This window comes from Alosa pseudoharengus, unplaced genomic scaffold (assembly GCF_046254945.1).
Source record: "Alosa pseudoharengus isolate Yale_2024_CS ecotype anadromous, Long Island Sound unplaced genomic scaffold, YU_APseudo_1.1 YU_APseudo_1.1_scf_6, whole genome shotgun sequence".
Classification (NCBI taxonomy): domain Eukaryota; kingdom Metazoa; phylum Chordata; class Actinopteri; order Clupeiformes; family Clupeidae; genus Alosa; species Alosa pseudoharengus.
The window spans coordinates 39,625,658-39,768,325 of record NW_027468848.1 but is presented as its reverse complement, the minus strand read 5'-3'; the positions used below and the strand labels follow the sequence as shown (position 1 = coordinate 39,768,325).

General features: G+C 40.4%; 11 protein-coding genes and 1 long non-coding RNA gene across 19 annotated transcripts in view; 6 read left to right on the top strand and 6 right to left on the bottom strand.

The window, feature by feature from the left end:
- slc71a2b (solute carrier family 71 member 2b) overlaps window positions 1-11,038 on the top strand; it is a 12,139-nt gene extending 1,101 nt beyond the window's left edge. The window contains exons 2-12 of one of the 2 annotated variants that reach the window (XM_076270804.1): window positions 693-788; window positions 1,357-1,419; window positions 1,696-1,823; window positions 2,356-2,470; window positions 5,962-6,180; window positions 7,047-7,160; window positions 7,593-7,664; window positions 7,794-7,906; window positions 8,723-8,820; window positions 8,938-9,092; window positions 9,183-11,038. In XM_076270804.1, the coding sequence (XP_076126919.1) occupies window positions 693-788; window positions 1,357-1,419; window positions 1,696-1,823; window positions 2,356-2,470; window positions 5,962-6,180; window positions 7,047-7,160; window positions 7,593-7,664; window positions 7,794-7,906; window positions 8,723-8,820; window positions 8,938-9,092; window positions 9,183-9,395 (1,386 nt within the window). In that variant the 3' untranslated portion in view covers window positions 9,396-11,038. Of the gene's footprint in view, window positions 1-692; window positions 789-1,356; window positions 1,420-1,695; window positions 1,824-2,355; window positions 2,471-5,961; window positions 6,181-7,046; window positions 7,161-7,592; window positions 7,665-7,793; window positions 7,907-8,722; window positions 8,821-8,937; window positions 9,093-9,179 lie in introns of both variants that reach the window. The other variant, XM_076270803.1, reaches the window with a different exon arrangement.
- A 2,073-nt stretch (window positions 11,039-13,111) lies between these two features.
- Window positions 13,112-18,762, bottom strand: lrrc2 (leucine rich repeat containing 2). Of its 3 annotated transcripts, none has more exons than XM_076270806.1 (10): window positions 17,371-18,611; window positions 17,050-17,200; window positions 16,072-16,223; window positions 15,860-15,924; window positions 15,437-15,593; window positions 15,212-15,348; window positions 14,793-14,938; window positions 14,344-14,496; window positions 13,773-13,909; window positions 13,112-13,684 (listed from the first exon to the last, which is right to left on the bottom strand). In XM_076270806.1, exons 1-10 carry the CDS (start codon window positions 17,453-17,455, stop codon window positions 13,635-13,637), a joined length of 1,233 nt encoding a protein of 410 aa, XP_076126921.1. In that variant the 5' UTR covers window positions 17,456-18,611; the 3' UTR covers window positions 13,112-13,634. The 3 variants fall into 3 exon arrangements, with proteins under 3 accessions (XP_076126921.1, XP_076126920.1, XP_076126922.1); XM_076270805.1 differs by having other exon boundaries at window positions 13,113-13,684; window positions 15,860-15,927; XM_076270807.1 differs by lacking the exon at window positions 17,371-18,611 and adding an exon at window positions 18,705-18,762 and having other exon boundaries at window positions 13,116-13,684; window positions 15,860-15,927.
- Window positions 18,763-25,119: 6,357 nt separating this feature from the next.
- LOC143105903 (uncharacterized) lies at window positions 25,120-28,300 on the top strand. The gene is made up of 3 exons (XM_076270042.1): window positions 25,120-25,311; window positions 25,786-25,907; window positions 27,785-28,300. The coding sequence occupies exons 2-3, from the start codon at window positions 25,786-25,788 to the stop codon at window positions 28,242-28,244; spliced, it is 582 nt and encodes a 193-aa protein (XP_076126157.1). The 5' UTR covers window positions 25,120-25,311; the 3' UTR covers window positions 28,245-28,300.
- Window positions 28,301-29,954: 1,654 nt separating this feature from the next.
- On the bottom strand, window positions 29,955-33,235 carry srp19 (signal recognition particle 19). Its single transcript, XM_076270539.1, has 5 exons — window positions 33,090-33,235; window positions 32,686-32,761; window positions 32,455-32,526; window positions 32,255-32,366; window positions 29,955-30,793 (listed from the first exon to the last, which is right to left on the bottom strand). Exons 1-5 carry the CDS (start codon window positions 33,125-33,127, stop codon window positions 30,663-30,665), a joined length of 429 nt encoding a protein of 142 aa, XP_076126654.1. The 5' UTR covers window positions 33,128-33,235; the 3' UTR covers window positions 29,955-30,662.
- Window positions 33,236-33,626: 391 nt separating this feature from the next.
- On the top strand, window positions 33,627-37,047 carry shld3 (shieldin complex subunit 3). The gene is made up of 2 exons (XM_076270594.1): window positions 33,627-33,687; window positions 33,901-37,047. Exon 2 carries the CDS (start codon window positions 33,975-33,977, stop codon window positions 34,713-34,715), a length of 741 nt encoding a protein of 246 aa, XP_076126709.1. The 5' UTR covers window positions 33,627-33,687; window positions 33,901-33,974; the 3' UTR covers window positions 34,716-37,047.
- A 141-nt stretch (window positions 37,048-37,188) lies between these two features.
- Window positions 37,189-45,243, top strand: LOC143105640 (interleukin-6 receptor subunit beta). 2 transcript variants are annotated; one of them, XM_076269680.1, is made up of 16 exons: window positions 37,189-38,047; window positions 38,171-38,206; window positions 38,525-38,638; window positions 38,884-39,001; window positions 39,149-39,282; window positions 39,545-39,681; window positions 39,819-39,981; window positions 40,794-40,882; window positions 41,069-41,285; window positions 41,925-42,101; window positions 42,309-42,410; window positions 42,924-43,064; window positions 43,290-43,442; window positions 43,598-43,682; window positions 43,788-43,866; window positions 44,096-45,243. In XM_076269680.1, the coding sequence occupies exons 1-16, from the start codon at window positions 37,990-37,992 to the stop codon at window positions 44,903-44,905; spliced, it is 2,613 nt and encodes an 870-aa protein (XP_076125795.1). In that variant the 5' UTR covers window positions 37,189-37,989; the 3' UTR covers window positions 44,906-45,243. The 2 variants fall into 2 exon arrangements, with proteins under 2 accessions (XP_076125795.1, XP_076125797.1); XM_076269682.1 differs by having other exon boundaries at window positions 43,813-43,866; window positions 44,096-44,229.
- A 98-nt stretch (window positions 45,244-45,341) lies between these two features.
- On the bottom strand, window positions 45,342-51,457 carry nudt12 (nudix (nucleoside diphosphate linked moiety X)-type motif 12). 3 transcript variants are annotated; one of them, XM_076269683.1, is made up of 7 exons: window positions 51,269-51,457; window positions 50,458-50,672; window positions 48,890-49,470; window positions 48,581-48,748; window positions 48,015-48,128; window positions 47,342-47,541; window positions 45,342-46,734 (listed from the first exon to the last, which is right to left on the bottom strand). In XM_076269683.1, exons 2-7 carry the CDS (start codon window positions 50,655-50,657, stop codon window positions 46,624-46,626), a joined length of 1,374 nt encoding a protein of 457 aa, XP_076125798.1. In that variant the 5' UTR covers window positions 50,658-50,672; window positions 51,269-51,457; the 3' UTR covers window positions 45,342-46,623. The 3 variants fall into 3 exon arrangements, with proteins under 3 accessions (XP_076125798.1, XP_076125800.1, XP_076125799.1); XM_076269685.1 differs by having other exon boundaries at window positions 48,093-48,128; XM_076269684.1 differs by having other exon boundaries at window positions 51,352-51,457.
- Window positions 51,458-54,574: 3,117 nt separating this feature from the next.
- Window positions 54,575-66,768, bottom strand: LOC143106679 (solute carrier family 12 member 2). The gene is made up of 26 exons (XM_076271080.1): window positions 66,214-66,768; window positions 64,547-64,669; window positions 64,229-64,304; window positions 63,860-63,955; window positions 63,578-63,717; window positions 63,262-63,372; window positions 63,058-63,166; window positions 62,721-62,848; window positions 62,382-62,466; window positions 62,037-62,188; window positions 60,951-61,058; window positions 60,412-60,535; window positions 60,219-60,320; window positions 59,301-59,456; window positions 57,714-57,813; window positions 57,421-57,532; window positions 57,111-57,251; window positions 56,784-56,890; window positions 56,560-56,639; window positions 56,316-56,459; window positions 56,071-56,193; window positions 55,832-55,943; window positions 55,626-55,712; window positions 55,355-55,490; window positions 54,828-54,895; window positions 54,575-54,710 (listed from the first exon to the last, which is right to left on the bottom strand). Exons 1-26 carry the CDS (start codon window positions 66,679-66,681, stop codon window positions 54,575-54,577), a joined length of 3,324 nt encoding a protein of 1,107 aa, XP_076127195.1. The 5' UTR covers window positions 66,682-66,768.
- A 13,746-nt stretch (window positions 66,769-80,514) lies between these two features.
- Window positions 80,515-92,908, bottom strand: gramd2b (GRAM domain containing 2B). Of its 2 annotated transcripts, XM_076269547.1 has the most exons (15): window positions 92,820-92,908; window positions 88,806-89,742; window positions 87,509-87,628; window positions 87,216-87,303; window positions 87,009-87,078; window positions 86,804-86,907; window positions 86,320-86,415; window positions 86,147-86,218; window positions 84,581-84,661; window positions 84,069-84,180; window positions 83,486-83,599; window positions 82,581-82,677; window positions 82,350-82,454; window positions 82,034-82,115; window positions 80,515-81,131 (listed from the first exon to the last, which is right to left on the bottom strand). In XM_076269547.1, the coding sequence occupies exons 2-15, from the start codon at window positions 88,925-88,927 to the stop codon at window positions 81,090-81,092; spliced, it is 1,305 nt and encodes a 434-aa protein (XP_076125662.1). In that variant the 5' UTR covers window positions 88,928-89,742; window positions 92,820-92,908; the 3' UTR covers window positions 80,515-81,089. The 2 variants fall into 2 exon arrangements, with proteins under 2 accessions (XP_076125662.1, XP_076125663.1); XM_076269548.1 differs by lacking the exon at window positions 84,581-84,661.
- On the top strand, window positions 90,687-102,531 carry znf608 (zinc finger protein 608). Its single transcript, XM_076271385.1, has 8 exons — window positions 90,687-91,439; window positions 93,393-93,540; window positions 95,142-95,229; window positions 95,446-97,775; window positions 97,903-97,954; window positions 98,131-98,504; window positions 99,558-99,715; window positions 100,482-102,531. Exons 1-8 carry the CDS (start codon window positions 90,687-90,689, stop codon window positions 100,722-100,724), a joined length of 4,146 nt encoding a protein of 1,381 aa, XP_076127500.1. The 3' UTR covers window positions 100,725-102,531.
- On the bottom strand, window positions 102,406-126,156 carry LOC143105548 (4-galactosyl-N-acetylglucosaminide 3-alpha-L-fucosyltransferase 9-like). Its single transcript, XM_076269549.1, has 2 exons — window positions 125,990-126,156; window positions 102,406-104,651 (listed from the first exon to the last, which is right to left on the bottom strand). The coding sequence occupies exons 1-2, from the start codon at window positions 125,990-125,992 to the stop codon at window positions 103,527-103,529; spliced, it is 1,128 nt and encodes a 375-aa protein (XP_076125664.1). The 5' UTR covers window positions 125,993-126,156; the 3' UTR covers window positions 102,406-103,526.
- Window positions 126,157-136,717: 10,561 nt separating this feature from the next.
- LOC143106185 (uncharacterized) lies at window positions 136,718-137,559 on the top strand. The gene is made up of 3 exons (XR_012983642.1): window positions 136,718-137,266; window positions 137,348-137,409; window positions 137,493-137,559. It is a non-coding gene; the product is annotated as an uncharacterized LOC143106185 (long non-coding RNA).
- The last annotated feature ends 5,109 nt before the right edge of the window (window positions 137,560-142,668 follow it).

Genomic DNA, 142,668 nt, shown 5'->3' with positions numbered 1-142,668 from the left:
TCAGATAAAATAGTGTCACACCAAAGCCTGGTCAGGTCCATCGTAATTTCTCTACAGTCAATTAGTTAGTTAATTGTATTGTTTGGATTGGAATATTTTGGAAACAGACTAGTATATATGACTGCACAGACTCAAAATCCAGATAGAAACAACCAAAGATTCTAGAGTGGAGCTAGAATCTTTTGGAAACAACAGTACACATTTCAAGTGTACATGCATGCTTCCAATGTTTCCAAAAGGAGGAAGAATATGTTGTGTCACTTAGGCTAGTGCACTCTCAATGAAGGGCATTATAATTGCATTCCTTTACATTTCATATACTTATCAACACACATCTGTACTGAAAATTCCTTAGCACAGAATGAAGGGTAGAAGTATTACTAGTCACAAACATATGACTAGCACTCAACCATCAAAATTCTAAGTGCATTATTAAAAGCCACCTTAAGCTTATTCATCTTTGCTTTACAATAGCCACACCATAGGTTTGTGCTCAATGCTTGAAAAGTGCTATATAAATAATAATAATAATAATAATAATAATAATAATAATATTATTAGTATTATTATTATTTTTAATAATATATAATAAAGGTGAGCTGTACTACTGTCTATTGTAGCCAACTACTGTCGAGAGTGCATTCTCTTTTTGACTTCCAAAGATGATAGAATGTTTTTTTCTGTCCTGTAAGACGAGGACCATTGGGAGGGCGAAGGTGACTCATGCAGTAGTGGTCATATTCCTTGAGTTTTTTGCCTGGGGCCTTCTAACGACACCCATGCTGACGGTGAGTGAAAACAGCCCAAGAAAACACTTGTAGAAGAACTACTGGTTGGTAGTATTATCATCAGTAATTTGTGATTGACCTGGTCATGCATTATGGTGAGAAATGTCTTACCTTACAGACTCTGGGTCAACACTTTTCTGGTCATGACTTTGTAGCCAGATTTTTTTTTTAAAAAGACTCTCATGTCTGAAGAAAAATGCCTGATTATTTTCCGGCTCAAGTATTTAGGTTAAATCAATCTTTGCCTCACAAGTGATCTTTAAGTCCTCGCTAGTGCCTTTTCATTTACCCACACATTTTGTTACTTCAGCTGCTTCATGCCCAAAAAGATTTTCATTCAGAGGTGAACTCACACGGTGCACCCCGGGAGCATAGCAGCACTATAATGTTTTTAAAAGCTTCGGTTGAATTTCATGTATTTTTAGTTGTAGAGATGTTCAGCACTGTGTTTAGACCTACCAAAACCAAAGCTTGTCCAAAACGGTATTCAGAAAGATAATCTGAAATTATATGTTTTTGTGTCACTAATGATCGCCAATGAGCATTCTGCCTTTGTGTGTTTCTTTAGGTTCTGCACGAGACATTCCCAAAACACACATTTCTTATGAACGGTCTCATTCAGGGAGTGAAGGTAAGCCGGTATGGTCTACAGTGATTTGACTCTGTGAATCCACTGTACAATTTAAAAGTGCTCTAAGATCTTTTGAGGCTGGCATGTGTACTGTTACATGGAATGGTTGGTTGGATGGCTAAATTGTTACATTTGATCATGTTGTGATTGAGGCTAGTGTTTTGTGAACTGTGTATTTAGTTTGATGTGTTTCTTTGAGTTTGGGCCTTTTGTTGTTGTTGTTGTGGTTATTGTTGTTGTGGTTATTATGACGTCAAATGGGGTGTTTGCACACAGGGCCTGCTGTCGTTCATGAGTGCTCCTCTTATTGGAGCGCTGTCCGACGTGTGGGGCAGGAAGTCCTTCCTCCTGCTGACTGTGTTCTTTACCTGTGCACCCATCCCTCTGATGCGCATTAGCCCCAGGTATGGCCACTCAAAAGGCATTTCCATATATGAGCAAACACACATATGCTTGAAGATTTAAGCACCGTTTTAGTCAGATATGCATGCAGATCTGCAGTCACTCTCACTGCACATACACTCCTAGCACACGCACATTCCCATTCACAGAGCCTGCCAAACCATGCTGGGTTTTGTGTATGGGTCACATGCTTCTCATGTGAGTCTCTCACTCTAGAATCACAGAGCAGTAGCCTTCCGCTGCTCCCTATGCTGACATATCTCTGTTATAGTTTAGTCCTCTAAGTGATGTGTGTAGACATTAGTGTTTGTGTAATAAGCATGCATTTGTAAAGCATAACGATAGTCCTGTGATGGTCGTCGTTTGTCCTATCTTTAAATTTGGCTTATTTTTGCATAGTGTGTGTGGTGCTGTTTCAGAACATGTGTGTGCTTTTTTAGTTGGGTGATGTGAACTTCACGTTATGAAGTAATGCCTTTACTTTGAATATTCTGACCTGTATTGCTGATTTTGGATGTCTGTTTTGCTATGCAGGTGGTATTTTGCACTGATCTCCCTGTCAGGACTATTCTCTGTCACGTTCTCTGTGATCTTTGCATATGTGGCGGACATCACTGAAGAGCAAGAGAGGAGCACAGCATATGGCCTGGTATGAAATGACTTTAGATTACGGAAAAGGGAAGTCCAAGGCATTCTATGCAAAATTCAAGGCAAAATATGAAAAGCCTTTATTTTAATGGCTATCTCATGATTGAAAACTTTAAAAACAAGTGAGCCAAGTGGGACAACCCAATGTTTTTCTGAAGGGAGAGTGCCTTGGATTTCCTTTTTCCTATAACTATTGGGTTCCCAACACCAAAGAGCCCCTTGGAATACCTGACCTTTTGAACTTCCGAGCACTTTGGACTCTTTATTTGTGAAGTTACTTTAGATTACATTTATGAAATTAACTTTCTTAAAATAACACAGGTGGAGAAAGAAAAACACGAGGTGGTCATAGGAAAAAAGGATGTTTCCTCGGTTAATGCAGCTTCAATCTTTATTCCAATAAAAAGCAATCACAGAAGTACATGTGACGTTCTTCTGGGCACCGGTCTTGTAGAGTGAACCTTGATGAGTCTTGAGGAGTAAAAACCAAAGATTCTAGAGGGCTACAACTAACAATTGAGTATCTCAAACTATTGGCATATATTCTGTTTCAAAACTCTTCAGGGCTCCAGACTAACTTTTTGCACTGGTTGCACTGGTGCGCCTAACTTTTTTTTCTTAGGTGCACCAGCACAAAAGTTAGGTGCACCCAAATTTTCAACCACATCGCATTTAACACCGCAGCAGGTTTACTTTTTTCCCTTAATTACTGTCCTAGGTTGTCCTATGACTTATGATTTACAATTCTACAAGAAAAGTAACTTAATGAAGTGTTGGTGCTTTAAGTGCTTCACTGAGCTGAAATGTAAACTTAAAACATATCAAGATTAATTAAATAAAAATAACAGTGAGTAAATTAACAGTGCATGTCTTTTAAGGGCTTCAAATCTCATGGCTCAATGTCTTACATACTATCCTTCATGATCTTTAGGCCTTGGCTAAACCAGCTCGCCATGCTAGCATCTTCCATAGAAATGTATTTGAGCACAATTTAAAGAGATGTTCCAAGTAGCCTGGGGGATTTTTATGTGATTTTTCAATGATGATTGCAATAATCATTTGACAGCCCCACAATGCAATTTACTTTTTAATTTTAGTATTTTTAAATTTTCAATAAGAACATCACTATGGTTAATGCAGTAACGAAATGGTAGGCCTATTATTATAGGCTATTGCAATGACTTGCCATGCTCGATCTAAATGTGTCCATTCAATTCACCGTACACAATGACCACAGTTATACATGCAGGGAATATTCGGGCTTTAAATGTAGCAGAGATATTCGGTTTGCGCCTAATACCGGATTGAATTGATTGATGCCATCAGAATGAGTTTACACAACTCGCGCGCAAAACGAGTATTGCTGTTGAAAACCGGGTTACTCCCTGCATGTAACTGCGGTCAATGACGCACTCCTTTTCGGCGATATCTGTATCTCTGTCGTTCGGGAAGGCCTTGTATGCATTGTTCGCAATTTTAAGACGTCTTTTAATCTGCAATGACTCCTATAAATTTGGCGCAAATGGCATTCCTGTACGTCGGGTTTACGTTCAAACTATTTTTCTGATGAATAATTATTTCGGACTAAACTTGGTGAAGGTAAGTTTCACTAGGCCTATCGTAGGCAACAATAAACTTGATCATCATCTCGGGCTCGTCTAATCGGTTTGCTGCTGCCAGCCGCCGAAAGGCAGTGGGGAGAGGGGACATTTATCTCGGCCTATGTGACCACACTGTAATGCACATCTACAACTACATCCACACTGTTTATCTGACGGGTCACTGACCTCTCTCTCTCTCTCTGCAGCACGTACGCATTTTCAAATTTACACACAGGCACTGGGCCACGGCCAATCAGAGGGGAGGTCCCGCCCTTCACTATCTGTGATTTGTTTAAACCACGATATTGGCCAAATATGTGTCTGTTATTGAACCAAAGGTAGAGTTTCAATGCGGACACGTTTTCCTCTCGAATAGCTGATCGCACCGGTGCGACCTCCGATTTTGTTTAGTTGCACTTTTGAAAAATTAGGTCGCATATGCGACCAAATTGGTCGCACTCTGGAGCCCTGCTCCCTCCTACACTCTAAATGACATAGATAACACCTTGACTGGGATGGTTATCGCCTTCCTCCTTACCGTTTCTCCAAATGTTAGTGTTCTCACACCTCGGTTCCTTCGTGGCCCCAAGTGAAGCCATAGCGTGGACCTTTGAGTGTTGTATTGATAAGATCACTTTGTGGGATCACGTAGCATAAAGTAGCATATGATGTTTTTTAGACAGGGTGAACTGTACAATCTTACACAATGTAGAGTATCAAGAGGCGTAAAGGAACACGCCACCGTTTTATGAAATTGGTTTAGTGAGAAAAAGCATTCTTAGTCCAACAGTGCCACGCTTAGCATACTGAATGTAATCTCTTGAGCCAACAAAAAAATAATCACTAATTACTTCTTGTGGCCTACGTATTCTTAGCCAGTACAAATGGCAATGCAGATAAAGACGAAGCGATTCGTAGACAGGTATTGACTTGACTGTATTGGGATCGAAGCATAGACAAAGCACTGCTACTTGGGCGCAGAGATTGTCTGTGCTGTGGTGAGTGAGACATGATACTCATGTGTTGCGTGATATCTCTGCTCCCAAATAGCAGTGCTTTCGCAGTGCATGCACAGAGACAAACATGCTTTTGCCCACTTATCTATCTCTAGGGGAGACAGTGAAAATCCAATTTTATAAAACGGTGGCGTGTTCCTTTAAGGCTCTGATCACACTATACTGTATGATAGGACAACCATTGGATGAATGGAGAATGATTAGGCTTATTTGGCATTTCGGTGACACTTTATTTTAAGGTTCACATGTTAGCCACCAATACATACCTAATTAATACCTGTATTAGTGACTTGTAAGGCATGTGTTACACACCATTTGTTAGGTGTGTATTCACAAATTTCTTGTTCATGACGAATTAGGCCTTTATTATTGATATAATCTTAATAATGACCTTGTAAGCCTTGATCTCTACATACTAATTAGTAGTAAGTACCAAAATAGAATATGCATAACCTACTTGTATACTGCCTGAATAAATCCCAAATAGTAGGAGAACAGTTGTAGAATAAGCAAGTGTATGGCTCAACCTCATTGCTGCATTTCACTGCCCAGGTTGCTGTGTGAAATAGCACTTAATAACTGGGAGATTGGCTCCCATTCTAAAGTGGAAACTGGTTCCTTGGCAGCAAGCACATTATCATCAGTAATATCTCTGCAGTATGTACTTATTGCCTAACACATGCCTTACAAGTCACTAATACAGGTATTAATTAGGTATGTATTGGTGGCTAACATGTGAACCTTAAAATAAAGTGTTACCGGCATTTCTAATCCAAACCAGTGCTTTTATAGTAGTACTCTGTAAATTGGATAAACACACGTCTTTACATACGCATGTGTGCACGGATTCATTGTTGTTGTGTTGAACCCCTCAGGTGTCTGCAACTTTTGCAGCTAGTCTGGTTACAAGTCCTGCTATTGGAGCTTACCTGTCGGCCACATATGGTGACAGCCTGGTGGTTCTTGTGGCAACCATTATCGCAGTGCTGGACATTTGCTTTGTGCTGCTGGTGGTGCCAGAGTCGCTGCCCGACAAGATGCGCCTCTCCTCCTGGGGCTCCCCCATCTCCTGGGAGCAGGCCGACCCCTTTGCTGTGAGTCTCCGGTTTGACCTTGTACACACACACACAAACACTCTGAGGTCTTCCTTTAATCACAAATACTGTAGTTCCACTACATCCTCAATGTCTCACAAAACACAACATTGGCAACTGCCTTTGATCAAATACACTTCTGAAGATGCATATCATGATGTATGGGGTATTAGATTAGCCTAGCCCATCACATATTTTTTTCATTCACACACATTCTTCAGTCTGCCAAGGTAATCCACAGATTTTTCCACATCTTGCTGACTTGATTTCTGCATCTGTTGTTAGAGGATCATGTACAAACTTCTGTAATTTGATTTGACCTTATCTAAACCCGGTTACAGTAATCAGTTGAAGAAAATGATCCACACAGAAAGCCTAGTCAGACTGTGTCAGTCAGTCTTAAGCCGGAAGTAAATTCAGACTTCTGCAATCGAACGCACTCCCACACATTTTTGGGGTCTGGAAGCTTTTATGATATTATTGTGCACAGACCATTGACAGACCTCAGTATGAGACTTCTTAAATCTGGTGCATTTTTTCATCCATCCATTCATCCATGTTGAAGGTTCCATGCCCAGTGAGTCTGGTACTAAGGTTTGGTTTGGGTATTAGGAATCCCAGTTCATAAAAACCTTGACAAGTGTATCTAAGTTTTTTGTTTTTGTTTTTCTGACCGTCAACAATTTAACATTTGCCCCAGTTGTAGCCTATTGTCTCAAAATGGTATGAAGGTTTATTTAATTCTGCAAATCAATCATTGAAGCCATTTTTAAATGTTGTGAAGGATGAAGATTGCTTCTAAGTAGGCTGTATGATTCATGTGTGATCAAGTGTGTCCATGTGTGTTTGTGTGGCTCTCTCTGTAGTCCCTGCGGAAGGTGGGGAAGGACTCCACGGTGCTGCTCATCTGTGTGACTGTGTTCCTGTCCTACCTGCCTGAGGCAGGCCAATACTCCAGCTTCTTCCTCTACCTGAGACAGGTGACCACTGACACACCACACACCACACCCCTTGAGATTTAAATTGCCCTATTTACTTGCTTACCACCTAGTAAATATGTCATGTTTTTCTTGTCTTAATATTGTGCAGTGCCTGAAGTTTATGATAGGCGATTTCTTTACACAGACGCACTACAGGGGGGCTATTTCATAAAACCTAGATAGCAGATTAAGCTGGGACACCTAGGTGTGGTCGTGTTCAGTTGGTCTCCCATGCCTACTCTGGCTGTTTCTCCTTTTAAATATGAAATACTTCACTTCATTGTTAGCCTCTATCAACTGGTGTGAAAACATCTACTTATCCTGGCTTGGCATTCATGAAACGTGTTGAGCTAGGATGTCCAGACAATGCTTTTGTGAAATGGCTCTCTGAGAAAGTTGACTTGATGTTGTGTCATGTTGTCTTTCCTACAGGTCATCGACTTTAACTCTGCAACCATAGCTGCTTACATAGCCATGGTTGGGATCTTGTCCATCATAGCTCAGGTATAGTCTAGCCTCTGTGTGTTTAGCTAATCCCTCTTCAACCCCCAATTGATTCTCATTAGATAGGAGATGACAGAAGTTGAGCTCACTGTTGGTGTAGCGGGCTGATTGCAGGTGTTGTGTTGTCAGACTCTGCTGCTGAGTGTCCTGATGAGGACCATTGGGAATAAGAACACTGTGTTGTTAGGGCTGGGCTTTCAACTCTTCCAGCTGGCCTGGTATGGCTTTGGCTCTGAACCATGGTGAGTTCACTCCCAAGTACACACACAGCTCTCATAACTGCACTCTTTAGGTCAGTGGTCTCAAACTCCTAGCCTGCCAACCATTAAACTGTAACACCAATATTATTTATGGAGCTAAACTGGATATGACCTGGATTTTCTGGTCAGCGTATCTTTATTACAGTCGTTTGAAAAACTAGCATGTTTAATCACATAAAAAGTTGAATCACCATTCCATATCAATGCTCACTGAATGGTAAATGACAGTTGAGCCTGGAAGCAGGCTACGCAACAATGGAATCAACTGTATACAAGTTAACTTCCCACTTCCCACTGTCAGGACCAAAGAAAGTAGTACAACAAACTGAGCAAGTCAGCTTATTTTTAAACTGAACTGCTTGTCTATTTTGTCTGCTATAAAGGCACGACTGTAATAAAGATATGGTGACCACAAAATTCTGGTCACATCCAGTTTAGCTCCATAAATAGTATTAGTGATACAGTTTAACTCTCACGTTGCATAGCTTTTGGTGTTCAAAGTCGATCGTAATCTTCACTGCTACCATCTCCAGTTCTGCTGGATGTGAATGTCTTATTACTCAGCTTGTAATAGGTAAGCTATCAAAAAAATGTGTGATGTGGGGCGCTTTTTTTCTAAGAAGTTGAACTTTTCTCATCTTTAAAAAGATGCTCTGAGCTGCAGGAAGAAAATGCACGTGACAACGTTTTTAAGAAATCTGACGACTTTTTGAAAACACGCTGCAAAAACATACCACTATTTTGAACACACCCTAAGTCTATTTTCTGGTGCTCATGTATGCATTTGTTTTTGTTAAGGATGATGTGGGCAGCAGGCACAGTGGCTGCCATGTCTAGCATATCCTTCCCAGCAGTCAGTGCTCTTGTCTCCAATTGTACAGACCCTGCCCAACAAGGTGAGTCTAGACAGAAACTTCAACTCACCTTCCGCTTTCTCCTCTTGCCTCTTGCTGTTTCTAGATTAGCTGAACATTACGTGTGCTCAAGCCTCTGTTCTGTCCTGTCTGCTGTAGGTGCAGTACAGGGCATGATTACAGGAATCCGTGGGCTGTGCAATGGCCTTGGCCCCGCCCTTTTTGGCTTCATCTTCTTCTTGTTTAATGTGGAGCTCAATGAGATCGACCCCACAGGCAGCAGCCAGAGCAGTATACCCAAAGACCCTAGTGAGGTACAGCGCTCAGCCTTTACTCTTCACGCTATTCAACTTCTCCACATCATGGCTTACTGATAATGGACGCCCCACTCTTGCTTTCAGAAGCCTGTGATCCCAGGCCCCCCGTTCCTGTTTGGAGCGTGCTCAGTGGTGCTGGCGCTCATGGTGGCCGTGTTCATCCCGCAGCAGCCCTGCGTGGCCGTGAAGACGTGCTCGGTCTCCAGCGCCCGCCCCCCCTCGGCCACCAGCTTGCAGTGCCACGTCCCCCCCCCCAGCGATGATGACATCGAGCCACTCCTGCAGGACAGCAGCATGTGAACGTGACCCCCCCCCCCCCCACCACCACCACCACCACCACAACTGGAAGAACCTCCACCAGCAGCAGAGGCCAGGCTTCATGGGGTTTGGAGTTCTTGTTCCCTCTGATTTGAATTTACTGTTTGACACTCCATTATGAAGCGACTGTTTATTAGTTAAATTTTGAATATATGGGATTCAGGGCGGTGTTTTTAGATGGAAACGTTTTAGGGTTGCGTGTGTGTGGGAGGGTGGGGTTTAAAGCACCTTGTTGTAGGAATGAGTGATTAACAGCAGCAAGATGAGTAGGGGATGTGATGGCGTGATCCTTTTCATCAGAATATGTGCCTTTTTATGACGTGTTATTTTTTATTTCCCAATGTCCTGTGGCATTTCTTAAGTTTCCACTTAATGTACTGCACTTCTCCTGCATACTGTGTCCAGTCATGGAGATGTTAAAGATGGTTTCAGACATATGGCATCCTGTGCTTTACCACACTGCCCTGGAAATGCAGTGTAGATGCTTTGTGTCATGACCCGTCATGACAGTGGGACGCCTGTTTCACAATCCGGGTGTAGTGTTCTGAAAACACAGATGCCTATTGGAGTCAAGGAGCTGGTGTTACAGTGCAGAACTTGATGGAATAAATGCAGTCATGGTATTGGTTTTGCTCTGGTAAACAGCAGACTCTACCATTCTCCAATGTATCAGCAGTCAATCAACAAATTCTGTGTTCCATAAAAACTGTATTGAATTATGAAAACTGCAATCTAGATAACGTGTTATTAGATCATTGCATTCCGCTGCTTACTACCTTCTTGTAGAGAGCATATGGGTCATTCATGTTAAATCAGCAGAGGATTTCCAACTGACCTCCCTTGATATTTCATGTAAATGTCATTTATTGAACTCGGCAACTAGTGAGCAAAACTTCAAGCCTGTACCTTCAGTATTTGAGATGCCGGTAGAAACCTTTACGAAGGGAGTGTGGCATATGTAATACCTTAATAAATACAGTTTGGTTCAAGATGCTAGGTTATTATTGTGCATATGCTAATTAAAATGTGGTCTTTATAGTGGTATGATTGCTTTTTCTATCGTAGATTTTATCAATCTAGGTGTAACTTTTTAGTGCCTCATACCATTTCTTACAGATATGCACCTAGTTGCTAAGACCGTACTATTACATGACTATTCAGTATGATGTCATATTGGGTAAAAGTAGCTCCAAAGCAAAGACAACTGTTTGTAGAACAATCCTACAATAAATTTTTCTCAGAAAATATAGGTACAAGACTACATTTTTGCACATTAGTTGTTTGGTACATTGATTATGTTTACATGAAGTTAGGTGCAAATACAAGATGGTCAGTCTGGACATTTTTCTAAAAACGTTTTATTTGACGTGGAATTACCCATGTGTAGACGTTTCAGATCTAAACAAACAAATGCTTCCAATTTTCCACCTGCTGCCAGGCCATGTGCTAATATATCAAGCTCATATTTTACATGGGCATTGGCGTACCTGCGCTGTAGAATTTAAAGAAATATAGAGAGTATTAAGACATAACCTAAGGAGATATCAGCCAATGGTTTAGGCTTAGATCCCTAATAATGTGTTACAACCTTCTTTGTTACTTGTGCCATTACAATCACTACCTTGGTCTTGCCTTGGTTTTACTTCATTTTGATTTCAGTTAAATGAATGTAATTAGTCACATAGTGCATATATATATCACAATAAGACACTTTGATTAGTGGTGGTGAGCAGTCCTCCCTTCACTTTGATGAATAAATGACAAGTAATGCCAGCAACATTCAGGCCCCTCTGAAAACCCCTGCCCTGCATCTTAACAGCTACCTCAAACCTCTTTTTCTCTATTTGAATAGTTTTGCATAAATGGTCTTCTATATCTTGATGCTTTTTTGCGCACTCAACAAGCGAGACAACAAGTCATGCATAGCACAACTGCAAATCCTGACGAACCCCGAAGTTATGCATACAGTCTTGTGCACACAGACATAAAATCTATCTGTGTTAACTGGTCTTCAGCTTGGGGATCCTACTGATCAAGGACCCTCAGGGCCGTTTTCTCCCAATGTGCTTATTCAAAAAACACGACTATGCACTTTTTAGCCTGGAATTAAATGGCATTGATAAGGTTAGTGAGAGTCCATATTTCCCATTTTCATAACAGGCAAAATGAATGAGGTTGTGGCTCAGTCTGGTTCTATTCTAATTAAATCACGCCGTCTGACATTGTGAGACGGCGTGAGCTTACACATTGTGAATATGACAGAAGTGCGGATGGGAGAATGCACGTTGCTCAAAATTTGTTGCGTGCAAATGGGATAATTTCGCTCTTAGTTATTGAATTTTTAATTAATTAACATTTAATTAATGCCTTCTAAAGGATCCATATATTTAAATTCAAATTATCGGCTCTCCGTAAGCAGATGCCTTAAATGCTAGCACAGCTAAGGGTTAGTCAAGACTAATTTGGCTATGCTAAATGTCAGCATTTAATCACCAATGTCATTGAACAGGCTGAGGCTGAGTGGCTGATTCTCTTGACCAAATCCATAGCTCTGTAGATCTTTGCCACAGTTTGACACATGTAGCAGGGTTGCCAGGTGGATATGAAATGTTATGTTTATGACTTTATCACTCTTTTGTTATTACGATAATAATTGGTTTGTTTCTCAGTCTCAGCAGTAGCATATAGAGCGCTATCTGTGCTGCACTATTTTTAGTCACACATATACAGTATGGTATTTATTGCAGGGTATGAACCATAAATGTCAATAAGTCACATTCCTGTCATAGCTTGCCACTATATGTAAGTTTAAATTCAAATACAGATACAAACAAAGCTTATCATATCTTTACAATAAAATAATTTAGATAATGCTAAATAAAAAAGTTCCTGCACACACATAAGAGCACTGGCCCCAGCAGGTTTCAGAAATTGTGATTGTTTATAAATAATTACAGGTTTCAGGAACATTTCATCTTTCCACAAAAAGCGTTTAAAGGTGTATATTCAAAAAAGGCTGTCCGCTGGATACAACTAACTTCAGGTATCCCGCCATAGCTACCTGTTACATTTAACCTGTATTTATATAATGGAATGTCGTATAGTCAGCAATGCAGTATTCTATTGTATTGTGTGTAATTACTCCTGTAAAGGCATTTACACATCATTGTTGGTGGATGTGAAATGTAACATATCTTTTCAAAATGTAGCCAAACAATCTAGATCTTGATTTGTTTTTGCAATGTTTTGTAAAAATAAGCAGCACTTTGTATATTAGGATGTTATTGCCGCTATGTCTTTATATTTGCTGTGCAACAATCCTTATGTATTAAGTCAATGGTTACTAGCCTAATTTCTTGAAATTTCCTTGGTTCATGAGTGGTGCTTTGCAGTGTACATGATGCTTTAATTTCTTTAATACAACATCTTCGCTTTTGATAAAATGTGCCTGATCTATATATACAACATAAAATATGTTAATACAAAATGGCAATATTTTTTGATTGTCACTGTTATACCTTCTTTCAAGTATAGTGATCCTTTATATCACCAGAGTTATGAGGACATTTCGGTCTAGTTGCTGGCTGCTATAACTACCTTCACACAAAGGTGGAGGAAATAACTGGCTACAAATATGTCTGGGATCACTGAATAAATTATATTTTAATTTTACATTAAATTCAGCATATACAAATTCACGTATACAAAGTTTCACATACTAACAACTTCTCATCCACACTCAACCCTATTTCCAGTCACTCAAAACTAAGAACAAAAGCACTATTGCCCAACATGTGTTGGGTCACATCAAAACACAGTTCTATATTCACATATGAAACACAAAAATCTGAAATCAAACGCACTTAGAGAACCATGCAGTCCATGTAATGCTCATTTATGTCAAACCATACAGGAATAATACAAATATCAGACTTGCTGTATCAAAAAGGAATTAGATGTTGTTGAATGTTAAAAAGTTAAATATGTGAAACAAATTCACTGCAAATACCCACTGACCACATATCTACTTTGACCACTTTCAGAAGCACTTTCTTCATGTCACAAATTCACCTTATTTATCATGACAGTGGAGAGACACAGACCATGGAACGTCCAGGAAGCAGTGCATAATATGCATCTACCAGTGTCTTTGACCCATAGGTAGAAGTTCTCACAAACATAACACATAGACCTTAAACGCTGCTTTCGTCCAAGTCTCCATCACAGAACACAACTCAGGGACACTTTTGTGGCATATGTTGGAGCTGTTTCTGTAAGTAAAAGAATACTTTTAGCTCTTGAAAGCCTGTTTTTCATGCTGGGACATAAAATTCAATCTCTTCAGTGACTGGGGCTTACCTCTTTCTTTGAGGCTGTTTATGTAGGTCTGCAGGAACTCCTTTTCACTGTGATCTGGACCTGTTTGCTCCGCATCCCCCTTATTCTCCAGTTCTGCTGTTTCTTCACCAACAGGGTTTTCAAATAATCTAATAAACCTGCATTATACAAAAAGTATATATAAAAGGTTGTGAGCACTATGCATGTGTGCCAAGGTACATTAGTGAAGCCCTGAATTTACAACCCCAAATCAGAAAAAGTTGGGGCGTTGTGTAAAATGCAAATAAAAACAGAATGTGATGATATACAAGTCCCGTAAACACATATTTAGCAGCCAAATGACATAGTCAACAAATGTTGAAAATGAAAATTTGGAATATTTCATGGAAAATATATGTTCATTTTGAATTTGATGCCAACATGTTTCGAAAAAAGTTGGGACAGGCCGACAGGGTATGTTTACCACAGTGTTGCTTCACCTGTTTTTCATTCCATGATGCAAATAAATTGACAGGTTTGGACTGCAGACAGGCAATTTTAGCACCTGGACTCTTTCTCTCATAACATGATTTAATGGGTGGATTAAACTTACTTCATAGCTGGATTATCAACCAGTTTCGAAGGCATAGAAACTAAGTCATCTCCGGTGGTGACGATCGTGGTGAGGGTTGTCATGTTTGCCATAGACATGGGCAGGTATGTCAGTTTGTTCTTGTGAATGAACAAGGTGGTCAGCTCCTCAAGCCTTGAATACATGGACAAACAGATATGTGTAGGTTTCCAGGGAAATCTCACATTTCAATTATTTCTTGTAATTGACCATTACTGTTTAATTTTCATACAAAATCCTATTTTTTCATCTTAATAGAAGAAATGTCAAATATATTTATGAAATATTTAGACATATTAAGGACAGTCCTAATACAAATAAAAAAAGTGTAATATTAAAATAAAATAACAAAACCATTTGCAAGAACAATCAATGATATTTGATTGTTATGATAACGAGACTAAAGAGCTGGAGAAGGTCTCTGCACCCACCTGTCAATGTCTTGTGGGAGATCTTTCAGTTTATTGTTACTGAAGTCCAGCCACTGTAGACTTGACATGCGCAGAACACAGATGGGTATGCCAATAAATTTGTTTTCTGCTAAATCCAGGTGAACCAGTTTCTTTAGGTTGCTTAGCTGAAAGTTCAAATTAGAGCTTTTATGCCAGGATGCTCAGATCTTTGCCACAGCATTGGAGACTAGCTACAGGGTCTGTTAAGGTGGGCTACAGAAGGCGGTCATCACATAGTATAACAGTATAGTATAGTATAAGAGTAGTATGGTAGTTTGATATCGTACATTTGTTGTTGCATTATTGGTCATAGAAAGAAATGTCAAACTGTGGACTTGAAACATGGAAACAATGAATGTATGGAAACTATCAAATGTCAAAACTCTAGAATGTCTTACCTCAAATGGCAGTTCCATGAGATTGAGATTTGAGGTCAACTCAAGTCTTTCCAGGTTCTCACAATCACCTAGCTCAGGGGGGATATCTGATAGCCTATTATAACTTACATTAAGTTCTCTCAGTTTTGTTAGTTTACCTGTGACAAAACAAGAGTACATGCTGTGATGATGACCAGTTACCCAACAACAGTTTTGTTTCATGTCGCAGAGGATGTTAAGGATTACCTATTTCAGGTGGTAACTTGTCAATGCAATTTTTCGGTATGTCCAAAACACGCATGTCCTGAAACATTGCAATGAATTCCGGGATCTTTATGATCTTTGTTCTAGAGATGTGCCATTCTCGTAGATGGGTCATTTCAAACAGGGATGCAGGGACCTCCTGCAATGAAAATATTAGTGTTTTGCGATTAAAAGACATTACCTCAAAAGACTGAACAAGAAGCCTAGAATATACCTACAAATACTAACTTAAGACATACCGCATGGATAAATCCCTAGAAAATAGGCATTGTGCACCACAGATTTTGAAAGGTGCACTTAATGTGCACTTGATTTATCAAAAACTATTCACAAAAGATTCTTAAAAACTGTTTACATTTCAGAAAATCATATCAACAGCTGAAATAACCAGTTTGTAGGCCCTACCGTCCATTTGTCTCCATTCAGCTCAAAAATGAACCTCTTCTCTTCAACCTCCAGCACAGTAGAATCTACTGGCAGTGACGGATGTCAAACACAGAAACTTGGTCAGGGGTTCCTGTATTTAATGAGCACTATGGTACAATATGAACATGAATCCTCTCCTGTAGCAACATCAGACCATCCCTCTTACCATCTCTCTGAGTCTCTGTGCTTACCTGGTTCTGTGGTTTGCCCCTCCGTAGGCTCCAGGTATGGCTCAATGGTGACCTCTCTCAGTGATGACCTCTCCAGGTAGTGTTGCAGCTCGGTCATCTCACTGCTCTTCATCTTCCTGCAGGCTATGCGGTACTGCCACTGCTGATTCACCCTGCAGCGCATGCAGCATGTACAGCAGTAGCACCTTCAAACTCTGCACACCTCAGATCGGCAACTCAATCAATCGTCAATCCCTCACCAGCGCTATACAACATTCCTCAACCATTTAAACCCCAAAGCTCAACCATTAGAGGCTTTATTCAGATTACCAAACTGTAAATGGAGCGTGCTGGTTATTAGCTAGTCTGGATAGAATTTGGGAGTGGAGTGTCTTGTTATGCTTTGATATTGGTCATGCTATATTCCCATAGGGCCATAAATACATTTTGTAAACTGGAAGAGAAATGTTGTGTTGAGCAGTCATTTGTCACACATTAAAGGTGCCATGTGTAAGAATTGAGGTAAAAATATCCAATAAATGAGCTACACGCATCAAAAGAATGAGAAGAAATAAGGGTGATGATGTCATTAAAAAATGACAAGGTATTAGCGCTGCAGAGATATCAACCTGAATTAGCATGCTAAATTACTAGCCACAGCCCGACAGGTGTATGCTCTTTGTTTCAAGTACGCCCAGTCGCCCACAAGCCGTGCGAGTTATTTGTGTATTGCAGTTTGGCTGGCGGTTATGTTGCCTGCATACCGCCTCCCATGGCCGAAACTGGTATTATGACACCTGTCGGGCTGTGGCTGCAGCACTATACCTTGTCATTTTTTAAATGACATCATCGCCCTTATTTCTTCTCATTCTTTTGATGTGTGTAGCTCATTTATTGGATATTTTTACCTCAATTCTTACACATGGCACCTTTAAGTGTATATTTTCCCAGTGATTATTCATTTTCCTGTTGTCAGAGCGCACTGTGTGTGTGTCTCACCTTTGGAGTGCACTCTTGGCGAGACGCTCCTGCTCCTTCCTCTGTCTCTTTTTGTGTTTATTCACACGGGTCTCCCACATGCCTCGAATCAGGGACAGGTCGTACACTGGAACGTCTAGCTTGTTTTCCAACTTCATTGTGACTGATTCAGCTTAATCAAAACAAAGTCATTAGGTTAGTCCATGCTAAACAATTAACTTAACATTGGGCTGTAAAACATATATAATGTTATGTTCATATCTATTATTACTTGTTGATATTAATTCTATATTAGTTTATTTTAGTTTGAAAGTGATTAAAAAGCAGTAAGGGTAGTGGCACTTTGCTGGGACTTCTCCGTGCGGCTCTCCCACATGCTTCGGATCAAAGATAGACCATGCACCGCAGTATCCATTCCGAACTTCATTGTTATCTCTCCTGTTCAAAACAAAGTCATTAGGAGGCTGCACTGAATTGTGTGTCTGTCTGTGTAAACCTTGGTGGCAAGAACGACCTCTGTTTGTATACAATATATTCAGACATTGTTCAAATATTTCATATTACGATTATGATAAGAGCCTTGGTTCAATTCCCTACAGGCACAGTTACAATTGAACAGCTATTTTGGATTCTACTGTTGTAAAGGGATTATATAAATGAAGTTAGGAAGTGTCATGATTAATACGCTCTTCCAAATGGATACAGCATTTAGTCTGTCTGAGGAGCTGTTGGCATTCCTCAGAAGCAGAAAGGTCACTGTGGCCTATCAGCTCATGCAGTATACAGTATGTCTTTGGCATGGACAGCACTTGATGGCCAGTCATCACTCTGAAAAAATCACCCAATGGATCTTCAGCTCAAGCTGTCCGTAAGTGAGCTGGTTGGCTGACTGTGGGAACGTCATGTCCCAGCCTGGTCCCTAAAGTCCCAAGGGATGAGACAATGGCATGAAAGGGACTCAGACTGTGTCTGCTCTACGTCCCCTCTGACCTTCTCTTTCACTCTAGCAATATTTAAGATGCTCCAGCATGAACATAAATGACATAAATCATTTGTGTTGAAAACTTTTCTGATCTATTTGTGGACCCCTCTTTCAAGGTTGCTAGACATGAAAGGCAAACATTTTTTACAGCATTTCAAAGCTTTGGTCATTCATTTCCTGTTACCAGCAGAGGTAGTCGGACCTGTCTTGTGTGATGTGTAATGCTTCACTCAGTTGATAGCAACTTCAGTGGCAGTACCCCTAATGCCAGACATTCTTTCAAGAACAAGAGATTTCACAACTTCCATGAGAGTGACATAACATGAACTATTCCTTAGTAACAATAAAAAAGGGGGGTGGGTCTTCTTGTGTGACAGCTACTTCCACAAGGAACTTGACCCATTTGGCACCCAAACTCTTTTGTGCATAATGGTTAAGCAACAAATGTACCAATCATGAAGACATGTTTCCCACTACTATCACTATCTCTAGTCAGCTTTTACAAATAAAACCTTACAGTAACATTACACCACTTTTGTGTCATTTGTTCAAATCTCAATGTCAATAAACAGCGCAAGCCATTGGTTCTTTCTATTCAAATGCACTACTGAAGCATATGACAGTCTATTTGACAATGAGTTTTGCTATTTTCTGAAATTCCACTGCATTCTTGTGTAAATGCTCATTCTCTTACCTGTATTGTCTCTGTATGCTGTCTTTCTGGTTTCTGTCTGCGTTTCTTGTTTACTGTGAAGCTGTGAACAGCCCATGTGTCTGTGAGGTGTCTGTATTTAGCCTGCCTGAATGACCAACATGCTATTTTTACCAGCAGAGATATGACTCCTCAGGTCATACTCCTGCTCTTCACATGTAAGCCCCACCATGATCGCCAACTCACTCCACATCACCACCTTCATCATAATGTTGATATCACGGAGCAAAAAAATGGCAATAAGTTGTGGGTTGGATTTTATGTAACATTGGAAAGGTCTGCGTTGATAACAAGTGAATGTTTTGATCAGATGCGTGTACATTGAACCTTATCCCACAGCCATTAGTAGTACCCTTACCCAGCAAAACAGCATGTTGACCCCCTTTTTCCAACACCTAATACAGGTCGTAATGTGGGTCCTGTTTATCACTCCACTGAGTGTGAGCTGTGAGACCCAAACATCAGGTCATGTCTGTCTGTAGGAAATTAAAGATGGGTGCTGCCACGCTCTGACTCAGCTTCACATGGCTGAGAAGGTGACACCTGGCCCATTATGTTATGAGAGGCAGTCTGATGTAGACATCCATGTCATTATCTTAAGCCCCTAACCTACCCCTGACTCAGATCAACTCTACCTTACATTATCCCCAATTATTATGAGATAAGTAATGGTATAATATAGTGTCATGATATAGTAGCTTTTTGTTGGTGTGCTTCTCTGTGTGTACTGCTGCCAATGGTGTATGTATAGGCACAGAGACAGACATAACATATAAAAATAGAACTGAACATAAAAAAAAATGTTTTATTGACATACTAATATAGTGTGTTACAAATAGGCTGTAAATTTTAGCCAAACAACAACAAAGCAGTTCAGTTCAATGAACACAGATTTTTTTAAGGACCATGTAATGCGTCAGCCAAATGTAATGTAATGTAATGGCTACTTATAAAATGGTGCCTGAAATAGTTTTATTTCATTTAATAATCAAGTGATTGAGAATATTTGACTTTAAATATGTTTACAGAGCCCTCCACATGTATTGGCATGATAAAGATTAGTTAAAAGCAGTATAGTCAGAGTGGGCATAGTCAGAGTGTAACAGCTTGTTCTTTACAGTTCAAGAGTTGCAGCTTTACCGGGTTTCTCTGAAACTGAGTGTTAACTATTTGGGTGTTAATACTCCATGAGGGGGACTATCGAGCCCTGTGGTCGGCCATTTTGGCCCTGAAAGGAAATATATATATGTGTGCGTGCACAGTTTGGAACTACTTCAAGAATCTCCATTGAGTGCTGCTGTACATTGGGTTCTTGACTAGTATAATCATTCTATGTTGTTTTTTATGTTTTAATTATTACTTTTTAAACACTTTTAAATTATTGACCTTTTATGATTTTATGTACTATTACCTTGTGTGTTTTATGTTTTCTTCTTCTTCTTCTTCTTATTTTATTACTATTCTATGACTATTGCCCTTCTATGCTTTTATCAGCTATTCCTGTTTGCTTTTGTAAAGCACATTGAATGACCTCTATGTATGAAATTAGCTATATAAATAAAGTTGACTTGACTTGACTATAAATAATAATCTTTGATCATTTTATCTTAGTTACACAATGAAAACAATGAGGAAAGGTCAAACCTTGAAGCGAAGCAAATCTTGATAAAGAAAAAGCTCTTAATCTTCCTCTACTGCATCTCATAAAGTTAGAATACAAAGCTTCGGGTTTGAGAGAATTCCACTTTACAGAATATCTCTGGATGAATTAGATCCTCACTTGTGCGTTGTCTTAAACTAACGGCACTGTCTTTCTATGGACTACAGAACAGGGGACTGAGATATAGATGGCAGAAACTTGATTGTTCAGTAAACCATTGTTGCGATGACCTAGACATACATTTTGGATAATTGACCTGGTGGATGATCTTATCATGACCCACTTTTAGTGTCTTGGCAAAGGCATCCAGTAATGCTCTGGTATTTCTAGGACTTGATGACACCAATAACTCTTCTGAGGTTCCCAGGGCATTTGGATTAAAAAACAGCCCCAGAACATCACAGACCCTCCTCCATACGCTTAGGCATGGGGTTCTTTAGTCATTCTTGTTTGTACGCCAAAGCTCAATTTTCTTATAGCCAGTTTTTTCTTCTTCCCAGAGATGTTTGGGTATCCATACCCATGGCATAGGTTCACATGCACATTCTGTGTTAAATCAGATAAGGTTGTTGCTGTACCATCTCAGATTTTTTTTTTTTTTTTAAAACCTTGTCTATATCATGAATGGGTCCCAACGTATACCTGTATAATATTACTGTTCAAATCCTATGTCTTCATGTCATTTTCACTCCTTGAAATTACTTTAGTTTTACAGTCTGAAAAACACATTACCTGGGAAGCAATGTTTTAATATCATGGAAAGTGTTATTCATAGCCAGCCCAAACTTTGGAGGGTGGAAGACAAACATGTTCTCAGTATAACTGAACCATTACAAGTTTGTACGGCATGCTCATTGATTTTCTACAAGGCCTTAGATTGAAATACAAAAAGGGCACTACAAGGATACTATAAACTTGTTTTGTATGCATTTGGTATTACCACAGAGTCTATGATTAAATGTCTACGTTTTGGGACCTAAACATTATGCAGAAAAACTTCTGAAAAATCTGAGATGGTACAACAACCATTTTCCTGGATGCTTAACCCCAGAGAACTCCTCTTGAAACTAGTTGATAATGATGAACATTTCCACAACCTGGTCAGAGTACAGTGTCTGGGTATGGAACTGCCACAGTGGGAACTCTATGGCTGCTGTACAACCTATGCCCCACTGGAGGGCGGTCTGACCTCAGAACAGCCGCTGTTAAAGTACTCTTACCCTCAGCTCCCAGCAACAGAAGGGGGGCAGTAGAGATTAACAAATGATCAATGGTGTGTTTGTTTATTTGCCATCATGTGGATTTAGCTCTCACATAATTACTTCAACAGAGGTCATGTAAGGATTACATTTGAAGCACAGTATTGATCTAAGGCTATCATTAAACCCATTACCTCTGAAAGAAACAGAAGATCATGGTGCATGGTATTGGCTGCCACTTGACTTGGTGTTGCTACCTGTTACACAAAGAAAAATTCCCTTGTTTTCTCCATGCTCTATACTCCTGTAACTCTGTAACAATATACAGTCTGAACTGCTTGGGAGTAGGCTATATATCCTGTGTGTGTGTGTGTGTGTGTGTGTGTGTGTGTGTGTGTGTGTGTGTGTGTGTGTGTGTGTGTGCGCCTGTGCTACACATTCTTGGCACAAGATATTGGAGATTAAAGGGCCTTATCTTTGCATTTATGTTTTGCACTTTCACAAATGAGCGGTACTTGGTTGATGTGCCTCTTTTAGACCAATATATATATATTTTTTTTTTTTCCCTAGTTGCTAGGGCCCAGTGTGGGTGCATTTCATTATCATTGGCTAACAGCCCACCCGTTGCATCAACACAGTATGTGGTATTTTATTTTAATGTATTTTATTGTAATGTATTTTACTGCTTATATTTTTGGCATTCACAAGAACTTCAATATTCTTCTGTAATCAACAAAATATTAGGAAAAGAACAGCTAATCAGAATAACACATCTCTGAGATGAAGGTAAGCCCTATGTTTTTAAAGGAACACAATGGAAGAACTAGGTACCAAGGCACTCTTACATTTTTAAACAAGGCACTCTTATATATAAAGCCTTTATTTGAATGGCTTTATCTAATTGAAAACATTAAAAAAAATGGTATATGTGAAAGTGAGCTGAGTGACAACCTATGTGCCGCACAGACAGCCTTCTTCAGGGTGGAGTCCTCAGCACACACATAGTGCAGTATCAGGCATTTTGGGTGTGCATTAGCAATCTATATTATATGCCTGTACTATTATGTGCATCATTAGTTATGTGCAAAAATGAGTTAAAGCCATTATATTAAGGTAGAAAAACAACACTTGTTGTTTGTTTGATAGTGTATGGCATTGACTGATTGCCCCAGTGGTAACTTCATCGTCCAAGCTGTTGACAGATGCATAATGTCCCTTTCACAAGAGGAGGCCTCGGCTTTGCAGCCCAACACCAGTGGAGAGAGATATTCTTCGCATGGCCTTGGGGTGGCTGGAATGTCAGCAGTCATGCTACTCAAATATTTATCACAGTCTTAAATGAAAACAAAGTTAATCTGCAAACTGCAGTCATCCACACCGAGTGCATGTATGTAGCCTACACTTTAATACAAGCTGACATTTATTCGATTGTTTTATTGCTACATTGCTTGCTGCTGTCTGATTTAGCGGGTGCCTTAGTCGGTCTGCTAAGAGAAAGAGTAGTAGATGAACTGCAGATGAAGAAGAAGAATTTCTTTGAAGTGATCAGGTTTAAGCCGTGGGAGCTCAAGGCTAGTCCTGAAGGATGGGAGGCCAGGGCAGGGCTGTCTCTAGATCTCCTCATGAAGGTCATTCTTGCTTTGCCCACTGGGGCCGAGAGGATAGCGGGGGCTCCAGCGTAGAGCACCATGGCAGAGATGGATGGCAGTCCTAAAGGATTGAGTTTCCTGTTGGGATACTTGGCAGATTACAGTCTTCTGTCTTACCTTATAGCACTTCTGCTCACTTTAGTGACTGCTATCAGGCAATACAAATATATAGTAGGATGACAAATGATCTATAATGCAATATCATTATTTGACAATTGGTTGGGAAGAATTCACACATTGTAGAACAGTAATTGCAGGAACTCCTAGATGTTTCCGAAGCACTTTTTTTAGGCGCATTAGGCCTTGATTATCTTGGAGTACATCAGGGTGCAACAAATGCCAAGATAATCAGTTGTCGAAACCGATAGTGTATTATGAAGATCTAGTAGGAGCTCTGAGGGGTTCTAAAATAGAAGCCCCAGTCAATCTCTGTTTGACCTATGGTTAAGACCCAAGGCTTAGAAAATATCATGCCCAGAGATACTGAAATGTCAGGCATGCTACTATTGCATTTGTGTCCAGCTTCATATTTTCCAGAGCACTTTCAAGCTTTCTCACAAACGTATTGTGGCTACTCTTTGACACTCTGGTCATTTACATTAACAACGAGTGAAATGGATTAGTTTCCATAACAGACAATGCCCTTTGCCATCCTTCCTCCACACTCCTCCCCTCTCCTCCTCCCCCACCCCACTACCCATCCCCAGACACAAATAGACTTTTGTAGTTGGTTCTCTCGCATCTGCTGTGATCAGTGACAGCTGTGAGATATTGAAAATGGCTGATGTGCATTGTTGATAGTCTTCATTGTTAATTTAGAATGCGTGCATGACAGTTTTTGGATGTTTCATGGCCTTCTGAGAAAGCTATTTTTACATTTGGTATCACATCCTTTCTCATGATTAAACAATTAATTTGTTGCAGGATTGATAAACAGAGATATGTCATCTGTGATTATAGCAAAGTGACATTTTGTTTTCACTGGAGGCAGAAGTATGACCATTGTTGCATAAACCATCACTCCTAAATTAAAGTATCTGTCTCACCGCATGTGTAAGGTTGACTTTGTGCCTCAGGACAAGGAGGAGAACATGATACACACATCAGTTGTTGACTTTGGTAACCCAAGATCCAAAAACACCAACAGAGATTTGCTTTGCTTTGCCTCTCTCTCTCTCACTCTCTGTCTCTGTCTCTCTCTCTCTCTCTCTCTCTCTCTCTCTCTGTCTGTCCCTGTCTGCTTCACAGGTCTTGGTATGTGGCAGCCAAATGGCCTTACATTGGGTGTTGACGTAGTTGTGTCAGGCATGTCCAGGCTTCCCTAGTGGCACCACAAGAGTGTATTTGGGATGGTATCAATGACAGAGCTTGTGTGTGTGTGTGTGTCCATGGATGGGTGTGTTAAGAGATGGTGTCTATGATGGATTCTGTGTGACTGTGAGTGTGCAATGATACTGTTGTCTTAATGTAGAACAGTTGTATATTACAAAACTTGTCAAACACTTAAATGGTCTCCATACAGACCCCTGATAAAGCATATGTGATTAATACAATGTGCTGTGCGCATGTTAGGGAATGCAGACAGTAATGGACAAGTTGATATCACTGATGCAACAGAGTCAACTGTGTGTGTATCTGTGCTGATGACAGACAGTATCGCTACTCTGTGTATTGTGTGTGTGTGTGTGTGTGTGTGTGTGTGTGTGTGTGTGTGTGTGTGTGTGTGCTCATGGTGAGGAGGGGGCGAAGTGCGTGCCTGATCCACTGTGGGTGTGTGCCGAGGGGCTGGTCTGTGACGAGAGGTGGCACCCATTGGTAGGTAGAACAGCATTGTTGTGGGCAGTCTAAATCCAAAATGTCATCAGATACACAATGTGGGAAACAATGGCAGGAATGGCTCTGTTTCATCACGCCTCGCCGCTCTCCTCTGGAGGGGTCATGATGCACTGCAGCGGCACGGACAGATCTCCACTAATCCTCAACAGGCCAGTTCTCAGCGCAGTCTGGTGCCTTCACAGTGTCCACAGCCATCTTGAGGCAGAGGCAGTTGCTAGGCAAGTGGAACTCAGTCTACGGAAAAGGTCAGTTAAATTGTCTGTTGGAATAGTGACATAAAAGCAACATTGTAAATGACTTAATTATAGATATTATGTCTGTGGGTGCCTGTTTTGTAAGTGAAATTACTACCCAACCTAGAGAATTCTGATGTCATAACTTTTGAGACTGGGAACATATTCTGTAACAGTAGGCACAGTGTGGCCAGTCAAGACCTTAGTACATGGTGATTCATTTGATTCTGATATAAATACCTGATATGATGACAGGTTTCAAATCTGTTGGGTGCCACTGCTCCCTTTGCTTTCCAGTTAGACTGGAGCGCTGCCACTTTCCATTGTGGCAAGTATGTTGGCTACATTCACACTTTCCCAGAATAAAAGAGCAACCATAATGTAACATTTGGCATTCTACAGTACAGTAGTCACACTCTCTTTATACAAAACTATGCATATGAGAATATTAACTCATCAATGTACCCATTTCTGTTTTGCTTTTAGATGAATTTGGCTTTAATCCATGAGAAACTGATCATTAAGTCATTCTGGGAGCAGCGAATTGATAAGCACTCCCAAGTAAGCGATACCGAGGAAAGCAGAATGAAGAAGAGCGCCCTGGCAAAGTAGGTCCATTAAAAGAGTTTTTCCCTTAATTACACTATGCCACCAACAGAGCTGGAGAGGATACAAAGTGCTCTTCACATTGTAAGAATCTATATGTGATGACTGGTCTACATTTTAGATCGCATTTTATATGTGCAGTATTTCCCATATCAATAACCAGCTAATGGTAGTAATTCCATTACTGCAGCATCTTGTACAGGTAGACAATGCTAGAGAAAACATCATAATGGTTGAGTGTTAGTTGCAGTGACTGTTTTCCAGCCATATGATAATTATTTACTGCTGTGCTACTGTGTTTGGGGGGAGTTTAAAATTGGTAAAAGAAAAGGAAATCTGACTGGGATGAAGGATTAGGTGTAAAACATCATGGCACTGAGAGCAACACTAGTGTGTCCCCCTGATCATTCTCATATGTCCAAAATAGCCACAAGTATGATGTGAGAAGCTTGTAAAGTTCAGTAGGATAACAGTTGACATGCATCCATTAGAACATTAATTACCACTGTTATTCTGAAATAGACAATGAAAGTACATTGGCTGAATTTTAGACATAGTCATTGTCCATTTCGGATGAGATGTTAAACCGAGGTCCTGACTCACTGAGGTCATTATAGGTCCCGTGGCACTCATCACAAAGAAGGGCTTTCCTGGTGTCTAAAATTCCCACCCTGACTCATTCCATCTGGCCTCCTAATCATCCCCCAGTGTAAATTGCTGTTTGATTCCCTCACCCTCCACCTCAAGCTGGTGTGTGGTGAGCGCTTTGGGTATGTAATGTGTTGCTGTTGTTGTTCAATTTCCACATCAGCAACATAGACCAATAAAATATGTTTGTTTGTTTGTTTTTTTCCACAGAGGATCTACATACTCACCATCATGTGATAGTAAGGTTGATGACTAGTTATGTTACATTCTTCCTAGTTGCTAAGATACAATTATGGGGTGCTGGACACTGTTGGATGATGTATCTCATTTTATGTGTTCAAAATTAAAAAGTAACACCAACCAATGTACTTTCACTGTCTCTTTGAGCTGCATTCACCGACAGTATTTGTTCAAAAATTTGTTCAAACTAGTTGAAAAATGCCTAAAAATCCTTGAGCTTCTCAGCAGCTGGTGCCCTTTCTAATTATATCATCAATATCATTAAACTCCACCAACTAATTGGTTTCACACAAAGCGTGCAATGGAAGGGGGCTAAAATAAGAATGCTGAAATCAGATGTTTCTTTCAATTGAAATGTAAAAAGAAGTAAAACATTGTAAGTAGGATACAAGAAATGGGCAAAAGATTCATCTCATTTTATGTATAAAAAACTTTACGTACGTTTTATGTAGGACAAATCTGCATGATGAAACACAATTAGAGAAGGGTAAAGCTGGATCTGGGAAAAGGCCACCGAGGACTGATGGCATCCACAGCGGATCAGCAAAGTCCATTGGAACATTTTTGGTAGCTCAGTCTCCCGTAGGTGTCATACAATAGCCCTCACCTCCCTCAAAGCTTTAAGGTCAGAGGATTATCCGCCACTGCAACATCCAAATGTAATAATCCATATCAATGTCAAGAAGGTGCATGATGCAGAGAAAAGAACTGCCCACTAACACCATTCTGTTATGAAAGCAGCCAGGCTGCTTACTCATTCGAGCTGAATCAGACAGAAAAAGAAGTCTAGGTTTAATGTGAGACCAGACTGTGATCATCTAAACAATTAACTCAAAAACAATGATCTACTAAAAGTCTGATTTAAAAGCAGAAATGGAAACTTTATCAATAGTTTTTTTCGAGAATCATGCTTTATTGTCTTTATAAGTGTAGTAATTCTTGACCAATACTTTTGAGATATCCTCACTCGATACTGCTTGGACTGTTTCAGGCTGAGAGATGAATGGCTCTGGAGACTGGAGAGCCGAACCAAACATCTGAAAAGCTTCAACGAGGAACGCCTGAAGAGAACCAAGCCAGAGCAGCAGCTGGAGGAATTACAGCAGAGGGAGGACAAGAAAGCGAGAGAGGGAGATGAAGGGAAAGACAACAGGGAAACTGACGGGAAACAGGAGGCCAATGACGTGGAGGAGATGGAGCAGAATGGAGAGGTGGAACCAGATGAGAACTCTGAAGAGCAGGAGGTGACCGATGTAGCGGAGGAGACAGAAGAGACGGAGGTGACAGAGGAGAGTCGGGGTACTGGGCTAAAGGACATGGAGGAGGATGTTGAGATTACACTGAACGGGGAGGTCAACGGGGAGCTCAACGGGCAGGTCAACGGGGAGGTCGACTGGGAGGAGATGCAGGCTGAAAAGCCAGAAATGGAGATCGAGCCAACGCAGGAGTGAGCCTCTTCCTTCTTGCTGTACCCCACTAGTGATGAACACAAAAGCCTGCCATTGCCAATAAATTATTCACTTGTAATGTCTGTGTCAGCATATTTTTTCCATTGAATAGTCCTCTTTGAAGCCCTTTGTCCTCCATATATTAACTGTGTTTTTGATATTTAACAAGTCTGTGTGGACTACAATAGGTGATACCTCATCCAGATTGTTGTTTTAAAGACACAAACAAAGATATTTATGTGCACTGGACAGCTAGAACCCCACCCAACTGTCAGCAGCAAGGAGATATTTATGGGTATATATAAACTGACAAACTCTTTAGTCAAACTACGACAGGAGAACAGTGACGGATTTACAGCCAGTAATGAATATGTAGTCATCCAATATCAGCACCTTTTCTTTGTTCAAACATGTATGAAACCGGTGCCATTCTGTCCTGAATTTTCTCTAGATATATTTAATTGTGAGTTATTTCTTTATTAAAAACATAACAGCCAGGATAATCTACAGTCGAGGTTAAGGACACACTGGAGACAGAACTCTCCTTCTGTACTAAATAAAGATTCTAATGAGCAGTCAGGCGTGATTCAAATCATGCTGTTGGCACTTGGCATAGTGACTATCTGTGCAAATATCTGGGTGCTTCCGTGGCACCAGAGGGAGTCTCACAGACCTGTGAAAGCAACAGGTGGTGTGAAGGACATGACAGACTACTCTCTCAGCCCGTGATGGCCTGCCAGAATGTCTCAACGTGTTTATGCCCCCACTCCAGAATAATACACTTAAAATATGGAGCCTGACGGCTGTGCTGACAGGTGCTGTCACGAGACAGAAGGGTCTGATTCACACTGACGTGATGGGAATGTTTACCTCGCACACAGGTGAGAGGCTGTGATATTATTAACCATAACAGCAAAAGTTACAGTTGTGAAAGTAATACTAGTAGTGATACAAGTGAAAGAGTAACATATTCTTATCTTTTAAAAGCAAATCCATGTTGAACTCCTATTCCCAGTATTAGTTTTTCCAGAGTGTCTTGACACCTGTCTGCTTGTTGTATTTTGTTGTACTGTTATATCTGGCTTTGACTGGTTTAATCAAAGATGTTGTTCATGGCCATAATGCAGTCTCACTGAGTTAACTTGTGAAAGCACTCCTTTGTTTTCTGGACACCCATGGCCCTCTGTGCAGTGTGTGTGCAGGGACACCTGTGAAATATTTACTTGGCACCACTACTTAAGGTTTAAACAAGAAAGCAACTAGTTGATCTTGATCTAAGGTTACTGGTATATAGTATGGATCAAAATAGTTTATACACTGTCTGGATATGTGACTTGTAGTGAGAGAACAGTAACACATTAAGACAATGTAGTTTGTATTCATATATCAATAACCTTAGATCGAGACCAACCAGTTGTTTGTTAATTACCAAGAGTAAATTACTTGTGACGCTTAATACCTTATTGAGCGCTCATACATATTCATATTATGTATTCATAGCTAACACATGAATACTAAAATAAAAATGTTGCCCATAAAACATAAAGGACCTTTAAAACATTTCTTCAACTATATGGCATTGCTCATTACTACCCCAAAGCTGCTAAAAACATTTTGATCATCTAAGGGGTGGAAAATGAAAATGCTTTGGGGTTAAAACACAAAATTGTAAGCATTTTTTTCACAACAATATGACAAAAATTGGTCAATGCATTCGGTATTTGTGAATCCTTTATTACATGACTGCTTTTCATTATTAAATCAGACATCCTTTCGCACAATTTCTACAATGGAAGAGGAGAGGTAAAACCATGTTGATGAAAATGAAGCACACCCACTAGTCCTTAAATAATGTGAGTGGAATACAAATATGTGGCCACAACCTATATAATGTGCAGCTCTAATGTAACGCTCCTGCTCCATTCACTGCCACACATTTGTGTCCCTATCACATGCTTAAGCATGGCCAAGCAAGATTTTCAGTATCCCAAGAATTTGCCTCTTCTGTTCCTTGTTAAAAAAAAAAAAAATCCAAAAGTAAATATAACATAAGAAAGGAGTAAAGAAAAAAGTGGGAGTTTTGCCATATCCCCCATGTTGAAACATACATAAAGATGTGGTTATTGCTTCCGGTCATGACAATCCTTTGAAGTCTTTGTCTCTTTCACTGTGGTTCATTGTATTTGACATACTGTTTGCAGATACAAATTCAGATGCAACTTAAAAAGAAACTGCATTTCTATCGAACCAACAACAGTGATTGTAAACACAAAATTAACCATAAATCCTTAACAATCTAATAAAAAAACAGCATTTTTACCTGAGGATGACTACAATTGTACAACCCTCTGCTTAGATTGAATAAAGCTCCTAAACTCAAGAAACCCCCAAAAATCACAAGTGGACCCACAGACACATAATCTACTTCTTCTTCTTCTTGCCCTTCTTGCCTCCCTCTCCTTGCTGTGCTCCTGTGTCCCCACCTCCACTCTTCTGTGTTCTGGTCTTCAACTTTGGGATCATTTCTGCTACGTAAAACATCACATCTTTACCTGTGAATATAAGAACATAACATTTCTAATCGTCCAGAAAAAGAAAGAATGTGCAAGCCCAAGTGTACATACTGGCACCATCAACATTCATAGAGTCAGAGAGTGAGTGTAGGTGTACATGAGTTGGAAGCAGCAGACTATAGCAAAGTGTTGTGGCAAAATTGCAGGTGGTTAGCCAATCCCAAATACAGAGGTTTTGACCCCTATGACAATATTCACTATATCCAGAGTGGTACTACTTCCAGGATTTACTGTATACTTTTTGACTGAAGTGGAGCGTGTCACCAGCTTCAAGTTTCTGGCTGTCCACATCTCTGAGGACCTCTCTTGGACCATCAACACCTCTACCCTGATCAAGAAGGCTCACCAGCGTCTCTTCTTTCTGAGGAGACTAAAGAAAGTCCACCTGTCTCCTCAGATCCTGGTGAACTTCTACCGCTGCACCATCAAGAGCATCCTCACCAACTGTGTCACAGTTTGGTATGGCAACTGCTCTGCCTACGACCGAAAAGCACTGCAGAGGGTGGTGAAAACTGCCCAATGCATCACCGGTTCCTCACTCCCCTCCATCGAGGCCATCCAGGGCAAGCGATGCTTGCGTAAGGCATACAGCATCATCAAAGACTGTTCTCACTCCAACCACAGACTGTTCACCTCACTCCCCTCCAGGAGGCGTTACAGGTCTCTCCGCACCCAAACCAGCAGGTTCAGAGGAAGCTACTTTCCTGCAGCTGTCACCCTACTGAACTCTAGCTCTGCACCCCGGTGACAACCAACCAAACTAAGCCCCCCACTGCCCCTGCCCAATGTCTCCTTGCCTGTTTGTTATATCCAGTTTTTAATATTTTTTTTCCGAAGTGTTTACACAAGTGTTTACAACTTAGTGTTAACTAATATTTGTTGCAAACTGGACTACGAACAAAATATTTAGTGCATTCCTGGATCTACATCCTTATGCATGCTTCCTGCCAGGACTTTAATGGGCTTTTTCCAAATCACGGAAGAAACGTCGACGCAGCGGTATAGTAGCAGATAATCAGGCAAGTGTTATTTAAATAAACTCCTTAAAACTCCCGGTGCACTTACAAACTTTCTAATGCCTCATTATTGGACTAAAGGTCATAGTTGTACTACTGTAGAAGTTTCGTACCATTCAGGGCATTATTAGTGGGGTAATTTACGAGATAAAAGTTGGTTCCATTACGACTGCAGAACGTCATTAGTTTCTGACAGAGCTACTCGACCAGGGTTCGACCAAGGGAAAAAAGGTTCTGGGAGGGTGTTTGGCTCAGGGTCATGGTGCAAAAGGACCCTAAGGTGAAATTACTCCGAACCGTCGCTTTAATTTTTCTGCAAATTTAAGTCAGTTTAAGTCAAACATTTGAGTCAGCAGGTACATCTTTTCACACTGTTGGATGTAGATTTTGGGTTAGGGCCCGAAGACACAGGACAACCACTTACGTGAGGAAAATTTCTCTTGACAAGGATTTCCATCCTCTTCTTTGATCTGGACACGAACTCTTCCCCTGAACTGTACATCCCTGTTCCACTCACGAGGGTGCATCTTGTTGTTCTACAGAAAGCCACACACAGCATTACTAATTTACATTATGCATGGTCCATGCATTTAGATTCCAGAGAGAAAGATCATCATAACTCACCTCCACCAGAATATTTAATCCTGCTGCTGTTAAAACATCCCGTATCTCTGCACACGAGGGGTTTTCAACAGCCTAGAATAACAAAACAACTGAATGCTTCCAGACAATTGGCAATTCTTACATTGATGTTATATGGAGTGCCCAGCAAATTGAATGTCGTTCGTAGGCTACAACAATATATGACAGCATTTTTCCAATCATAGTTGATTCAGAATCGAGGTGTTACCTCACCTTTTCCGTGGGTATTCTGCGGCCCTCGGCTAAGGTTTTCTTGCTGTTGATATATACGGGGTAAATGCAAATAAATCTGAAAGAAATGACAACGAACAGGTGATCAGGTTACACAGTAAACCTTCAACGCCAAACCCAAAGTTTACTTGACAAGTGACGACACACTAAAGATATCAACTACGTTGAGCAACATTAAAACAACATCAAGCCATGATCAATGTAATAACGTTAAGAGTAGCCTAGTGTCAACCCTATAACAGGAAGGATTCGTAGTCTACCAACATGCTAACGTTAGTCAGCTGTCCAACTAGCTTCTCATAGCAGCAGCAAACTCAAATGTTAGGTAGCAATTAAGTTCATGACAGACACCCTTGTGTGTACAACGTCCAATAATTCTAACCAACCTTTCTTTGTCGTTTGGATTTGTTGTCAAATGGGCCATTTGTAATCAACCAAAGAAACGATTATACAAGACGGTAACGTTTGCTAGGAAAGTACACGTAGCTTTTCAGCACAAGAGCAGTCTATGGAGAGCACGGCACTGCACTGATTCTCCGCCCTCTACATGGATTAGATGCTGAATTGTATATTATCGCCACCTTCTGTTGTGGAGTTTGTTTTTGCTTGCTTGCTTTTGTCACCCTTGCTTTTGTCTTTCCTTCATTTTTACAATAGTAAATCAATTTAAAATGATGAAAATAATTTTAATAGCCTGATTCCTTTCCATTTATCTTGATAGCCATTTTAAGAGTTGAATGTGTTCGCCTCCCTGGTGTTCCAGTAGAAGCCCATTGGATCACACCTCAGCCCGGAAGATGGCGGTAGTGCACTAAGTTTGGTTTGCAAACTGCCAATAAACCTTACAGAAGAAGAGTAATTCAGATATTCAGACCCACACTCCTATTCAGAAGGTGGCGGTAATGCACCTAAAAGCTGTTTGCCAACCGCCAAAGAAAAAAAAAGAGGCAGGCAGCAACAACAACAACGCTACGGGTAGCACAGGTAAAAAGCTAGGGATATATGTAAACATTTGCCCCTTTTGAATAAGATTGTGTGAAAGTTGAATTTCCTTTGTCTTTACAGAGACAGTGAATCATATCACTGAACTAACGTTTGGAAATAGCGACAAATATACCCCAATGTTCTGTCTTGACCTGACTAGGTTAGCCTACTTCTTCTTCCAGTGCCTTGATGATATATGGCTTTATGTTACAGGAAGCTTACTCCAAATGACAAACTGAATTGGCACAGCTCCCGACTGTCGGTCGCCACAAATCAGCCTAATTTGAATGGATGTAGTGTTGCACTACAAGAAAAATGGTCCAAACGATATGGTCACATTTGCTGAGAGGGCACTAGAGGATTTCCCTCGCCGTGTGCTGCCCCCCTTTAGGCCATGGTTTCCTACGCATGAGGACCAATACCTGCCTATCAGACCTCTGAAGAGAGCCCCGATTCTTCTGGCGGAGGACTTGAAGGGGTTGCTTTTACACCAGCCGTCTCCGGAGCCATTGGTGTCATTTACTGAACCACAGCCCATTTCTCTGTGTAGAGGGAACAAATGTCTTACCGAGAAGCCTCAGGTGACACTTTTGGAATGTGCAGATGATTGCGACTATGTCAAGACGTCAGAGGAGAATAAAAACACAACCAAGAGGTTTAGGCGGTCATGGAGTGTCTTCGCCTCAGGTGCAAAATTCAGCGAGAACACTCAGACACTTTCTAAACAGTTCCAAAAGCTTATTGAAAGACACGGTCTTGAACTACGCCAAAGAGCCAAATGGATAATTGGTGAAGTGAACTGTGGACCGCGCCACATAGAAAGTGTCTGGGCAAAAATAACTCGGGCTGTGCGGCAATCCAAACTCCCAACATGCAATGCAAATTTTCAGAGAAATATATCGCAGATATGGGTGTTCTGCGATGTAATTTATGGAGAATATATTGGGAACTTTCTCAAAAAAGAGTTCCATCTGAATGGACAGCTAAGTTTTGCCGTTCATAAACATGGCAACATATTCAGTTGTTAGAGCTGATTTGGAGTGTCTTTGTGAACGTTTTGAATGAATTACATATTGAAAAATCTATTATTTATCAATTAAAATATTTATACTTTTAAGGTTTCTGGTTTAGTTTGATGCCTACCTAATTGGGACCTAATCAGATGCTGTGTAAAATATGCTTGCCACAGAGGAGAGAGCACCTGTAACAATGATTTTTCAAAGAGATGTATTGTATATAATAATTCTTCATTATTTGATTAGATAAAAGTATGCAAAAAACTTTTTTTTATAAATAATTGATATTTTGCCTAGATAGCAATCAACATAAGGTTCCGTTTCAATATATGGGAACAAGGTCATTTATCGCCTGGGTAACACTGGCTGTAAGAAAAGATCCCCTCTGAGCTCCAGAAATAACAACATTAATGGATAAGGGATAGAATTGCTTTACAGAACAAGGTTATATATTTGGGGACCTAATTTACAGCTCCCTTCAGAATTATAGGCACCCCTGGTAGAGTTTATCCATGGAATTCCCCACTTTTTATCCATGAAGTTTAGATCAGATGACTTAGATGGCAATGGCAGAAGCTTGATTTTGTGTTCAGTAAATCATTTTTGGTTTGATCTGGACATGTGTTTTAGTTCATTGACCTGATGAATGATCCAATCATGACAATCTGGAGTTCATGATATATGAATAATGTTCTCAGGGCCTTAATAAAATAAAAACAGCCACACAATATCACATACCTTTCACCATAGTCATCATTAGGCATGGGGTTCTTTCAGTATAGTTATTCTTATATGTATACCAAATCCACCTAGAGTGTTTCTTGCCAAAGAGAGACATTTTCATTTAATCTGATAATAGATCATGACTCCAGACAAAATCACTCTAGCATTCAGTAATTTCTCACATTTACATTTGTAATTAAATGACAGGAAAGGCATTTAGAGGCATGCCCTCTAAATAATATTTTAGTACTGAGGTAACTTCTGAAGATTCTTTTGGAGACTTGGTGACCCCAAAGTTCTTCCTGTAACTCTGCCATAGTGATTCTTCTGGATGTTTTGCCTCTCTGACTCACTGTATGGATCTTTGTCCAAACATGTTCATCACATTTACAGTGTACAGTTTTAAGATATTATTTTCACTTTAAATATAGCCATTCCCTGGCCTACAAAGGTCAACGCACAAGATTTTCTAGGGGAGCCTAGTTAAATTTTTTGTTAAAAAATAAAAAAATATTTATTTATTTATGAGATGTCTTTTTCTGAGAATAAATGAGCTTCCTTTGAAAGTGGGATTTGTCCTCGTTTTCATTGTGAGATTACCATAAATTACCAGGGGTGCCAATAATTATGGAGGGCACTGTAAATGGCAAAGTCTAAAGTCTAACTAAAGCTAATTTAATAATGAGGCAAAACCTATTTGAATCCACAGTAAATCTAATTTAGTACCATGACCAAGATCTGAAACAGAAACATTGGTTGTCCAGCTCAATGCTCCCACATGCCTCAGGATAGCTTTAGTTCATGTACAAGACACTTTTCACATTGAGTGACTTTGTACATTGCCTGCCATTTGAATTGCAGCCCCATATGTTTATAGCTTTGTGAATGTGGCTAGAGTGAAAATGCTGAGCTAATAAATTCTCTGCAGTTCATGGGATCTAAGGTGCTCTGTTAAATCAGAAGTTAGAGTGTCTGTTGGCAGCAATCAGACACAAATAGACTCAAGTCTCATTACAAAAGTCAACAGTAACCTCTAACTGTGTCTGAAACTATGGCATATTTGGTCCGGAAAGTCTTTGAAAATATGTTTTTGCTAATGCTTTGACATCCATTGATAACATCAACACATGCATATAACAGTGATTGCTGTTGGTATCACATACTGACCTTCTGACATATATCAGATACAGACATACTCTGATATCTAAGCTAGAATCAAGCACAAAATGAAAGAATGAGTAGTAGGTATTGCATTATGCATTGAATGTAGAAAGCAAAATGTGCATTGTTTTGTGCATTGCCACTCACAAGATAATTCTCCCCTCTGATAGTAGTGGGCAGGAATGATGTCCTTGTCCATTATATTATGTTGCTGTGTGTGCAACAATACATTCTAGGGCTCCAGTGTATCATCCAGTCATCTTGCTAATCAGTTTTGTGGTGTTGCTGTTTGAACCAAAATGCAAACTGAGGCCATGTCTACACTAAGACAGTTTTCGTGAAAACGCTAACGTTTTTTTTATCGTTTTGGCCTTGCTTCCACACAAATGTCGGCATTTCTCCTGTCTGCCAGGGGTGTCTGTCTGATCTCCAGAGTGATTTGTTTCAGCAGGACTTTACACATTTCTTTGAAAGGCATTGGCAACTGGTTTACTGGAAAAGCAAATGAACCAGCAATAACATTATAATATAATATATTATATTATATTATATTATATTATATTATATTATATTATATTATTATAAGATACAGAGTTCCCGTGGAATTTCTGGAATATCATGGAATTTTGATGTTCCAGACATGGAACCCTAAATACTGTATATAATGACCTTACACATTGTGTTAGAGAGGAAATACCAAAAGGCTAGGTAAAAATATGCCATAAGACTTGGACTTAGAAAATATTCATTTGAACTGTATGATGAAATAAAGTTTATTGTAAACTGTAAATTATATGAAAACTACATGGAAGTATTCTGAAAATGTTCTGTATTTTGTGGAGAGAATTGCCAAATATACTCTGTCTCTCTGAGAGGCTGTGTTTGTGGCGATTCTACAGTTGTATACATAAGTAAGATGAAGTATGTGGTAATTAAACACAAAGGCTTAAATCAAGCATAAAGAAATAAAAGAGAAAACAAGTTGTTTTTCATGAGTTTTGGATTTCTAGCTCTTGGACCTGATAAATATTGACATAAGGTGGACTGAAGGTCTTGATCATTTCTCTTCTACAGAAAGATGGTATCATGGGCTGTTGTGCAATGCTGTGTAACCACAGATGTGTCACCGACGTGAAATTAGACACTTCCATTTCACGTTATAGGCAGTTGTGAAGTTACATGCCTTTTGATAGCAACATGAGGTTTGGACAAAGAAACTCTCCTTCTCTGTGTATACCTATATTTACGTGATGCTAAAATTGTGGTGTGAATACTTTTATATTGAGAAGTGTTTTTATATTTTTATGGAAATTCAACAAACTCCAAGTTTCAAGTTCAATAACAGATCATTAGATCACAGAAACTATTAGGAATGTGGTAGTGCAGTGTTTGCAGGACCAGAATGGATATCTGCAGCCCATTTGTGTTCCAGCTCATGTCTGTGGTGTTCACATGGTATTGTAAGTAAGCTTGTTATTAAGAATTCATAACTTTCAAATTCAATACATTCTTTTCCTTATTTCATTCTTGTGTTCTTGTCTCTCCTTTCAAAAACACATCTGAATGACTCGACTGAAATGGAGGTAAAACATCTTTTGCCAAAAGTTGCAGTGAACAAGGTAATCGTGATTGTTCACTCCACATTGTTATGTTCAAGTAGTTTATTGTCATTTACTCATAAAATTCATTATAAGTAATGATATTCTTGTGCTCAAGAGCCAGCTCAACTTCAAAGAATAAATTAAAAGTAGGCTAGTAATTAAAAAGGTATATTGTGTGTATAGGGGGGAGGGCATGGTGTCTGTGTGTGTGAGTGTGTGTGTTGGGGCGTAATGAGGTGTGTTAGAGGCAGATGATGATATATATAGTATGTGTATGTTATATAGTATGTATATGTTTTGCAATAGATTTCTCTGATTTATTCTTTTCCCATACAGAGTTGACAGTCACAGGCAATGACTTGAAAAAATGTGAGCGTTCAAGAAATTACTGTGTCACAGACAAGAGTGACTGCATCTCAACTCACGCAATGCACAGTGGATTCATTTCTGGTCAGTTGAAACTTTTTTTAGCAATTTCAGCTTGATTTAGTAAATACAGTAAAATAGAAATGCTATAGCTACATTTTTATATTTAATTTTTGCATATGTTTTTATATTTAAAAAATAATGTTGAATATTGTACATCATTTCATGGAGTACATAACATAAGGGTGCCTTCATTAACTGAAATTGGACAATATGTAATCATGTTTCAATCCTTAACCTTGTTATCTGTTTAATCTGACTGCTTTCAGACACAGTTGAAAACTTTAGGTGTATTTTTATGGAAACCCCCGAGTCTCTTACCTGCAGATGGACGACAGAGAGGAATGAGCATCCTGGGAAAACAAAGAGCTCTCTAATCTTCAGCAGGTAAGAGCACAGGGAGCACAGGGACCACGGAGCACTGGGGCTCTCCCTATTGGACTGAAAGTGTGTGTGTGTGTCTGTCTGTGTGTGTGTGTCTGTCTGTGTGTGTGTGTCTGTGTGTGTCTGTGTGTGTGTGTTTGTTTTATACAGCACAACTGGATTTGTATACTGTGAGCATATCTTATTCATTGGCGCAAAGCTCAACATCACCCTGAAGATGCAGAACACGGTGAACAGAGAGGAAAGGCTATCTGGACCCTACTATGCGTACTTAAAGACATTAGGTATCCCTTAATCAACTCAACTCAACTCAGAATAAACATTTCACTGCAAAATGGCAACACATTAGCAACAATATATCAGTATATCTCAGTCAGTGCTCTTCATTTCCTACATTTGTTTTTCTTTCACAGACTATTTAGTCATATCTGTCTTTCTGTCCCAGACAATATTTACACCGCAATGAACCAAACCGTACATTTTTCAGACAACTGTGATTGTTCTCATTACTTAAGTGTGCTGATCTGTCTATGTTGTTTATGCTAGTCAAACCACCTCGTCCAGTTGTCACAGAAATTAAGACATTACACAAGTCTCTCAATGTGACCTGGACAACGGAAGACACTTCCATAGGGACATGCCAAATCCGTTACAAACCGTACAACACTGACCTATGGACTAAAGTAAGTGCAACATAGTGAGAGTCCTTTTCAGTTGAAACAAATGAACATCATAACAGAATGATGCAGGGATGGGGACATATGTACTAGTTCGAGACCGATCATGTCCTGTGCCATGACTACCAATGATGCTCCCACAGATATCTGAATTGGCACCGGTACACCATGGGAACAAGAGGATGTATATGATTGACATTCTTCAGCCGGGTACGCTTTATACAGTCAGTGTGTCCTGTCTTAGCCAATATGGTGAGATATGGAGTGACTGGAGTAAGGAATGTTCTGGAATGACATCAGAGTCTGGTAAGCCTGTGGAAAGTCACATTTGTTTGTATTTATGTTTATATTAAAATGTATTAGCAGACGCTTTTGTCCAAAACAACATACATTACATTTTAACCAAGGACCAAACGAAACACGCCAGAGAGCTAGCTCACCCCCACCTTTAGTATTCCCAGAGAGCTAGCTCACCCCCACCTTTAGTATTCCCAGAGAAACTCCAGGCAAGGTTTTGTTTTTGGTAGAGGGACATGCTGCCCCCACCTTGTTTGTGTCTAGTTTTCAGAGCCTGGGCTGCCTACAGAGACCGTTTTTTTACAGTGTACTCTGGGCAGCTAGTGGTTGTGAGGAGATGATTGCTGAATGTGACAAAAAAATTTATGAAATCGCATAAAATCGCTGACTGTGCCTTTAAATCAGTATGATAGCTGCCATTATAGACTTTGAACAGGGTGCTGATACTAGAGTGGAATTCCAAACATACTGTACTTTCAGGACTGTATAGCAGGCTATAGTCAAAGTAATGATTTGTTGCATGCATCACTTCTATCAGGATACATGCACATACATGCCACTAGTTTGGCATTTTTAAGATGTGCTCTGTAGGAATCTGACACCTCTCCTTTCCTTGCCAGATTTATTACGGCTCTGCCCAAGCCATTGTTTGTTTCCCATTTACAGAGCCACTACTGTGTATGAGCACCAGGGCAGGTGACCCAGAGATGCAATTCACTGAATCTAACAAAAACGTGTATGAGATTAGAATGGTGAACTGCACTGTTAACTTCTCCAAAGAGAGTCAGCAGAACTGAAAGACATCTGTTGTTGTCCTACAGCTCCAAGTTCTCCACCCCGAGTCTGCTATCACACTGAGGATCTCAGCTCTCATGGAACCCACAGGATCTTACTACTGGCAGCAGACACAGTAAACAGACTTTTATTATTCTAACAATTATTCTTATAGTAAATCTACAGTTATTATGTCATGTCTGATCCGTATCTAGAAGTAAAAGTGAACATTGTTATGGATAGAATAGGCTGCCTGCTATCTACAGGAGGAAAGGAATACAAGATTTGATCTGTTGACCTCTTCTGTCTCGTGTCCCATTAGGCTGTGCCTGCAGCTAGTGGCCATGGTACTGTTCTTGGATACAACGTCTCCTACATGCCCAGTTCCCAACCCCATCTGAGGAGGACTGTAACCAGCAGCAGCCTCAAAGTCAGCCTGGTGGTAATGAGAGGAGTGTACGACATTGATGTTACAGCATTCAACAGCGCTGGAGAGTCCCCAGCACACCATCTCAGGGTTACTACAGGGCCCCATCACAGTGAGTTGGGCCTTGTTTTGGCTCTTTTAGATATTCAGAAAGATATTTAGATAAGATATTCCAGTCCACACCATGTGCAGAGATATCAAACTTTTCAGTATATCCAACAGCTTGGAGGTGTGAGATTGCTCAACGTTCTTAAAATTGTGCAATATCCCTTTTACTTGCTGCTCTGCATTTGACATGTTACTTGCACTTCATCTTTTTTTGAAGTACATACTAGTTACACATAAATAAAAGTCTGTCATGATATATTTCTATTAATTCTACAGTACTTGAGGCATTTGTTTTACTGCCTAAAATCCAAAGGCAAATATTCCAGAGTATATCTCCAAGTTTCCATGTTTGAAAGAATCATTAGAAATACTCTCCTGTTATTTTTTTAGTTAGGTAAGCAACAAAACAAACTCCTCTGTGAATATTTTGTACGGCCAATAGCTTTTTGAGACATTTCAGTAAACTTAAGTTGTGTAACAGCTTCACGTACAACAGTTTTACCACAAAAACACCCTGTGCTATTATGCTGAGCAATGCTACATTAGTTACACAATGGCCTGCTGTGGTGTAGGGGGGCAGTGAGTGCACATGTTTGTTTCATGTTTGCCAGAGGTTAGAGTTTGTTTGTTTCATGTTTGCTAGATGTGGCAGCGGTGCAGGGCTTGTGGGTACACTCCAAAGATGGCAAACTGTGGGTGCAGTGGGAGACGGAGCCGGCCGTGTCTGAGTTTGCTGTGGAGAGGGTGGCTGAAGCCAACCCCAACGACACACACTGGACACTGATACCAGGCTCTGGCCGTGTCCTCACTGCTCTGACAGGTCTGTGTATGTGTGTGCTGCACAGTGCGGGCAGGCTGATGGTCGGCCATTTTCATGTACAGTGGCACAAAACCAATTCCTTTTCAAAGCTTTGTTGTTCTGCATGTTTCCATCCACACATGACAGTAGTTAACAATTAAGTTTAAAAACTAGCTGGTTTACAGTAAGTCTGTTAAAGACGATGATTTTCTGTTGTTTTCCTTCCAGGAGACATCGCACCCAAGCAGACTTACAACATCAGTGTCTACCCCATCTCTGGAGAAGACTGTGGCCCACCCAGTTCACTGCAGGCGAACCTGGAGAGTGGCGGTGGGTTGAGTCTGAGCAAACACGTCTACTGGCCTCACGGAGACAGTGGCAGCAGATCAGGGGTGGGCAATATGGCTCACAAAACCTCTGGTCTTGATATGGTGATGGGAAATGGCAATATACCATATGAAACAAAGTTCACACGTTGTACTATAATACCATAAAACAAATGGTGCTTACAGCCTTGCCAAAAATGCCCAATAGGCACCTTTTTGTATGGAGAAACATGCAAATTGCACACAATTATATGCAAAAACATTATCATACAACTACACTGTCAATATTGCAATAGAAGAATGATTATGATATGCAGTGTGCAGTACAATATGGTAGGCCTACAGCCCTGTAGTGGATTGTAGCAGGAGATTAGTGTGCAGTAATTTTCTTTGAAAATCCAAAGAAAGATAGCATAGCAATGGTGCATATAGCAGCCCTGTTGCTCTCTGCATGTTACATGTTGTGTTGCACATGTCTCTCTTAGTGAGATTTCTTTCCCCTTTCCCTGTGCATTAGCTTTGGTGGATGTGGTCGATTTGAGAGTTGCCACGGTGACCAAACAGCAAGCTATCATCAAGTGGGCATGGCAAAGGAAGCAGCACCAGACCAACATTCTCCAGTACAAGCTCATGCTCAGGAGTGAGATAGGAACTCAGTGTGAGACTTTCAATGCACTCCACACCCAGCCCGAACCAGTTCCCAACTGGTTAAGCCTCCCCTTGCAATCACTAGGCAATGAGGACGTGAATACTGATTAAGCTGATAATGATACACAATCCCATATGTTAGTCTCAAGCATTCTGTGCCTTTTATGTCTGCATTGTATGTTTAGGTTTCTTTAGACACCCTGTAACATCTCTTTTGTTCTTCTGTGATTACCAGTCATTATGGTCACTCCAGACATGAGCCAGTACTCATTCTCCTCACTGAAGGCCAACACTGAGTACTCAGTCCTTTTGTTTGTCCAGACCCATGAGAGTAACACTTCCAAATATAAAGAAGACTTCACCACACCACGACTGGATCAGCAGGAAGGTTGGAACATTTGGTTATGACATATTTCGATGTAAATACATATTAAAGTCCTGACTGCTTACTTTTACTGAAATGTCTGTTTTTACACAGCCTCTGCATTTAAAGGGCTTCTCAGTCTTAATGATCTTGTTGTGGTTGTGATTGTATTTTTCCAGAGACAGCTGAGACTATAACTGTAGTTGTTCCTCTACTCATTCTCATCATTGCAGCTGGTGTTTTCTCCATCACATCTCAGATTGTGTGAGTAGGATATATATGGCTGTCTTTTGCTACTCATCTTAATTGATGCAGTAAGTTATCGTAATGAGCATTTAACATTATCTGGGGTCATATTGTCCTTAACAGCTACAGAAAATACATCATACTGCAGGTTGCAGACCCAGAGCAAAGTGCTGCTGCTCGCTGGCTCATGAGCTCTCGAGTGGTAAGGAAAAGGTCTTGTTTTGTTTGTCATTCGTAAAGCTAATATACAGTATATTTCCTACCTAAGAATAGAGGTAGTTTACTACTAGTTCCAATGATGCCACCTGTCATCAACTGTAGGAACTACAAGGTAAATAAACATCATAATGCCCATCATTGTATTACTATTGACCTGCTGCTGTTAACACGCTGTATGCTTTATAGCTAAAGTAGACCTCTGTTCTGGACAGACAGGTGATGACCAGAAGGTGCTGCAGGTGGTGGACCTCTGTCCTAATGAGACTAATGAAATACTGGTGGACGAGAAGACCTGCGTGATGCCTGAAGACAACAGGAGAGCAAGTCAAGATGTGAACTCAAAGAAGGGTGAAAGTATAGATCATGTTGGGAGTAATGATTGTTTGACCTTTAAAGATATTGCTGAAAGCCCTTCTACCCACAGCAATGCTGAATATGTTCACAGTATCCATTTTCCTGAAAACCGTTATCGTGATGAAAATGTTTGTGCCATGGCTAAAACTGATGTCGATAGAATTTCAAGACCACTGAATGCAGGTGATAAAGAAAACAATGCTTTTAAAGCCAATATAGAGTACGTAGAAGACGAAACTGTTTTGGCACAAGGCTGTTCTGTAGACAGTGCTCATACCATGAGTAACATCTCCTCAGACAGCATTCCTTTAAAAACTAGTATTATTGATACAGATAGCATTCCTCAACATTTTAAAGGTTATGTCAGCAATATTCCAACAAACACCCTTTTCACAGGAATCATTTCCCTCCAACCTAACAAAGGCAGCTCTCTCAGTGATCCACCTCAGGCTAGTGCACATGATGCAGAAGCTGCTCCAACCTGGAGCCTTCCACTCTCAGCAATCAGTTATGTGGGTAGCAGTCCTACTGGCTCGGCTTCAGACAACATGGAAGCCATTCATCCCCACATGGCAAAGTGCATGGAGAGCAAGTCTCCTGTGATGAAAGATGGTTATGTTTGCATAGCTCCTATCTCTGCTGATGGAGATGAGAATGGCTCCATCTAACCCTGGCTTCCATGCCCGATCCTATACACATTACTGAAAGTCTTCCTCTACCTGTCAACACGTGTTACGTTTATCCTGCTGATATAGATTACACTGAGGGGATTCCTTGGCCTGATAACTCAGAGCATGTACAGACAGGCCCTTCTGATCACATGAAATCTACAGCTTCCACGTTCCCTGGCTATTTAGATTATGGAACCAACTGTCCAGGGAATCTCGGCTCATGACATCCTTTCCCTATACCTTTCAATATGATTGCTTTTGCATGTTATAAATGGCATGTGTCATTTTATCAAATGAGAAATTGTGTATAATACATTAAAATGCTTTACTAGTAATGTTGATGATTATGGTTGATATGAATTATGGAGGGCTCCTGAATTCAAGCGGAAAAGATTGTTATGAAGTCCATAAATTACAAAAAATAACCACTGGATTCAATTACTGCATCAGTCACCAGAAACTGATGTAAACACCTTTATTCTATCATTAACATTCAAATGTTGATAAATCACAAGGTAACGTTCACTTCAATTCAACAGCATTAATATTCAGTTGCATATGAACTGAATGGCTGTCATCACAACTTGCTGTAAATCATTTGGTAGTATAATCATTCAGATAAATTCATGACTATGTAACAAGTACTTGGACAGAGTGGAGAAAAACAGGATAGCACATTAGGGGTTCAAGATTAATTCTTCTATTCATTAAAAATTAGTTCTGTGAGTTCAGGAGTAATTGTTCTATTCATTAAAAGTGAGTTCTGTGACAGTCTCTAGGCGATAACACAAAGTTCTGAAAATGCATTCCTGGTTTCAATTGCACTTTGGGGTTGAAACTTCAGCCATTTGTACCCACATCCCTCATACACCTCTTTGTGTAGAACTCAAAGTGAAACCAACACGTGCAGTTCTTGACAAAATGGTTCTGTGTGGTTTTGGTGGCCTGTAAGGCTTCAATGGCTGTGTGTGGTTTTGGTAGTTTTCTATGGTTGTTTTTGAAGTGCCACCTTTTGCTTTATTCATTTGTGTCTTCAATATCTCCTTAACCCTTAAAGGAGTACCGTCACACCGGTATGACGGGAATGTTGGGAAATTAACATTCTAAAGAATATCTGGGTTCATTGAATTCAACATAGAATTTTAGAACCTTCAATTGTTGCAGAACAGAATCTTATGTTAGAATGTTAAAAAACCTACACCTTTAGGCGTCCTGTAGGCGCAACGATCAGACCATAATAAGTTTTATCTCGTTCCTAAGCAACACAAGCGGTTTGTCAATTGAATACGCTCGCGTTGAAAGTTGAACCAAGTTCAATGCTCAGGTTGTTCAACGCTAGCGTTACGCCAGCATTGCTAGCGTTACGCCAGCGTTGCCACCGTTCCGCTGCTGAACCATAGAGAACAATAGGAAACCTGCCGCTTGCAGCTGGCTAATGTGATCCCCACCTTAAGGGTAATATTTGTTTTTAAATAAATATATTTTATAATTTATATTTTGATGTGTTTTATGCCATCACTGTCTCAAATTTACTGTTGGACAAATACCTGAATATATGAAAAGTGTACAATAAAGTGGATCTGTAGGTCTTGTAGCTGAAAGACTATCTATATGTGTTTGTGATTCATGACAGAAAAGAAAAAATGAAGTCCAATATATTTTTCTGCAGAACTGCAGCAATCTCTTGGGAATACCACTCAATGTTTCCCCTCTGGTCATAGATTGGCATTCATTCCAATCCAGTGCTTGATGAGGTAGTGTGCAATAGCTTGTCTCGGTGGCAGAGAGAAAACGGCATGCTTAGCTCTCACAGTAGCATCGATCACCTGGAAAGAAGACAGTCAATTAAGGTCATATAATAGAAGTACAATTTGGTCAGAGTTGGGGTTATTGTTATAAAGTTTGTTTTACTTTAAAGTATTGTGTGTTTCACTTTAAAACATTCTGAACATGACTGCCTCATACATAGCTTACATACAGGACAGTCACATTTTACCTTATAACTTCTGTTGTCCGCACTCAAAGAGCACCTGATCTTTTTGAATACTTTTTTAACCCAACGCAGCACTTGCCCTCTCCTCTCTTATGACATAGTGGGTTTCCATCCAACTCACTTGCATAATCTTAAGCAGTCATGAAGATTCTGCTACAGCTGGTGTGTGTTTTCATCAGGGAGGAGTTGTGAGTATACCTTGATTGGTAGTTAATCCACCATCCTCTGGCATATTCATTTCTAATTGTCGGGCTATAGACAGTTATATTCCAATGCTTAGTACTTATTCAAAGAAATGTCAAAGTTAACTCCAGTACCTTATTAAGTCTGAATTTATAAAAATGACTGCTGTCTATTATGTTGATGTCAGACATGTGACTTTTCGGTGTATAACCTTTTCTCATAACCTTTGCGCCTGCCTTATGTCTTGCCAACCTCACCTGTTGCCGCGTGAACCACTGAGCCTCCTCAATCTCATTCTTGTCCACATTAATGTTGGTTGTCAAGGCGACGGCATGGCAACCTATCATGAGTGAGGATGGCATGGGCCACGGCTGGCTGGTGACATAGTGCACCTGTCCAACGCGAACACCACTCTCCTCCCAGACCTCTCGCCGGACCCCCTCCTCCACAGTTTCGCCTGTCAGCCAGACCACACAGCACAGCACACAAATGTCCACATACTGACCAATCATCTTAAAGCAACCTCGGTGGGAAATGCTAATACATTTAAGCACATTTTCAAAATTATTTTGTAAAATGACCACAACACTGTCACATTTTCTCTACCAGTGATCAAGTACATTTTTTTTTTACATTACATTTAGCAGACACTTTTTGACCAAAGTGACTTACATATATCAGCTATTTTACAAGGGATCACATTGTCCCCGGAGCAACTTGGGGTTAAGTGCCTTGCTCAAGGGCACAACGGTGGAAGCCGGGAATTGAACCGACAACTTTCAGGCTACTGCACGCTAGCCCAGCTCCTTAACCACTACACTACCACCGCCCCGTCTTCAAGTCTTATTACCGGATCTTGGATGCCAAATAAAAGATACCCATTGCCATGACTACTTAGAAATGATATGCTGCATGCTGTATTAACTGTACCTGGCTCTATGAACCCAGCAAGACATGAGAACATCCCAGAAGGGAAGATTTTCTTCCTTCCAAGCAGACACTGGTTACCTTCAGGGTGGATGACCAGCATGATGGCTACTGGATCTACAATCAAGAAGAAATAAACAAATAAATACTTGAGACAGTTTACAACAACCAGTGAAATGCTACTAGATTCACAACACAAAAACAAAAAAAGTCATCCATCAAATGTATAACAATTTCAAAGGTAATTTCTCTTTTGCAGAGACCCCTTATATAAAACATTACAAATGTATTGGGAGAATTTGCAGTATTGTTTTGCCATGATTGGTTCAACATGAACAGCAATGACAATGCAGACTCTCCCAATATATATGTAATACTTCATATCAAGGCCCCCTAAAGTAAGATAAAGTAAAGATTACTTAGTCAAGTCATCATCATTCCATAAGCAATGTTACATTATAAGAGTTAATGAAAAAAAAAAACAGTCTGGTCATATTTGCTGATGCGTTTCATTTCAGGAAGAGATGCTCCGAGGCCTATAACATGATGCTTGTGAGCATGTTCCTCACCCACGCGAGGGTAGCAGGTGTTGTGGATGCCCTTGAGACTTCTACAGCCCTCTCTCAGGCACGTCCTCTTATGGCCCCCTTCATCCACACGCGTCTCACTCCCACATGTGGGGCAGAAACTGTACCTGCTGTGCCACGCCAGCACTGCCCTGGCTTGGGCAACAACACCTGCATGGAGGCAAAGCCACGCCAAAATCACACTAGTGTTTGCCAATTGATGTTATACTCACCATTTATATTAGTAGAAAAAAAAATCCAGAACTGTCTTCACAGTGTCTAAGCTATTTATTATGACAAAAATGTAACTACCTGCCTCGACGTCACTGAGCTTTAGGAGCCCTGGCATGGGTCCATGGAGGAAGAAACATTTGGGGTCTGGGAACTTCAGGAGCTCTGAGGGGTCTTCCTCAGTGTTGAGAGCAAACCATGCGGTCAGTCCATCGTCCTCTCCCTCCAGTGTGGTGGTGGGGACACATCTCCTCTGCTTCTCCACTCCCAGGAAGACGACCGTGGTGCCCGGCCGCCCCAGGATTGGCTCTACTGCAGGCGGCCGCAGCCGGGTCATCAGGAAGGAGGAGTCACCTCGGCCATCTTCTTCCATGGCCTCGGAAATGACCAGTGGGTTGAGGTTGTGGAAGAGCAGGAACACGGTGTCTGGAGATGTCTGCTTAGCAGTTAGCCACTTGCTGTCGCTCCTCTTCTCACTCAACCTGTCTAGGAACTCATGATTGAAGTAGAGGTCCTCCCCATTGGCATGCATGCCTGGGAGAGTATAAGGAGGGCGTCCATCTTGTCCACCAGACAGCAGCATGGCAATGTGCTTGTGGCCCCAGAAACGGGCGATGTCATATGCAGTCTGCCCAGATCTGTTCACAGGTGATGTGTCACACCTTTACAAAGGAGTGAAGGATATTTAGAGAGAATAATTCTATATTCTGATATTCAAATTGTGTCTTCTGCCATCTTTAATGCAAGTGCCTCCATTTCTGAGATAACATAGTATTTTCATCTAATATTTTGGCTATATACCTATTTGTACATAAAAAAGTAAGGCTTAAAGAGGTGTGAATAAGGCTTACATGACACCATCATAACCACGACAAGAGCGTTCATGAATGTTTGTGAATGTTGTCATTCAGAATCATTTGTTTTTTATGTCATTTTTATTGTTGTAGTAGGTTGTCAGAAGTGCAAGGACAGTAGGTATTCTTAGAAGAGTTTAAAGAGTTTGTTGAAGATAGAGAGGGACGTCCCCGCTCTGATGGGACTTGGCAGATTGTTCCACTATCAGGGGACCACACATGAAAAAATTTAAAACTTCGTCCATCTCTGAGAATGACCAAAGCTGGCATGGCCAGTTAGACCAGCTACTGTATGTAAGACCAGCAACACCAGCTAAAATGACCAGCTTGAGGTGGTATGACAAGCAAAACCAGCTGAATCACCATCGTAAACTGACTAAACACACACACACACACACACACACACACACACACACACACACACACACACACACACATTAATGCACAGAGGGCAAAAGCTCAAACCAGCTGAAGGTATGTTTTCGCAAGAGTTTTGCTGGTCTAGCTGATCAACCATCATAGGGTGGTCAAACAAATTAAGCTGGTTAACAAACTGGTCAACCAAGTCAGGCTGATTTTTCAGCAGGGCTCCCAAGTAATATCAACTTGACATAAAAAAAAATAAACCCAATGATACTTCATGACAACAATAGCATTCATACAGGCTCCTTTTCTTTGCAGGTGTCATGACATGTCATGGTTATGACGGTGTCATGTCCGTCTTACGTAGGCTACACCCCTTCAAATTAAGTGTTACCCAAAGTAACCTATAGCCTCTATGAAACATTAACCTACCCTTTTGCTAGAAGAGCTTTCACAACTTCAAAGTGTCCGTTCCGTGCAGCGAACATTAACGCCGTCCATCCGTTCTCACCACTCTTGTTGATCAAAAAGTTGGAGTTGGAGATCATAGAGGTCACCCTCTCTAAGTCTCCTCGGCCTGCAGAATCCAGAAAGCGTTCCACCATCTCCGCTTTGGGATTTATAGCTGCCATGTCTCAATGGTGAAGCTTAGGATAAACAACAAAAACAAAACACGCCTGTCAACAACCTGTGGTGTTTTAATTAAGTTAGCTGAAATGTAACATAACTCCAACAAAAACCTAGCGGCTATTGGCAAATCTGGGAGGCTACCTGTCGCCTATAGCCTTCTTTAAGGCTGATATATAGGCTACATCATAGCATCGTAGAATGGTGTGTTCGAACCTATTTTTTACAGTCTATGGTTCGAACATGGAGGCAATAGCCTGCATAACACCACATGCAACATTTCAGAACAGAATAGGTTAATAACAGCTTCACCGTAGAAAACATCTCCAAAGAGTTCTTAACGTTAAGTAATGTAGGTTATTCATTCATGCATTCCACAAATCAAATCGACAAACTTATCTTTTCTGCTGATTGAGCTGACAGTGCAAGTTAATTTTCAAACAGGTCTGGTCTAGGCTTATGACGATGACGTTTGGTTGAATAGCATTGATGAATTATCAAGAGGTTTATGTAAACAACAACCAGACTTCGGCTGTGTGACATACATATTTAGGCTACCTCACTACACTGCATTGTTGTTAAAAGGAAGGGCACTGTACGTAACCCTATAACTCACAGGGTTTAATCTCGGTAGAAGGCTGCTGCCAGGTGTTTTCTGTTCATTTAGACAACTTGCACTCAACCATCGTGCAAACTCACTGATTATGATATAATCCTGTTTACATCCCGAACCCCGGCATGTGTAGAGGTAGAGCCCTTATTAGACATTCTCTGGTAGAGGACTTTGGAGTGGTAACCAACAACTGTAGCAGGAAGGTTTTGGGTCACGTGATACATACTTCCGTGCGTATTTCTCTCAAAGTGAGAGGAGGAGGCGACGACATCCTCTGGACAATACGTTGAACTGCATAGGCCTGCACTTCCATGTTTTTTTTTTGTACAAAATGATGTGAACAATAGACAAATGACATGTCTGGTTTAGCAATTTATTACAACTTATTTACAAGTTCGTTGCACATTATATTCTTGTAGTTTTTTAATTATCCCAACATATGTAAACAAATATTGCAATATGAGGTTTGTTTATCTTGAGAGAATGCAGCAATAATGTCATACATAATGCATTTCCAATCTACACAAAATACAACCCCAAATCAGAAAAAAACTTGGGACGTTGTGTAAATATGCAATTAAAAACAGTATGTGATGTACGTTTTGTAGACCCATATTAGCAGCAAAAAGGACATAAACCAGACAACGAATGTTGATTTTTTCTTTCTTTCTACTTCATGGAAAATATATGATCATTTTGAATTTCATGCCAGCAACATGTTTCAAAAAAAGTTGGGACAGGGAATGTTTACCACTGTGCTGCTTCAATTTGACATTAACCCATTCCAGCCCGATATAGGATGTCAGTTGCTCAACAGTATGAGGTATTCTTAATCATGTTTTTTTCATTCCATGATGCACCTAAATTGACAGGTCTGGACTGCAGACAGGCCATTTTAGCACCTGGACTCTTTCTCTATGGAGAAATACTGTTTAAATATGTGCAGAATTCATTTCAACATTGTTTTCCTGAAATATTCAAGGTCTTCCCTGGAAAAAAAGCATTGCCTGGGTGGCAGTATTATGTTGTTCAAAACCTGAACATAATACAGAATTGATTGTGCCTTGCCAGATGTGCAAAATACCCATGCTGTAGGCACTAATGCACCTCCACACCGTCATAGATGTTGGGTTTCAAACTGAGCACTAAAACAAGTTGGATAGGTTGGATACTTGGATAGGCCCTCTACTCTTTAGCCTAGATGAGTCCATGATTTCCAAAAAGAATGGCACATTTTGATTGGTCTAACCACAGGACCTTTTTTCACATTACTTCAGCCCATTTTAAACAAGCTCAGGCCCAGATGAGACGGTGATATTTCTGTATCATGTCTAAATACAATTTTGGCTGTTGCATGGTAAAGTGTACACTAGCATTTCTGAATTGAGTATCAAACTGTGCTCATAGACAATGGTTATCAGAGGATTTCCTGAGCCCATACAATCATTTTCTTTACAGAAACAGGTCTGGTGTTGATGCAGTGCCATCTGAGGTCCAAAAGACAACGGCCATCCAATATTATTTTTCAGCACTATCCCTAATTTGCAAAGATTTCACTGGATTTAATGATATTGTGTACTGTAGATGATGAACTCCCCACATACTTCACAATTTCATGTTAAGAAGCATTAAAATGAGATTGTTTCATAATTTATCCACAGAGGTTTACACTGATGAATACCCCTACATCTTTACCTCTAAGAGATTCTGCCTCTCTGAGATGCTCTTTTTCATACTCAACCATGTTGCCAGTTACCCTAATTAGTTGTGAATCATTCCTCCTTTTGTTTTCTTTATCATTACACAACTTTTCCAGAATTTTGTTACCCCCGTCCCAACTGTCCCAACGTGTTGCTGGTATCAAATTCAAAATGAACATTTATTTTTCATGAAATAGTCAAATTTGTCATTTTTAACATTTGATATGTTGTCTGTGTCCTTTTGGCAACTAAATATGAGTTTACAAGATTTGCAGATTACGTTCTGTTTTTATTCGCATTTTACACAACATCTCAACTTTTTCTGATTTGGGGTTCTATTTGCCGATATGACATATCACCCCCCCCCCCCCCCCCCTCAAAACATGCCTGACAAATATATGCATACTAACAAATGCATTTTTACATTTAGCATAATGGCAATTATGGAACAGAGATATATAGGTAGCCTAATCAAAGACTGTCAAAGGGTTTGTAATACAGCGTGTGCACAACTTGATATTTACCTTAAAATCTGTATAAACATCGGCAAAATGATATTTTACAGTCACTTTCTTTCTTAAAGGAAGTATTTTATTGAAAGTACTCTTTGCGGTATTAGTATTAAAGCAATGATTATGATCATAAGTGTAGTAGCTTTAAACTTGTACTTCAAATATCCAGAATATCTCATAATTTACAGAAACTTTAAGACAGATTAATAGTGAGAGTGATTAATAGTTAAACTATAGTAGTAAAAACAAAGTAATACTTTTCTCACTTTTTTCTTACTTTTCTTGTCTCAATATCTAATATGTTTTGATGGATATAACTCTGTTCGTCCATGTAATTGATAGGACGGTGGTTAATTACTTGGTGTTGACTGCAGACTTCAGCTAAAGGCACTCATGGTAAGGCTGGAATCATTACAGCAACAGAAATACTTGGCAGTGTATAACAAGAAAGTATCAAACCACAAAGCAATTGTTTCTTATGTCCCAAATAAAAAACATACCCTAGTCTACTCATCATTTTGTCGCAAGATTTTGTTACAAATTCATTCATTTTGTTTAGTAATGGTACATAGCACAGAAAATGTGCTATGTTTTAAACTCAGAACAAATATTAATGGCATAAAATAAATGTTGGCACTGTCAACCACCACTGCTATGTGGTGGTTCCAAGACACTTGTGCTCCCAAAAGATATGTACCATTAAACATTACAAATTAAACAGCATGGACCAAACATGTGTGTTAATTATTACACAGACGACAATCTCAACAAAACTATTTCCAGCGTAGTCTGATCTGTATGTTCTTTCAATGCGCTTTTTCAAAGTTTACCATTACTTGGCCCTTGAGCTAATATATGGATTCTCTGTTGAAGCCATTTGAGTAACATCATCCAGTGACTGAAGCACAGAGTAATTGACTCATCAAAATCCCTAGAGTATCACTGGTTAAATTAGATCTTTAATGTCTGTGATCTGTAATGCAACCCTACAGGTATCATGACCTTAATTTATGAATGGTTTTTGTTTGACCAGACAAAAATCATGTTAAGTGTTTTTGATTGCAACCATGTGGGAGTATTGTGGGTGCCAGGACACACTAGGAGTAGAAGGTGAGGACACTCTGGTGGTTGCCACGCACCAGGAGGATGGGAGGCAGGTCTTTGGACAATGTGTCCAGCCAGCACATGTAGAGGGCACTGGACACCGTCCCTTTCCTGGCCAGGGGCATGCTCCTGTGGGGGAGAGAGAGCAAGGGGGTGGGACACCACGATGGTAACAGTTGGTAGGTATGAGTGACAGTGGCGTCAGACTGTGAGATATAAATACACATGATGTCCTGTTACACTTACATCACAATGAGGTTTGCTGTGCTGGAGTGCTCTTTCAACAACTCATTCAGTCTAATTTGACGATTCGTCTGGAAGAAAAAACACATATTTCACAGACTTTATACTATCGTGAAGATGTACTTCTGTTTACCATATGAATAATTATCTTTGGCCTCCTTTATAGGGAACAGATACATACCATAAGCAAAAGATAAAAGCTTTGAAAATCCCAAACACATTTCTAACTTTGTGGTTTTCATTGTTTTTAAACACATGCATCATGATGCAGTCATGATTTTGTGAACAGCTGCTTGTTGACTTGAATGACTACTTCCCATGCAATGCACTTTATTTTACATGTCAAATGTTTATCAAGATAATGGGTGGGAAATGTATTTCAATCACATCCATGGGATTTGGGTGTTCTTGCACTTTTATCTAATGTTTATATATTGTCTGTAATGTTTATACTGTCTATCAATATCCATTCCCACACAAGTGCATCTCTTTGTGTGCCTGCTTGTGTGGGTGGTCCTGCTGGGCCACACCTTTGCCCTGTAGAGCTCCAGCTCATTATCCGTGATCCTCCAGGGCTCTTGGGCCTTCAGCCTCTCCGCAGCCTCCTGCTCCATGTCATCCTCCCGCAGACGGTACGGCTCCATCATCTGCTCAAAGGCCACCTTACTGCAGGGACACAGGCAAAACCCCTCACTACACAGGAGCTGCTACTGACACTTATGAGGACACAGTCAGTCAGTCAGACAGACAGACAGAGAGACAGACAGACGGACAGATAGACAGACGGATAGACAAATTTACTTTGATTTCTTTGGCTTGGTGTTGATATCTCCAATGACAGTGATATCGGAGAAATCAATTCTGAATTTGCTGAGGAGAGCTGCCATCCTAGTGGAGAGGAGGAAGGGAAGTGGAAAGTTAGAGGAATACGCCTGAACATGACAGTATGTATTCTTAAGCATAAAAAGACATTTTGAATGAATCTTTTGCAAAAAAAGTAAACTCACGCTCTGCGGTCATGGTCAATCCTATTGATTTTACCACCAATGAAGACACGGATTTTGCAGTCATTCCATTTCTTCTTGTTGGTGAGTAAATATGGAATCAGTAGAGTGAGTCCTGGAAAAGGAATACATTTGTATTTAAACACTGCCTATGCTCTCCCCTGAGTAACTCTACCCAGAATTCTTGCAATATGTGACTTTAAAATCAAAATGATTTTACAGAAAAGGTATGATTAGCATACCTCCATCATCAAATAGCCACCACACGTCAATGGTACCCTTGCCCTGTTTCTTCCGGAACTGTTGACTGGCCTCCAGAAGTGTCTGATCAGCCACACTCAGTGGCACACTGGGGTGCTTAGTATCTAAACATCAACACCACAGGCAGTCACATCATATGGAACCTTTGCATATTCACAACATCACATTTCATATTGAGCCATGCTAGCTATGTTTCAGATCATTCTCATAGGCATATGGCACCTGCCTCTATGTATGAGGGGGCTGCTCTGTGTGCTGGTGCCTTTCGATGAGGGTTTGGAGACGTCACTGTCCGAGTCTCTGCTCTGGCTGATGGACACCACAAACTCTTTCATCCCAGGGGCCTTCTCTTGGCATGACATCAGCTCATCTGGGAACAGCAGGACAGGGCAACATGAATGTCATGTACACATATAATTGTATATTGTACATAGTTCCTATAGGGTTTGCCTATACCCAATGCCGCTTACCTTGTCCATGGATGTGTGAGATATCCAGGCCCTCTTTCAGCCTGAAGAGCACCACTCCATACTGCAGGTCAAAAGCATCACTAAAACAAATATACACAGTCACACACCACAATATGCTACATGGACATTATAGTGGAATAATTGAAGCTCTTTTCGACGGCATTCATTTTTTAACAAATATTTAGACAAGTGGTCTTGATTGTGGTGGGAGATTGTGATCTTACTGAATTGTATTGATGTAAATCTCCACGTCTTTCATTTCTCCTTCCCTCCAGTTATTCTTATACCCTAACACCAATGTGTTGGTCTTCAGACGACCCAACCCTGTGGCCTGAAAATACACACACACACACACACACACACACACACACACACACACACACACACACACACACACACACACACACACACACACACACACACACACACACAAACATGCACGCACATTACGTCTCAAAAGTTATCTTTAGTAACTTCATCGTGTACTATAACAACTTCACAGATTTGCCAAATTGCCAGTGCTTTGGTCAGCTCTGGAAACCTAAAGTTACCTGCAGAAGGTAATGTGCTCCATCCCGCAGGTCTTTAGCAAAGACAGGTGAGTAAAAGGCTTTGGTATGGTTCTTCAAAAGCCAGCGCTGATACCGAAGCTGGTCACCTAGTATCTCCTTGTAGACTGGCCTCCGTGTTCCCTACATATATGGAGTCAAGAGTCATATATCAGTCATTTGATGTCAACTTAGAGGTGGATTCATAAGGTGTAGAGATCTGTGTAAAATAGTATGCCCTCATGAAAGGGTTATCTATCATACAAATTTGTAAGAGGTAAATCGTATTGGTCATATTTGATGATGGCCTTACCGTACGGACATGTCCACAGACCATGAGCCCCACATTTTTGGTGAAAGAATGCACCAGGTTGAGTAGTGCTGGACGGGAGTTGGGATAGCCCGTCATCACAAGGCACTGTGGTCTGGACATAGCAGTGATATCAACATTAAACATTATTCATCGCTTTTCTAACCAAACACTCTCATTAGGCTTTTAAAGTGCCATAATGTTTTATGATCTCTTATTGTCTGCAAATGATTGAAATAATCCATGGTCAATATGACAACATAAGCTCTGCTCCACTGATGGCCTGAGTAGCCTACCGGAAGTTTTTGATGTGGTCCTCCACTCCAGTGAGGTGCAAACAGTGGGACAGAGCCTGGTTATACATCAGTGCTTGTGTGGAAGAGCCCCAGTTCACATCTGTAATATTACAAAATAGACACCATCCATGTCAATCAATTGCATTTGAATTACCTTTTGTAACAGATGCATTGTTAGGGACTGTACGATATTTACCAGGGGGGGAGATTTTTTTAAGCCTTAGGGGAAGGCCCAGGAGAACTTTTTTGGCCTGGGGGGAGGGCCGAGGGAAATTATTTTTCCCTGATCAATGATCCGTTTTCGATATTTTAAAAGGTTTGTAGGCCAAAACGTGATTCAAGTCTCTTTGACAGAGTGGGCGAGTCCAAAAAGTCGCAACCCTACCTGAATCTCCCACAACCCCCCTCGTAAGCTTGCAGGTTTAAACATGGCGTCTAGTGAAGCAGCGAGGCGCAAACGTGGTGCCTATACCTCGAGTTTGGTTTGGTGAATGCAGTAATCTTATCTGCTAGGTGAGGTAGGTGCTTGTCTTTGCCTTGTAACTGGAGATTTAACTCATTGAGCTTTCCAAATATATCGCTAAAACAGGCCGGCTTCATCAAGACGTTTTCATTAACGTGCTTGCAGATTCGTATGCGCTCTTCCTCCAAGAAGAGGTGACACAGAGCTCAAACACGTGCGACAGTAACCTGACTCTCGCCAGATGAATTTCGTTCCGCTTAGCTCCGCCTAGTGCGGGAAACAGATGCGCTTTTAAGGGCCGGGTCTGGATGAAATTCACCACTCTCACAACCTTGTTCAAAATCTCATTCATGTCGGGACTAAGCTGCCTTGACACGAGCGCTTCCCTATGAATAACACAGTGTGTCCATTGCGTACCGGGTGCTACCTAGGCCTAGGCTACAGATAAAAAAAAAAAAAACAACTCCTGTTTTCACGCCAGTTCGCGCCCCACCTTGCATGTCTCCGCGACCCAGTAGTGGGTCGCAACCCACAGTTTGGCCTAGGCAGAACTTTTGCAAGATGAAGATCACACCAGTCACCAGGCATACCGGTATGTGAGTTCAAGCAATCTTTATTATTTTTATGTAGCAAAAACTGGTAGAAAAAGGCCCACTCTGATATTTTTCTTAACCACACATAAAACGGCATGTTTTCCCCTTGTTGTTCTGTATGATTCCGAAGCATCTATATAGCCTACGAGAGGCGTAGTATTGTAGAGATCAGCGCTGCGTGTGTACCCGTGTGTCTGTATGTGTGGTTATGACATTTGCTGGCCGTTTTAACCTTGTAAACGTCATTTTTCGACCAGTTTTATTTGATTCACGTAGGGGGGAGGGCCTAGGAGAATTTTTTTGAGCCGGGGGGAGGCCCCTGGAAAAAAAAATTGACCAGGGGGGAGGGCCAGGCAGAAAATTTTTAACACGATTGTCTGGCGACCGGCTCTCTCGCCCCGCTAAATATCGTACAGTCCCTTCTATTATACCAGTGAATAGGTCTATGTAGAGAAATAAGTGCTATAGTGCTATACAGTGAGCTTCACTAAAACACATAAAGCAAGTTGATTCAGCTACAGGTCTGATTACCTGGTTTCTTGTAGCTGACATAAATGTAGAGAGCCATGACGATGACATTGGTTACAAGGGCGGCCCACCAGTTGATGACAAACATGACCACACAGCATAGGATTGCTCCAGCCAGGGACACCCACTTATTGAAGTATTTAAAACTGGGACGCCAACCTGGATTTAGAGGAGACAATATCAATTAGTTGACAACTCTACTGACAAGTCCCTTAGTTTACAGTTCTTTAAAGCATATGTTCTGATGTTTCTTCAACATATTTACCTCTAATCAATGATACTGATCTAAATAAGTATCTATCAATAAATTATTTTGTATAATATAATATAATATAATATAATAATCATGATATATGTCATTCATTTGTAGTCTTACCACCTTTAAAACTGTTTACTGTTCATTTCTTTTATTTGTAAGTCGTTTTGGACAAAAGCGTCTGCTAAATTCCATAACCATAACCTTAACCATTTAGGCTAGAAATCTAACGCTTCAGTAGAATAGATAGTAGAATTCCGACTTCCTCAACTAAATTCCCCTTGGGCCTCTTACAATTAAATACCGTCCAGCAATACCGATCATTACTGGAAACAACATAAAAGCCTCTCAGCCATGTCAGTGATAATTATTTTGCCTATTTAACAGTGAGATGAAGCATTTGTCATGTTTATTTTGAATAGCACAAGGCCCATCAAGGCATGCAAAGACAACTTCTTATATTGTTCTCATTGGCTTTTTTATCATCCATGCAAACTACAAAGGAGCAATGCTGAGGAGCAATGCTGGGCAGCCATGCAGTGAGTCATGTGGACCTAATCCACACCAGAGACCAAAGGAACAGGAAGGGGTAAGAGTAGGACTATGTGGCTTCCAGCCCAAACATCCTGTAGATCCATAGCATTCCCAACCAGTGACTGTCATACCTGGGGAGTTGGCCAAGGAGGCGTGGAAGACGGAGAAGTTGATGAGGGCATACGAGGCCAGGAAGAAGTTGGAAATGATGGGAGCGATGATGTTCAGCTCAGCTATTGGAATAAGAGAATAAGTCAAGTCATAATATTGCCCTGCTGATCTTCTATATGGTCTGCCTAATAGCAATATCAAACTCAAACGCACCAATCAGAATGAAGGCCAGCCCAATAAAGAAAGTCAGCAGGTATCCTCTCAGAGGCTCATTGTTTTTCCCATAACCCTTTGCGAACACCCCGAGGCCTGGGTAAATATTATCCTTACATAATGCCTGCAAAAGACAGAGAAACAGACAGCAATGGCCAGACCAATTATTTCCAACATGCCAACATCAGAATACAACCTCATAGACTACAACAGAACTAAAATGAATATATATATATAGGAAAAAGCCTGAATAATCATGATACTGCTCAGGAATCAGTCATGGGAACTTATACTCTTCAAACAGACTCTCAACCACACCCTCCTGTTTGGCCCTCTTTGGAGAGAGGAGGCATGTCTTGTTGAAGGACTTTATTTCATGCATTAGGAATAACCCTGTGCAAAGTTTCAAACCTCAGACAGGCAAAGTGTAAATCTCTGAGCAGATGTTTCAGTAATATTTAGACCAATCAGAGAGAAGAGCATAGACAATATTGTGTTTATATGAATAATCACAAAAGTCGTTACTTTGCAGAACTCACCTGGAAGACTTTGGGAGCACTGACGAGAGACGCCAGAGCTGAGGACAGAGTGGCCGAGAAGATTCCAGCAGTGATCAGAGGGCCGAAGGCAGACACCGTGCTCATCACCTAGCAACAAAGTGGCATTCCTTCACATAAGACATCTGTTATGTTTCAATGCATTTTTAACATCATGAAAAAAATACAAATACAGTATATCATAACTTCATATATACAGTATATTGTATACTGTATATATCCCATTGGAATTAGAATAAGTGGGTTCTTTCAATTACACAAAAATGGATGTTATTCATAAAAATCTGTAAAAGACCACAAAAACATCAGTTTATAGAGTAAAGTTGATAAAGTTCACTCAGGAGTATCATTAACTGACTCCATGTCCTTATCAACTCAACACTTTGTGCAATTTCACTTGAATGTCTCATGTCCTGACTGTAACCTTAATCTCTCCTCTAACCCCATGAATAAGGATCTGTTGTGACACCACATGGGTCAAACTTCTGTCACAACTGTGTGAAATGCAAGCCATCCGGAGGTGTGGTGTTTCAAGGCGTGACTGGAGAAGAATGGCACTATTTACAACGGGCACTCTGAGGGTGACCATATGACCGCAACAACAACAACACACACACACACACACACACACACACACACACACACACACACACACACACACACACACACACACACACACACACACACACACACACACATCTGTCCAACAGCAAAAACAGAAGGCCATTCTCTGCACAACAACACCATTCCAGGACAGCCCTTATGACTCAGGTATCAATCAGAGGGAAATAATCCAACAGAACATACACAAACTCACATAAACACAGACACACACACACACACACACCCACACAGACACACACACACACACACACACACATTATAACTCAGTATTTTGTAATGTGATGACACACTGTGGTGTCTATTTGGAAGTCAATTTGGTACATCTGGCTGATTTCTGTGCCTTTGTTGTTGACCTTATTGTTTCAAAGACTTTGAGGTGAGGTTGTGAGGAGAGTCAGTGACACATATAGCAATGTCTACATGATGCAACAGTCCTTTACATACCTGAAAGTCATTTTGAAGGCCAAACTTACAGCCTCCTTCCTTACAGATGGAGAAGTCATAGCCAAGTGTGCAGGCAGCGTCGGTGCAGTTAACATTAGGCATTGGGATGGTGTCATTATGGTCCCCTGTGGCATCTCTGACTATACAGGATCCTGTTGAGGTGATCCAGTCAGAAGACATCAACAGACAGGATGACATGAGAAGCTGACTGACACATGAGATTTCAGCTGAAATATCTAACTGATTCTATTACTACTCATTCTTAAATATAGTTTTATGTGACTTTCATAAAGTGTGTGTGTGTGTGTGTGTGTGTGTGTGTGTACAGTAAATGTATGTATCTACCTGCTGAAACGGCTACAGCAAGATAAACCACTCCAGTTATCAGGATGGCCAAAAGGGTTCCCTTTGGAATGGATACCTGTGGATCCTATGAGAACATACAACAGTCTCAGACACCAGTAACTCATCACCAGACACAGTTGTGAATAGCAAAGTCTCAGACACCAGTAACTCATCACCAGACACAGTTGTGAATAGCAAAGTCTCAGACACCAGTAACTCATCACCAGACACAGTTGTGAATAGCAAAGTCTCAGACACCAGTAACTCATCACCAAACACAGCTGTGAATAGCACATTCAGAAAAAGGCCACTGTGATCGCCGCATACTAAAGGACTCACTGAAAGGTCTCCAGATATGTTTGCTCCTGCAAGGATGCCAGTGGCAGCAGGAAAGAAAATGGCGAACACAGAGAAGAAGGTCTCTTCATCTCTGAAGTCTGGGCCCATGTTTTCCATCATAATGGCGGCTTTTGAGGAAGAAGAACACCTTTTAGAACACCTTTTATAGCATGAGGTTGCTCCATGAAGTTATATGGCACATTGAAACTCTTTTGGTAAGTATTTTGTAAGAATTTAGATTCCTAGACCAAATTCCTTGATTAAGATGTGGAGCAATCTTTTCACTCAGTGGCCTCATCATGCTTTACAGGTAAACTAGAATATGACCATTTCATACCATTATAACCAAAGATTCCCATGGGCTCCTTTGATTCATAAGGAATAAATGTTCCGATGAAGTAGTTGGCAATGGCCAACACCAGAATCACCATGAGGACAATTTGAGCCTGAGGAAGCAAGAGTCCATTTTTGAGTGTTACATTTGGTCTGTGTAAAAGAGAATGTCATGTTGTACGGCACACATAGATCATCAAACTCTGACCTTGGCCTCCCACTCCATTCCAGCCACCGAAATGCCGAGGAGAAGAATGACGGTGAGGGTGCCGACAATGCGGATGTCATTCAGTTCATCAGTCATCAGGGCATCCACACTCTGCCATACAAGACCACAGACTCATTAGTTGAACAAAAAAATAGTGAGCTAGCAGTCTATTTCATCCATTTGGTTTTTTCAACCATATTGTTCCAGGGAGTCTATGCTGCTCGTGTCAGTGAAATACTGAAATGACAGTGGGCTGGTTGCTGCTGCTTATACTTGTGTTTGTGTTATTCCTTTGCAGAGGAGAAGAGTTACTTACATCCAGAAGCTCTACAACCGTTTCAGCAAAGCCTACAACATACATTGCCACTGCAACGGCATTAGCAAAGGCGAAGATGAGCCCAATAGATCCACCAAACTCAGGGCCCAAGCTTCGGGATATCAAGTAGTATGCTCCACCTTAAAAAAGGTCATTGGTGTTCAAAATGAAAAAGAGTTAAGTGAAACACAGAAACGATTTATTGTAGGGTTTTTTTCAATATATATTTCTTAGGCTGAAAGTGCTGCTTTGAGGCTGTAAGACATTGAGAAGAATGGTTACCTCCTTTCACAAAGCCATTGGTTGCTATGGCAGAGGTAGAAAGGCCAGTGATGGTGGTCACCACTACAGCCATCATGATAATTGCACACGAGAGAGCTGAGAGAGAAAGTAAAATCTATATTATAAAAATATCAAGACATAGAAGACCAAGTAGACATAGAGGACATTTCCATGACCATCAAAAAAAAGTCACTCTTTCACTTACTTTCACTCACTCACTCACATCAATCAATACATTTAAAATCAATTAACCAATCAACCAATCAATCAATTAATTAATAAATAATTTAATAAACAAACCAATCAATCAATAACTCAAAATATGAGACATATATAATTGATTATGATCAAATGAATGGCTTGACATACCAATTCCTGCCTGGCCCACTATCCATGACATGCGAATAAAGAGCATGACTCCCCAAATGTTCAGCATGCATCGGATCTGTGAAGATGACAGAGCAATATCCGCATGTTTAATCTATCCACAACTTTAGTCTGAAGAGATTTATGCCTAACTGGGTAAATAGGCTATGTATGACGTATGTTAACTGTTTCAAGTCATTACTATCTTATAATATAATAATAATAATAACTTGTGATGTGATGCTGTGATGAACTGACATCCCTGAACAAATGTGTACATTAAACAAAAGAAAAAAATAGTGTGTCTGCATCAGCACTGACCAGGACTCCTTTAATCCAGCCAAACTTGACAGCTGTTCCCTTGGACTCCGGCTTCTCCTTTGCTGGCACCCCCTCCATGGCAGTGAACTCCTCTCCACTGGCAAAAATATCCTCAAAGGGTTCCTGAGGAGGGTTCCAGGATGCAAACAAGTTCATACAAATATCTCTCTTTTCTTTTCTGCTTAATATTAGACATGGTCATGTCTCACCTCCAAGTTACAGTAATATGCATGGTGTTCTATTGGGAGCTAGGATAGGTTTTAGGTCATTTGGATCTAGGAACCTAAAAATGGGTGTGAAGAGATTTTCCTGCTCCATCTTCTTAAAAATGTTGTATGAGATAATGAGCTTGATGGATTTACACAGCTGAGTTTTTTTACTTAAACTTTGACTGTAACACAGAAATTCATTTATGAGCTCCTTCCAAGTGATCGCCTTGCTGAATGAAACATTCCGACACGTGGGTGCTGTGGTGCACGTATTCAGGTCACGTGCCCATGGGGACACAGGTTCCAGTCCAGCCCATATCATGTCCCGATCCCACCCCATCTCTCTCTCCCCCTGTCACTCTCTCAACTGTAATGTCAGATTAAAGGCACAAAAGCATCCAAAAATACGTGAAAAAAAAACCCAAAACATTGAGGCACACATAATTTACCTCCACCTACACAGCACAGAAGTACCTATTACTACTATTTTCTCCTGTTTCTTCTGAGTTCTCAAAAAGTGCAAGTGCACTCAATTGCCTTTCTTATCTAAACATAAAATGCATCAACATTTATATTGTATTATAAGGGCATAAAACTGTGGACAGATGTTTAGACTGCATGAGGAAATGAATAGCAATTTGAGTTACTGTCTATATTTGTCAAGTGCAGAAGGTAAAATAGAGTTGACAAGTCTTGAAGAAAAGTTTTGTTATTCCAGGGAAAGGTTCACTTTTCACCAGATACTGGGAGAACAAAACTGATATAATGCTTTAAACAACTACGTCTTCATTTACTTATATTGCACCCAACAGGAATACCTCTAAATTGATGTACATATCGATAATTTAAAGATGATGTTGATGATTCCTATCCATGCACTTTGCAAGTTGTTTATTGTTATTATTGTTTTCCTACGAGGCGTTTAAGATCCTGCTGTTGGTTTGGACATACTCAAGGGTTATAATTGCGCCCTTATTGCGCGCACAAGGTCCCGTGGCAGGGCTGAGGTCTGTCCGTGACAGGGCACACTGGAGCTCTCTGCGCCGGGCGCAGGGAACACAGCGCCATTGTTGTAGCGGCGGCCGTGCACCAGTGCCTAGCGTGTGGGCAGTCAGAGAGCCTGTATTGTCCCCGGGACAGGCGTGTGGGTGAGGCCCCTGACATCACACAGTCCATTCAAAGCCGTGAAAAGAATGGTGATTCGGTCTCAGGTGGGAGGGAATGCATCTCACATGACAGTTACTGTTAGATCTGTGGCGCAAAATACAAGGCCCTAATGATGCAAGGGAATGTCTTATAGATATTGTCGTTTGCATCTTAGTTTAAAAAAAAACAGATATAATTACATGTCAACACTTCATCTACAAAAAGTTTGATGTCAACAATAAGCAGATGCAGTTATTCGATACCAGGTCGTTATGCGTACCAATGCGTAAAAGTCTATTAGATTCAATTTACCTTATCAAGCTCATCGTGTAGCTCTGAGAGCGACGGTCGGATTAGCTTTTCTCCAAGAGTTGCTTCTGTCTGCCGGTAGAAGTCGATGTTGGGGACAGCGTCAATGGTGTTGTGGCCAAATGTCCGCATGTAGTAAGTGCTGGAATGGGTGTCGGAAAAGTGCGTTTGGCCCGAGGAATACAGACTGCCCTCGCTCTTGACGGTGTCCCCATTTTGGGCAAAGTCAGTGGCTTCGGGGGGATTCGTGGATCCACTTGGATCAAGAAACCCAACCACCCGAAACCTGCCCTTTGCTTCCTCGGCTCCCGCCGGCTTAGTTCCACTGGAAGCGGCTACTCCGGCAGCTTTGGAGGCGGCTGCTGCCTCAGCCACTACGTCCACCTGGAACCGACTCTGACCTTGTCCGGTATCCATTGACTTCAGTACAGGTTTGTGCCCTGTGGACGGTGATGAAGGTGGTTCAGACATATCACCAACTTTGAATTAGGCCTCAAATATGTAACGATTCTCCAGTAATTGTCTCAAGGTGGCAACATATTAGCCTAATGCCCCGACAGAAACTGCTAGTCTTGTGCGCATCGTATTCTTGATGTATAGCCTACTAAAGCGCAGGCTGCCTTGTCAGCGATCAGACAACACAGACATGACTTTAAATCAGTCTGTGTCATTGAGATGCGGCTGCAGGGAGGGTCTGTGAGAGCATGTGAGAGTGGACCTTGCGTCATTACAAAGATGCTCCGCCAACCCCCATCTCACTGAGATTGTGGCTTGTAAATGTTTACTGGCTTTCTAAGAAGCATTTGAAATTACACGACATGGATTACACTGTATGGAATTAAATGGATTGTGCGCAACTGGTTCTCATCTAGACCTCGCCAAAGTTTACCCAAAGAAATGCACAAAACCGAAATCTGAAACTTCCCTGTGATTTAACCCGTACTTTTGAGCATGGTCATCAAGTCATAACAAAGCGCGAGACAGAGAGAAGTGATATTGACGATATAAATGTTTTAATGTTCGATGCTCATCTGTGTGCAATCATGTATACGGTCGAGTGGCTAGGTTTTGGCAACAGGTGACAGCAGCTTTTTCAGCATCAACATGTTTTATTTAATGACGGAGGGCATCACAACGCAAACGTTTAAAAGCCCTTAAAGAAAACACTCGATCGTTTGTGTTTCGCGTCCTCTAAAGAGATAAACAATTGTTTTGTGTCAAGGGGAATGTCATGCAGCTGAATTACCATAAAACACAACGCTGTCTTTATTCTCGACGCTAACGCAGGGTACATGAAAGGGATTGTGAAAAATGTTTCTACGATACAAGCTGTAATCAGAATTCTTCATTGCACTTTACAGCCTAAAGCAACCCTTAGGCTGGAATATACAGTAATTGTGTGTGCAGAAGCGCATCTATTCTACAGAAATGTTGTTATCGACTCATAACATACAAAAGTAAAGTTATGCTTAGTAATAAAAGCTATTGTGTTTTCTATTATTACATCAAAGATTCCACTCAGCATTATCAAACAGCATGAGGTCAACTGGTCTCAACAAAATAATGGTTAAACCAAGCCAAGGCCATAGGCTCCATTTTCCATGAGCTCTTTACCCCCTTGGGTTTTCAGATACCTCCGTTGTCATTGAGGTATCTGTGCAATCACTAACCAAGGACCACGATGAAATCTGCACTTCCTAAAGGAGACAGTTACATGGTTATCAGCGTTGCATTTCTGACATTTCACTTGAAATAGCACTTCCTGATGTAAAACAACAAGTACTTTAGTCCTAGTGCTATTCAACAAAATAATGTAGACTATAAAATACCCCTATGCTCCAGCATTTCAGAAAGTACTTCTAATCAACAATGAAGCATTTATCAAGTTTTATCCTAAGTTTTAGCAACGGTTTCAAGATTCTGCTAGGCCTATAATATGAGATGTTGATTTCTAACATTTTCTATGATACCTTGGTTAGCCTATATTGGACTGCGTTTGAAAGAAAGTGCATCAACTGTAGGCTATAAAATTCGTGTTCAAGGCAGAATCGTGTAGACCCATTATTATCATCATTCGTTTTCATTTCTCATCATTCTATCTTTCTAATTGTCCATCGCCTACTTGGGAATTCTTAAACATTTAGTCATAAGCCAACACACATGCCCTTTACCCATTTTACCTTAGGTGTGCACTTTTTTCTACTAGCAGCAAGGTAAGCTTCCTCGGAAAAGGTTAATAAGCTGAAATAGTATGACAGACAGATAACAGCTAAGCAAGTGTCAGTGGATTGAGTTACCTAATGTGTATCCAGTGTTAAACAATCTCAACATTCTAGGAAGGCTAACAATTGGTTGCGTCATGAAGACCATCCAAGGCCGCAACAAAAGAGACAACAGGATTGTAAACAAAATGTTTTTTTTTAATTTTATTTATCAACTTATGGTAATATGAAAAGTAAATGAATGCACCTTGTAGAATGTTTGTTAGAATGTAATACAAACATGCTTCAAAAGTGAGATGTGTGAGGGTTGTGTCAAAATCCTAAACTGAAAGCCTTGTGGGATTGATTGATGACCATAGTGTTCAACCCACTCCAGCTGGGGATTACCTAAAACAAAATACTCATTAGATACTCCTTTCTGCACATGCATTAACTAGGCCTATATTTTATAAGGAAAGTGATTGGCATACCAACTGCATTGTGCAAGCTGGCATCTTCCAAAGAGAGCAGACCCACAGTAAAGGATCTGGCGTTCCAGGAACAGGACTTGCACTCAGCATCAGTAAAGAAACAGTGCACAGACACACAGAAACACTAAAATCAAAAATATCCCACAGTTACCGAAACCTCAAAGAGCAAAACATCAGCCCAGATTTGCACAACTAAGCACATTATCAGTATCATACTTTTTGCAAAACAGTACACACATTGGTTTACAAAACTCATTCCTCTACTTTATACACAGAAACTCAGATAATGTCTCATCTTTACAATTTCAAGGCACTACCTTCCAAAATACACACCCATAAACACAATTATCGGGTGTGAATACACTGAGTCCTAAACACGGGTCAACAGGGGAGCCCTTGTCAACAGAAATTGAAGGCAATGTAGCACAGAGAGGAAGAGACACTTTTGAACAGTTTTTTACAGTAAAACTGAAAACTATGGTTGTGCAGATTTGGTAAGGGGTTATGGTATTATATAGGGTAATGGGGTTATAGTGACATGTTTACTGTAAAAAATTGTATAACATTTTGTGTGTAAGCAGTTGAAGAAAAACTGTAGCGTTCTTCACAATTTGGAGAGAAAAAGGTCCTCAATGTACAGGTCTGGTCTTATGTGTCGTGTTTGTTCAGTATATTCTTGTACTCTAAAATATCCTCTAATCCTTCTTGAACAATATTTCTAAAAAAAATTAATAAAAATCAAGCATACACTATATCCTAGGAAAACTTTTTTTCAAAAACTGATTCAGACATAATCAGATCATATGATGGATGTGTTTGTGATATGACAACAAAATAGAGTTTTGATAAATAGTTGTATAGTTTTGACTGAAGTATTTCATTTTGCAAAAGAGATAAGGGATTCTGTTAATTGGGTGTAGTGTTGTGTTAATTGTGTGCAGTGTTTTCAAAATTGTGCTAAAGCAATTGTAAAAAAAAAAACATTTTTAATATGGTGGGTTTTGTATGTGGATGCTGTTAGGAAAGCACCTCTGATACACCCACTGAGAGAAAACTACCTCAAAATCCTGTTGCACATCTGTTACAGCCAAACATGCCTTTCAAACTGCCAATCATAGCAAAGCAGAGCAAAACCTGCTACTGAACATGCCCCTGTTCAAATACCTGACGCACCGAGTGCATTACACCCCCAAGTGGCTAAAATAAGTAAGACCAGTAAACCCACGATGCATTGTATACCTTCTTACAGTAATGATAGTGAATGTAAATTATAGTGTGATTTACATAAGGAAAAAACATGGCTGTACACAATTTTGGAAGAAAAGAAGATTTGTAATTTTACATTAAAGCAGTGCACAAGAAATCTTTAGATTTGTAATTTCACATTAAAGCAGTGCACAAGAAGCCTTTTCACTGTCAGTGTCAGAAATTCAAACAATGATTTTCTTGAATTCTCTCTTACCGTAATAACAAATTAGCTGATACCATCCCCCTGAAATCAGCAGTCCTGTCTGACCATCCCATCTTACCTGCAATAGCTTTTCCAACCTCTTGGAATGCTGCAGAGCTACTCTTTACTTGTGTTATGTCTCATTACTCAGGTTTGAAAGAATGACATGCACTAAGGGTGACTATAGGGATGACTGATTTTTTGGAAAGTAGGAACATGTTCTCATCAAACTAAATGATCACAAATGTTTACTCAAACTCCCTGTGGGATAATTTTTATATGCCTCTCATTGAATGTTTAGTATACCTTACAGACATGTAGTGAAATCTAATTACCATCCTCTTACTCTGACCCCTGTGTCATCTGAAACCCCTATTTTGGAATGTTTTGACTTAAGAAAGCTAAGATAACCCTGTGTCACTGAACTAGGGGTGACCCTCAGGATGAGGGGTGGTAAACATTTCTTATCTCTGTTAAAAAAACAGATGGTTCAGATCACTGGTGGGTGACAACTTGTGATTTTCCATGGGTGTGTGTTAAGGGTATAAGAGTTGGCTTCACCCACAGATGGGTGGGCTTGTTACTTTGACATTTCATGTGGGTAACATGCTCCCGGCGTCGTGAATAAAGCTGCAGTCTCACACCAGTTGTCTTGGATTCATTTTGACCACATTAATGGCGACGAGGATGGGATTACCTATCTATGAGGCACAGTGAGGAGGACCAAAGGCACAGGACCCCAACCATGTCGACTGGAGGGAGATCTCTTTGTGATCTTGGGAGAAGGCTGTCATTGGCAACAAACACTGCTCTGCGGCACCCAGCCTGGCCAGAGGGAATCCTCCTGTGTCTCGGATACGGTAATGACTGGATTTGGTGGTCACAGACAACGTGGTGGTGAGTCCCTGATTTTACACTTTTAGGTGGTAAAATAGGGAAGTCCTGTCCTACCCAAGAGAGGGGTAGTTGAGTGCACATTTCCTGTCAGGGATAGTGGTAGTGGCCTTGCTGCCTATGCGTAGGTAGCATTTGGTGCACATATTTCCTGCCAGTGATAGTATTAGTGGCCTTACTGCCTATGCGTAGGTAGTAAATTGAGTGCACTGTGTTTGGTTATGCGCATTGGTAAAATAGGCCTGAGAACATTGGGTATCTGATAAGATTGTCATTACATTTTGTTTGGTTTGCTCTGATTTTAGGCGTAAGGTAATTGGAAATAAAAATATCAAGGAGACACTAATATGGGGAGCAGTAAGAGTAAAGCTATTAACTTTCCTAGATGAGTAGAGAATCCAGAGTGTTTGAGGGACATGTAGAGAAAGTATGAATCTGAATGTAATGTATAGATGGGAAATTAGCAGGTATGGAATAAGTGAACTGAAGGGCAACTTCATTCATCTGGAGTGTTGAGCATAGAAAAGCAAAATGAATGTAGGGCTATAGTAAAGAAGGGAAAAGAAAGTAGGGCTATGGTAGAGAAGGTAAAAGAAAGTAGGTTAAAGAACAGTAGGAAAGATAGACCTGTGCAGAAGAGAGAGAGGCAAAGGCTATACGGAGGACATCATGGACTATGTTATGAGCCAGCTTGTTACTTGGAGTACAGCAGTTCTAAAGGAACTGATTAATACACTGAAAACTATGAAAGGCTTGAAGGAAGAACACGGATGTGGCTGTGGGGCTAACCAGAGGAGAAGGACACTTAGCATGTCACTGTCACAAGGAAAATCAGAAACAGTACGGAGATCACCCTCCACAGCAGCGCTCTCAAACTCCTGTCTGGTCTCAGCATGACAAAGCTGAATAGGACAGAGAGGTCTGAACAGGAGACCCTGTGGTGACACTTCTGATTTACAACTTGAACTGTTTTCCTCAACTCACTTTGAATGCAACAGCACAGCCTACTCAGCCAACTCTCTCTTTCTGTTAATGGGGATATTTTTTCTTTTTGAATGATACAGGAGCAGATATTAGTATGAAAGAAAATGATAGTGTAAGTTTATGACAATGAAAAGTGCATGTAACAGTTCATATCAGGGAGAGTTCCTTACCCATGGGTAGTTAAATATAAAGAACATGTAGTAAAACAGCATTCCTCCTCTGGACTGGGACTTGTGTAAATTATATCTTATAATTTCACTCACACATAATGGGGTTGGTTTAAAGGGACCATTAGCAAACAGCCTAGTATAGTATTAACATTTCCAGTCTCAGCCCAGGAAGATAAGGAAACTCCAGAGTGCTTGCATTTTGTGATGACATCTTTTCATGAGACCCTGGATCCAGAATACTTAGAAAAATGGTACCAAGTAGGACATACAGTTAAGACTGTTTGCAAACTCAATATTTTTATCCCCAGGTTGATTTTTTAATTCAGTTGAGGAGTGGTAAATGCCAAAAATTGGACGCATGTCCAACACACCTTGGGTTATGTATTATCATCACAAAAGACATAATTCTTCCAAAAATTGAGTTTTTGTAAAAGTCACCCCTGTGCAGAGACAGACCTTTGAACAGCTTTTTTGAACAGCAAGTTTGAATCTGAATGCAACATGTTTCTCTGTAATTGATATAAAAATGCATAAGTTACAATTAGAGCGGATCCATATTTCCATTTTTTTTAGAGTCAGCGTCCATTTTAAACAAAGCTCTGGTATCTTGCCTCTCAAAATTAATTCTGCTGTTATCAAGCATATTATCTCCAATGTCAATAATGTTTTACTAGCAAGTCCGTCGAGTGAGGTGTGCCAAATTGACACTGTGGCAAAATTAATATTCCTGGCCAGTGTGAGACTAAAAGTCTCCAAACAAATGTTGCAACTCTGTCAGGAGAGAGTGAAGTACTTGGGTCATATACTCACTCCTGGCTGTTGGGCCCTAGATGCATCTTGCATCTCAGCAATAACTGCTTGTCCCAGACCCAAGACAAAGCAGCAAAACTTTTGCTTCCTAGGAATGATTGGCTACTGCCGTGCTTGGATTCTAAATTAAACAGAGAGGGCACAGCCTCTCCAAGCATGTGCAAATACATGTAAAAAACTTGACTAACAATGTGACTTGGACTGACAATTATGATATAAGATCTTTACATATTTGAAACAGGCATTAGCCTCAGCTTCAGCTCTTGCCTACTATGATTTACTTTTTGACTATGATTTATTGGTGTGTGAAAAAGCAGGGTACATGTCGGGGGTGTTATGTCAACAGCATGGGGGTCAGCACAGACCAGTGGCTTAGTTATCTAAGCAATTAGATGCAGTAGTGAGAGAATGATGTGGCAGCAGCTGCAAGTGAAGTGTTAGCTGTGCTGACACATTTCTAACACCTTTGTCAAATCCTAATATTGTTTGTTGATGGCCTATCTATGCGTTTGGAGTCCGGAGAGGTAGGGACTGGCTACTCTGTAGTGAATCAATTTGATGTGGTTTACTCTCACTCTCTCCTAGATATTATTTCTGTCCAAGCAGATGAATTGGTAACCCAATTCAGGGCATGTATTTAAGCAAATGGGAATCAATTTGTATTTATATATATATATAGTCATTATAACTGGGGTATTGTGCATGATCAAATCTACAGGCAAACCCGTACAACATAAAGATTGGATAGCAATATTGTTGAATGCCATTCAACTCCCTACATCTGTGGCTGTCGTAAAATGTGCAGCCCACTCTGCAAATACAGATGTTATCAGCTGGGGCAATAGGAGGGCTGACGCGGCAGCTACAGTAAGAGAGCCGCGCAGGGGGGAGTGCAGAGAATATCACCAACATTTGTGAAACCACATTTCTGAATTTACAAATACCAGATGTAGATGAAGAGGCTTTAAAGGAAGCATAAAAGCATCAGATAATAAGGAAAGATGGAAATGGAAGAATTGTAAGGACAGAACACATGGTCTGTGGGTACATACACCGACAGACAGGCCGGTTTTTCCAAGATCTTTCATATTATTGCTAAACTATCAGTGGCTTAGACCATGCAAATACTATGACATAGACAGCAGAGAAAATCTATTTTACACAAGGATTCACTACAGTAGCAGCCATGTATTGTGCAAGGTGCATTATGTGTCTAAAATTTGATGTTGCACCTACAATGAGGTCAAGGAAGGACATCACCCACCACCTGAAGGCCCGTTTGAGCACATAATGATGGAGTTCATTGAACTGAACTTGTAGAGGATATGAATATTGTTTGGTGATAGTTGATATGTTCTCAAAAATTCACGCACGCAAATACCTTATCAGTAGCTAAGGCTTTAATGAGAGATGGTGTGCCTAGATGGGGCACAACAGAATTGACTAAAATCATAGTGTCAACAGGGATGGATTGGGTGACAGCTCTTCCTTTGGCTCTACTCTACCTCAGAGGCCGTTCATCAAGATTTACAGGGTTTAGCCCTTTTGAGATTTTGACCGGACGTCCCTTGCCGGCTCCAGAGTTACACCCACCTAACCTAATAGATATAGATCGGACAATGGTTACATGCGAGAACTGATTGCTGCTCTGTCTTCTGTTTCCCAACAGGTGGCCTCAGCCCTTCCACAAAACTTCCAGAGGACACACCCAGCCAAGCCAGGCTCCTGGAGACTCATCAAAGATTTGTAAAGGAGGAAAACACTGGAACCTCATTTAGTGTTCTTAACGACACCTACAGCCATGAGGATTGCGGAAAGAGACTCTTGGGTCCATTTGTCATATTGCAGAGTGGTGAAGAATCCAGAGCAATATATGGACTGAAGTTAATATTATAATCAACATGTGGCTGCACGAGTGGGTTGACAAACACTTTTGGCAATAGGCTGAGGAATACAGACTTTGGCGTGGATTAATAAAATATCAGTATAGCATCACATCAAAATATTTTTTCTCAGTTTAGCTAGATAAATGTTACAAGTTTGTTGTTTTGGTTTAATTTTATTTAGTCAGTAACCTGAGGAGGGTCTAAAACACCCAAGTCAGCTCTGCTTTTGAAGACTAGGATTAGGTTTATTTTGGGTTTTGAATAACTAGGAAAACAGAAGATGTTGGTGTTTGCTTTGCTTAATATTCACCTAAAGGGTTATATCATCTTCCGTCAAGAAAGAAGTTGTGGTAACAATAAAGTCTGTGAGTTAGCCTTCCGTGTCAAAACAACATTAACAGGATATAGATATATATTGGGTATGCCAATCTTTTCAGGTGTGATTGTTTCCCTATAGGACTTCTCAGGACTTTGTATGTACAGCAGTTCAACTATGTACAAGCCCTCAGTGTCTTTCAGCAGTGGCATGGTCCCATGCCACGTGGAACTTATGAAGATTCAGATAAATACTAGATATTAAGATAGAAGAACATGGTAATGACAGAAGTATAACAGAAGTCTGACCTTGTGTTGAATGTCCCCTGTAAATGATAATGACGCTTGCAATTTCTTTTGTTTATTTTGTCATTTATATATATATTACTGCATTAAGAATGTAGTTTTAAAGCTCGACAGGGGGGAATATGTGGGATATTTTTTATATGTCTCTCATTGAATGTTTAGTATACCTTACATACATGTAGTGAAATCTAATTACCATCCTCTTACTCTGACCCCTGTGTCATCTGAAACCCCTATGTTGGAATGTTTTGACTTAAGAAAGCTAAAATAACCCTGTGTCACTGAACTAGGGGTGACCCTCAGGATGAGGGGTGGTAAACATTTCTTATCTCTGTTAAAAAAAACAGATGGTTAGGTGATCACTGGTGGGTGACAACTTGTGTTTTCCCATGGGTGTGTGTTAAGGGTTGGCTTCACCCACAGATGTGTGGGCTTGTTACTTTGACATTTCATGTGGGTAACATGCTCCCGGCGTCGTGAATAAAGCTGCAGTCTCACACCAGTTGTCTTGGATTCATTTTGACCACACTCCCAATAATGTAAACAAACTCCTCTAAACTCCAATAAGACAGCATAATCTAATAACTTCCCAATAATGTAATACAATGTATTTATTACATTAATGGGAGGTTATGACCTTATTGGGTTTAAACTAATTTTTGACCCAATGATGTAATAGTTTTCCAAAATATTGTAATAACTTGGTCAATGTTGCCACAAATTACTGGGGGCCAAGCTAAGCAGCCATCTCATAACATAAGTACATAATCATTGTGTTTGTACTTTCTCTTGTTGGGGCCAAGCAGAAAATCTGGTTAGGGACTCTGGCCCCTATCATGCACCCAGCGCAAGGTGGCGCAAAGTGTGACGCAAAGCTTATTCTTATCTTACACTAAATAATAAAGTGTTGATTTTTTGCCATGCACTCTTTTATTAAACCTTGCTCCCAGGGGTGTGGCAATTAACAACATAAGGTGTAGTCTGGTGCATGATCCAAAAATCGCTATCTTACACCCTCTAAAAAAACATTACACCACTGACCAAGAAAGACCTGGTCTATAGCGAAAGGCGCATAAAGCACAGCTGAAGATGCACGAGATGTAAGCAGCAACTCCACTGCAGGATAAATATTTTTATATATACTTTTCTTCAGTCATTCGAACTTTATTGGGATTAGTGTTGCTTTTTTCAAGCTATGTTTTCGATGGTAAAGGATGTTACGCCCAAAACACACAAATGACTGATTAAGAAACATAAGAACAACCCTTTTGCACCCAGCGGCCAGCATTGAACCGAGGTGAAGTTAGCTTGATATTTGATATTCGGATATTCGACAGATATTCAAAAAAAAAATTATGCAGCCGGTTTCACCCCGTGTTTGCAGACAATGTACAAACAGATGACCTGTCTACTTGCTCCCAGCCGACCATAGGGACCGTCTAAAACGTAACTTCTGAATTACCTTCATAGTCTTTTTTGTCAATAGCTTTGACATCATGTGACCTAGTGACTACAAACCAATTTAAAATAGTTATCCTATATGGGACTCATCAGACACACCTCTTTTTATAGTCACTGTATGCACACTGTATTTTATATGAATATTTTAAAGAAAATACATTATTTCATATAAGAAACAGTCTCCTTTTTTCAATACCTCCCAGGTCATGTGACCTAGTGACTCCAAACCAATGCAGAATAGTTATCCTATATTGGACTCATCGGGCACACCTCTTTTTATGGTCACTGTATGCACACTGTATTTTATATGAATATTTTAAAGATAATACATTATTTATCATAAGAAACGGTCTCCTTTTTTTCAATACCTCCCAAGCCATGCGACCTAGTGACTCCAAACCAATGCAGAATAGTTATCCTATATGGGACTCATCGGGCACACCTCTTTTTATGGTCACTGTATGCACACTGTATTTTTTATGAATATTTTAAAGAAAATACATTATTTAATATAAGAAACAGTCTTCTTTTTTTCAATACCTCCCAGGTCATGTGACCTAGTGACTCCAAACCAATGCAGAATAGTTATCCTATATGGGACTCATCAGACACACCTCTTTTTATAGTCACTGTAACTATATTTGATTAGTGTACAGCTCATTTGCATATTCAAATTCATTTTCAAAGAAACTTGTAATACAAAAAAAATTACTTTTCATGGATACTTTCATTGTGTAAAGTTTTTTTTTTTGATAGACGTAAAGGGAGAAAATAGTCCCATAGGGGTCTATTGTTGTCTGGCCTTATACTGGCACACATCTTGGATTGATGAGAATTAAACATATTTCCTCAACTAGGATTTCTTAGGACTTTTAGTATGTTGTTCTGGACACCTAATAGAAATGATCTATGCTGAAAAAAATTCTTTTACAATTAGTTCTATTTTTGGCTCCAAAATGGGTTACTTTGCCTGGACTATATCGGAGGCAGAGCAGATTAAGAAGTAGGCAGGGTCTTGTTGAATATTCACTGATTTTATGCAAATATCACCAGTTAAACTGCTCACCATCTAAACTGGAACACCGGACCCAAAATACCGAACTTAAGTCTGAACTCAATTCTGTCCAATTCTATTCTGTTCTTGTATAACATTAAGTAAATCATATGGTTTTGTTTACTACTCGTAAGAACAGATGAAAATGTGAGGGAGACCAAGGAAAAACAGCAATAGGCTATTTAATGTCCAGTATTTAATCCTCATTCTCGAAAATGATTTTTGACATTGACATTTGTTTTTTCAGTGTTCAAAGGCTGATATAAAAAAGTACTACAATATCTATATAATTAGGCTAGGCCATGAAAATGTGAAGGAGTCAGTACAACTAGGCCTGTGCCACCATTTCATCAACACTCAGCAATATTTCATCATTAAATCATTACCATCATTAAATTAACTCTATGCAGAATTAGACTATGAAAATGTGAAGCAGACAATAGTAGGCTGTCATTAGTTAATCAACATGCACAAAGAAAACTATTCAAAAAATGTAGGCTATGTTTTTGCTTTAACTTTATGCACAAAATTGTGATTGGTCAACTCGCCCAGTGTGTTGAGCCAGCTGCTTCAAGCAACCTGTGGGTAGTAGCATCATACTAGTTCGCTAACATAAGCTTTGCAAATAAACTCAGACATATTTTGGTTACAGTGACGGGGTTATCCGAATGTAAACTGTCTATCTGCCAGTAACGTTTTGAAATTAACACTTCGTATCTCCAACAAACAGCAGGAGTTCGTTCTGACAACCTTTGCGGTGGTGAGCGACGCAGACATAAGAGACACAAAACTTTGAAAGGTTTACGCCGACTTAAAGGCAACTGCATTGTGTCGACGCAGAAGCATAAATTCTATTCACCACCACATCAGTGAGGGTGTTTATTTACATCGTATGCATCCACGCACAAATGTATGGGCGTACAAATAGCAGTTGCTTTCAAAATAAAAGCAACGATATTGATTTGCGTGCATTATCTCTATAGGCTCTTGATTGTTCTTTCACGGACCTTACGCGGGCCGGTCAGGGAAATGTGGCCCGCGGGCCGTATGTTGCCCATGTATGGGCTATACAATTCCCCCTCTCAGACAAGCTGGTGTAGCCCATTAGCCTATACAATGCCCCGACAGGTAGGCTACGTGTAAAGTAGGCTATCGCATGATTTCATTCACGTAAGTGAAAAGGGCCTCGCACATGTCAAGTTCGCGACGGCCCTGCAGCTCCTCCTAAGACAGCGGAAAAAAAGTTCAAATACGTGATAAACGCGGAAAAAGTTGACAGGTATGTTTCGGTCACGGTGATTATTTGTGAAATTGTGCAAACGCCAGCCTTTTCAAAGCATTTCAAGGAAGGAGTGGCATGCAAGCTCCCTAATTGATTGATATTCGGATATTCGACAGATATTCAAGTTTTTTTTTATGCGACCGGTTTCACCCCGTGTTTGCAGACAATGTACAAACATGTACAGTGTCTGATGAGTCCCATATAGGATAACTGGTTTGGAGTCCCTAAGTCACATGACTTGGGAGATATTGAAAAAAAGGAGACCATTCCTAATGGGAAATAATGTATTTTCTTTATAATATATAAAATACAGTGTGCATACAGTGGCTATAAAAAGAGGTGTGTCTGATGAGTCCCATATATGATAACTATTCTGCATTGGTTTGGAGTCACTAGGTCATATGGCTTGGGAGGTATTGAAAAAAAGGAGTCTGTTTCTTATATGAAATGAATTCTTGAATTTCCCCTCGAGGATCAATAAAGTATCTATCTATCTATCTATCTATCTAAATAATGTATTTTCTTTATGTCTGTCTTCATTTCATAAGTCTGTTTCTTATATGAAATGAATTCTTGAATTCTTGAATTTCCCCTTGAGGATCAATAAAGTATCTATCTATATCTATCTATCTAAATAATGTATTTTCTTAAAAAAAAAACATATAAAATACAGTGTGCATACAGTCGCTATAAATAAGAGGTGTGTCTGATGAGTTAACTATTCTTCATTGGTTTGGAGTCACTATGTCAGATGATGCCAAAGCTATTGACAAAAAAGACTATGAAGGTAATTCAGAAGGTACTTTATAGACGGCCCCTATGACGGCTGGGAGCAAGTAGACAGGTCATCTGTTTGTACATTGTCTGCAAACACGGGGTGAAACCGGCCGCATTAAAAAAAATGAATATCTGTCCAATATCCGAATATCAAATATCAAACTAACTTCACCTCGGTCCTAATTGACCCAGTACAGAAGGCATCAATAAATTGTGGGGGAGGGTCATGCGTTTTTTCTCAATCACTTTGGAGGGTCATAGAAACTTTTCTTGCTGGCGAGGGAGGGTCACGTCTTTTTTGACTAACGCTCCTAAAACTCCTACGGTTGCCCCTTAAATAAATAACGAACAGTCCCTTAGTGAACATGATTGAGCACCAGGGTTGTCATCTCCATTGTAATGGGTTTGTAATTAAACTTTAGAGTAAAACAAGAATTTCTGGGTTTTTTAAAAACATTTAAAAAGTTTTACCTATTCATTCATTCAGAAAGAAGTATGTTTGTATAACTTGTCACCTACTTACAGTATAGAGAAAAGACAATATGAAAATACATGACCAGTGATATATAGTGTGAAGCCAAAAACACAGACAAAAAACTTGGTATATTTGTTAATTCTTTGGGAATTAATTATACAAATAAATGTCATATACACAAATATCTCTGTCTCTCTCTCTTTCGCTCTGTGTGTGTGTGTGCGTGCGTTCGTGCGTGCGTGCTAGTGTGTGTGGTTACATGTCAACAAAGATCAACAAAGAGTTACACAGTTTGTTAACACAGAGGACATATACAGAAAAAATCACTGTGTCTCCTCCAGCAATCTCTGCAAGTTTCTTTGGAGCTGTTGAAGAGAGGAACAAACCAGTTGTTAGCTGACTTATTATTGTATCATGTCCTGCATTGTGTCATATAGCAGACCTTACCTAATTGTTAAAAGATGAACTACACATATTAACATTAAAATTGGCAATGAGAAACCAGCTGGAACCTGCCACTATCTCCCATTTGCGCGCACTCAAAGATGTGTGCCCAATTAATTGAAGTAGCATGACGTTCAAGATCTGCTGCATAGTGGAGATTGAGAGGACCCCAAACTCATCTTTGCATGTAACATGCTGTTGGTGCATTTTGACATTGTAAACGTTCTAGGGAGAGTGAAAAGCAGTTTAGCTACTTCTATTTTCTGGCTACATTTTGGTGTCCCTTTGGTGCTTGCCATTTCAGAGTCTGCCACAAACGCGACAGGTAGCCATATGCTTTGACACCTTCACGTGAGCGTCAGATTAATCAAATGATAGCATGTCTGAACTGGTTGTACTGGAGATGGACACTTTATGAGAATATAAAAATGAATACATCTACATCTTCACAACAAACATAATATGAATGAGTTCGCTAAACTATTGGTAGGGACAAGTCACCATGGTCTCCATGTAAACCTACACCCATGTGTTGTTTAATTGTGTTTTCCTTTCTTTGAGATACCCTTAAGTCAATATGTATGGTGTAACAGTGAATTCAGACTTAGGTTCATTGGTTTGTTAAGCTGGTGATATGCCCTTTTAGGCAGGAGATCACCTTACTACCTCCATACAACTTCCACTTGTGGATCAGTTACTATAAATGTTTGATTAATGACCTGCCCTGCTGTATTTCAGAGCTCCTGTTTGCAGAACATGTTTATGGATCCTTTTTTAGCAGGCCTTATTTATCCAAGACATACACAGAGCTAGATCCACTTACCTTTTCCAGTTTCAGAATATTCATAGATAACATTGAGTAAACTTCAGCATTATCTTCAAGGTAATCTCTTTTGTAGTCGTTTCTGCAACAGAATGTGATTAACAAAATTAACCTTTCGTGCTGTTCCGATCAGTGAACCAACAAAAAGGGACTGGAAATGGTTTAAAACACAGACTGAACGTTCTTCATTAGCTTTTAAAGGTAGGCTAGTTGTGATAACTGGTCATTTAATTAATTCTTAGAAATAACATATTATTATCTCCAGCACAAATGTCCTGCATGCATATACGTACACCGGAACACACATTGTTCTTACCCATTTTCAGGTGGCTCACTCATGGAGCCCAGAGAGGTCAGTCTTTGCTCCAGTGAAACTATCCTGAAGGCCATGTAGCAAGAGGACAAGACTAAAACACATACTCTATTCATGAAGACATAAAAAAGACAGCGTTAGTAATGAGCCACTATTACTTTTTCAATAAATGACTATCAATGAGAGGACACACATTAACATTGTGAAAGAGGAGTGATGGTGTGGGAAACTCACAAGAACAGATAGACCATGAGAAGCGCGCTGAGGGAGATGGGTCTGAGGGATTTGATGTCGTATGCCAGCTCTGCTGTCTCTGCGGTCTCAGGCACACCTGTGGAGCACAGCACGCTTCACTCAAGCAGTCTGTTGCACTGGCTCTAACAGGCTGTGTTGCTTCAGTTAGGCACAGGTGACCTAGTAATACCTAACAGGATTTGCATGAAAATGATTTGTGCTGCACAATCAACACATCCTAGCCTGGGTGAGCCCAGACAAACCTGTTAGCAAATTTGAATTTCCTCTGCAGGTCAGTCTGGAGACCATCTCATTGTCTGTTCAGTTTACACCTCATTAATTCATTGTTATGGTTATGGTTTGTATATTATGGTTTCTGTTTTTTTTCTTCATTATTGCTATTTGAGATTGCATTGATATTATTGTTATTATTTTTAATTTGCATAATGCAGGTTTAGCAACTTTTTTAAATGGTTCATTTTAACTATTGTAATGTTCATATTCTGTAAGTTGCTTTAGACAAAAGCGTCTGCAAAATTCCATAACCATACCCACTGAAGCTGATTTCCGAATAACCAAAAAGCCAGAAACCAATAGCCAATTATTCTGCATGAGGTGGACTTTATATGCCGACAGACAGAAGATAATGTTAGCAGTGCTGTGAACAACTTGTTTGTGTCACTATTTTGCCAAATGGTTTCCCATAAATCACAAAACCCCTAGGCACACCTGTGCAGAAAGAAAGATGATCCAGTGTGCTAACAAAAGTATGGATAGACTGTAACATTTCAGGTTGATCAGTAATGTTGAAACCAACATATTGTTTAAACTTAAAGCTATGCCATATTTTTACTGTGGTATGTAGCTAAATATCTACGGGATTAATCACAACTGTATGAGAGCACCATTATATGGGGGCGTGTTTCTTGTCTCAGGTGAGTGTTGGAGAGGTTCAGGGACAACAGGCAGCTCTCCTGGTTTAGTCACATTCAGTAATGTCTGGGGAAGCTTTGAGTAGTCTGCAAAGACAAAAGATAAAGAGTGGGGACAGTGTGCAGTGAGTACACCTTCCATCCCATAACAGCTGTTAGTGACAGGAACCCCATGAGTTATTTAGCTTCTTCTCTATGATTCACACATTGATGAGAGGTGCATATAGCAGATGCTTTTATCCAAAGTCACAGAGACTCATTTTTGGGATCGATCCCACACCCACCACCTACCATGTGGTGACACTGCCCAACACCACGCCACACATAACAGGTGATACAGATACCCTGTTCAGACTCATGAGTTATATACTCCAGATTGCTATATGATTGTAACATGTTGTTATTGTTGTTGCTTGGAAGCAATGTATATTAAACATTCATTTCAACGGATAATTGATTTGCACATTTGCATAAATTCAGTTTCATAAAACTGGTTTGCCACAAACAAACAAACAACCATGTCTGTGCTCTTAAAAAAAAGAGTAGGATAACATACCAGCCATCTTCTGAGAGTCTGGAGAGTGTGAGTCCGAGCTGCTGCTGTCCTCCATCTCCTGCCTCCTCTTCCTCACCTTCCCGTCCAGATCAGAGAAGTCCGCACAGAAGTCCTGCCCAGATGGACAACACAGTCAACAACAGTGCTTTTTAGAAATTCAGACAGACTTTGAAACAAGGAGACCAAAGGAGGTGTTCCATTCATAAACACATGTTTAGCATACTTTGCAAGAAGTGTCTTAGGCTTTTTCAAAACTAAAAACTTTTGAAAGTCTGATAGCCAGGCCTAAGAATTCCCAAAAATATTGTACAAAAGGCTTCGACATAAGTTTAAGGGCTCATACAGAGTCACGCCAAAGAGTTCATAAATAATCTGACATTTAGTATGTGACTGCTTAAATGGGCGAGTTTTATCTTCAAAAAGAATAGTTGAGCAGAGAGACTCTGGGTTTAGAGTGCAAGTTGTGACATAACGGAAGAATTAGTCTAGAACGTCAAATGAAGTTCCCTGACCAGAGGCAGGGTAGCAGCAGGTTCCACTCTGAAGCTGCACTCTGCTGAAGACGCCATGGGGCTGTTTCCTGTACTCTTCTCCTGGAAATGAAACAGTCAGCAACAGAGGGAACAGTCCTGGGCCTGAGTGTGCAGTGTGTTTGCTTTGCTTTGGGGAGAGTCTTGTCCACACATTGAGTGGCATCAAACTCTGAACTCTTTGGACAGGTTAAATCATGCTCTAGAAGTAAAGCAACTGCAAAAGCCTGAATGTCATAAACTAAAGGCTTCCCTTTCCCTTTTGTAAAGTCATTTCCTCAGACACATTTGAGCCAGTGCATGAGTATAGTGTGAGCAACACATCTTTATGAAATTATTCTTTAAGAACAAAAAACATTTTGGAGACAAGTCTTTAAAATAAAATAAAACAGCTACAAATTAGGTGGGCAAAAGACCATAAACAGTGTTTCAGAAACAACCCTTCATCAGATTATAATGATTCAACTTTTTCACATTATATATACATGATTTCCTTTTGTAAATGTAAATATAAATCAGGTTTATACAAGACATTTGTGTTCTGCATTTTACCCATCTGGGGGTAGTGTACTACACACCGACAGTGTACACCCAATCAAACACACACACTCAGAGAGAGCAGTGAGCACACTAGGAGCTAGGGATGTAACGGTATGAAAATTTAACCTCACGGTTATAGTGACCAAAATTATCACGGTTTTCGGTATTATCATGGTATTTTTAAAAGTGTGTTTTAAAAATATGTTCAGAAAGCACTGATAGGCCTACACCGTTCACTTTTTCATGTTTAATTGGTTATGTACTCATAGCTTAACTTACCTTACCATGACTTGGAGTTTGCTATTTCTGTTATTTGGACCCAATGAGTGAGACCAAAGTAAGTGTTCAAAATAAAACTTTAGGCTACTGTGTTTTCCTGATAACATGAGTGGAATGGATTTAATGTGGACGCGAACATAAAAAGACGCAGAGTAGCTAAATGATACAGTGCACGTTTTGCGGTGAAAATGTTCCGCCTTTTAAAATCAGGTGTAGCCTAATCCGAATCGCAGTTAAAACAATCAATTAGACAACAGAATCAGTAGGGTACCAGTTTTGTTTCATTGTACCAGGCCTACTGTATGTTAAAAGCAGGCTCGGATGAAGCTGGGAAGGATTAAACACACGGTTTCAACACCGCGGTAATCAACCGTGATAATTATGATATTTCAAAAGAAAATGGTAATTGTTATCGTCAACATTTTTATCGCGGTTAACCATTATACCGGTAATCGTTACATCCCTACTAGGAGCACACATACACACCCGGAGCAGTGGGCAGCCCTTAATCCTGGCGCCCAGGTAGCAGTTGGGAGTTAGGTGCCTTGCTCAAGGGGACCTCATCCATGGATGTGGGAGAACGCTGTTCGATCACTCCCCCCGTCCACATTTTTCCTATAGTCTCGGGATCGAACCGGCCACCTTTCGGTCACAAGGCCGATTCCCTAACCAGTAGCCCACGGATGTCCCACTTTTAGAATTTGAGCTTTGAGAATAATAAATGCTTACCTCCAAATGGTAGCATACAGACATGAGGAACTTGTATGTCGTGTCTCGAGACAAGAAGGAGACAAATACATGCTGAAAAACAATCACAAAGCATTGGAACATTCCAGTAAATATGTCCATAGAATTTGTTTCAAAATAGATATGACAAAAGGAAACGGAGAGACCTCACTTACACGTTCATTTGATGTAGCGATCACAAGTGCATTTGGCACTAATATGGCTGTTTTTGTTTTCTTAATGACAGCTACGGAAAGCACTGGAATCACAATCTAGAAGCAACAAACGGTATTTCATGAGATGAGAAAACCGTCTGAGGAATTATTTGGCAGAACTAGAGTAGGCATCAAGTTTAAGCATGTCCTTCCAAAAGGAATCTGATTGGTATCTGATATCAATAAACAGCAAATCCCACATAAGTATGACTGATTGCTGTAAACGGTTCAGCAAACATTGATGTCTATTTGATATTCCATGAATACACCCAGTGGTTTCGTATTTCACATCACCTTTAAGTCGCCTCTTTACCAGCCTTACATGGAGGCTTCAACATTTGTATTAACAGTCTTACAAAAGGTCTTTAAAAGTCAGGCAGTGGGGAGTTTGCTAACTGTTGCTTGACAATAACGGCCTAGTGCCTGTCTAGCAAGTACACCATACCTTGGTGTCTTTGCCGAACACTTTAGAGTGAAAGCAGATCCAGTTATCGGAGACAAACAGTCTGCCTTGGTAGAGGATGTCTTTCTGTAAAGCACAAGTGTAACCTGAGGACCAGAGACACACAGATCAGCCAACACACTGAACAAGGTCTTGGGGAGAGGGTAAAAAAATGGCAATACTTTGTGTCTCAAAAACAGCAACTTACTTTGCCTCAGCTGCTCATCCTTGCTGACCTCTTTAAAAAGTTTGTGGTACTGGGTGTTTGTTTTGGAAAACTGAAATTGGTTATAAATAAAGACACTCATATTATCCACTGGTGCATAAATTCATTATAAGATCACTAGACGTAATGAATAAAATGAAGATGAGCTTGGCCTTAGGCTTTTTAGTCATTGTGCTTAGAAAGACTGACCTGATTAGACTGAGACTTTTTCCTCTCGAGTTTGGCTTCTGTGTCACTTTGAACTTGTGACAGAAGTGAAGGATCAAATGTTTTTGACCTAATGAAAAGGTTCATGATATCACCCTCAAAACAAATGGGTTTCATTTACAGATGGAGCGAAACAACGATTTGAACTGCACACAGAATAATTAAAAAAACAGGACTGATTTCAAGGTATATTTAATCTTGCGAAAACACCACAGAGTATACAGTTATTTCAAATCCCAATGATCTCGTCTACAATAGATACACAAGTGTCATACCTGATGAGGGCTGGTTTCCGTCTTCTCCTCAATAGCTCAGACTGTGGCTCTATAGATGCACTTCCACTGGCTGGGACGGTTCTGCGCTGTTTTTCCTCTACCCCATTTTCAGTGTCGGAACTGCAGAATGTGGTTTACATCTCCATACATTAGATTTAAACACAAGTGTCCACAATTGTGCTGAACTTACAGACACAGATAGAAAACACTCCAGTCATATTTCAGGAAAACCAAATGTCTGAGTTAAGCTCCATAAAATAATGAAGGGCTCCATGCTTGCCTCTGTAGTTGACAGAACACAGCATTAAACCCGTGGTCTCTCAACTGTCTAATTCACCTTACCAGTATCCCTGTGCACCATTTTTGACAGCAGCTTTGACACACTTGGATATGTTTTGAAAGGCCTGCGAGTTGGGTTGCTGTTCGGTCATGGAGCACGGCTAAGCACAAGTCTGCTGTGCCTCCTGCTAGACTCAGCCTCCACTGAGCACACCTGTCTGGGCATCGTCTCAGGTAACAGCACTCTGATACTGTCATTTGGTGTGGGGGGTTAATTTAACACCCTTCATTGGTTTTCTGAGGTCATGAGGCTCATTTTCATCTTGGGTTTTTGATAATTAAAAACGCTTTAAGATTGGGTTTTGTGGTAATCTAAGAAGGTAAAACTATAAGAGATATATTTAAATATATAATAATATAACAATATATAATAATGATGTGTATTAATAAATGATAGTGAAATAATACAGGATAAATAAGAAAAAGATCATAAATAGATAAATAAGAAAAACATTCAATTTAATTTAAATTTAATATTACTTACAGAGCACCAAAACATTGCATATGTCTCATGGCGCTTTAGTGTTAAAAATCTGTTTTACCTAACGCCAACTTCAGAGAGAATGATAAATTAAAGGTATCACTTTTGAGATTAAAATTGAGTGGAAATCTACAATGGATCTACAATTCACTCAACATAATATGGACACAATTTTTACAAAGTAAATAATTACTGTTCTTGTTTGCCTAACAGGTTCAGAAATACATGACAAAGTCCCCTAAGCAGTGCGGTAAAACAAATACTTACTATTCAAACACTATGCAGAAGCCCCCCCACCCCCCCGATCCAAAACAAAAAAAGAACTATTTCTATGTGTTACTGAACTTGCTTTCTGCATTAATTTGTTGATTAATGATTAAGAAATAACTGTATAGGATTGCACATGCAATTACTATGTGTAGGCTATAGTTTTATTTTTGTTGCATGGAAACAACCACATTTTGGGGGTTAGCTTACCGCAGTGGCACAAAACTACTTCCTGAAGCTGCCTTGCAGGTCGCACACATTGGCCTGGCTCCGGTGTGCTTCCTTCTCTGGTTGGATAAGACACAGTCATCATAGGCAAAGTATTTCTCCATGAGGGCCCACTAAAAGAGACTTCAAAGCTGGCACAGTAGTATGGAGGGCTTGCTGCATCCTGGTCCTCGTCCTCATGACAGTGAAGCCGCACAGTCCTCGGCTCTTCACTGGTTATCAGCTAGTCAGTGATTTACCTCTCGCCTGGGCCAGCCTTCATTTCAGTGCTCTCCTGCTGCGGCTATTCTGATAGGAGAGGGGATCTGAGAGAACATCTCAGGATGGTTCCCTGGAGAAGAACCACGCTGGGAACAAAACCTTATTAAAGGAACGAATACTTGATGGAAGCAAAAGGGTTCCACAATACTAAGCCATCTCTCTCTCTCTCTTTCTCTCTCTCTCTCTCTCCCTCTCTCAACTCTCTTGCTCTGTTGTTTCATCTGATCCTGTTGTGTTTTTACTGTAGGCCTACATCAAAAATCCTGTGAGAATGGTAACAACAGATAAACATTGCATGAAAATATCAAATCTCAAATATCAGGAAAAATAGCCTTGTTCACAATAAATTATTCAAATAATCTGCTCGATCATACCAGACCAGCATCGTCTATTAATGGGACAAATGGGACTCTACCTGCGTGGTTAGGGAATCTGCCTTTGACTAGGATGTGCTTCTCCATGGCACACAGAGTGGAGTGTCCAGCCAGTGAGTGTGTGGGAGTTGAGGGCTGGGTGCTGTGGAGAGCGTAGTGCCCCTCTGCTGGAGAGTGCCGGTAGTGCCACTCTGATGGTTAAATGGATGACTATCGGTGCCAAAGGGAGGGCGAGATAGAAGAGATGTCGTGGAGAGCGCTGTGGTGAGGGCCGAGAGCGCAGGCTGTTGGAGGAGATGACACGGTTATGGAATTGAAGAGTCATTGTGCTGCCCTGCCTTTGTTGTTCTGTTTAAAACCAAGTGGAGCTGGTGGAGGACTACAGAGGGTGATTGTCACATTCATTTGGGGTGTTTCTTTTATTTTAGAGGCATTTTGGATATTTTAGTAGATTTTGCTCAGACAGAGGTGGCAGGTTGTCAGTGATTTCTCATGATATTATCATTATTATCTTTTAATATTATATTATTATCTATATTAGTATTAGTATTATAATATTATTAAAAACATAAACAACAGCAATATATGTAACTATCATACAAGGCCTTTTGGGGCAGAGGGGCTGTCAAATATGCATGCTTTATTGCATATCCAGTTGAAACTATTAGACAGTTTATGTGAGGATTGGTGAGTCTGATTTGAATAATTGCTTCTCTGATCGCCTGATTCTACCCTACATGGAATAGCTTTCTTGTGTAGGCCTATATCTTCTGCACAAGACTAGGCCTACAAAGAAATTAACAATGACAATCACAAGTCATGTCAAAATAATTGTGTTTATTTTCAGAATATATTACAGATTCAAAATAAAATAAATGTCTGGGGGGAAAGGTATATAAAGTTTTTTTTTATTCAAGTTTATATTATGGAGACACCGTTAATATAGATTCTAATATAGATTAAATCATTGTAGTGGGCCTATGCAGTAACACAAGGTGGTAGCCTACTTGATTAACAGATGAAGACATTTAAATATCCCCAAATTATGACTAAATAAACCTTTAGATTGCGCCAGCCTCCCTAAAGGCTTTAGTTCTAGGATAATGATACAGCAAATAGCCGAAAATAGTGTTCCACTTGCCAGGTGCAATTGGACCTCATTAATTCTCGCCCTCCCACTTGATTTAGGATTCATCACCGTTTTTCTGTCAGAAATCCTATCTCGAGAATGTCAGTCATTTCATCAGTTGACGAGAGTATTAAGGCAAACGGAGTCGACACCTACGACAGTGGCGATGACTGGGAGATTGGTCTCGGAAATCTGATTATAAATTTGGATGCTGATCTGGAGAAAGATCAACGCAAATTGGAGATGAATCGCGTTTTGAGCATAAAAAGCAACGTAAAACGGTGTGAGGATTTAGCCTTCAGTTGTGCGACCACAGTATTGGATGGCCTTACGAATCCATCCGCACAGCCGCCTTCTGTAGCCCGGGGAAATGCATGCAAGGAGTCGAAGAAATTTAAAGTGAAAAAGAGCAACTCTTCGAACGTGAAGGATAAAATTCTATCACTTGACACGCTGTACGGAATTCCTAAAGTATGCATCGGTAAACGACAGGAAAGTCAAGGACGCCTCGGAGAGGCTACTGAAATGAATTCGGCAGCGGACCAGGAGAACAGCAAGCTAAACACAAGTGATGTAACCATTTCTTGCGCCAAAGGCAAAGAGGAGAAAAGGGGTAAAAACCATAGCAGGACTTTGAAGAGGGAGAGGGATACTGTCAGGACGAGAAAGGAAAAGCAAGGTGATGCACTGGCCAGCCTTGATTTTAGTGGAGTGCGTGCGTCTGAGAATGACTGCGCTGTCGAAGGTGAGGAGAATCCATGTCACAGTGAAGACAGTGAAATGGGAGACAGCAAAGGGGGAGTGGGCGCTCGGATAATGGGCAGCGCTATTGTTGTGAACAAGATCGAGGAAATTGACGCACCGGCGAGGACACAGAAAACGGTAAGAAGGAGACGGTGGGATATTTTCAAATACTCGTCGGCATTTGTTTATTGTATGTGTAGACAAATTATTTTTTCCATATTTAATGTGTCAAAATGTCAGCTGGTTGTTGGATCTGTGGATACCTCGATGTCGCCATGGAGGTGTGTCAGCTTGAATTACCATGCCATCTATGAAAATACCCCCAATAACAGAGGAAAAGCATCGTGGCGATAGCTTAAGTGGCTGGGTGGAGTAGGCCAGAAACATCCTTACAAAGGTGTCCGAAATTTCCTTTTCTGTCATGTTGTCAAAACACGGTTTTTTAAGGTAGATATCTTTTCAACCAACATGACACTGTAGCCTGTTGGTGATTACAAATATATTTATTTTTTGAAACGTCTGACTCTTTGTGCCTAATATAAATTTGAGATAGGCTATTATGTGGACTCTCTCAGCTTGCATACATTTGATTTAAACCAGATTAAATAATTTTGTGGATGAACGAATACTGTCAGTGCCTCTCTCTCTAAAGTTTACTGAGGCTGTTCATATGAAATGGTCCAAGTAGACATGTTGCATTTATCTTATCTTTGTGCAGTCAAAAACATGGATTGTAGGTCTATTTGCAAGTAGTGCCTAGTGCCTTCCTCCATTGTTAAATAGTACTCCTGACGCTCCTCCAATTGGTGTCTGGCTGTCGTTTCCCTGAGACTGTCCTTCTTTCACAAAGGCATCATTGTGTGGCCTCCTCTGCAGGTTGTTGTCAAACGTTATTTACTGTTTTATTGGTGTGGGGTGATGGCTGGCTAACTCTACCTCCTTGCCCTCATTTATCCAAGGCCTTTTGCTACTCAGATCAGATCCATTCTTATGTTGTTTTACATATTGCACCATCCCTTTCTATCTTTTTTGATTTGTCAAGTAAATGTTTGTTAATGGTACAGCAATGTGTAGGTGATGGCAAAGAGAAAGCAGTGCAACCAAGACAGAGGGATAAAGAGGTGCCAAGAAGCCTCATTTCTTCTGTAGTCTTCTATATCAATATTAACTGAGAATCATCAAATAGCCAATGATCTGACAGTTGTGTGGAAACATTTAGTCAAAGACAAGAGAAAATATGTACTATGTTAACACTAAAACAAATTTAATGAACGACTTAATTGACTTGGAAATGGCTGTTTATTCCTAAGAGTTATTTTCATTGTTTACTTTTAGCTGTTAACAGAGCAGAGAACAAATAGCACTTGATTTGCAACATTATTAGGACTTTGGTTATGCAATGTAATACATCTAAATGTAATTCTTTGTGACAGTGAATATGAATGATGCATCACCACTATCAAGCCCACATGAAATTGCATATCATACCTTACATGATGTGTTGAGTAGAAACACAAAGCCTACATCATACTGGTGGCATTCACTTCCAGTGGCATTTACTAAAAAAGGGAAAATGTCAATGTTATTCAAGTAAAATCATTTTTATAACATATCACCTGTAATTCTATAGAATGCAACAGGCACACATGAGCTATTGAATTATCATGTATGAAGCTAAAGTCTAATTGCTGATGGATGTCATGTCATTGTTTGCCACTTTTTTTGTAATAGTGAATTGGATAGCATCATTACAGGTAAGAATATTATTATCATGTGGTCACATAACACTGATAGAAGTGAGGATGAGAGAAAAAATGAGAAATACTATCGGTCAATATTTTGGTAATGCACTGAAATGTGCTGTAGAAACAGACTCCCCTGACCAGTAGGGTAATTACACTGAAGTAAAGTGGACAGACTCATTTGTTTCAAAAACATCTGGATGACTTTACTTCACCTGGCATGTTCCGTTTGGACTTTTATCCTCTCGAAACCACCTTAACCCTGACATGGTACCAAGTGACTCCTCTGCTGACCTTATTCAGCTGTTTACTTCCCCTTCACTCTGTGCTGTTGCAGGTGCGGACCCGCTCGGTTGGAACCAACACTCAGGAGCCAGGGAAGGCCAGTGATGCAGCACAAATGGGGCCGTGCCAGCCGGGCACCAGTGTCAATCTGGAGGGCATCGTGTGGCATGAAACAGAAGAGGGTGAGTTTCATTTAACTCTCCCTCACTGGAAGCTAGAAACGGAAGTTAGAATGATGAAATGTGACAAACAATGTTTGGTCCTGATTTTTTTGGTAGTCCTGACTCAAAGCCATCAGTCAGTTTATGGTCCAGTGTCAAACATTTCATGACTTACCACTGTCAGCTTTTGGGGTGTACAGATATTCTAGAACCTCTCTGTGGGAAATGCAGTAATATTACATGGCTAGTGAGGGGTGTCCCGGCTCTGTGTAGTGATATAGTCAGGTTGCTGAATGTCTCCAAAGTGCAGGATGGGGTATGTCCATCAATGACTTCCCAAGCAGGAAAGTATTTCAGTTAAATTCAATTTACTGAATAGAGCTCTGTATAGTATCATAGCATAACACGTACTGCTGTTACAAGTCTTTTTTTAACTTAATGATAGTTCTTCATTATCAATTAAATTGACCATGTCTTGCAGATCTGAATGCACTTTGTTCTCTCAGAAGAAACATGTACTCTGCATACAGTTGAGGCCCAAATCCAGTAGTTGTGTGGCAAACCTCAATGATAACCATGTAGGCATCTGAAGGCCTTTAGATGGCTGGCATTGCAAAATGATGCTGTCCATGGTCCTGATCCCAGCTCCACTCTTATGGATTCATAGTTTTTCATGCTCTTATGTATAAATGCAATGTGACACTCGTGCTAGTGGGGTTGGTAAAGGATATCCCCATAGCTGTAATTGCCTTCGGCCTACGTAGCTACAGCTGAATTACAGCCGTGGAAATATCCGTTACCAACCCCACTCCCACTCGTGTCATATTGCTTAATTAAATCACAGCAAGATGCCTGCCACAACAGTTTATAGCCAAAGACAGTGATGAGACTAAAACACCTGTGTGTTTACAAATGTGTAAAAATGTGGCTGGTTATGGTCTTTAGAGCAAAATATATTTTTTATGAATTTTCCATTGCCTGGTAGGCTACGGCAGTTCAGTTTTTATGGCTGTAAATCTGGTTTTGTAATGGAACATTTTTAAATTAGTGTAGTTTCAGCTACTCTGAACTGTTTTGTTGTATGAGTACCCCTACATGTATACAATTAATAATGCTGTGAAAGTGAAGCAATACTTTGGAAAGAACATTTATTAGTCTTGTTGTAGCTATCAAGGGATCCCCCACTCTGCTATTTCAGGGAAGCACAGACACTGGATACATATTAATTAAGCACATGGTAATTTCTAACCACCATTTTATTACTCACCCCACACATACACAGAGGAAACCTATCACAGAGGAAAGCCTAGATTTGGGACTATGATACAAACAGTCTGCCAACAATCCATTTGTCTTTTACAATTTAAACTTAAATTTGAAATATCCCAAGAATTGTTGCCATGGTGTAATGTGACACAACTAATGGCTGTACAGCATGGTATCACTTCAATTTCTGCCATCAACATGTTGCTTTTTTTTACAGCCAGTTGTATATCATATTGATGATTGTAATATGTATATATAAGGCTTTTTGTAAATACTTCTGTTCTATAGAATTGTGTGCATCTAAATGGTCATGCTGGAAGATCACTGTACCTAATAAATAAATGTTTCAATTATAGGTGTACTTGTAGTTAACGTTACATGGAGGAAGAGGACATATGTAGGAACCCTCCTGGACTGTACGAAACATGACTGGGCACCACCAAGGTAAATCATTTTGTTGTGTGAATAACTGCATCTGGCATTGATGACAGTCAACAGAAAACCTTGACTGTTCACTCACTGCAACTGCTACTGTCTGGACTTGAATAAACAAGAGCCGACTATTCAGCAACCTGCAAGCTGCACAGTAAATACAAAAGGAAATATGTGTTGTTTTGTCAATAAAATACTATCACAATGTCGGCCTGCTTTCATTTTTAGATTCTGTGACTCACCAACCACTGATGCTGAGACACAAGGAGGACGTGGCCGCAGCAAGCGCATGCGACTGGCTATTCCAGAGCAGGCCATCGTAGAGCCGGTGCTTCCTAAAGTCCGAGCACTGCCCCACAAGAGACGCGGGGTTGGAATGAGCAGCAAAGGACGCAGAGGCAGCTTGAACCTGCTGAGCAACTGCAGGACACCTCCCTACTACACTGAGGAAGAGCTCAAGACTAGTCCACTGTCACAAGGTAAGAGGAAAATCAAAGCTCCCGCTGACCTGGATCTGACATTAGTCACTGAGGACATTAAGAATGGGAACGGGAAACGGATACGAGCCAAATCCCGAAGCGCACCATCCACACCGCAGGGGAAGTCTGATCCAGTATTCCTTGATCAAGCGTGTCCCTCACCGATGCTGATTGACTGCCCGCACCCAAACTGCAACAAGAAGTACAAGCACATCAATGGCTTGCGGTACCATCAGTCACACGCGCACTTAGACACAGACAGGAAGCAGGAGTTTGAGGTGGAGAACGAAGAGCGGCTCACGGATGAGGAGGAGGGGGGCCCCGTGAGAGGCCTGGCTTTCAGCTGCACTGAGGCCACCACCTCTTCCTCGAAGAAAGCAAACTCGCCACCCAAGCTTGGAGCGCTGGGCCCCTCGAAGGGCAGAAAGATGATGCTGAATAACGAGCCGGGCCTCATAATGGCCTCTAAATCACGAAGGCATGCAGTGACCAAAGAAGGCCCCGCAGATGACTTGAGCAACCTACCAATCATCTCGAACATGACAGTGGTTTTAGAGAATTGTCTCATTGCAGATCGCAGCTCCTCAGTCGAAATGCCAAAGCTGGAGGCGGAGGATGTGATTGACAAGCGTGAGGTAGATGACCTGAGTAAAAAAGAAATGGGCAAAGCTGAGAAATGCTCATCAAAGGCTAGGGCTGGGAGGTTTATCGTGACGCCTCCCGCTCCACCAAAGCTTATTGCCATTCCTACAACAACGTTCTCTGCAAACAGCGCTGAGGCCAGCTGTCACCATTCATCGCCCACTGTGGCTCTAACAAAAGCCAAGAGCCTCTCTCTAAAACCCATCAAACCAAAACTGGACATGATTTTGCAGCCTAATTTGCCAAGTTTGACCCTGCTGGCCACATGCAAAGAAGGCAAAAGAAAAGATAAACAAAGACTGAAAGACAGACATTGTAAGGACATCAGGAGTACAAAGTCTGAACATGTACATGTAAAGATGGAGGACTCAAAAGGCATTGGAAAAGACTTTTCTATCAGCCTCCTGAAGGAACATCTGAGTAAGCAGGAGGTCTCCAATGGTCCAAATGAAACTCAGGAGAGCCGAATGGCAAGCATAAGAGCAGAGGCAGACAAAGTGTACACCTTCACTGACAATGCCCCCAGTCCCTCCATTGGAGGTTGCTCTAGACTTGACTCCAGTACTCTGGCCAATGGGGAGGGGCCCACCAGTAAGACCAACAGCCCAGCGTACTCAGACATCTCAGATGCAGCAGATGATGGTGGTTCAGATGGCCGCTTAAACACAAAGTTGAAGGTAAATGCTGCTACAGAGCCAAACCCTGGCCACAGTGCAAATGCCAGGATTGTCCCTGGTGCACTGAAGGAAGCCCAGTCCTCCCCCCTATATCATGGTTATGACTCCTACTGTCTTCAGGGGTTTGTGCACGCGGGGCAGGCCAACCCCTCCACATTTCCTAAGGTCTCTGCAGCATACGACGGAAAAACAAAGAAGGACGATTTGAAGGAGGTTGCAGAGGAATTTAAAATCACAGACTCAGCCGACACTAAGAAAAAGGACATATGCCCCTCTGGCACCCAGTCACAGCTTCAGATGGCCATCACTGACACACAGACTGCACTAGCTCAGTCGCTATACTATGGACAGTATTCTCGAAGTATCAAAGTGGATCAAAAGCTGCTAACTCTGTCAGCCGGTTCCCACGGTAGAGCGCCTATGGAGGCCGGGTCTGAGGACATGCAACAGAACAAACAGAAGGGCCCGCAAGCTGTGCGGGAGCTGGAGCTCAGAGAACAGCAGAGAGAGGATGTGAGAGAGGTGCCATTAACGGGTGTGATATCTAAAGGTGTCAACACAGTCAAAAGCAGTGGCAGCAAGGTTGGCCACCCTTACCTAGAGCTGGAGAAGCAGCAGGTTAAATCTGCCCTCATCACAATGATGAAAGACCAGAGGCTAGAGCCTGAGGAGCTCAGATCTGGCAAAGAGTTGACTGAGCAGATCCCAGTGGACTCAAATGTGTCACATGTTAATGTAAGTGGCCATAATGTGTTCTCTAGTTGATGCTGACATTCATGGCAATGCTGAGATATATGAAGAATATAATTAATATGGTGAGGAGAATCTACCATGCTAAAATGTTTGAAATCATAAGCACCAATATTTTTGTCATGTAATCTTATCAGTCCCATTGCTGATTCATAACTGTTTTTATATTGGATTTTGCACACATGTGATGTAAGCATCTTTAGAAAAATCATCGCCAATAATGGATGATTAGTGTCCTGGTCACACTTGATAAACACATGAAATGTGTCATATACACCAACCACAAAGAAGGAAATGAGTATACCCTACGTTTGATAGTAGTCTTTCCTCCTGATGTAGGATTGTGAGTCTCTCTGCTGGGCCAGGCCCTACCATGCCAAATATGCCACTCTGCTGAATCAGGAGATCAGCAAGGGCTGTGCAGAGCTCCATTCAGACAAGGCTAAAGATCTGGACGCGCCTCTGGAGTCAGGCAGTAAGATGGGAGCGGAATTGTTAAACAAGAGGCCAGAGGCTCTTGGGAATGACCAGGACGACGCTGAGAAAACTGATGATCAAGACGCGTCGGGGGAAGTGACCGAGGAGTTGAAGAGTACGACTCTGGGATCTGAGGCCTCTGCTTTGAGCCCGCAGCAATCATACGTCCAGTACCAGCACTCCTACCCTTACCTGCACCTGTGTGATCCCAGTAACCATGCCTACAGGGTCATGTCTCCAGCACTAGTATCAAGCTACGCAGGTAAGACCATGTATGTCAATGTGGTAGCACAAGATTGATATCGACTTTGAAATTGAATTAAAAAATCTTAACTGCATGATTTTAAAGGTCTAAAATGTGTAAAGTTAAGTCAAGACAACCATAAACACTGAATATGTTCTAATAGCATTATATTTTAAATTGAATTTAACATTTATTTATTAAAGGAACACGCCAACATTATTATTATTCACCATCTCCCCCAGAGTTAGTGAAGATGATATATACCCTTCTCGTCTCTATTACATGGGTGCGTCAGACTGAGTTACTGCACGCATAGAGATGAGAAAGGTATGTGTCATCTTATCCAACTCTGGCGGAGACAGTGAATAAGCTAATTTCCCAAAATGTTGGTGTGTTCCTTTAAGGTTAGTACATCTGTGACTTGTGTGTCTGAGAGGGTTATTTATAGGGGCTCGAACATGTCTACATATTCCATATGGCCAATTAGTAGATTTGTTTGGGGTCCTGTAGGAACAAATCTCTCAGTGAGCTTTGTATGGTCTTTGTTGCTTTCAAACATTTGGGAGGAAGAAATTGTGTGGTAACTCATTGCTTTCATGTTGGATTTTGATGGTGCGTTCAACAAAAAGTTATTTTGTGCACATCCCTCCTTCTGGCAGGTGCAGGACAAAAAAAGATTTTGATGGTGCACCATCAACACGTTCCTTTCTGCACTCAGTTGTGTGGATTTAAGTTGATATATGATGCAGATAAATATGATAAACATGATATAACAGTCGGGCTGGCATCCTGACTCATTTTTGTGATAAATCCAATGCAGACAATGTATTCTGGGGCAAACAATCCATGTGTCTTAGTGTTATGGCAAAAGCAACCTATGAAGCAATTTATGTTTGACATGCCTGGTCAGGTGATGCTAATTAGCTGGGGATACCACAGTCCACCTACAGTATGTCAGTGTTTTGTTGGCCATAATACAATAATGTAACCATCCCGTTGACCTAATGTATTAGAATGAAGTTGGGCGAGTAGATGGTTATTTTCAGCATCTGTGTGTGTCTCCTCCAATAGGTTTTCACTACCCTCTCTATGGGAAGACTGCGGGCAGAGAGGAGGCCGATTTATCACAGTCTAATAACAGCAGCATGAACAGCAAGCCTCCCAGTGACTCAACCACCCTGGAGCTGCGTCAGCATCATAACATGCCATACCATGGCAAATCCCCTGTGGTATGTGTCACCATTGTCCAGGTGATTTCCCTGAATTTAAATAGAGAGGTGTCCATTTCAAGTTCAAATCGAGGGATCTACATAAAATTCCAGTTTGTAGATATACAGTATGTATACTCTAGCAAACATAATTATAAAACAGTGAGACCAATTCTAATATATTTTTCAATCTTAAGAAATTCAGTGTTTTAGTTGCTGTTTAAATTAAATGTATTTGCCTCTTTACGATAATTTTAACTTCTTCCTACTATCTTTGAGAAGTGATTTTGGGTTGGGTATTGGGTAAGAATACCATTAGTTTCCAATGGACCAGACCAGTTAACTTCCCCAATGATAAGCAGACATGTATTATTTCTGTTGACTTCCTGATATCATTGTCAGTTTTGTTGATAATTGATTTCCTTGATTACCATTGATTCATTTTGCCAACTGGGTGCATGTGGGCAGTGTACTGTACTCCCACTGCACACAGCTACCAGTCGTGTGCTACTCCACACATAATCACTCTACCAGTGGGACTGATGACAGCAGAGGTGAAAGTTCTCTGCAGCTTCCTTGGGTCCTGATTAGTCCTGGGAAACAGACAGCGGCCTTATGCTGAAAGTTAAGAAATGATTGCATATGCCATACAGTCACAGTTATTTGAATACACTTGATATTTTACCTTTGCATATTTCCTCAGCATCACATGCTTAGAATGGAGTCTCAAGGCATATGGTTTGTTTCTCTCTCTTGTTCATGTGCGTTGTGTTTGTCCCACGTGCAGCCTGGTGAGAGGGGATCTCCTGAGCGTGAGCGGGACCTGGAGCAGGAGAGGGAGCCGGTCCCTTACTCTCAGCATCTCCACACCCACCATCACACTCACCTGGGCATGGGCTACACTCTAATGCCTGGCCAGTATGATCCGTATCCAGGTATACAACAACATCAGTGGAACTCTTTACCATCAAAAACAATTAGAACCACCAACAGTAGTCCTCTGGGTCCAAGCATTTTAAAAGGAGTGTGACGATAACAGAATATGTAATGATTTGATAGATTTAACAGGTAAAAAGACACCTGGAATATAGAAAATATTAGCAAACAGAGCCAAGTAAAAGTATACCACTGTTCATTATAAGCATATGCAAATAAGCAGAATAGGTTACAATGGAGAGTTTGCTACTGCTTTGGCAACATTGTAACACTTACAGTCATGCCAATAAAGCTCATTGAATTTAATTGAATTGAGTTGCCACCAGACAAGTTATCATGGCTTTGAACCCATTCGTACTTCCCACCTATACGTAGACCTACTTTCAGTCAGAACCACTTTGTCAAGAAGGTTGATTGCTATTGGTAATGCATAATGTTTCATTTGTCGGTATGGCTCTGTTCTGGGAGGAGGCAGGCTACAGCAGCTTAAAAAGCCCTGAATGATGTCTACCAATATAAGAGCGAGTGATCAGCTGATCAATCAGCTGTGTAGTCAGCTGAGCAGTTAGCCAAGTTGGTGGGCGTGACTCCGTGGCCTGCCTGAACTAACGCTATGCTCTATTTTTTAAGAAAATGCTTCAGGTTTGTTGAAATTGCATGTGAAGTCAAGTTTCATAAAGATATTTAGCCTAACGATCTGTCTTGTCCTCTTAGGGTTAAGTCCCACAGCTGTGGTCTCCAGTCAAAAGAAACATAATTCATCCAATGGTATGTCTCACACTGATGGTGAATGATGTCATTAACATTTCAAAGCATGGTGAAATCATTGTAAATTTAAAAATACATTTCATTATGAATATGTTAATATATCATGTATCCTCTATACACATTGTCTTTTTAACATTGTCTGTTCTCTTTCCTTGCAGAGAGTGATGGAAAAATGTGAATCAGTGAATGGTGTAACTGGCTCACATTAGGATGTAACGATTCAAAGACATCAATTCCATGGTGTTATTCATTGCCTCGATGGGAGGCAGAAACCAATTTCATTTCTTGTTAATGAAAACAAGATTACAATGCAGTGCTATTTCAATATTGGTGGCAGTACAGTATGTTAATCAATATACTAATTTTGACATGGACTTGGTGAGAAGGCTTTGTAACATATCTGCTTCGGATGCCTGCCATATTAAACTAACACATGAAACCATATTGTCATAGAATCCACCACAAATTGCTGTATTGAGCTGTTTGTACGTATTGTTATGTGAGCGCAATATTGAATGTATTTAATATCATCTTATCCACTGTGTGCTTAGTGAGAGTTATAGTGATGGGCTGAAGTGACTGAGAAGTCAACTCTCCTGAATTGCTCAATTGCATTTGTACTAAAAGAGACTGCAGTCACTTGTCTGTTGTGTTTTTGTCAAATAAGAGCAAGTCTACTTGCCTTCCCAGTGCCATAGATCTGTGCTGTGCATCCTTTAATAGCAGAATGTTGCAAGCTTAAACTTTTTTTAATCAGAGTACGATACGGTAGTGGACACCATGTCACTTGCATATCAGTATTCCTTTTGGTTACTTGAATAGTGCTGCAGACAAAAAATGTTTACAAGTGCAACTTCCCTGAAGCAACACTTATTGATGTAGCCTGGTCAGTTCTACCTGTTGTTATTTTATAAATGTCAGCTATACAGTAAAATGTCTGTTGATTTTTATACTCTACTTGGCTTATGAAGTCTGGCAATTCAAATAAAAGCAACAACAATTTCCCCTTTTTCCCTATGTCATTTAATGACTGTTCTTGAATCAATGTATTGTTTATGGTGCACTATCACCATGCAACATGGCCTCAATACACTTTACACAAACAAATTAACATAATGGGGGGGGGGGGGGGGGTGAAAACAAACAAAACAAAAACATGATGCCTGATGGAGCGGTGAGACTCGCCAGCGTACCCGTAACTTGGCACAGACATTACAAACAAGACATTATAAACATGTTTACAAATAATAGTACAAAATAAAAGGGATGATGTAAGACTAATCATAACAACACACACACACACAAGAAAACTTTGTTATTTAATGTTTAAGAGAATCTAGGCGCAGAACTTGAACACCTTTCATGTGCGTATGTATCTAGGGCTTTGCTTTGGTCCCCACTGTGCAGTGTGGGACAACCTGAGCTTAGCCTACTGTGGATGACCTCATAGGCTAGTAAATGCTCCAAAAGACGTATGTTTTCCAATAATCATCTTCAAGCATCTTAATCTGTCTTATACTGTCTTAAGTTGTCAATTTAATGAATACTCTGACAATGTTACTAATAGTGCCTGCATTTTTGTCCATTAAAACAGGACTGTTATGGTTTCATCAATCAAGTCATAAATCTGAGGAGGAGGAGGAAACCATTTGTATAGCGTACTTGCTTATACGTCACATGCTAAAATGAACATTTACCCTATTCCATTTGGTCACTCAATAATGTGACTAAATGTGACCGTATGAATTCGCTGCTCTCTCATTTTCAATTAATAGAACGGTCACGTCAGAGTGACTTCTAGCTGTAAACTTACTGTTGTGTAACAGCATTTAAAGCAATAACTGAAGAGATGTACAGGTGACCAGCATTTGAAGGAATCCCAATGATGTATGATGAGTCTTTACAGAGAGCAAACTAACTAAAGCCCATACTAGAGGGAGATATGAAGAAACACTTTTATGATTTGTACTTCATATTATATCATCTTAACTTTTTGCATTAAATACATTCAGGTCATGTAAAATTGAAGCTGGAGAGGACTCTGAAAGACTAAAAGACAAAAATCAAAGTTTCGTCCTTTAACTGTTTTTTTATGCATCTGCTAAGAGCTTTTAGAGATCTTACCATCTCATTTCCACTGGTGCCCAGCAATATTGTTATGGAACCACCAGAACAGATCATGGACCACATTATAGGTGTTGTCTTCAGCAATATGGGCACAGGCAGTGCAGATGGGCTGTGTAAATTCATTGTGTGTTGTTAGAAGATGAGGTGTAGCTCTGAAGTATTTCCTCCATGCAAAGTAACGCATATACATGTATTCATTCTGATTCAACTGATGCAGGTACTCAGCCAAAGCTTTTGGATTAGGGAAGTCATCCACATGGATGAACGAGTCTGCGGGAATAAACTGTTCACAGTTCTCCCTGGACGCACCTAAAACTACTGGCACAGTCCCACTGACCATTGGTCCATTTAACTTTTCTGTGATGTAGTCCTCATGAATAGAGTTCTCAAAGGCCAGGTAAAATTTGCAGCTAGCAATGGTAGAGTAATAGTCTTCATACCTTAGAAAAGTTGCCCCTGAGACAGCTCGACCATATACTTTCACATCAATATGCTTCTTTAGTTCCTGGTAATAGTTCAGTCGGGTTGATGCACCGGTCCCTGGAATGCTATTGCTTGCAATCCAGCAAACAATTTGTTTTTTCTGCGGAAGCACAAATTGTTCCTGACTTCTCACAATGCTCAGTTCATAGCGAGAAGTAATGTCTAAGTCTCGTCTGTAGGTCAAAGTGAGATTGAACAATCCTTCCAATCCAGCTTTTCTGGCAGTGTTGGTTGGAGATTCAACATTGTACCAGATCCACTTTTGGAATGCTGGTCGTGGATCCTTAGGAAGATTGTTGAGATCCCATGCGATGGTCTTATGATAGAAGACAACTCCATCTGCAGCACGGTACAGGGAGCGATCATCTGTGAGAACGCAGCTGTCTATGTTGAAATAGGTCTTGCAGTCTTTGAAGTCAAATTTGACACCCTGCGGCCACAACCAGATCAAAAGAATGGGTTTCTCTGGCTTTGCCACAGTCACATTAGGATTAGAATTATAATTATAATAAGTTGGACAGACTGTGGATGACTGATTGCCAGTGGAGTATAAAAACAGCAGCAAAGTTATCAGTCCACAAGCAGCAAAAACGATGTAGAAAAGCACTTTCTTGACGTCAGTGGTCGTAGAAGTCATTGCCAACTGTAGGGCCAAATGCAAAAAACATAGAATAAATCATTCGCACAAAATGCTGAAGTCAGGTAAAACTAAATTCAAGCTGGAGAAATATAGTATATAAATATAGTACATAAACAAGAGAGGCTATAAGGAAAGCTAAACAAATCAGTAAACACATTATACATTGGCTCATTATACCATTTTTAAGTTCTTCCCATGAAACACTTAAATCTTTAAAGATTGTATACTGCTCAGCCCCATGTCACTCAGGTCTCCTCCTTACTCCTCACAGCCCTCCACTTTTAGCTCAGGCTGATGCCACCTATTAGCCCTTGTCAAGTTCCACCTTTCACCCATTTATCTAAATTTTCTGTTTTTATCTGTTTATTTTATTTTAGTTCATTTTACTTCTATTATTTTATTTTTGTACATGTGTCTTCCATTTGTATTATGACCTTTACCACATTTTGTTTTCATTTGGTTTGTTTATCTATTTTACAGTTTTTCACAATTGCTAAAACACTAAACTCCATTCTCTGAACCAAATTCTCAGTTGCCTGAACACATTTCTTGAATCGATTCCCCTTTTGGCAAAACCTTTTTTTGGTAACCACAAGTGGCAAAAGGTAAACACAAAGAAACACGCATTAAACACAACAACTCAAAATTGATCACACTTTTCAAATGATTTGACACAACCAATATTTTAGAGTGTAAACATGTTGCTGAACAGTGCAGGTTCATATCAACAATGAACAGAATCAGTGAGGCATTCAGAGTACATTGTAGGCTGTAGACTGCAATCTACTTCTCATTTACAGTATTGAAATGCCTGTCTTTTCCGGTATACAGTTTTTCACAATTTGAAACCTTTCACCCTTTTCTCAAAACTGCACACAAACCCACATTCTAAATACTTTATGTTTACTGGATTTAATCTTGAGTGAATGTTGAAACCGATTCAAGAAATGTGTTCAAGCAACTAAGAGTTTGGTTGAGAGAATGGAGTTTAGTGTTTTAGCCATTGTGGAAAAACTGTAACGTATAGCATTTGTGCTTTGTTTGTGTTGACCTTTGCCATTGGTTATTATTATGCATCACATGTGCATCACAATGCAAAATGTGTTTTATTGCATGAGAATGTCTTTAGAGTTTTGCAAAAAGAGTCTGAGATCTGCAAATTGTGTTTCATATGTGAAAACCGTTTAAGGTTTTGCCAAAAAGGTGATCGAGAAATAGGTTCAGGCAACTGAGAATTTGGTTCAGAGAATGGAGTTTAGTGTTTTAGAAATTGTGAAAAACTGTAATAGTTTTTTATGAGATGTCAACATCATGGCTAAGTCAAGGTCCCTAGAAAAAAAAACATAATAATATCAACATGATAAACATACATCAACAAAAAACATGGGTAACACTTTATAATAAGATGCCATAATAATAGCAAACTAGTCATTACCTAACCCTTTGTTAAAATTTGTAAATTGTTACTGAAATATCTATTTGGCAAATTAATAGTTTTCTGTCTATTGCCCCCACAATCCAAACACCCACCACCCCCAACACTCACACATATGGCAAGCCTAATGTGAACATTTATTCTGATATCTTGATATCAGACATAATTGTCATGTACATGTAAGTTAACTAGTGAGCCATGTTTATGTGAACTAGTTAACTAGTGAGGGCCAAGATATGCACACTAGTTAACTAGTGGGAGCCAAAATGCTCACTAGTTAACTAGTGAACACATTTTTGGCTTCACTAGTTAACTAGTGAGAGGCAGATATGTCCACTAGTTAACTAGTGAGGTCAAAAATGCATACTAGATAGCTAGATGAAGGCTTTTGGGCCAAACTAGTTAACTAGTGACAGCAAAAAATGTGCACAAGTTTACTAGTGAAGGCATAACTCCTCACTAGTTAACTAGTTGGAGTAGGTCAATGTCACTAGTTAACTTGTGAACCATAAATGGCTTACTAGCTAGCTAGGTGATGGCAGCAGGCTCACTAGTTAACTAGTTGATGCATCCTTTGTCCAAACTAGTGAGATCATAAATGTATACTAGTAAACTAGTTGAAGACAAAATTCATACTAGTCAACTAGTGGCGCAGAATTCAAATTAGGAGGCGGTGAATTCTGGAAATTGAGGCTTTTTATTGGCTCCCTATGTCCAAATAGAACATGACAACCAATCACAGCACAGAATTACACGAAATCCCACCCACAACATTTGCATGTGGCACACAAGTTAACATGCTGGCCAAAGGAACTTTAGCTAGTAAACTAGTGGCTTCAGTGTGACACTTACAGTACACAGAGCCGGACAGTAACAGAGTACATTTACTTGAGTACAGTACTTGAGTACAATTTTGAGGGATCTGTACTTTACTCGAGTATCATTTTTGGGGAGTACTCATGACTTTACTCAAGTACATTTGAGAGGCAAATATTGTACTCTTTACTCCACTACATTTCTATCCATAACCGTGAGTACCCGTTACTTCTTCTAAAAAAAAAGTTAAAAAGAAAAATCTCAGAAACCCTCAATTTGTTGTTTCCCTCTCAAACGTGATTGGATTGTGCAGGCACCACTGATTGGGACAGCCTTTCAGCAATCACCTTCAGCTTTCCGCCAAAGTCAACTCCGTGGTCAGATTTAGATAAGAGATGAAACCATGGATGAAACAATGGATGAATACGCAGCAGGTCCATCCCGGGAATGTGCCAACCCGTGGCCCCACCTCGCCAGACTATTTCAATTTTCTGAACAAGTTAATTACAAAATAGTATTTTGTATTTGAAATACGTATTTTAAATACATGTATTAGAAATACTGCCCATCCTGGGCAACATGGTAAAAAGATGAAAATTACTTGATTTTACTTTCAATTCCTTTTACATTCTCCAAGGTATTAACATTAATATTTTTCATAAATCCATGTAGGACGTTTCTGTACATAAATGTAAGCACTGTGGCAGTAGTAATGCAATATTTAGAAAATGTAGGCTAACTCTTGATACTCAAGTAGGCTACTTTTAAAAACAAGTAGGCTACTTCAGTACTTTTACTTAAGTAGACATCTGAGTGTTGTACTTTTACTTGTACTTGAGTAAAATTTAGCAAAGGGTATCTGTACTTTTACTCAAGTAATGAAGCTGTGTACTCTGTCCGCCTCTGCACTTACATGTAAACTAGTGAAGGCAAAACTGCTCACTAGTTAACTAGTGAAGACACAAATGCCCACTGGTTAACTAGTGAGGTCTAAAAAGTGTCACTAGCTTACTAGTGTGCACCAAAACACCCACTAGTGAACTAGTGATGGCAATTTCTATTTCACTAGTTAACTAGTGAGGTGCAAAAAGTGTCACTAGTTTACTAGTGTGCCCATAGGCGGAGTTTGACATTCGAGCCAGGGGGGCAGACAAAAAATAAATAAATAAATGTAGCAGCTGAGACCTGGCCTACCACTTGGGGAACACATCATGAGCACATATGGAGAAAACAAACATGCTAAATAATGATAGTGTAACAGGACAAGGTCCACGCCCCTTGTCTAGGTCAGGAGTGCCATTGCCAGTGGCTCTTGGCATTCGGAGGTGAGCCAATCAGCATATAGTAGTGGCTATATTAACTTCAGCTGCCCGCTGTGCATGCTTCCAGTGACATTCCTGGTAGGTTATCGTGGCATTGCATTCGTTGTAGCTTTCCCTGTATGATGTAGGCCAGTTAGTTAATACAAACTTTGGGGTTTTAGGACTGCTGTCGGTCGCAGAACATGGGCCTCATAACCAACCTGATCGGTACGTAAGTTTAACTGTCTTTAAAATAATATGTAGCTTGCGTGGGTTTTAATTGTATCTTTTCATGTAACAGAGCTTGGTGGTAACACAAGGAGCGGCAACATCAAGGCTACTTTGGTCCGGGTTTCCGAACGCTGCTGTTTTGTTTTTACCTAAGTTGTGATGGTCGATTTTACATGTTTTGTTTATTGTATGTTTGTATACATTTTAACTTTCACACGGGAGAATAACTGTATATCGATGGACGCTCTCGTCCAGTAGACCTTAGCTACTGTATTACGATGTTCACCACACTATGTGAGTGCATACTGTGCATTGTGCGTATTAGGAGTATTGGCTCCTTCTTTGATTCTCCTCTCGTGCCGGACAGGAGCTGCAGGCCAACTGGGGTGGCGGACTATCTCGAGGTGGTGGCGTCCCTTCACTTTTCCTGCTGTGGTGCATTTTGAGTATTTGCTATTGACATTCACGTGTGGTGTGTCTGTAGACCCTCTCCCTGATATGCTCTCCAGCCCTGGGTAAGCTCCAGTCCTGTTCCTGGCTCCTTCCACCCCTCCTCAGCCAGTACTCTGATGAGCTCATTCTGGTGTATGTATGTGTGTGTGTCATGTGTGTCCAGGCCTTGTAGGCCGTTTGTGTCAGTGCCTTAGTGGCAAAAAGTCTGACTGTCTGGAGAGAACTCACTCCCTATATGTTTTTAATATTTGTTAATAAAGACAGTGTATTTTTGGAACCACGCCTCTGGTTTTCTGTGACCACGAACCTGTGTTGCCTGGTTGGGCTTCATGTACTAAGTTAGCCCAACTGATTGAATATTCTGAGGGGCAGGGCCTCAGATGGCGTAGTCGACATTTTTATTTGAGAGCTAACACTTGCCACAATAGCCTATATATAATTATATTGTAACAATTTAACAATTCGTCCTCATGAAATCCAATGCAACACGGTTGTCTTGAAACAATCATATTTTGTCAATTAAAGAATGTAATGACCTGTTGCCATCTTGACACTTCTGTTTGCTATTAAAAACGAACTATATAGCCTAGTGTAACGGATGCCAGCTAGCTTAGCTGTGCTTGTGGAACGTTGGTAAACCTCCGACGCCTCAAGAATGCTGCTGGCATGCGAGCCACCTAGCAGAGTGGAGTTTGAAATAACAAGATGCATCGGTTCATGCATGCTTAGCTTAAGGAGAACGAGTCATTGAAAACTCAAATTCGATTCTACAAAGGCAAAGTAAGTAAACTGTAGGCTATTGAGTGCAGGGCAGACTTAAATCATAGCGAGAACTCCAAGAATCAAAGGAAGTGTTCACCTACAGTCTGATGCCTCTCCAAAAGCAGAAACGAAGCGCAATCACGCCATTACGTTAAGACATGTTAAGAAAAAAAATATTCATATTTTGCTGTAATCCAATGGTTATGGATTTAGCAGACGCCTTTGTCCAAAGCGACATATAAATACAAAACAACATAATATTTACAAATGATCAGGGAACAGATTAAAATGTAGGTCAAATATAGTAAGGAGAATAGTTGTAGTACACAATAATATCAATTCAATCAATAGCCTATTAAAAAAGCAATGTAAAAAAGGGGAAAGGCAATAATAAAACAATGTCAATTCAATCAATAATATAAAAACAATAACATGCTAAGACTACATTAAGGAGAATATCAATAATAAACAATAATGTCAAATTAATTAACAGACCAATTAAAATAAAACAACATTATATAAACCATAACACATAAGCGCTTAAACAACTAAGTATATGTTGAATAGGAATGTCTTTAGACCCCTCTTAAACGACCCAAAACTACCACAGGAACGGAGAGCACTGGGCAGTGTTCATTCCACCAACATGGAACCACTGAAGAAAAGAGTCTGGAATTAGACCCAGTTTTCATGACTGGTCGACACAACATACGCTCACCAGAAGACCGCAGTGGGCGGTTGGGGATGTAAGGCTTGATTATTGAATTAAAATAACTAGCAGATCTAGTTAGTGTCCTATAGGCCAAAGTGAGAGATTTAAATTTAATTCTGGCTACTATAGGGAGCCAATGGAGAGTAACTAGGAGAGGAGTTACATGTGTCCTCTTTGGCTGATTGAAGACCAGGCGTGCTCCAGCATTTTGAATCAGCTGTAATGATCTTGTTACACAAGCGGGTAAGCCAGCTAATAGTGAATTACAATAGTCCAGCTTAGAGATGACCATGGTCTGAACAAGAAGTTGTGTGGAATCTTGTGTCAGATAAGGTCTGATCTTCCTAATGTTGTAAAGCATAAACCGGCATGATTTTGCAATAGAAGCTATATGCTCAGAGAAGTTAAGTCGGTCATCAATTACAACGCCCAAGTTTCGTGCCGATCTAGTTGGGGTCAGTGAAGTTGAGTCAAGCTGGATGTTAATCTGTTGGGGAATAGCTGTTTTAGCTGGAAACACCAAAAACTCTGTTTTTGAGAGATTAAGCTGAAGGTGCCGATCTTTCATCCAGGCTGAAATATCCTTAAGGCATGCAGAAATCCGGTGGGAAACACTAGAGTCATCAGGTGGGAAAGACAGGTAAAGTTGAGTGTCGTCTGCATAACAGTGATAGTCAAATCCATGGGAGCGAATGGTATCACCTAAGGAAGTGGTGTAAATAGAGAAAAGCAAGGGTCCTAATACTGATCCCTGAGGCACACCTGTGGTGAGGGCATGAGACTTAGATACCTGTCGCTGCCAAGACACGTTGAAAGAACGCCCTTTAAGGTAAGATTCAAACCAGTCAAGAGCTTTTCCAGAAATTCCCAGTTCAGATAGTATAGATAGGAGAATGTCATGGTTAACAGTATCAAAGGCTGCAGCTAAATCTAGTAGAATTAATACTGATGACTGAGCAGAGGACTTAGCTACTCTCAATGCTTCAGTCACAGACAGAAGAGCAGTTTCAGTAGAATGACCACTCTTGAAACCAGACTGCATAGGGTCTAGTAGATTATTCTGATGAAGAAAGTCACAAACTTGCTTGAAGACCACTTTCTCCAAAACCTTTGACAAGAAAGGAAGAAGGGAGACAGGTCTGTAGTTCTTCACCTCAGTTGGATTAAGTGTACTTTTCTTTAGCAGAGGTGTAACCCTAGCATGTTTAAAAGAATAAGGAACTATTCCAGAACTGAGTGAAACATTAAATACATGTGTGACTGCTGGTAGAACAGCGGGTGAGATAGACTGTAGAAGAGTGGACGGGACAGGATCTAATGGGCATGTTGTTGGACGACATCGCTGAAGCAATTGAGAGACTGCTTCCTCATCAAGAGGAGAGAAAGAGTCAAATGATGGGGTCATACTATACAATGACACGAAATGATGGGGTCATACTATACAATGACACGAAAAAAAGTAATCCACATCGATCAGTAGGCCTAGATGCACTAAAAAGGTCATCTAGCCAGGCCTACGCGCGTCACATTCACCAGCCAGTTCCAAACAGGTGAACAAGGCTTTGCCACTTTGCTGTTTAAACAAAGTGGAATAAAAAGTCCAAATCTACACACAACGCAAAATCAATTAGTAAGCTGACAGGACATTTATATACATGGCATTTAGGCAACCTTTATTGCAACGTTGGCACGGCAAGATGTCCATACAATATGTGCAACAGTAATTTTCGCGTTTTTTGCCCTTCCTCAGGTTGGCCGTAATGTCACTTTTCAATGTAAAGGATCGCAAGAGAAGAAAACCTGGCTGCTCCCATCATCAACCGCAGCCCGTTCCCTATTGTTGTTTTGTGTTATTTAAATTATTTTAAAAATATCTGGTCATGCCAGACGTATTTCACTAATTTTTGAAACAATGCAATTACCCGTTTCCACCAGGGGGGGCAGTGCTCCCCCTGCCCCCCCACTAACTCCGCGTATGATAAAATGCCCACTAGTTAACTAGTGAAGGCCATTTCAGCCCCACTAGTTAACTAGTGAGATGCCAAAATGGTCACTTGTTAACATGTAAAGGCCAAAATACCCTCTAGTTTACTAGTGAGGGTGTTGTGGGCCTTACTAGTTAACTAGTGGCATATTTCGTTCACTAGTTAACTAGTTACACCTAAAAACACAAACAAGCTGACCATTTTTGTCCACTAGTTAACTAGTGGAACAATTGAAGTCTCACTAGTTTGCATGTGTGGCAGTGAAGCAGCTCACTAGTGCGCACAACACACACACTAGTGGCTGTTTTTGGAGCTATCTAGTTCACTTGTAATGCAAAAATGTACTCTTACTAGTTAACTAGTGACAAATTGGCCTTTACTTGTTAAATAGTTGACATGTTTGGCCTTACTAGTTTACTAGTAATGGAACAGGACATGCTCACTAGTTAACTGCATTATAATGCCTTTCACTGGCTTATACACTGCAAAACATGAATTCTAACCAAGTGTTAATAATCTTATAGTAAGATTAAAAAAATCTGAATGAAAATACTAAGGCTACCTAGCGCCCTCTCAAAAGATCATTTTGACTTAATTTAAGAAGACTTTGACTTATTTTAAGGAGTCTTATCAAGACACATTTACTTAACGCACTGGCAGACAAATTTGCTTGTTTTTAGGACAAATTTGCTTAACGCACTCAGACAAATTTGCTTGTTTTCAGGATGAGATGTCTTAAAATAAGTCAAACTTTTTTTAAATTAAGTCAAATGATTTCACACGAAAGCGCTAGGTAAGTCTCTTTATACTGAAAACAATACCAACTAGTTTTTTTATCTTGATATAAGATAACACTTAGTTAGATTTTGTTAAGCAGTTTTTGCAGTGTAGAGGGCATTTTGAGCCTTACATGTTTGCTAGTGAGGACAAAACACTGTCCATAGTGAACTAGCAGGAGAAAAATGCCCCTCACACTAGTAAACTAGTGGAATTTGAATAAATACACAAACGGCTGGCATTTTGTGCAACTAGTTAACTAAGTGGGACGTAACATTTAGGACTAGAAACCTAGAAAACATGGCTGACTTCGTCCAGGCTGTTCTAAGAGCAAACTTTTATAAACAAAGATCGTTTGAGCATAAAAATATGTTTTGATAACACGTCTAGTGACAAAGTTTTGGTGTATTGCTGTAATCTTCGTTCAGTCAATGTCTACAATCTTTAGTTTTTCAGTTATTAGTCTGAAAATCGCGATAAAACTGGAGGCATTTGTATATGGTTGCCTAGCAACAAAACGTTTCAGTTACATCAGAGAATATCTAATACGAGAATTTACCATGACGTCACAATAACAATATACATTATTCCGGGTGGCAAAAGCTGATCATTCTCCATTGGCACTACTAGTAAACAAACCCTTCATGTAATTTGACCAGGGCAGAGCGATCAAGAAAACAGAGTAATGGCTTGAATGAATGATTTTCGTCTTGCGGGGTGCTACGGGACTTCTCATTCATATTTATACGGTTATGGGAAGTCTCATTAATATACAATGAGTCATACGTGTCTCTAGCCATGCTGCGTCCACTCTAGTTTGAACGAAGTGAAGTCAGTCGAAATCAAAGGCGAATGATGAAAATGCTACGTGAGGTAAATTGCTTGGGGAACCCACCGTCGGCCGTAGCCTATAGGCCTAATACATTTCAACAGGTAAGTTAATTCAAAAACAGACGTGGTGGATATTCAGACATAGTTAACATGAGAGACTGGCCGGTTGCACAAAACACCTTGTTCAGGTTCCCTTAAAATCTGATTTAAGGCCCCCTTAAAATAAAATCGGCTGCACAAACATATTTAGGCATAAGTATTCTACTTCGGTTTCCTTATCATTTTCCCTCAAGTATTTAAGGTTTTCTCCTTTTCTTATCTTATAAGAAATTCCGTTGCACTAACGACCTTAGCAGCCTAAATAACCACATGAGGTTCGGTTCGCCAGGCAAAACGTAAAAAAAAATGTTTATTTTGGTGCCCTGATGACAGTCAGGATAATATCTAACTAGCTAGTATTGTTCAATTCATATCTATATATGGCTTTACTGATGAATGGATAAATGTCACCGAAAATTATTAAGGTAAGATAAGATCATAAGCTTGGGTTGCAGACTACGGCATAACTTTAGCAAGCTAGTTACAATGTCCGTTGAACGTAGCCTACCAGTTGAGTTATTCATTGCTAACATTAGCCATTGATAGGCCTACAGTCAGCCTACAGGTGCATTAATAACTATAACATCGTGAAATTAAGTGTCACTGCCGTGTTTGGCTGTTATCCGTCAAACTTGTCAAAGTTAGTTATAGGCCTACTCAGATTTGTAATGCGTCATTCACTATCTGATTTTATCAACAATATGCACACAGCTTGCTATTATTTTGGACAGTCCCGTATTATCTGCATCCTCAGAAAAGCAAACACAAATTGGCAAACAAACAATCTTCGTGGTTGATACTAAAGGGACAAAACTTAAGGTGCTTTGTGTAAACGGCCCTAAGGAGATAGCAACGTTAAATGAAATGCATAGTAGCCTAGGCTAGCCTACTATAGCCTAATGTGTAAATGAACCTCAGCCTGCCATTGAGTGGTTATTTTAGTGACTGTTGCTGTTTGACTTACAATCTGTTAGATGGTGTATTTCCCTGCTATCTAAATAAAAAGGATATGATAGGGTTTTTGTTGCTCGGATCAGACGTAAGTGGCTACTCCGCCACCAGGCAGTCTTGCCATCTCCTCTGCAGCATTACTTTTGACGACGTCCACTAGCTTTAAACTTCGACCACAGGTTCCGCTGGATATTTTTTTTTTCTTTCTGAAGGACATCGATAAAAACCCTACACTTTGCTGTATATCTGGCGGCACAACCCCAAACACAACACGTTTTCGTTATTGTTTCAACTTAGTTAAAACTTAGTTAAAACATTGATGTTGATCAATGCAAGGTCAGTGGAAGCCGCTTGCGTTCTGCCACCCGGAAGGATCTTGGAGCCTATTGTTTACAAACATTCTGAAATGCCGTATAGGCTCACTCATAGACTGTATATATAGAACTCTATATATACAGTCTATGGGCTCACTAGTTAACTAGTGCAGGGGTCCCCAACCTTTTATGTACCATGGACCGGTTTGATTCCTATTTTTTTTTCACGGACTGGCGGCGGGGGGGTTCGGGGGTTCCATGTTCTAGGGGAGCGCGGGGCACAAAGTAACACTTTTTGGTTATGGCTAAATAATTCTAAAATCATTTGAGTTTCACTAGTTATACTTTTTAACAAGCAACATACATATCTCTGTTACACATATGCACTGGAAGTTTGTTTGTAGGAGCTACTGTTCTTTTACAATTCCACCGAGAGTGGCGATAGGTGAAATGTTACAACCTGCCCCATATGCGGGGTTAGTTGTAACACTCATCCCAAAGGCTGTTTTTAATTAAATTAATTCAATAAATGTATCTGAATGTGTATGATAGAATAGGATCTGACTATTTATGATACATAAGTCATGAACTAACAACAGACGTGTGTCGAAAATTGACTTTATTTTCTATAGGCCTACGGAGAAATAACATGAGAAATATGCGCCAATGGAAGCTAAGAGTCTAACCAAGGTCAATCCTGCCAAGAAAAGCCCTCAAACCTGAAAACACATGAGGCAAAATGCAAAACATCACAAAAACTAACTAAACTAACACTAATACGCGCATATTTTTGTATTGCAACATCATTATACAGTATGAGTGGCTTAGTTGTAACAGCGCGTTACAACTAACCCCGCTGGGTCACGTTTGTTATAAAATAAGCTAGCTCCTGCTATGAGTTGGCTACATGTTTCAAAACGGTGTTCATTTTTAGCCTACAAGACGGTTATTAAGATGATACAAGATTGGAGTCAGTGAGCTGCACCCACAACTCAGTATTGGAAAGACAAGTACAACCTAGACATTTACGTTGATGTCTTCAAAAGGCGTTTTGCTGCAGATCTACGTGGAAACACGTCCATACTGACTGAAAATTTGTGGAACACCGTCTCATAGTAGTGTGATTAACTGACCAATAGCATGCCTCGATCAACCCCCTGCAAATAGGGAAAAAGTCCGTGTTACATTTAACCCCGCGTTACTTTGTGCCCCGCGCTCCCCTATATGTGTTGTGCATGCATTACTTGAAAAGAACTAGCTCCAGTTATGTATGAACAGTGAAGGTAAGAACTCTTGTGAAAAACGTGGACTTGAAGAAGTGAAAATTGAACAATATGAACTATGAATATTGAACAACTTGAAGCTACGTCTATAGGTGTGAACATGCTTAACAAAATATGGGAACAAAACATGGGCTATGTGCGCCGCGGTGGGCTTTGCCACGATTGGACACGTACCAAATATGGAGGACCACAGGTGTCACTTAAATGGCAAATGAAGTTGGTTAATTTACCAATATAAACAGTATTTAAAAAGATAATTTACAAAAAGTATTTTGTAAATCAATTATTAAATTATCAATAAATGCTCTAATTTTAAAAAGGGATTTGCAAATATAATTGCAAAATCTTTTTGCTTTTCCATTTGCCAAATAATTTGCCAAATCCATTTGGCAAATCCATTTGGAAAAGAATGCCTTAAAAGAACTTTAATGAAACATTGTAACAAACCAAGCTCTGAACCATGAAAAGCTTTTAGAATCCAGCTCTGTCACGAGCACCTTCTTCTGAACTCAAAGGAAACGGTTGATAAAAATATCTTTGGGTTTATACAGGAGTTTTGCTATAAAGGAGCACTTGGGTTGCTGTACTTTTACTGGCCGATGACTAGCGCTTCGGTGGAGGCATAAAACTGGTTGAAATCCGAAGTGAGCTAGCCGGAAGCGAACCTAGACGACCACTTCTGAGCACAGTTTTCTCCCCAACGTTTTCTGAAAGCCTAGGCTACTAATTCTTCACTAATCTGAGCTAATGAGCGAATTACCTAGTTAGTAGGCTCGCAGGAGAATAGCATCTCTCCAGCCTAACTCATGGTGGGCATGTTAGGTTAACATTAGGCTACCAACACAGTAACGTGATCACGAGAAAATATAAAACGTGACATGTAGCCTAAGTCCTTCAATAAATAACTAGGTTTATGAACTCATAAACATGAACAGCATTTTGTCATCGTCGTAATTTACCGTTCTGTGAATACGGCAACGATGAGGCTGAGCTCATGAGATTCAGACAGATAGCACCTGGGAATGGTGGTCATCGTGTCAGAATATAGCAATTTTAGTGATCCTGCATCAGCGCAAGCTTGGTCTGAGACTTTCTGGGGATGGGGATTTTAGACGATCCTTCATCACTGGGCTAGTATGTGCCCTACTGTGTTATTATGACCGTGCTGATGCTATCAGCTGCAGCTCCCTCAAATCTATAGGGTTCTCATGCATATTAGGTTAGGTTTAGCAAATCCAAATTAATACAACATAAGAAGTCCTGCTCTAACTGAAGAAACGTTTACGTTAACAACAAACAATGTTAACACGAAGTAAGCTTCACTGCTGCAAGTAGCCTACAAACTTGGATGTAGGCTAATAGCCTGCTTCGCCATTCAACGAACCAGCTAGCTTTGAAGTAACACATACCTTTTATTTGTTTAGTCCGCTGAAAGTTATCCACATAACAAACGATTAATCCACACTTATGGAGGAATTGTTTTGAGGAAGCAGACTGCTACCCAAAGTGAAACAACACTAAAAGCCATAGCCTATGAGCATTGTGCATACAGCTATGTTGACATTTGATAGTAGCTTAAAGCTAATGGCCAAGAAACTTCATGTCATAAGTTGTACAAACGCAAAAACGTAATGACAGCGTTTGTGGTGTAGCTAGTGCTGCCTAATTGAATGCAAAATGGGGATAGCGCAAGGTTTATCTTATATTAGGCTATTATGGCAAAGATCCTTGATTACTATGTGTGGCACATTTTTTGGGCTTTAAGCCTCTTTTAATTTATTTGATAAGGAACTGATAAAAAATAACTGAGCAGCAGAGCTGCAAAGCTGTCATAGTCGGTACATAAATAGTTTATTATTATAATTAGGCTATTATTACTTTACCACTCTGCAGATTGTAACTTCCGGGAATGAGCCTCCATTGTTGGAAAACAATGGAACATTAACATCAGGGCTCTGGTTACAATGTTTCATTAAAGTTCTTTTAAGGCATTCTTTTCCAAATGATTTGCCAAATGGATTTGGCAAATTATTTGCCAAATGGATTTGGCAAATGGAAAAGCAAAAATATTTTGCAATTATATTTGCAAATCCCTTTTTAAAATTAGAGCATTTATTGATAATTTAATAATTGATTTACAAAATACTTTTTGTAAATTATATTTTTTAATACTGTTTATAATGGTAAATTAACCAACTTCATTTGCCATTTAAGTGACACCTGTGGTCCTCCATACCAAATGCGTCATGTGAAATGCCTGTGGGCGCATTGGAGAAAGCCATGAGCGTCCCTCTTGCACGATAAAGGTGTTGAAAACGGCCAATAAACTCCTCTAAGCGGGCAATAGATGGCATGGGCATGTCACATATTATTGTCTTTTTGATTAGGCCTACCAAGCACATATTCACGTTTAAATGAAGGTTAGGCCTACTGGATAATTTAAAACAAAAGCAAATTGTCCTGAAAGCATCCGATATGTCGCCCTTGGATTGAAAGTCAAAACTTTGAATGCGTCCTATGAAGCGCCTGTGTGTTGCATTGGAGAAAGCCACGAGCGTCTCTCTCGCAAAATAAGTATAAGTATATATACTCTTTTGATCCCGTGAGGGAAATTTGGTCTCTGCATTTATCCCAATCCGTGAATTAGTGAAACACACTCAGCACACAGTGAGGTGAAGCACACACTAACTACCTGCAACAACAGCGGGAAAAACATGGGAACTAAACGTGCATTACGAATATAATCAGTGGGAGCCCTGCTTGTTTCCCTGCAAGAAGCTTCCATCTGGGGGTGATGGAAGACAGTGACACCCTCAGTGTGTTTGAAATGTCCAGTCGATTGCGCAATTTGGTCTTAGTTGCAGTCATTGCCGAAAACCCAGCCTCGCATAGATACGTGGTGGGAAACGTTTTCAGCACTTTTACGGCTATCTCGGGATATTCTGCTTTGGTTTTGATCCAAAAACCCACCAGAGAGGTTTCCTTATACACACTCTTAAGACCACCGTCATTTGCAGTTTCGATCAACTGCTCTTCCTCCTGCTCTGACAAGTGACTATTCGGGATATTGACAAATGGGTTGCGGTCGACCCACTCATTGGTTTGCCGTGGATCTTTGGAGGATGGGAAGTAACGCTCAAACTCATTTGAAAGCGGTGATCGCGCACCAGCTGCGAGAGAAAGGGCCCTGCCTCAGTCTCTCCCAAAACCCCCACTACTGGTTGGAACATATCAAATACACCCCGGTCCACTCGTCGTCCCCACAAATCAAGCTTGGATTTAAATGCAGCGACTTTATCTGCCAGTTTTAAGACAGTCGTCATTCTCCCCTTGAGTGACAGGTTGAGGCAGGCTTGGAATTTCACCATTCTGGGGGCAAGGCCACTTGGCCTTCAGTTGGGCATATTTGGTGGGGGGCACAAAGGCCACATGTCAGGGCACCAAGGCCAAAGTTAACTATACAGTAGTAGGCTATAAAAATGATCAAAGTTGTATTTAGCCTATTCACTGCAGTAGACCTGCATCACTGTATGAAACATTACAAAAACATGAAACATGACATATTACATGTAACTGTAAATCATCTGATCATCTAATAAAAACAGATATCTAGGCTATATATAAAATGTATTTTATATTTGGCCTGCTATGAAATCATGTATTGAACAATTTAAATGTAGCACAGCTCAGCTTTAAGAAACTCAAATAGCCTAGATGCATGCTTAGCATTTTGTGATCATTAAGGCTACTTTCACAAACTCTTAGTCAGCTGTCCTCTGATTTACCAATATCTAGGCGATATTTGTAACATTTATTTTGTATTTGGCCCGTTATGAAATCATGTGGAACAATTTAAACACATTGTAAAACGTAAAGCCCAAATTTGGAGACATCCATGCATGTCGAAATGTACTGCAAATTCAAAACTGGATTACTCTGGAACGGCTAACTGTACAGGGGACTGCTTTACACCTTTGTGTTCGGTAAGGTCTGCTGTTTATTCTGATATGTGGTTTGTCATGTGTTAAAAGAAGGGTTCGTGAAGTATTCCACCGAGATGAATGGGTAGGGAGATCATGGACGCAAAACCTTCAGTAGAATGTATGATTAAATGTAATTATATTATTTACTTTTCTCGCGAACCGTTTAACACAGCAATTATCGGCTAACATCGTTTAAAAGCTGAGAAAAAGCTCTTTCATGTGATACTTGTGATGTCTGTGTGATGAATAGGCTACTTCGCGAGTAGTTCAACTGAGAAGAATGGGTGAATTTGGACGCACTTTCTTGCGCTGTCACTTTCTCCACTGCGTAAAAGACTAAATTAATTTGCGCTGTGAATGCTAAGATTATTTTGACAGGCCACAGGCTAAATAAAAATCGCTATTAGTAGGACAAAGCAGAATATTGAAAGAAGGGGGCACCAAGGCCACCGTGGCCTGTAAACCTATGATTTTCAAAGGGGCTTCACGGCCAACGCAAGGGGCTACGACGGCCATGGCCGTCGTGGCCTCCGTGAAATTCCTACCCTGGGTTGAGGTCATTAAGCAACCCGAATATGTCACACTAAAGGCTCTGGCATGGTCGTGCGTCACATTTGCGCGTGTCCAAGACGTGCGTCATTTTTGCCGTGGACGTAAAGCATACTCCAAATTCTGCTGTCCTGAATGCACTTTAAATCGTTAAGGTTAGCGCCTGCGCACTACGGCTTAACTGTGATACTCGGCCCCACCAACTGGGGGCGGTACGTCCGGATGTGCGAGCACTCAACGAAGGAAGAGCTGATGAAGGAAAAAGCACCACGAGTACGTTCGCCTGTCTGCTGGGAAGTTTGATAAGCTGGCCCATCGCATCGCTCCATTTATCATCCACCAGAACACACACAGCACACCTGTTGGTATAGCTGAGAGACTAGCTTAGCCTACTTGCTTATTAGGCTACTTAGGCTACAAGCCTATAGCTAAGTGACTCGGTGCTGCGAGGGCAGCAATAATTGGGACATTTTTCTAAACACAGCATGGTAAGAACGAGTTGTGCGTACATATGTCCTCAGTTAAATTTGTATTGAGTCTTCACACCTGCCTCATACCAAAAAGTATGAACCGAAAACCTGTAAATATGACGTGTCAATAAAAGTTTTGAAGTAACTATTTGTCTTCATAATGTATAATGTCTCACTGTGATAATGGGTGTATTTAGAACGAGAGGTAGCCTAGGTTATTCCTTCGATTATTATTATGATAATGCATATCCGGTGTTGACAGGCGAGTTTCGAGATTTGAGTTCAGCATTGTTCAGGAGCTAGGTGATAATGATTGCACCTGGGAGAGGTAGGCTACATTCCCTTTATTATTATAATCACTATTGATAACGCATTATATACGGAACAGGCGAGAATGCATCTCGATCAGCAAGTGTTACTGGGTTTCGCCTGAGCGTTGTAGATAGATACCTTTATGGCTCTGGGTTTCGCGATTTGATTTCAGCATTGTTCAGTAATAGGTGCTAGGCTACGCTCATTTTTAAAAGATGCATTTAATCCGAAGTCGGATGTCAGCTCTCTATGCAGGGAGTAGGGCTGTCACTTTTTATTTGAACATGACGTGAAATATCCGTAGTCAAACTATAAATAAACTATTCGGTTTTTAGTGCTGTGTAGCGCATTTCTACAGTCTATGATTAGTTTTATTTTATTGTTTGCCATCTCATTCAGTGCTACATGATCCAGGGCTCATGACCAAAGCAAGCCAATATAATAGCCAGTAGCCACAATGAGCCATATGCAGCCACCCTGTTTCGACAATCAGGTGACGTACAGAACGGCCAGCAGATAATTACGTCCCCAACTCATCTAAAATGTGGTGTCTTGAAATACTTTGGGTTCAACAACATAAAGTGACCGTTAAATATAATGTTAAAGAATGTATCTGTGGATAATTGTGGCTTTAATCGGTCGAAGTTGACTCCATGTCGTGGTGTCTCACGTAACTCAAAGCCAGGCAAGCTGAGGACAGGCGCTCTCTCTGTTCCATCGTCGTTATGGTAACCAAACAAGTCTTCTTCTGTCTAGGTTTGTTTGTAGGTTTAAGTGTTGTTCTTCTATGTGGTCCACCTACTGGAGGGGAGTGTTTACAGCAGTTCCGTTTCACACATGCGCAGTCTACGCGTCACTTTGACGCGCGGTCTTAAAATTCGGTCGACTCAAAGACGCGATGCATGCTGTAAAAATGACGCAATTCTCGTCACGCGCTCACCAGTGCCGCGTGCGCGGGACGCAGACGCGGGAGCGTACCATACGCTTTAAAATTCGGTCGACTCAAAGACGCGACGCATGCTGTAAAAATGACGCAATTCTCGTCATGCGCTCACCAGTGCCGCGTGCGCGGGACGCAGACGCGGGAGCGTACCATACGCTTAAGCGAGTTTTGACACCCAGTCCTCATCACTAAAATGTGCAGCTAACGGTGACTTTTTTTCTGTAAGAAATCTCTGCAGCGGCTCTCGCAACTCAAACTCTCTGGCCAGTGACCTAAAGATGCTTGTTTTTTGTTGCTCATTCTAGCAGTTTAGCTAACTTCGTGTGACACTACCGTTCGCCAAGAACTGATCAAGTGAAGTGAGCTGACCTGAGGCTGCGCAGCGCTGAAGGCAATACTGTATGTAAAAGTGAAGGCGGGACAGACAGACGTAAGTAGACGTAGACCTTGCAAAATGCAAACATGCGTGCAATCAAACAACTGCATATAGGCCTATGCCATGTAAAAACGTGACATTATTGCGAATTAAATTTAGTTTAGTTTGCATGCATTTTTTTTAAACTCATGTCGTAGTGGACAGAAATGGCTTGCATGTACATGACAATTATGCCTGATATCAAGATATCTGAATAAATGCTTAATCGGCTTGCCATACACACACAATCTCTACACAGCCTAAGCCACAACCCACCTCCCCAATCCCTCAATAGTCCCTCCCCAATGTCCAATATTCACTTTACATCTTTACAAACACAATTTCATTGCATTTCTTACACCAGTTACTATGGTGTAACTATTATCTTGTGCCAAATAGATATTTTAGTAACAATTTACAAATATTAACAAAGGATTAGGTAATGCCTAGTTTGTTATTTATTATGGCACCTTATTATAAAGTGAAAACTCCAGTAAAACACTCACAAAGGCTGTTATGTTTGACAATTGTTGGGCCAGCAATGTTGGCAAAAATTCTAGTTGGTATTGTTTTCAGTACAAAGAAACTTACGCTTTCTCGTAAAATCATTTTACTTAATTTAAAAGAGTTTCACTTATTTTAAGACGTCGCATCCTGAAAACAAGCAAATTTGTCTATCAGTGTGTTAAGTAAACTTGTCCTAAAAACAAACAAATAGGGTGGTTGTCAAGATGATTTTTTTTTTGTGACTTGTACAAGCAATTTCAGGCCAATCTTTTGGTTTCCTGCTCAACACTACATGCCAACAATAAATGTTGAATATCTCCACAACCACAAGGACCATATACATAATAAAGGTATCAAATGAAAGCTAACACTCATGGGCTGAAAGCTAAAGCACACAGCGAACTGCTTATGTCTGTGCACGAAAGAAAGAATACATTTGGCTAACCAGAAAAGTATCAGCAGGGAATGTCTAATAAGGGGAGAACTTCCACTCTCAGAAAACTTCCGGTTTCTGAACTGGTTGCAGTTCCTTCTTTGGTTCCACATGAGGGCGCTCGCAGGCGAGTCCAGAATGAATGGAGGTCTATGGAGCTGTACCCCTCAAAATCCACTTTTCTCGGGATATATATTTTTTTCAAGTAACTTGAATATTGTATTCGAAAGGGGAGGCAAATAAAATACACTTGGTTGAGTATTATATTTTTTAAAGTCACTTAATTGTTCTAAAAAGCCTTTCAAACGTGTCAATGATGTCATTCATTAGCACAATGCTAGCGTGTTATGGGCAACAATGACCCAACCTGTAAGAAAACGAAAGGACATGACTTCACTTTTCATTATCACTTTTGATTGATAATCCATATCCATTTTGAGAAAAAAATAAAATAAAATCTGAGGGTTTCAGTCGTTAAATAGGTGAAAACAATACATTTAGCCATGTAGCTCCATAGGACCCCATGTATTTTGGACTCGCCTGCGATCGCCATCTAGGTGAACTCTGGTGAACTGCAGCCAAATTCGGTATGTATGGAATTAATAGAGAGTGGGGAGGCTCTCCGTAGACGGGCTCTGGTATTAGGGGTTTGCATGGCGTGTCATCAGATCTGGAAGTCGCCATATTGGAGATACTCGCCTCATTAGAAAGCATTAGGCACTGAAGTAAATCCCTAACATCGTCAAGGAAAATGGTTAATTATTGCCGTGTTTCAGGTTGTACCAATAGGTCAGACTGAGAAAAACATCTGGTGTAGGTATAGACTTCCAAAAGTTATTAAAAAAACAGGGAGAAAGGAGAATAATGCCAGAAGTCATTTCAACCTGAATATTGGTGGGGACATTTCAGTCGTAATTTGATATTGGTGTGGACACGTCCTTCGGTCCCCACGCAAATCTACGCCCATGGCTACGCCACTGCTTTGTGTAATGGAATTGGTGAGTCTTGAAGTCTTCAATAATTTGTTTCCCTTAAACTAGGCTTGGCTAACTACGCTTGGCTCTTATGAGGTAGGTGGGCAGAAATAGTTCTATTTCATTATTAATGTAAGGGATTATTAAGGATTATTAATGTGATTATTAATGTGAGGGGTTAAATATTAATGGATAGGTTGTATGCTTGTACCAAAAAGTGTCCGACAAAGTTTTAATATCAGTTTTGGCCCCCTGACTATACTTCACATAGCGTCAGGCACTCCAACTGAATTGGCAACATACATGCAAAACTCAGCCCCAACAAGATATGCAAAACTATCTCAGCAACGGAGAAATTAAACTGGTTCAACTGGTCTCAGAGATATGAGGAAACATTTTGTGTGTATTCGCATGTTCCCCTAAAAGTAGGCAGAGGAACAGTACTTCTTTTTGCGCAGCGCTATGTATTTTTAACTGGAGATGTTCAGGACTCTGAACCGCACACCGCGAATCTGCCAATTTATTTCCTTTACCGAAATGCATTAAATGAGGACGAGATCGAAGGTGAAATGTAGAATAAGAAAAACAGAAATGCTTCGGACTTGGTGTGCAATTCCTGTGCATAACTTTTCCAAAGAAACTACAGTGTCTGAAGCAGGTGCTGTGCAATTTCAGGCAAACACTTGAAATTGGTATTGAGAACCAATGAGTTAGGCTAAAACAACTGCATTATTTACTGTATTTAAGCATTTGTGACCTATAGACCTAGTGCAGTAGGCTAAGTTATGTGTATCTCATCACTTACCATTTGCTGAGAAATGCAATGTGTGGTCAAAGCAACAAACACAACAGTTCCAAAGAAGCTGGTCTATTAATGTCCTGGAAGGAAGAAATCTAGGTACCAAGGTGTAGGTAAATCAATGCCACCAGCTCCTTCACATTGCCACTTATAATCAGCTCTGGTATTCAGGTTGTTCCCGTTGCAGAACAGGTCCAATGAGGAGGAGGCACTAGGTCAAGCCCCACCTCTCTCCTCACCATGGGCGTAGATTTGCGTGGGGACCGAAGGACGTGTCCACACCAATGTGGAGAGTTTTAATCCCCCCCCCCCTGTATGAAGTGTTTGAAATGGTGTTATATGAAATGTCACTGCAGAGAAATGGACATCCTGTTTGTTTGGGGTCCAACATTAATAGTATTACATGCGCCAGTGCGCCTTACCAAATGTAAGGAAAGTTCGATTTTTTCGCTTGAGGAAGAAGTTTAGCAGCTGCTAACATTAACCTTAAATCTCATGAGAATACAGGCCTAATTGAGGTGTAACGTTAGCTAACACTATGTTTTTTTTACAGTTAATGTGAGCTATCATTGCAAAGTTATTATCCACTATTCTGGGTTTATTTGATTCATGGGCTTCTCATGAATTCTGTCTGAAAGTGTTAGGACAAGGAGAGTTTCATTGAGATAAATTGGTTACATTTTCTACCCTATTCACTCAAGCTTTATATGATTTTTTTTTATAATAATCACTGGTTTTACAGTTGCTAGACGACATGCTGAATAGTGAATACAAGTATGGATTTTGTGACACGCATTGTTTCACCTACAGACTGGGATGGCGCAGGCTGAGATTGGAGCTGGTGACTTCAACCCACAGTCTTCAGAACCACCAGTCACCAAGCATAGCTGCTCCTAATGGTACGATGCTATTTCCTATTGCCACTACAGTGAGCATATTTTGTCATTCATTTTAGAAGCACCATGTTGACACTGCTGTTTGGACTCTATGGGCTAAGCCCCGAATGTTTTCAACTGCTGGCGCCGCCCCTGCTTCTAGCCATCAGTATGCTCATGTCATGTTTGCTTGTCAAGTGCTCACCAGAAATGAACATTGCATGACACTTCTCTGACTTCTCTGCGATCCAAGACAAGTTCTCTTCGAGTTGTTTGGTTTTTCAATATTTATTTTAACTAATCAAATAGCAAACATCCTGACTTACATCCTCATATGCACATCTCATTTCCAAATAATAGCCTATACAGACAAGGACACAAGTTACTCTCCTTCTTAAAGTGAAAGACCCCTAGACTTACACACCACTAATATAATGTAATCATGTCATTAAAGGTAAAAGGTAAAAAAGTTGACAGTGGGTTATGAAAGTTAATAACAATTAAGTTGCTCAAACTTGTTTCATGTTCTTCTCTCCAAACATTTCCCATTATAGAGCAGATGGTTCTGTGCAACCTCTCTTAAAGGTATTCCGCAAGATACAACATAGAAATAGGAAGAGGCCACTCAATGAATTCTGATACAAAGACTTCAAATGGTTGGAATATTCCATCTTAAAGTGTTTTGCTACCCCTTCCGTAATTTTTTCGCTTCCAAATGCCCCATCGTCTGTCTTCAAATCAGAATCAGGCTTTTCTAACTGGAAGCAAGACGGTGGCTTCAAAGACCATTCCAAATCAGACCATTGTAAAAATATTTGTTGAAAAAAACAACATTTGTGAAATATGATGTAGTTGTTGCTCACGTGCTATGTGTGTGTGTGTGTGTGTGTGTGTTTGTTTGTTTAAATGTATGCAAACTGGCAGTGAAAGTGGTTTCTCTTATCAACAAAAGGGGAAAGAGTTGAAGTAAAACTTGTCCAATTGAACAAAAATGAATGTGATTGAAAAAATATGATGTATGATTTCTGTTTAAAATATCAATGTATTTCCGCTGAAGTGTCTATTATATTTTAGTTTTATATATTGTGTTTTCAATGCACATTATAAATAAATGGGACATTTGTTAAGATTTATATTTAGTTTTTTAGCAAAAGTATTTGAACAAGGTGAGACTGGTGAAATAAATGCGCCTTACTGCTGTGGTGTAGTCTAGTTAGCTGTGGGTATACTGTGATCAACCCCAAATGTTAATACCTATCCTTGCCTATTTTAAGTGGGTATACTGACATGGTGATGCTTTTTAAGTGGGTATACTGCATAGTCCTGCATATCACGTAGACTACACCACTGCCACACTGAACAAAGGATTTTCTGTGCATGGATGTTGACCGGTTCTTGTCCCCTCAGCGTATGATGTGGCCCCTGTCTCAGAAAAATCCTAGAACCGCCGCTGTACTGTGCAAGACAGCGAGACAGACTTTCTAGACTTTCTGCCAACTAATCTTTCAAAAGACAGTAAGCTATTTAACTGACCGGATGGATGTCTTCACTCGGTGAACAAAACAGTTAACCATGCATGTAGCCTAAGGAGTGTCCAAGGTTAGCCATTCATGTTTGGCTTGTTATGATGAGCTTTGACGATTGTTTTGTTGACACTACAGCAGGTTAGAATGTGAAAGCCAAAAATATTGTAGTGCCAGACCGACGATTGGATGTCACAGGCACACCCGGGCAGATGGTTATGGTTATGTTATTTAGCAGACAAAAGCGACATACAATACAACAACAATACAAAGGCAAAGTATCCGTGGCTACGCCCAAGGGCGTAGGTTTGGTCTGAGCTTTCGTGGGGACACTACCCACTGCCCCCCCCCCCCCTGAAAAAAAAAGCCACTCAACTCTTTCACCAGCCACTATAGATATATAAAATGATTAAAATGTGCAACTGTCCAACTATCCATGATTAAAATGTGCTACTGTCCAACTTGATCTAACTATACTGTGTAGCCTACATAATCTGATTTTACAGATATGTAGGCTATATTTAACATTTAACATTCTATTTTCTGTTATGAAATCATGCATTGACCCATTTAAGCACAGCTCAGTTTTAAGAAACTTAAATACATGCATGCTTAGCATTTTGTGAAAAGAAATCATTAAGGCTACATTGACAACTCTTAACCGTGATATGTAGGGGAGACCGGGGCTGGTTGGAACACTTTTCACTCTCGGTTATATTTCTCCGTCTTACAATGCGTTGAAATGATCAAATTGTGATTAACTGAAAGCTTGGGATCTCAGCTACAAAATGTATACATTCAATGTCAACAAATGATCCCTTGTTTTGAGTTATATATGATTAAAGTGGTGCATGCACGGGGTTGGTTGGCACATGTAGTCGGGGTTGGTTGGAACACCTATGTTATAGTCCTTTGCAGTACTCCTTTTGCTTTTGTTTGAAGTGCTCATCTATATCACTACCTGTAGGGCTTTGCTGATTTCTTTTCTGTGTGTTTTTCTTCAGTAGGGCCCACCGTCAAGACCAATTTGGTCCCTACCGATTTTTTTTTACTTAAAATGTTTAAAAATGTCTGAAATGCTTCCAAATGTAAAACTATGTTCAGTAATTACAATAACAATGTTAAAATAAAGATTGATGATGTTTTTATGTGTAAAATACAAAGTTTATAGATTTGTCACAAAATAGCCATAGAGAATGTATGTGCCAACCAACCCGTGTGCCAACCTGCCCCGCCCACATTAGGTCAAACTTTTCTGCATCAATGCTGTTAGCCTGCTAATATCGGTCACCTCAGGTTTTTAAACTTCATTTTAAATTATAGATGAGTCCCCTAGCAATCAATTATAATGAATATTTTTTATTTATCCCTAACTATTACCCTTCTAGGATGTATTTAGTGGGAGGTGCATATTCTAAGTTTTGACACTACAAAATAAAAAAGTTGTTCTCACCTAAAGGGTTAATGACCTGGAGACCAGTTACATACGTGAGTTTACTCTACTCAATAAGGCCGTCAGTTTAGTGTTGGAATTTTGTTGCAGCTCCCTCTAGTAGCCTGGATATTAACAGTGTCTCAACCTGCCCTTAACCAGCCCCGGTGTATGTGTATGTACATGTATATTCTCTGATTCTAATATTTACAGATATCTAGGCGATGTAAGCACAGTTCAGTTTTAAGAAATGTTTAAAGCCGAAAGACCATGTTGAATTTTGCTACAATTTATTTCAAAACCGGATTACTCTGGAACAGCTAACTATACACGGGAATGCATTACACCTTTATGTTCGGTAAGGTCTGCTGTTTATTCTAATATATGGTTTTTCGTGTGTTGCGTGAAGAGTGTGTATTCCACCAAGACGAATGGATGTGGAGATGGGCGCAGAGAATAATTATTACATCTCTTATTTTTCTCTTATTTTCACTTATTTTTCTCGCGAACTGTTTATCACAGCAAATAGTGGCTATCTAGCACCGTTTAAAAGCTGAGAAAAGGCTCTTTCGTGTGACACATGTGTGATGAGTAGCCTATTGTCGAGGAGTTCAACAGAGAAGAATGGGTGAATTTGGACGCACTTCATATGCCGAAGTGAAGCTGAAGCGCTGCGCAATGCTGCGAAGGAGACTGCGGCTCACTGGTAGTTATTATAGGTAACTTCAAATCAGCGCGATTTACCCTTAAAGGCTACTGCACATTACAAGATCTGTACGAGATGACCCGCAGCACTGAAGTGAGAAATGACTCCCCCCCCCCCCCCCATTTCAACCTGAATATTGGTGGGGACATTTCAGTCGTAATTTGATATTGGTGTGGACACGTCCTTCGGTCCCCACGCAAATCTACGCCCATGGCTACGCCACTGCTTTGTGTAATGGAATTGGTGAGTCTTGAAGTCTTCAATAATTCGTTTCCCTTAAACTAGGCTTGGCTAACTACGCTTGGCTCTTATGAGGTAGGTGGGCAGAAATAGTTCTATTTCATTATTAATGTAAGGGATTATTAAGGATTATTAATGTGATTATTAATGCGAGGGGTTAAATATTAATGGATAGGTTGTATGCTTGTACCAAAAAGTGTCCGACAAAGTTTTAATATCAGTTTTGGCCCCCTGACTATACTTCACATAGCGTCAGGCACTCCAACTGAATTGGCAACATACATGCAGAACTCAGCCCCAACAAGATATACAAAACTATCTCAGCAACGGAGAAATTAAACTGGTTCAACTGGTCTCAGAGATATGAGGAAACATTTTGTGTGTATTCGCATGTTCCACTAAAAGTAGGCAGAGGAACAGTACTTCTTTTTGCGCAGCGCTAGTTATGTATTTTTAACTGGAGATGTTCAGGACTCTGAACCGCACACCGCGAATCTGCCAATTTATTTCCTTTACCGAAATGCATTAAATGAGGACGAGATCGAAGGTGAAATGTAGAATAAGAAAAACAGAAATGCTTCGGACTTGGTGTGCAATTCCTGTGCATAACTTTTCCAAAGAAACTACAGTGTCTGAAGCAGGTGCTGTGCAATTTCAGGCAAACACTTGAAATTGGTATTGAGAACCAATGAGTTAGGCTAAAACAACTGCATTATTTATGTATTAAGCATTGTGACCTATAGACCTAGAGCAGTAGGCTATGTGTATCTCATCACTTACCATTTGCTGAGAAATGCAATGTGTGGTCAAAGCAACAAACACAACAGTTCCAAAGAAGCTGGTCTATTAATGTCCTGGAAGGAAAAAATCTAGGTACCAAGGTGTAGGTAAATCAATGCCACCAGCTCCTTCACATTGCCACTTATAATCAGCTCTGGTATTCAGGTTGTTCCCGTTGCAGAACAGGTCCAACGAGGAGGAGGCACTAGGTCAAGCCCCACCTCTCTCCTCACCATAGGCGTAGATTTGCGTGGGGACCGAAGGACGTGTCCACACCAATAGTGACAAATGGTCAGAAAGGGCTTTAGTTTTTGAGATACCCCTACCGGAGGTAGAACTAAACCCAACAATGTTTTTCCTCATCTCTAAGGTCTCCCATATATGAAATGGATTCTTGGCTAAAAATATTTTACTGCTAAGATTTTTAAATGAACAGATATTGTTATATACCCAAAACCAAAAAAGGACTAAAATATAGCCTGTCCATATGGGAGTTAAGGCTTATAAACTAGTGCAGATCAATCACACAAGCTCTGAAGACTTTGAAACTTGCCATGTTTATAGTCAGGAAGTTGCTTTACCTACTAGAAAAGACTGGATGTGAATATATTGATGTATGGAATGAATAGAGACCTGTAAACACATACCTAAAATAAGCGGACATGCAAAAAATGATTATCTATGCAGAATGTTTTCATTTACTTTGAAGCTGCTTTACCAGGGATTATCATAGAAACACATATGATGGCTTGTTGGAAAGGTGGGATTGTCCTGAATCCAACAATACCAAATATGTAAATATAGTATGACGAATCAAGGTGTTCTGTCACTCAATTTATGAGGTGTTTCTAACTGGAATCCATGCATTTCCACGGAATTAGTTTTGGAATCTGATCCCTTATCATACCTGTTCATTCTTACTCGTCGCTCGACTTATCGTGACTAAATTCAAGATGGCTGCAAACGCTAAACTTCGTGAAGATACTGTCTGTATAAATTGTCTTGTAAGTAAACTACCAGTGCTTTTTCAAAGTTCTCAATATCTCGTTTTAAATGTCAGGGCCCTCGGAAGTCTACAAATGAAGTGTGGAGATACATTGAGCCCCGTAAATGGTGTAAAACAGTGATTTATTTGCATGGCTAGCCTGATGCCGAAGCACCACCATTGAAAAAGCTGTTGGTAGCATTGGCTAACTAGCGCCAGATTTTGGAGTGCAGGGGACAAGCCGAGATGGGCTATGAGACATACGTTCACACTCGGTATCATGTTTCAACACACTTTAGGTCAATATCACACCGGAATTCTCCTTTAAGCTCACTGAAGACATTGATAAAACAGTATTGTCCAAAGATATGAAAGTGAGGACCCGATTGTTTGACTGATAGCTATGACAACATACCAAAGACCATTGCTGAGCAAGAAGGTGTGTCCATAGTTCAACACAAGAAATACAGTATAGATCCTGGAAACTATGGTAGAGCATGACAGTGAGTAATATGTCAGCAGTGACTGTCTATTATGTTTCCAATGCAGCAAGTATGTACCCAACATCCTGTATAACTTTGTGAACTGGTGTGTTGATTAACATGCCCACAATTACCAAACATGTGATGATGACCCAGCTTCAAAGGAGAATCTGTGTGTTATCACAATTTGTCATGATCTCATTGAACAGAGCTGTCACATCCATACGCCAATCACACTGGGACTTCGAGTTTGGTAGTAAGACAGTCATCAATGAGCTCATCGCAATGGGACACTGTGTTTCCTATACAGAAGTTAGGCACTTCTCACATCTGTTGCAGCAGACCAGATATCAAGGACAGAAAGTGGTGTCTACATCCCAACTGGCCCCACTGGAGTTGCTGAACATGGAATTTTTGATGCAGCCATCAGCAACTTTGACCAAAATGAAGACACCCTGGATGTGAAGCGTAAAAGAATGGACAAAATGTACCTGTAAAGTTTATCTCCATTTTATATCAAACGTGTTTAAGGTAGTGAGGGACCTCTGAACCTGAGGGAACCTGTGCTAGGCATTTATCGGCTGTGGAGACTTGGCCTCTTCGGAACACAACAGACATAGCATGAGTTGTACACTTCCCATCCAGGGTGTCCTTATTTTGGTAAAAGTTGTCGATGGCTGCATCAACAATTCCTTGTTCAGCAACTCAAGTGAGAACAGTTGGGATGTAGACACCACTGTCCTTGATCTATATTTCTTTTGTTGACACACCTTCTTGCTCAGCAATGGTCTTTAGTATGTTCTCATAGCTATCAGTCAAAGAGTTGAAAGTCCTCACTTTCATACCTTTGGACAATACTGTTTTATCAATGTCTTCAGTAAGCTTAATAAAGGCTTTGTTATTATGGACGGATTATGAACTTTCGGGCCCCTGGGCCCAGATGTATTAAGGGCCCCCCACTCCTTGAATTTCCCCTGGGGATCAATAAAGTATCTATCTATCTATCTATCTATCTATCTATCTATCTATCTATCTATCTATCTATCTAATTGTGACATATGTGGGAGGGGGGTTTGGGGATCCTACCCCAGAAAATTTTTAATTTGTTTGATGTGATTTCCTGTATTCTGGTGCATTTTGGGGATGGCCAATACTAAATTCAATCAGATTCATACCCTACATCCTGATTTGTTGATATTGAGGCAATGATTCCATGCAAAGGCTTCAGGGCCCCCTGACCCCTTGGGCCTGGGCCCGGTGGGCCTGTGCAGTAATCCATCCCTGTTTGTTATAGACATTGGTCTGCTTTTTAAATTATTTTCTATGGCTTCTGCTATATTTCATTTAGAGATGTAGTGTGCAAGGTATTTTATGGTATTTGGTATCATATGCAAAGAGATCTGGGCATAAAAGAATTCGAAGATGTACATCTTCATCAAGCCTTTCAGAAGCTGCCCGAAGGACCTTGTTTCTGGTACTTGCGACTGTTCCAGTTGAAATTGCTGTCAGAGGTTCTGGTTTAGAGCTGGCCTTCCCACAAATGAAACAATCTCTCCGTATTTGAAATGATGTTGTATCAGCCCTACTCAGCCTTCTTGGTGCAGATGTGCTCTCACTCTCAAGATTTGCAACTTGCTGCTGCTCACTGATTTTTGTCTTACTGCAGTAGTTCACTCTACATGATACATGATATGAAACTTTGATTTTGGAAGAAATATCATCTGTATATGCATGGTTCGAATTACGGGGGGGAATTGGGGGGGTCCGACTCCCCTAGATGAGACTTGGACCCTCCCAAATGGGATGAAAATAATAGTTTGGTGGGTACTGAAAAAATGTAATAAAAAGTAATGTTATCCTATATTGCATGTAATTAAATGTATTACCATCACATACCAACAATTCAGGATATAATCTAATGAAATACCATTTTCAAACCCTCATCCCCATTGGGATGTACCATTTCTCTGGTACATTCAGACTGTGTTGTTTGCTATGATATAATACTGACGAATTAAAACAAATGCACAGTGTAGGCTGCAAAAGCCATACTGTACAAGCGGTGGCCAACTGGCCATACATTTGTCTAATATTTCACTGCCTTTGTAATATAGTGATAGCCAACCTTAGAAAAACATTGAGTCGCAAGATCGCTATGGTTTAACCGGAGGTCTCCCTTCCACTCAGCGGCCACGACCATCGCTGCTGCTTAGCTTAAAAATCACACCATAGGAGGAGTTCGATATACTGACACGGGGAGAGGTTTAATAAGTCGATTTATCATTTTGTGCAATTTCATTCTTAATGTCTTAACAAGAGGGAACTAATATTCAGGGAATTTCGCATGTACATGGTTCTCAACCTTTTTTAAGCAAATGCCCATACACCCATAATTGCAACGTTACCTACAGTTTGTTTGAAACGCTAGGTGAACATATAAGAATCAATTGGACCTGAAATGTCTTTCTTTGTTGCCATTATTAGAGATCAGCCTTTCTTAAAAGCGTATTGCTGCACAAACGTTTTGTGATAGAAGGCGCACAATCCACTAGGCTATGAAATGCCTAGGCTAAATAACGTGAAGATATTTGTTTTCCAACCGCGAACAAGTCATTTTTTTATTTGCTTGACGTTTGGTAGGCTTAACTATCCAAGAAAAAATAATCAAATGAACCAAAGGCAGGCTAGGTGAACTTGGCTATTAAACGGGAGACTTTCTGTGGCCCATCTGTAAACAATTCTGGGTCTTAAATTGAAGTAGTATGTTTGCCATTTCCGTGCTATTGGTCTATGCATGTCCATGTTTGCATTGCACTGCTGTACCAAATTTTTTTTTTTGACTGTGGCGCGCAATTTTACGCACGGGGCGCACCTTGAAACAGTGTTTACCCAAATTCAACCCTTCCCATAACGTGCAAGGTATATTGTGCCTGCGTATGATGCAGAAGTTTCTTTTAACTTGTCGACCAGCCAGCCATGGTCATATGACCTATATTTCGATGGAAATTTGACTGTGAACCACAAGTTTGAAATCATGTGTGTAAGCCTATAAAAAATGGAGAGTGACGTCACCAGTCGAAATAGCTGTACCCCCGAAGCTCACGGTATAATTCGAACACTGTGTATATGGAGCCAGAGTTTTATGGACATCACCATCTTTCTCTGCTGAGCAAGGGTAAGTATGCGTTGGAGGCCTTCTAATGTGGGGTTTTGGACATAGGGATCTTTTTTCTTGCCCTTTTCAAAATGTTTCCCACAAACTTTGGATCCAATGTCTGTAAGACATTGTCCATAATTCAAGAGACTAGTGCATGGGCGTAGATTTAGGGTGGGACGCTAAGGACTAGTCCTAATCAATATTTTAAGATGACAAAATTGTCCCCACCAATATTTTAGCGAACGTATTTGCGCTGCTGATCATTCCGACAGCCAGCACAACAGTACAAAAAACGTCGTCATATGATTTGCTGAAAAACAGAGGGGAGGGGGGAAGGGTTATCTGACATGCATGCTACAGTAGGCCTACACGCACGGAGAGTGTCAAAGCACAGGCTATTGTACTTGTTTGCACCGGCAGTCAAGCGAGCGGGTGTGTCAACGACAACGGTAGGGCGGTTGGTATCCCAAAAAAGGCCAGAGTAAAACATTGTGATATTCCCTTTGCCCTTCAGCATGTACATGTTTTCCCCTTTTTGTGGTTTGTAGATCAGCTATGCTACCCAAAAATACGAAGCTTTTTCATTGCAGTCTAGGCCAAATAATTAGCCATACAAACTGGCAACTATTGACCAGGCTTTCAAATGCGGATTTTACTGTGTAAAATAGCATTAGCTGTTAGGATATTACCCAGGATATTGTCACAGCTAACCTAGCTTCTGTAATCTTTTAACCAAATGTAGCCAGTTCACCTTGTTTCTCTGTCTTTTCCCCATGTCTGTCTGTTTTCCCTACATGTCCCACACTGGCCTGCTCCCGCTAACTAGGGGGGCGTGGTGATTAGTTACACACCGGAGTTTGTTCGCACTGATTACTGGCCGGACAGTATAAAACCACCCAGGTATGAAGAAGCGTTGTAAGCTCTGCCTGTTTAACCCCCTAGCGTGTCGGATTCAGTCATCAGGTATGTTGCAATACTCCCGTTTGCTGCCGGACTAATAACATGGTTTAATCAATGTTTGTCTTCACCTGTAGCTTCGCGGTCACTGGCTAGTCTACTCCTGCTGCCCGTGTTTTAGACACCATCCCTTATTCATTCTACAGGTATGCACCTATGTTTGTCTTAAATCTCTCGTAGGTTATTTTCTGTTTTGAGTCGTAACATTTTCTCTTGTATGCCTGTAGCAGAACGTGGGTGAGTGCTCTCCATACGGCGCTTTGTGCACTAATCGTAGTTACGAACATAGGTATGTACGATGCTTGCTTTAATGGGTAACTTTCTAGGCTGCAGTAGAGGCTTTATGTTCAATGTCTTTTCTGTCCTGTCCAGGTAGCGTGGCCTTTTCCATCTACGTGGGGTGCATAGCGTGGGTCGTGCTGCTGTCTTGTCTGTAGTTTATTTTGGTGTAGCCGTTTTGTGTGCCGTTTTCAAGTAAGGTGCGTGTCTGTTTCTTTTTGTGGGCATTAACTTAATGTCTACGTCTGCCTGTATTCTTTGGGTTTATTTGGCGTTTATATGTCGGCCTACATGTTGCTTGCCGCATTAGTAGAGGAGCGGGGCATAAGTGGCATATGCTTCAACCTGGTAACTGCTTAGTGTCGGTCTGGTGCTGGCTGTCATTTGTGTGTGTTTGTATTTCTTTTGTCCTGGTGTGCCTGCATTATCTACCATAACGTCTGTATAGGCTTACTGTATTTTTGCCCCCTTGTGGTGCTGTTTTATTTGTTTAGCAGATGTGGGGCCCTCTTTGAGGGAGGCTAGTCACCTGGTGGTGGGACCCTGTAGCTGCACATTTGTGGTGTCATTGTTGCTTGCGGTGGGCTGCTGTGTCACTGGTAAGTCACTTTCTTGCAGTGTGTATGCACGTGTGATGGCTGGAACTTAGAACACACCTCCAGTTAGTCTGTCTCCCTCAGGTAAGCCCCCATCTGCTGTATCTTTTTAGCTCCAGTGGAGCCTTGGCCCCACTTAGAAATCACCTGTTCATATTGTATCATAATAAAAGATAATAATAAATATTTTTGTACTTTCATAACCTCTGACTCATTTCAGGTATTATTGCAGGACGCTCCTCCCTTCCCCCCCTTTGGTTATTTAATAAACTTTTATGATTTGACTGGAATTCACGTTGTCTGCTTGGTGCTTTTGGACCTGTGTCAAACCTTCCTTAGCAAATTCTCTTAAAGAAGTCCCTGGGTACAAAGCCCAGGGTGGCGTAGTCAGGCTACTGGGAGTGGCTTATAGCCTCTCTCTCTCCCTCCTTACTGCTCTGGTCACACAAAGTTAGGAGTCATGTTAAATAAGGGTGTGCTGCACGGACAGTCAGGCTATAAGTCACCATCACTCACTGTTAGGCTAATTGGGCTACCAATTTTGCAGTAGCAATAAACAATGGATCTGAGACATTTTCCTGTTCCTATATTCTGTTTATGTAGGCTAATGTATTTGTGAATGTAGCCTGCACAATGCAAATAAATAAAAGATAAACTGGTGCATTTCCATACTCATAGAAATGAACATTGCGAAACACTTATCTGTTCTATGATCTCATCCCAGAAATATTTTCTTTGACTTGTTTGTTTTTTGAAGACTTATTTTATCTAATGACAGCAAATATGATGAATTGAATCCACATATCCTTGCACTTGCGAAACTATGTTTCAGCATTCACGTTCTTCTTAAAGTGACAGGCACTCAAATTAGATTTACACACCAAAAGTGGTGATATAGACAAGTGTAGCCTAATAAATATGATGTAATCAAATTACTAAATGTTTAGCTATTAGTAATGCAGATCATAAAATACTATAAATAATTATCAGTATACATTTATAGTTTAAATGAATTCCAAAATATGAAAAAGAAACATGACAACCATCACTTTCTATGTGTGTGTGGAGGGTCAATCAAATTCTATGATTGCCACTGATGTGAATGATCTCACAAATCACACAAACCAAATAAAATTAAAAAAAATTGCAGTAGTATTGAAATCAAGATTCTTCACTTGCTATTGGTATTGAACAATAATGTTGGTATCGTGACCACAGTAGTTGTGGATGTGTTCCCACCAAAGCTGAGACCAAACCTATGTCCTTGGACTAGTGAAAAGGAAAAATGATATACATTTCAGAATTTTCATTGAAATGCAAATTAAGTTGAATTACACGCAACATTAGTCAGAGGGCTAAGTACTTTCTTAGCTAGGGAAAGTAGTTTCTACAACTAACTGTTTAGCTACTTAGGGGTGAAGTAAGCAGTGTAGGCTCTACTGTCCACTGCTGGTCTGGACAGACAAAAGCTAACACTATTATTTTCCATTATTCAGTAATGACTTGACCAAAACAAAATTCAAATGAATGTAAATATTTTAATAAAGGTGTTCCATTCCAATGTTAACTGATTCAATTGGATCTGTGTTTCATATGAAATGTATCATTATTAAATGTAAATATAGATCAGCACTTACCTTGCAGTAACAATGAATTTGTCCACATTCTTCTCACCACTGATAATGTGATTTGGACTTTTGGATTGTATTTTGCCAGTGTTCTGTTTTCTTTCATTTTGGACACCTCATACATTGAGTGACAGAACACCCTAATTTGTCATACTATATTTACATATTTGGTATTGTTGGATTCAGTACAACCCCACCTTTCCAACAAACAACCTATTATAATCCCTGGTAAAGCAGCCACAAAGTAAATGAAAACATTCTGCATAGATAATCATTTTTTGCATGTCCGCTTATTTTAGGTATGTGTTTACATGTCTCTATTCATTCCATACATCAAGATATTCACATCCAGTCTTTTCTAGTAGGTAAAGCAACTTCCTGACTATAAACATGGCACGTTTCAAAGTTCTCAGAGCTTGTGTGATTGATCTCTACTAGTTTATATGCCTTAACTCCCATACGGACAGGCTATATTTTAGTCCTTTTTTGGTTTTGGGGTGTATAACAATATCTGTTAATTTAACAATCTTAGCAGTAAAATATTTTTAGCCAAGAATCCATTTCATATATGGGAGACCTTAGAGATGAGGAAAAACATTGTTGCGTTTAGTTCTACCTCTGGTAGGGGTATCTCAAAAATGTGGGGCCATTGTCACTAGCCTACAATGTCAAATTACGACTGATGTAATAATTATTCTCTGCGCCCATCTCCACATCCATTCGTCTTGGTGGAATATGCTCTTCACGCAACACATGAAAAACCATAACCAGCTCACGGTTAAGAGTTCGTCAATGTAGCCTTAATGATTTCTTTTCACAAAATGCTAAGCATGCATGTATTTAAGTTTCTTAAAACTGAGCTGTGCTTAAATGGGTCAATGCATGATTTCATAACAGACCAAATAGAAAATAAATGTTAAATGTTAAATATAGCTAGCCTGGCTAGCGCCACCACTTCTCAATGAGACGTGGTCTGGAAACCAAACGTTCATTTTCTCGTATTTGAAAAAAATGCCCAGATCCGTTTATTGGGTGCCACGGATGTCTATCAAATGCGTCTGTGCATAGCTCATCATCGTCTTGCTTTCCCCCTTGTTCTGTGATTGGTCCCCTATCTCAGGCGAAAATTTGCTCCATGGTCTCCAGGCTGCCTTAGCAGTGTTCCCCAAAGTGCTTTCATTTTCTTCCATGTTACCTACTGTAATTTTGGGCAAATGTGCAATATAATCCAATTTATGTGCAAGCATGATCATTAAGGTGGTTGTCAAGCTGATTTTTTTTTTGTGTGTGTATGACTTTAAGCAATTTCAGGCCAATTTGTTGGTTTTCTGCTCAACATGACATACCAACACTAAATGTTGAATATCTCCACAACCACAAGGACCATATACATAGAAATGGTATCAAATGAAAGCCAACACTCATGTGCTGTCTGCAGAAGTGTCAGAATGAACATGTATTGTACAGTGTAAGAGAACAGAACTAGAACATGAAAAAAAACAATCTTCACCTAAAAAGAACCCATTTTCAAAGTGAATATCAGCTTGGAAACATAACATAGTATCCCAAAACCTCTATCAATCAGTACCCCTATCTATGGGAATGAGTCAAACCAAGTTTAAAGCTTGTAGGGAGAGACAGTGCAATGCTGCACAAGTTGTAATTCTTTAATGTCAAGGCAGCAATGTAGAACTGTAGATGGTGGTCTATGGTGCTATTTGACTTCATTAATGTACCAGGTTGTAACACAAATTATATTTAATTGACATATCACTATAGTTATTAATTCCATCCTAACATAACTGCTCTCTCATTTCTTTAGGGTAAGGGGTTAGTAACTAGTTAGTAGTAATAACTAGTCTTGCTGATCCTAGCACTTTCCACCTGACTAGAACTGACTCTCGATTGTTTAAAAAACAGCACTCACTGATGCACTTATTCTTATTGTACTAGAGCTTTTTAAAATGGTCCTATAAGTGTTGAGAGAATTGCTTTATAAAGCTTAAACTGTTAACCATGTTGTTAGTTGCTTTGGTTAAAAATGCGTCAGCCAAATGTAATGTAATGTAATAACTAGATGTACCGCAGAGCGGTACAAAATATGACCGCCGCCCAGTCCAGCACATTTTTTCCACAAAAATAAATCACGCTGAAAGGCCTATATGATTCTAACTGTCTCACTAAATTGCATTAGCCACACACAATTCTAACTGGTATCTGCTAGACAACAAGTACCAAAACATGATTAGTTCATAGATTTCACATGTAAAATTCATTTTATACAACCCCACCCCCATCTTGCCTATTCATAATTCTGAGAAATTCTTGAATTGTGTGCATGTGTGTGGGTGTAGTATAGTATAAGTATATAGTATATATACTTTTTTGATCCCTTGAGGGAAATTTGGTCTCTGCATTTAACCCAATCGGTGAATTAGTGAACACAAACAGCACACAGTGAGGTGAAGCACACACTAATCCCGGCGCAGTGAGCTGCCTGCTACAATGGCGGCGCTCGGGGAACAGTGAGGGGTTAGGTGCCTTGCTCAAGGGCACTTCAGCCGCGGCCCACTGGTCGGGGCTCGAACCGGCAACCCTCCGGTTACAAGTCCAGAGTGGTAACCAGTGGGCCACGGCTGCCCATGTGCATGTGCTTGTGTGTTTGCCTGTTTATGTGCCTGTGTGTGTGCATGTGCATGCATGCGCATATATGTCTACTGTGTGAGTATGTCATACGTAGGATTACTGTGAATGTATGTGTGTGCGTGTGTATCTGTTTATGCACATTGTGTGCATATGGAATGGGTTTACATGACCCCTGGAGGCAAACATACGCAAAAAATGGGTCACCCTAGGCCCTACGGTTCTCAAGATATTCACAGAAAACTGTGTCTGCCCTACCCTCCTTTCGGGGGGTCCAGTACAGCAGGGGGGGCTACAGATCAAAACGAAAAACGATGGTTCCATGCTATCCATGTGGGGTTACATGCCCACCAAGTTTCGTGTACCCCGGTCTTTCAGTGTCCCGGGAATCCTTATTGGTGT

Bases quoted from the DNA above. Each gene is read 5' to 3' on its own strand.
- lrrc2 (XM_076270805.1), bottom strand. From the start codon at position 17,455: ATGAAGTTCGGAATGGATACTGCGGTGCATGGTCTATCTTTGATCCGA. The intron at 17,201-17,370 runs GTGCCACTACCC...GTTTTGATTAAG, and splicing joins CACGGAGAAGTCCCAGCAAA to CTGAATCAGTCACAATGAAG. The intron at 14,497-14,792 runs GTGGGTGCAGAG...CATGTATTCAAG, and splicing joins CTCCCACAAGACATTGACAG to GCTTGAGGAGCTGACCACCT.
- LOC143105903 (XM_076270042.1), top strand. From the start codon at position 25,786: ATGAATTTGGCTTTAATCCATGAGAAACTGATCATTAAGTCATTCTGG. The intron at 25,908-27,784 runs GTAGGTCCATTA...GGACTGTTTCAG, and splicing joins AAGAAGAGCGCCCTGGCAAA to GCTGAGAGATGAATGGCTCT.
- srp19 (XM_076270539.1), bottom strand. From the start codon at position 33,127: ATGGCCCATTTGACAACAAATCCAAACGACAAAGAAAG. The intron at 32,527-32,685 runs GTGAGGTAACAC...TTGTTATTCTAG, and splicing joins GCAGAATACCCACGGAAAAG to GCTGTTGAAAACCCCTCGTG. The intron at 32,367-32,454 runs GTGAGTTATGAT...GGCTTTCTGTAG, and splicing joins GATTAAATATTCTGGTGGAG to AACAACAAGATGCACCCTCG.
- shld3 (XM_076270594.1), top strand. From the start codon at position 33,975: ATGGATGTAGTGTTGCACTACAAGAAAAATGGTCCAAACGATATGGTC.
- LOC143105640 (XM_076269680.1), top strand. From the start codon at position 37,990: ATGGATATCTGCAGCCCATTTGTGTTCCAGCTCATGTCTGTGGTGTTC. The intron at 38,207-38,524 runs GTAATCGTGATT...TTTCCCATACAG, and splicing joins CAAAAGTTGCAGTGAACAAG to AGTTGACAGTCACAGGCAAT. The intron at 41,286-41,924 runs GTGAGTTGGGCC...CATGTTTGCTAG, and splicing joins TACTACAGGGCCCCATCACA to ATGTGGCAGCGGTGCAGGGC.
- nudt12 (XM_076269683.1), bottom strand. From the start codon at position 50,657: ATGGCAGCTATAAATCCCAAAGCGGAGATGGTGGAACGCTTTCTGGAT. The intron at 49,471-50,457 runs GTAGGTTAATGT...TCCTTTGTAAAG, and splicing joins AAAGCTCTTCTAGCAAAAGG to GTGTGACACATCACCTGTGA. The intron at 48,129-48,580 runs GTGAGGAACATG...TCTTGATTGTAG, and splicing joins CACCTGCTACCCTCGCGTGG to ATCCAGTAGCCATCATGCTG.
- LOC143106679 (XM_076271080.1), bottom strand. From the start codon at position 66,681: ATGTCTGAACCACCTTCATCACCGTCCACAGGGCACAAACCTGTACTG. The intron at 60,536-60,950 runs GTGAGTTCTGCA...TGTCTTTTGCAG, and splicing joins GTGCTCCCAAAGTCTTCCAG to GCATTATGTAAGGATAATAT. The intron at 59,457-60,218 runs GTATGACAGTCA...CTCTAAATCCAG, and splicing joins CTCCTTGGCCAACTCCCCAG to GTTGGCGTCCCAGTTTTAAA.
- gramd2b (XM_076269547.1), bottom strand. From the start codon at position 88,927: ATGGAGAAATACTTTGCCTATGATGACTGTGTCTTATCCAACCAGAGA. The intron at 86,219-86,319 runs GTAAGTGAGGTC...ATTGTTTTTCAG, and splicing joins TCGCTACATCAAATGAACGT to CATGTATTTGTCTCCTTCTT. The intron at 82,116-82,349 runs GTAAGAACAATG...ATTCTGTTGCAG, and splicing joins AGTGAGCCACCTGAAAATGG to AAACGACTACAAAAGAGATT.
- znf608 (XM_076271385.1), top strand. From the start codon at position 90,687: ATGTCAGTCATTTCATCAGTTGACGAGAGTATTAAGGCAAACGGAGTC. The intron at 95,230-95,445 runs GTAAATCATTTT...TTTCATTTTTAG, and splicing joins CATGACTGGGCACCACCAAG to ATTCTGTGACTCACCAACCA. The intron at 98,505-99,557 runs GTAAGACCATGT...CTCCTCCAATAG, and splicing joins ACTAGTATCAAGCTACGCAG to GTTTTCACTACCCTCTCTAT.